Source organism: Pinus tabuliformis, chromosome 6 (assembly GCF_031772625.1).
Source record: "Pinus tabuliformis cultivar Carrire ecotype Pingquan chromosome 6, CPIR1, whole genome shotgun sequence".
Classification (NCBI taxonomy): domain Eukaryota; kingdom Viridiplantae; phylum Streptophyta; class Pinopsida; order Pinales; family Pinaceae; genus Pinus; species Pinus tabuliformis.
The window spans coordinates 1680494263-1680638441 of record NC_142292.1 but is presented as its reverse complement, the minus strand read 5'-3'; the positions used below and the strand labels follow the sequence as shown (position 1 = coordinate 1680638441).

General features: G+C 37.6%; 1 protein-coding gene across 5 annotated transcripts; it reads left to right on the top strand.

The window, feature by feature from the left end:
* The first annotated feature begins 32608 nt into the window (after positions 1 to 32608).
* On the top strand, positions 32609 to 112686 carry LOC149265413 (uncharacterized). 5 transcript variants are annotated; one of them, XM_089429384.1, is made up of 14 exons: positions 32609 to 32922; positions 33276 to 33376; positions 42018 to 42155; positions 44896 to 45014; positions 45216 to 45366; positions 45644 to 45756; positions 46355 to 46438; positions 46543 to 46591; positions 46690 to 46796; positions 89475 to 89607; positions 89876 to 89955; positions 90138 to 91693; positions 111166 to 111306; positions 111389 to 112686. In XM_089429384.1, the coding sequence occupies exons 2-14, from the start codon at positions 33350 to 33352 to the stop codon at positions 112144 to 112146; spliced, it is 3456 nt and encodes a 1151-aa protein (XP_089285510.1). In that variant the 5' UTR covers positions 32609 to 32922; positions 33276 to 33349; the 3' UTR covers positions 112147 to 112686. The 5 variants fall into 5 exon arrangements, with proteins under 5 accessions (XP_089285510.1, XP_089285508.1, XP_089285515.1 ...); XM_089429382.1 differs by having other exon boundaries at positions 89472 to 89607; XM_089429389.1 differs by lacking the exon at positions 33276 to 33376 and having other exon boundaries at positions 89472 to 89607.
* Positions 112687 to 144179: the final 31493 nt, after the last annotated feature.

The window sequence follows — 144179 nt, the reverse complement described above, 5'->3', positions numbered from 1 at the left end:
CTTGGATGCTCCTTTCCTGATGTTCCCAATGATCTCAAACCTAGCCTCTCCATTCTTCAATCCATCCTCCACAGCAAAGCTCCCGTCAAAAAGAATGAGATGGATGGCTTTCGATGGGACCTAACTGGATCAGATTACACTGTCCAAGCAGCCTACCAGCATATCTGCTACAGCACTTTCCCTATGCCGATTTGGAATCACTGGAGAATGGTTTGGAAGTCAGAGGCTCTTCCAAAAAATAAATTTTTTATCTGGACCCTTTTGAAAGGGAAAATCCTAACAGCAGAGAATTTACAAAAGAAGGGTATTAATGGTCCATCTCACTACCCCAACTGCTATGCTGCTGAAGAATCTATGCAACACCTCTTTGTCGACTGCCCTTTTGTTATTGATTGCTGGGAAAAATTATACCCCATTGATAATTTTCCTTGGAGCTCCCAGCACTCCATGGGTGAAGTGATTCAATATTGGAAAAAGCACTGTCCTTGGAAAAATAAGAGGAGCAACTTAGTGAAGAGGGTCTGGAATACACTCCCCTACACCATGTTATGGAGTATCTGGCTAGCAAGAAACCGAAAAATCTTTAAGGATAAGAACTCGGCAATAAGAATTATCTGTAACAAGGCTAAGAATCTCGCTCTTGAAACTATTTCTGTCAAAACGCAAAGCAACATTGATGTAACAATGTATAGTGTTGAAGAAAGGAGCTTCATCAGCTATATCCTGGATAAAAACTAGAGCATTCAAAATGGAAAAATATTGAAAGAACAGCATAGCCAGGAAACCCACAGTTGGAAAATAAGGTTAAAAGGGGAGGAGTTCGCAAATTGGTTGCAAAATTGTAACAGTTACTACCTTTTTTTCGACGGAGCATCAAAGTCAAACCCAGGAATCGTTGGAGCAGGGGGATTGATCTCCAATGCCAATGGGGACTGTGTCCTCTACTATGAATGGGGTCTAGGGAATATCTCTAATAACAGGGCAGAAGTGTTGGCCCTGTATAAAGGGCTAACTCAACTCATCAGACTTGGTATAAGAACATCAAAAGTCTTTGGAGATTCATCGGTAGTAATTAGTGTAATGGCCCAAAAGAAAAATTCACCGAATGCTCTCCTCCAGCAGGTCATTCAACGTTGTCAACTCTTGCATCAGACAATGGGTAATCTGCAGTTCCATCACATCCTCCGTTCCTTCAACAAGCAAGCAGATAGGCACGCCAACAAGGCTTGTGACAGGACAATGGGTAGTCTACTCTGCAATAACGAGGAGACTCTACAGCCTTTGCCATGAACTGAATCAGTTTATCCTGCATCAAATCGGATAGATCTGACAAGTGGAAGTTGATTCAGATTTTTCAGGCTTACAACAAGATCACTATCAAAATAGGGACTTGGCTCAGTTCTGATCCCCTTATTTCTCAAAACACAATCAGTAACTTTGTCGTTTGCTATCTATTCAACCTTGGCCTTCTGACCATTCAGGACAGCCTCTTGGTCCTCCCGCGTTTTATTCCTGCTCCTCATTCCATTCCTGTGCCTGGTCCTCATCCTCCCCGCACCTCTATTAATTTCCCCTTCTTCTTCCATTATACAATGCCCTTCCTCTTATCAGTTTCTTTGCTCTATCGTTCTGGGCAGTCCTCTCCGAGGAACTTTTTTCCTCTTGCCTCTGTTAAGCATTAGATTCTGGTTGACCTGGTTGTGTCTATTACCTCCTTCTCTGTCCGATTCCAGCTGCTGATTCCTGTTGCCCCTATCCATAATCCCATTTACTTCTCTCCAATTTCAGCAAAGGTACGCAGTGAGGACTGCCTCCATGGTGCGGCTCTCCATGCAGAGCAGGAGGAAAAAAGAGCCCATCAGAAGATATTAGACAAGCAATAGAGGATTCTAGATGAAAAAATTGACAATCAGAACTGTATCATCAATGACAAGTACCAAGCGGAAATCAATATGTTCCTACACCGGGTCTCTTCTCTACATGAGCAGTTCAACCATCTATCTAACAAGTGCAGCCATGCAGAAGAGTCAATAGAGGTTCTGAAGCAAACGATGGACAAGCGCAACATTGTTGCCCCAAGCTCTTCAAGCGCCAAGCACATCGATGGAGATGAAAAGCCAGAGGAATCCTCAGCGCGGCACACCAGTTTCATTAACATAGATTAGATATGTTTTGCAAATGTCAATTTTTGCTATTTCAATTTGTAAGAGTCTATCTCTGTCTAGACTCTCTCAAAGCCAGAACAAGCAGGATTAAGGAGAAAATACATTTTTGTAACTCCTCTAATCCTGGTTCACCTCGGTACTTCATGTATCTCAGAAGATAAAGCTCCCACCCTTTTTTCAGATATTAATACAACAATCGAATTTGTTAAAAAAAAAAGGTGATATTTGAAAACACCAGGCCCATCATTTTATTGACCTCGTCAAAAGTTATTGCTTTTTGGAGGGAGTATCCTCATAAGATTAAAGACCATCACAGAATAAATGTAATTAGCCCTACACTTAATCTTCAATTCCCTGCAGCTTTTTTGGATGGTGCAACACAACAAGATAAGTGTGCAGGTGGATTTACCATTCTTCTTGGTATAAAGCATGTCATAAAAGCCAAAATGGGATTTGTTTTAGGTACAAAACGAAAGCAGAACTCTTGACTACTTGGGCTTTAATGTTGATACCAAAGTCTTTATTTATCTCCAATATAACGATTGGTGGAGACTCCAAGATTATCATTGACTGGCTTTCCGGGAAGTCTAAATTACAGGTCATGAATCTTTATTTATGGAAGGAAGTGAGCTTTAATCTACATCTTTCTTTCACATTTATAAAGAATTCAACCTTCAAGCAAACTCTCTACAAAAATGGGTCTTCAAATGCAGCCTGAGATTATTCACCTAGAAGAATGGTTTGTTAGAGATAGTCTTAATGTTGGTCTCTATCAGCTATTTTAATTTTCCATATAGTCTATGCTTTTGGTGTCCTTTGGGTATTTGTTTTGTCCAGTTTTATGAAGGTGGATTTGTAGATTGGCAGAGGTCTTTAGACCTTGTTTTGTAGTTGTCTTTCTTTGTTGGTCTTAGCCTTATGCTGTCAATATTAGTTTATATTTAGATCCTTTGTTTTGAGTCCTCGATACATAGTTGTATAGGATTATCAAATTTTGGCTAAAAACTTAAGCGGTATAGTAGTTTTCTAAATTATTACTCCCCTTATTAAATAAGTGTTATGTAAATATCTTTGATTTAATAATGAGTAACAAAATAATGTGTTTAAAAAAAATCAAATATATTGAAATGTTAAATATTATTTAGTAAAAGAATAATTAAATTTTAAATAACATATAAACTTAGAGTTTTTTTTTTTTTTTTTTTTTTTTTTTTTTTTTTTTTTTTTTTTTTTTTTTTTTTTTTTTTTTTTTTTTTTGTTCTGGAAAACGAGGTAAAGACCCGAACAAAAAATGGCGCTCGCTCCTGCTAGGGTTTCGCACTCCTTCCCCCGGCAGCTCGGCTCCATCGCCTGGGCTCTTTCCTCTGTCTCGGCCTATGGCGGCAGGGGATTCCTGGGCTTCGATTTCTCAAATAAGATCAGCTGTCGCTGCGGCCTCAGTTCGAGCTCACTGACGGAGGGCATTTTGGATACAGGGCATACGGCTTCGAGTCTTTCTCATGAAGGAGGGGAGCGTATGGATGAACTCTGTTTTGCGGCCTGTCAAAAATCCGAGAAGGGTCTTTGTGCTTTTGCTCAAAGATGCGAGCCAATAGTTGTGAAAGGTCTTTTTCATCTGCTGTTGGGGGCGTCGAACGATGAAGCCGTAGATGCGTGGGTATCTTTCCTTCCGCGTTTTGTCCTTTGTCGTTGTCTATTTTTTAGATTTCCCCGAATGGGTCTGCTCGTAGCAGTGGGACAATACGAAGTTTTCTTCCTTCTGCAGCATACTCGTGGGGTTTTTTCTCACTTAGATGTTGTTTCAAGTTTTGTTTTGGGGAGGGAAAATCGATCTGGTTTTCTCCGACATTTTTCCAAGAGAAAGACCGGTATTCAAGGTTGGGGCAGGGGCTGTGCTTTGTGGTTCTTGTGCTACGCTGCTCCCCTGTTCACATCCAAACAGATGCGTGAGCAAGTTTCCCAGGTGGAGAAGACTTCCAGGCTATGGGTCATCCCCACCAAAATCGATTCATGTCCAGAGAACAGGAGTCCCCTGTTACGCACAGGACCTGTGGATTTTTTTGAATCCAGGAGAAATAGTCTTGAGGATCCTGCCCCCCTTTTCGCATCTATGATCCATACAGCAATAGTTTCAGGGGGAAAATCATCTAAGCCAGCCCTCAAGGACCCAGAACAGGATCGAATGCAAATCTTCATCAGAACCTTGACAGGGAAAACCATCTGCAAACAGATCTGGACAGGACTGCTGATAAAAAATATAAAGGATGAAATACAAGCAGATATGGGCATCCCGTCAAATTTGCAAAGTTTGATACATGAAGGTAAAATCTTGCAGGACAATTTCTCAGTACAGCACTATGGCATTGGCAGAGACTCAACTATCATTATAAGCACAAGGTTGAGAGGAGGGAGCTCTGGTTCAGGCCCTAAAGGCTCTGGTTCTTTCAAAGATGCTGTCAAAGGGAAGGGGGAAGTCAAAAACAAGCCTTCACCATCTCCAGATCTTCCTGGTCCCTACATCGTGGAACAAAGAACTCAGACCCCTGCTCTGCAAATCGACTTGCCTGAGGTAAAAAAATTTCACTCTGATCTTGCTTCATTGGCTGTTATATGCAGATTCAACGGGTTTTGGCCCAAAACAGATGCTTTAAGACAGTGGATTTTCTCCACATGGACCACAAATTGTGATATACATTTGTGCTCCAAGGGGTTCTTTATTGTAAAATTTGACACAGCAAAGGAAAAAGATTATGCCCTCCATGAGGGGCCATGGTTCTGGGGCAATGCTGGTCTTTTCATGACCCCCTGGTTTCCGGGTTTTGACCCTACCACAATGGTGGTTTCCAAAATGCCGGTTTGGGTCAGGCTCCACAATCTACCATTACATTTCTGGTTCCCTAATGTTTTTGCAGCGATAGGGAACGCCATAGGTTCATTCATCAAGCAGGATGTTGAAAGAATAGACAGATGCATTCATACCTTCGCCAGAATCTGCGTGGAGGTTGATCTCAGTGAAGGGCTTCCTGACAATATAATTTTGATTCACAACAACTCTCAGTGGAAACAGCCTCTGGACTATGAAAACACAGCCTTCAGATGTCGAGGCTGTCAACAAACAGGACATCTACAAAATAACTGTCCGCAAAATAAAAGAGAAATCAAAAGGAACAAGAAACAAGTACATAAACCAAGAGGCTGGCAATGTACAGTGAACCCAGAAGAAGAAATAGAGGAAGAGGGGGAGCTTAATGTTCCACCTGAACAACACGATGATCCTATTGGGGAAAATAACGCAGCAGCGACCCAAACGGTAAACAATCAGGAACATATGTCCTCAGATTCCCGGAAAATTACTACATCAACCTACACGAGCACAAAGATTCATCAAAATCATGCAGAGATGACAACCATGGATCCAAGTGTGGGAGGCATCAAACGGCACCACCATTCAGAAACCTCAGACTCAGACAAAGAAACAGGGCCACAGAATGCAGAAACACAGTTAGTTATTGCTTCGATCGAGCCCTCTCAAGGAGAATGGCGCAAGGTTGAAAAGAAAAAGGGGAGAAAAGCTTGAAGCGTGAGACTTTCAGCTTTTCTTGCCTCTCCTTCTCTCTCCTCTCTTTTTCCTATTCTTTGCACGTTAGTCTTCTAACGTTGCGTGGAGTGCGAAGGCACTCGGGCCCATGTGGCAACTTACGGAATGCTTAATTACATCTGCTTTGTGTAACTTTTCATTAATTTATTAATAAAAGGTTACCGTTTTTTTTCTTGGAAAAAAACATATAAACTTTATTAAAAAATCACAACATAAATAATTAAAAATCACTATATTAATTTTGAAAAAATATCCATAAATCATCACCCCACAATTATTATTAAGTGATAAATACTCTTCAATACACATGGAATTTAATATCTTGAAAACATGGAATTTAATATCTTCGAAAACGTTGCAATAACACTTATAATTTATTCACCAATTTAAAAAAGATATATTTTTACTTCTAAATTTAAACATTGTATAGATTAAAGAGACACTAATAATTATAAGAGACCACTTTTATTATTATAATCTATATGAAATTTATCAACAAATATGTGAAAAATGACTTAACCATAGATATTTATAGTTATCAAAGTTATTCTATGTAAAAGTGGTTAAGTTGTAAAGTTATTTAAGTTTATTTTATGTAGATATTTTATTAAAATAAATAAATTAATATTTATTATTGTATGGAGAGATTTTAGTGTTAGGTATTAGAGGTTAGGTATTAGATATTTGAAATTTAATTTAAATATTTTTTAAATTCAATTTTTTTATATTTATATTTTATTTTTATTAATAAAATTATAAATAATTTTTTAGATAAAAAAATATCATAATATATATATCAAATTAAAATATAAAACATAAAATAGTAAGTATAAATTAAGATTTATTTTACCATATAAATTAAAATAATGATTTTATGTCCATTTGGGGTAGCTCAAGTGGCGATGGCTATAGAAATTTTGAATAATTTAACACATATTCACAGAGATTATCTTGATCATACAATTATAAGCGGAACATGTATAATAAATAATCTCCTCTACGTTGATCATCAATTTACAGAAGCAGAAACATTCACAGGCGCACAGAAGCATCAATCAAACTCATTAACACAGTATGTATCCCGGGGAAAGCATCTCGCTAAAAACCCCACACTATCTGTATATTATATTGATTGAATCATGTAACAATACAAAGTACAATGCTTATTACAAGCAATCCAGTACCAGCTCCACCTGTTACACACGATACAGCTAAGATCTGATCTCCAAATCTATTCCACTACTTGCCTGCCTCCACTGCTCAATACCTGCTCAAGAACTGATGAGAATGACTTCCCAAACTCGTATTTCACCTCAAAATAATCACTCACACTTTGTTGGACGTGAGCAAATGCTACAATACTGGGCAAATACGTGAGCAAACTCATTGGCATACTCAATCCCTTGATTGTGCAAGATCTGGTGCACAACTATAGTCACAACTGATAGCAATCTGATTCTCTACCACCTGTCCCTGCTGAACTGAACATGCACTGACATGCAACTGAGTTAACTGATGTATTCTATAGTTGTATTATGAGTTAATAACTTGTGAATTAATTAATAACTAATTCACCCAACTCATCTCTAGTCTATTGATCAGTTAGACTAAATACAACCAGTTTAACAAAGCTAATCTGAACACAACTCCATCAACTGCACTTCCAGTCCACTAAACTCAACTCACTTGAGTTCTAACTGAAGTCCTGCATGCAAATATTAGTCATCCCATAGGTAACCACGTATTTCCCTCTGGGATCTGCATGTACCACATCCGTAGCTCATCCTGAAGTGCTCCAAGAGAATAAGATCAAGTTTATAGTCCAAATATTATTATGAGACAATAATATTTGACTTTTCTATTTTTGACAGACAGTCTAAAAATAGACTTTGATCACTCACACTGTGATCAAAAATAAAAGTCCATCTATTTTTCCCAACTTGACCATTCATCCATAAACAGCAACCTGCAATCTATAGACATGATCCATATGTCTAAAAATAGACATAGTCTAAAAATAGACTTGCGCCAAAAATAGCCTGCAAGCCCACTTAGTGAAGGCGACTCTTTTCACTAAGCTCCATCATCTTGTTGCACTCTCAACAAGCATTTCTTGTTGCACACTTTTCAACAATGGCCGTGAAATGAAGATGGAATGAAATCTCACTGAGATTTTGGGATGAAGTCTCACGGAGATCTTGGGTTCGAATCTTGTGCTACCCTCCCCCGTTGCAGGGTGAATAATGGACATGTAAAATCGAAAATGAGAGTCTTGCCAACCTCAACAAAAGAAAATGATTTCATAATTATATTTAAATTTAATTCATAAGCACATAAAAATGTAATACTTACAATATAACAAGATTTAACCATGGATATCTACCACTATTTTCATGGATATTATCAACTTCTAAATAAGCTTTGTTGGGATACCATGGCCCAATACCACATGTCAAAAAACCATAACTCATCTTCAAATCAAAATATATGATAAATATTTTATTTAATTTAATTTTATAATTTATTTATTTATTTAAATTAAAAGTTAATACTTATAATAAACTTACAATATAGCAAAATTCTTAACCATGGATATTCACTCCATTTTACCATGGATGTTATTAACTTGTAAATAGACTTTGTTACAATACTATGGACCAATATTGTGCCTTATCAATACCACTTCTCCAAAATAACATAACTCATTTCAAAATCAAAATAGTTTATAAATATTTTATTTTATAACATTTTTTAAATTAAACCTAAAATCAAAAATGTATTAGGGAGATGTTGTAGTGGTGTAAATGTTTGTCAACATTTACATGTAGGCTGAATTAAAAAATAATAAAATGTTAAAAGTAATTTCTTGGAGAGACACTCTCTAGCATAATGTATAGAGATTTGTAATTGGAGTCATCTAACGAGGCGGAGGAATTTTCCGGACGGCCAAAAGTAGCAAATAAATTTCAAAAAATCTTGTAGAGGCAGTGTTTGAATCATGTTTTTGATGGTAGAAATGGATTCAACATCATCAAAAACGTCTAGGACACTTAAAATTTTGAAGTTTAACAACTATAACTTGGATTTACAAAAATCCTTGCCAAATTTTCTCTAAATATGACCAGAATTTCCATAACTTTCCAGGCAACTCCTCCGCCTCTACGCTTTTGTAATTATTGTAAACATTTTGACTTTGTCAAATTACATAAAACAAAAAATAAAAATAAAATGGAATATAAAATACAAAAATAATAAATATAATTATAATTATAATTAATGATAAACTTAACTTAGATGCATCTTAATTGCAAATATATTAAGTGCAAAGAGGGATGAGATGCAAATCTCTTTTAGAATGAAAAGAGATCTTAGTGTTTGGTAGATCTAAATTTAAGATGGATCTAAAATGATTTTATTAAATTAAAATAATTAACATGTAACATTTTATAATCACAAAACTTCCATATAAAAACATGAATTTTAAAGTGAAAGACTAGAAGACGTGTTTTATTTCAATAATATTATTTAAACCAATTAAGTTTAAATGTTATAAGACTTTTGTTAAAAAAAAAGAAAAAAGAATTAGATATAATGCTTAAATGTTTGTGAGTAAAACAACTTTGATTATGTAAATTGTATTATACAAATTATTTTAGAGTACACATCCATATTGGTTATCTTAGAATTCTCTATGATTCATATCTCTTGAATAACATTTAATTATAAAAATTTAAAATCGATTAACTCAATTTCTTTGGTCTCTTAATATTTTTTTTTATTAATCAGATTTTTTTTAATTATTTAATTATTTTCTTTTCTAATTTTAGTCACTTATAACTAAATTATTATTTTAATTAGTTAACTAAGAATAACTAAAATATTTAATTTATTTATTCACTTTTAAAATTTTAGATCATTATCCTCTTATGCACACAATTAGATGATTTCTAATATCTTAATTCACTTATGTCTTTTAAGTATTATAGATCATCATGTAATTAGTGCGAATTTCAACTTGGCTGGGAATGATAACAACTATTCCATCAAACCATCCAAGATAACCCCAAATGACATGCAATTAGTTAATAATATCATAGAATTATTTAATTGATTCTTCTTATTCTAGTCTCCCATAATTAAATAATTATTTTAATTATTTATTTAATTAAATAAGTTTTCTATAATTTAACATATAAAATATTTATTTTATTTATCCTTATCCTCTCATGCACACAATTAGATGATTTCTAATTTTCTAGTCCACTTCCACTTCTTAACCCAACACATTCTTAGTTCTATCATCATGAATCAATTAACTATATCATATAATTGATAGTTTTCCCTAAATCAAATATTCTCATCAAATCATATCCATTGATATTCAACATGTTGCATGTAATCTCAACTATTCATTGGTGCCTAACAAGCTTATAAGTACAACCCTCATTTCGCTATCTAGGGGCAAGAAATTTGCATATTAGGCCTATCACCCTATGACTTTGTAACCATGTAATTTTAAGTTATTTTCAGTCATATTGAGCCACCCACATACTTATTTTTTTAACCACTCAAAATGAAATTAGGTGAATTATATTGGGAAGATATTGCATTGTTTAGATTTGATTTTCTCAATTGTTCACTTTAGCTTCATTGTTGACTCGGGTAATTAAATTGCATTTTATTTATATTGTGATTTCACTCATATGTATTTGATTTTGTTCCCCATTTGCATCAATAATAAAAAAAATTGCTAGGTTATGTGAGTCTTGAGATCACTCGTATGCCTAACCTATGGCTTGAGTAGCCACGACCCAAGGGCATCTAAGTCGTCAAAATCACTCATGGATTGCACCCGTCCTGGGCCAAGCCAACCCTTAGCATGACTGGATTTTTGCCTATGGAGTTTCATACCGGTGACCTTTACACCATAGAGTGTCTTAACAAAACATTTTGTCATTGTTTTCTTTATGCCTTGTGGGCTCACTAATAATTTAAATTTATCTTATGTACAATTTTATATACATAAATATTAAGAAAAATCGATCGATGTTATGCATCTTTATTATCTTGTAACTTCTTGTGCACATTTAGTATTCTCACGAGACAAACTTAGACACGTATTCTAGTAAGTTATAAAAGATGCAATGGTGTTGCCTTAGATATTATTATATACTTGACCTACAAACATTTATGAAAGAGAAGTTCAACGTGCTATCACATTTGATATAGTCAAATGTGAACAACAATCTAGCTAGTAAGATTAGGACCATCTCTATGGCAATAAACAATATTGTGAATGCCAACTTAGGTGGGGGGTTTTGTACCTATAACCTTGAACCTTGTGGTATTATCCATTAAATATATGTGAATTAGATAGTATGTTATTTAACGATAATGTCATTACTGAGTTGGACAATTGATTAAGAATCAATGATAATGATGTGATTTGAAAATGACAACTTAGTATTGATATGAATGATTGAAAATATATCAAACATATTCATGGTGATCATTTACACATATTTAATGGTTATTTGGTTGACTTTACTCTGAGGACATCACTTCTTGAATGTAGAAATTAGGCTGTAGAGTTGGAACTGCTCCTGAAGTTTTAATCAAAATCACAAGACACAAACCTACACTACTACTTTGCAAACATTAATTCACAATTTAGAACAAAATTCTCAGGCATGCAAGAAGAAATAACACACATGCAACAAGTATTTTTATCTGGGGAAAGAAATCTGCTAAAAACCACAATGTCTACTTGCATTAATCAAATGAATAGATATATATTACAATTTATTGAGAATTTCTTGTTGCATTTTGCTCCCTCTCAGCAAGAAAGGGATTATCAACCACTCCTATCCTACACCTGTGTAACTTGAACTTCCCTCTTGACAAGGCCTTTGTCAAAATGTCAGCATCTTGTTCCTCTATCAGAATGTATTGAAACAACATTATTTGCCTCTGTACACAACCCCGTAAATGGTGATACCGAATATCTATATGCTTGGATCGATCATGAAAAATAGGATTTTCAGAGAGCTTGATGCAACTTTGATTATCACAGTAGATCACAATTGGATCCATCATCTGACCAAACAATCCAACAAGTATCTTTCTCATCCAGATCGCTTCGCATGCTGCTTGACTGGTAGCCATGTATTCTACTTTTGTCGAGCTGAGTGCCACAAATATTTACTTCCTGTTGTACTGGGAAATAACTGCAGACCCAACACTAAAAATTCCACCTAATGTACTCTTTCGGTTGGATGGACTCCCTGCTTAATCTGCATTTGTGAAGCCACATAACTTCATTCCCTCTTTCTGTCTGTACCATAGTCCAAACTAGGTAGTGCCTCAGAGGTACCGTAGAACATGCTTAGTTTCCCTCCATAATAATTTAGTTGGCCTAAGCATAACTTGGCTCAGTTGGTTGAATGCATAACACATATTTGGTCATGTGTTCACAAGATACATTAGTGAACCCACCAACTGTCGGTAAATAGTAACATCCACTTCCTCGCCTGAAGTGGCATCCTCTTTCCTCTAGTTGGTCGCTAGGGGTGTCTCCATGGGTTTGGAACTGTCCATGAGGAACCTCTGAAGTATCTCATTGGCATACTTGCCCTGAGAGAAAAACAGTTTCCCATCGTCTTTCCATACTTCCAATCTGAGGAGGTAGTGCATGAGACCCATGGCCTTCATTTCAAACTCTCTTGCGAGGTCCTCCTTGCAAGATCTGATCAACTGCTCATCGCCAGTTAAAATCAAATCATCAACATATAAGACAATAATAAACAATTTACCTTCTAACAAGATATGATAGAGGTTTGCATCTGCTTCACTTTTGGTGAAACCCAAAACGATGAGATAGCTATCAATCCTAGTGTACCAAGCACGGGGTGCTTGCTTAAGACTGTACAATGCTCGCTTGAGTCTGCACACATCAGACTCCCAATAAAAAGTCTTGAAGCCTTCTGGTTGCTTGATATACACCCCCTCCTCAATAACTCCATTGAGGAAAGCTATTTTACATCCATCTCGTGGATCTTCCACCCCATCTGTGCAGTTAGAGCAAGAATTGATCTAATGGATGAGTGCCTTGCTACAAGAGCAAATGTCTCCTCATAGTCAATCCCCTCAACTTGAGAGTACCCCTTGCCCACAAAATGTACTTTTCTATGTATCCGTCTACCACATGCTTTACCTTGAAGATCCATCTTGAACCCACAACTAATTTATTTGTTGGTCTTAGGACCACTTCCCAAACATTTCTTTTTAAAATGGATTTGTATTCCTCCACCATTGCATCAACCCACGTAGGTTTCTCTATTGCTTCCACAAAAGAGAATGGTGCAGTCTCTACAAGATCAATCATTAGAGCCATGTATCCAGTGTACCGATCTGGTGACCTTCTCTGCTTGTGTTGATTTGAAGGAAAACCCACATTCTCCCTCGCATCCTACACAAGTCTCTCAGCTTTACTGGTCCTTTTCCTACCTTCTCTGGATGGTTCTTCTTGAGTGGTTGTCTCCACTCTATGCTCCTCAACTTGTGGTTGCTCCACAACTTCCTGAGGTTCCTCCTTTGGAGCTAAAATCTCCTCTTCTGGTGGGATCTGAAGCTCCCTCTCAAGAGAGCACTACATGGCTTTATCTTCATCAAATTTTACATCCCTTCGTACAACTGTCATTTTGAGGGATGGCAAGTACACATGGTAGTTGTGGGGAGTTTATGTGTAACCCACAAATACCCCCAATTATGTTGTTGGCTCTAGCTTCTTCCTTGATTCTTTGGAGACATGGTAGTAAATAGAGGCTCCAAAAATCCTGAAGTGCAACACATTTGACTTTCTCCCTGAGAAAGCCTCCTCTGATGTAATCATGCCAAGAATCTGATGAGGACTCTGGTTCTACAAATAGACAGTTGTGTTGCATGACTTAGACAACAAATGCAAAGGTAGACCTTGATCATGCAACATTTCCCTCACTGCTCCCACAATGCTACGATTCTTTCTCTCAGCCACCCCATTCTGTTGTGGATTGTGGGGTGTTGTCAACTCCCATCGAATGCCTTCTTTTGCACATAAATTTTTAAATTCATTCACATGTATTCACCCCCATTATCGCTCATGAGAGGCTTCACCTTCTTGCATATTTCTTTCTCAAACAGTGCCCTAAATTCTACGGACTTGGAGAATGTCTCATCCTTCTTCCATATGAAGAAAATCCAACACTTCCGTGAGAAGTCATCAGTAAAAATGACAAAATATTTGTTCTTGGCAATGGAGGTTGTTGAGAAAGGTCCACAAACATCAGAGTGGATCCTTTCAATGACTACATGTGCTTTGTTATCCCGATCATGAATGTGGATGTTGTGTACTTCCCCAAGGTACATCCCTTTGCATACATCTTATTGCTCAAGTGCTCCTTTGGGAGGCTTGTGGTTATCTGTTGCTTGATCTTCAAAGCGCCACGATGAAAATGGTCAAGGCTTACATGCCAAAGTTCACCGACATCACAATTTTTCACCTTCTCCGCCTTTATGCTCAATGCAACACAATCCTCCACATCAAGCTTGTACAGGTTCTTCACATGAAACTCGATCTCCCTCACCTCTCTCATTGCTATGTGTCTCACGAATGCCTTTCATATGCTAAATATCACATCATAACCACGATCTTCCAAAACTGCAACAAAGATGAGATTTTTCTTTAGGTCCGGAACAAACACGATATCCTTGAGCCTGGGGGGGGGCACGACTCCCTCTGAAAGCTAACTGTACCAATCCCGATCACATTATACATTTTGTCGTCCCCCATCTCGGTGTGAATTTGCAAATATTTTTCTTCCAGGTCAGTGAAAAAGTCTTTATTCCTCATCATGTGGAATGATGCACCCGAGTCCAAGTACCACACGCTACCCATCACTATGTTGGAAATGCATGCAATGAGGATAAAGTCAAGCTCGAAATGTGAAGCCAAAGACTCACTTGCTACTCCTCCTGAGGTCTTCTTGATTGCCTTCTTGTGTGGACACTTCATGGTATAGTGCCCAAATTCATGACAAGGGAAGCATTTATTTTTTTACAAATCTTTCTTCTTACCCCCTTAACTAGATCTTGTTGGATTGAGATTTCTTCCCTTTTCCCTTCTTTTCCTTTCCGTCCAATGAAAAGTTTTCTTCATCATCGCCCTTGGATGTAGTCCCATCTTTGATATTTCGCCTTATTTCCTCTTGTACCAAATTAGACCATAAGTGCTCCCAACTCGGTAGTTTCTCCCTCCCATTCACTGAATCTTGATAGTTATGCCAGCTCTTTGGAAGGCCTAGAAGGGATAGGGTTATCGAGTCTTCTTCAAGGACATTAACACTGACCCCGCCAAGTTCATCACGACACTGTGTAAATTTACTCAGATACTGCGAAATTGTGTCATTCTTCTACATATTGATACTTCGAAGTTTATCCTTGAGCACCAACTTCCTCTGGTCACTATTATTCTCGAACAATTTTGTCATTGCTTCCACATTGCGAATGAAGTTTCTTTTATGTGGATATTCAAGACAAAATGATCCCGTACTCCATCCAAGATTATTCTCCTTGCCTTGGATACATATTTCTTCCACTAAGTAAGGTTTTGAGCATCAAATGCTTGTGGTTTTGCAACATTTGACTTGATGTACTAGCAATCCATTGTCATCCAATATTTCCTCCATGCGGTCCTTCCATGCAATTCTGGACCACAGTCACTGGCAAGCAGGGATGTGAGTGTGAATCTAGGTTGTTGGTTGCTCCCTTGCCCATGGCATGAGAGCGATTGAGACCTAAGAGTTGCAGAATAGCAATGGGACCCAGGTACAAGTTGTCTGAGTGGCTAACTTGTCTCATGAGGGGTCTGTTGATGATGTTGGATGACTTTATGTGATGTTTCGTCGATTCCACTTCCTTAAGGTGACATAGGAGGTCAAATTGGATCATAGTAGTCTCTCTTCTCATGTTTAGCTTGGTTGGCATGGTTACTTTAGGTAGACTTAGGAGGGGCTGTTACAAATTTGTATCAAAGAATGGTTACACTCTCTTTGAGTCATATATGGTGCTACAAATATGGGTGAATGTGTTGGTCATGCATGCATGTCTGTTGCATGTGTGGCTCTTACACTTGCGTCCATGTGCTTGTTGCATTGCACCATATTGGTCATGGTAGTAGTAAGGTTATCATGAGGAACTCGACGTTTATTTTATGGAATGCATCGTCATGAGTATATGACTAGTTATACAATTATATGCAACTTTATTACATCCTTATTCGTTGGGTTTCATTCTTGGTATTTGAATGCATGCATCAGTCTTGTAGGTTGATTACAATAATTGATCACTTATGCTCGACTACATGTGGTTATGTATATGTGTAGTTGATTATGCATTGCTTATGCAGGTGGATAGTTGTACGAGGCAATGTGTCTACTGGAGTATTGGTTGTTGTCATGCATGAGGTCATAGCATGCATTGTTGATATGGCCTTGCATTGACGACTGGACCCTAGTTAGTATGATGGTTATGCATTGATGCACTTATTGATATATGTCTACATGTTATTATGGTTATGTTGTACATGCATCACACCAATTTGATGATATTGCAGACAAGGTATCCTCCTCGAGTATGTTGAGGTACATTGATTTATGGTGATTTGATTTAGCTGACATAGTAAGCCTTGCAAGAAAGAGATCAAATGGCCAGCAAGGTGGTAGAATGCATAAAATCCCCCTATGAATCAGATGGGAAGCGTGGTGTGGGGCACTCTTCTGACTTAGCAGACACCTTAAGAAGCCTGGAGGAAGAAATAAGGAGTTGCAAACCAGACAATGACAAAATCATGTAGGCACAAGAGAAACAAGCAGAGGTGAATGTGATATTACTTTAGAGTTTGTTCGATTTGCAGCGACAAGGAACTCTTCGGATCAACCATGGACATAAGGATAGAAGTAATGGGGCATATGGCAGCATGTCTCATAGTAGACTCAGGTCAAATGCTGACACTATCAGATATGGCATGTTGTTGGACACTCCGGATAGGAGAGGTATTGGACACATGTATTACTCTAGTTATGGTTATGATAGACATCATGATCGTCATCATTATCATATGTACTAGAGGAATGAAAGGGGATATTTGTCAGATGAGTTTAAGAAGGCAAAGCCACCTACCTTTAATGGAGAGATGAAGAAATCACAGGATGCAGAGGCTTGGTTGCTTGGCATGCAGAAATTCTTTAGATTGCATGATTACTTAGAAAACATGAAAGCAAGGTTAACCCTTTTCAGTCTAAAAGGTAAAGTGGATATTTGCTAGGAAGATGTGAAGAATGTCAAGGACATACATGAAGATGAGTTGGCATGCATTTGAAAGGCTCTTAAAGAAGAAGTACTTGTCTAAGAGGTATTAAGATGACAAAGCTAAGGATTTTTATGAGTTGTGGATGGGTTCTATGAAAAATGAGGAGTTTACTAGAAGCTTTTTTGAGCTGTTGAGATATGTGCCTTACCTCAGAGAGGAGAAGGCCAAGGTTCAGAGATTCATCAATGGATTTCCAATTGTATATAGAGACCAGATTGAGTTCAATGAGCCTAGCTCGTTGGAGGAGGCCATCCAAAAGTTGAATCATTATTATGAGCAGTCGAAGCACAAAGTTGAGCCTAACCATGAATTGAAAAGAAACGACAAAGACAAAGTAAAATGATCAGCAAAGAGAGGAATACCTCAATATGCAAGTGAGAAAGATAATGTAATTCCTTACAAGAGATTCAATGCAGTTGAGAAGGGACATGGAGAGCAACAGGGTAGAGGCGGTGGTAGGGAACCATTGCAGTGTTGGATATGTGGTAAGGATCATCATGAGAGGGATTGTCCGCAGTATTAGAGTGGTGGTAGACCCCAGATCTACAGTGCTCATGCGGTGCAAACAGTTAGTGATGTTGGTCATAGCATTCCTCGGATTTATGCAGCTGTGGACAACATGCATGCAGATCATCAGGCATCGATCATTGAGATGGACATTAAGCTTTGTGATAAAGTTGTTTCTATTTTGCTTGATTCTGGATCTAACTATAGTTATATTAATCCCATCCTGGTGGATAAGTGTGGTTTGAGAAAAGAAGTGCATGCAGAAACTTGGTTGCTACAATTTGCTACTGGTACAAAGAAGTGAGTTCACCATTGGGTAAGAGCATGTGCATTTGAGTTAAATGGTATGCCTACAGTAATGCATTTGAATGTATTGCCATTGGGATCGTATAGTATGCTTTTGGGTATGGATTGGTTATACCTTCACAGAACCAAAGTGGATTGATTTTACAAGGCCATTAAGTGTGTGGATGATAGTGGGGAAAAGAGGACCTTGTAGGGAAAGAAGAAGCCTACATCAGTAAGGATGGTTACCGCTATGGAGGCTAAGCGTAGTTGCAGAAAAGGTTGTGTGATGTTTGTAGTACACATTTCCAGCAACAAGGGTAAGGAGGTTGAGGATGTTGATATGTTGAGTAGGTACCCAATATTGCAACAGTTTCAGGATGTATTCTTGACGACATTTTACAGTTGCCACCTCACAGGGAGGTACACTTTTCTATTGAGTTAGTGCCAACGACAACTCCATCATCAAAATCACCTTACAGGATGAGCATGCCTGAGTTGGTAGAGTTGAAGTTGCAGCTAAAGGAAATGTTGGACAAAGGATACATCAGACCCAGTGTATCACCTTGGGGCGCATCAATGTTGTTCGTAAATAAGAAAGATGGTATTCTTAGATTGTGCATTGATTATATACAACTGAATAAGGTAACGATCAAGAGAAAGTAACCCTTGTCAAGGATTGATGATTTGTTTGTTCAGTTAAAGGGAGTAGCAGTGTTCTCTAAGATCGACTTGAGATTGGGATACCATCAGGTACGCATTAAGGAAGAGGATATCTTCAAGACTGCATTCAGGACCAGGTATGGGCATTATGAGTTTGTTGTTGTTCCATTCGGTTTGACTAATGCTCCAGCTACATTTACATGTTTGATGAATATCGTGTTGTGTTCGTATCTAGACAAGTTTGTTATCGTATGCATTGATGACATACTGTTATATTCTAAGAATGAGGAGGAACATGCCTAACATTTAACAACAGTGTTAAGATTTCTAAGAGAGCATCAGTGGCATGCCAAACTTAGCACGTGCAACTTCTTTCAGACTGAGGTACATTACTTGGGACATGTTGTCTCCAAGGAAGGCATAACAGTAGATCCATAAAAGATAAAGGCCATCAAGGAATGGGCAACTCCTAAGAATATAGATGAGGTGAGATCATTTATGGGATTGGCAAGTAACTACAGGAGGTTCATCAGGAACTTCTCACGCATTGCATATCCTATCACATCATTGCAGCAGAAAGGTAAGAAGTTTGATTGGACGATGGAATGTGAAGATAGCTTTGAGCAGCTTAAGTAGTTGTTGACACATGCACCAATGCTAAAGATTGTGGATCCAGACCAGGAGTTTGTTGTGTGTACAAATGCTTGAAAAAGCGGAGTTGGTGGATTTCTCATGCAAGAAGGACAGGTAGTGTGCTATGAGTCATAAAACTGAATGAGCATGAGCAAAACTATCGGATGCATGATCTTGAGCTACCAACGATTATACATGCATTGAAGATGTGGAGACATTATCTTCTGGGCTAGAGGTTCACATTGATGAGAAATTATAGTGGGTTGAGGTATTTGTTTGATTAGTCGAATCTAAATGCCAGGCAAGCTAGATGGTTGGCCACCCTTAATGAGTTTGACTTCGAGATTAGATACATCAAAGAGAAGGAGAACTAGGTTGTATATGCTCTTAGCAGGAAGGTACAGGTAAATCACATAGCAATTATAAGCTCTTATGGGACAGAGTTACAGGATAGGATTTTGCAGGTAGGTCAACGGGATGACAAATACATGGAGATCATGTACAAGTTACAACAAAGTACAGCTATAGGTATAGGTGATCAGGATGCAGATTATCGTCTCACGACAGGTGCTTTGGTAAGGTTCCGAGACATGATCTATGTGTTGAATTGCAATGAGCTCAATAAGCTTATCTTGAGGGAGTTTCATTTTGAAATCGTATTCGGGTCATCTAGGATATCAAAATACATTGACAACGATAAAGAAGTTCTATTATTGGCTGAATCTAAAGAAAGAAGTGGCTGAGTTCATGGCTAGATGCTTAGATTTTCATAAGGTAAAGGCAAAGTGAAAGCATTGAGGTGGTTTACTATAGCCTATAGCGATTCCAGAATGCAAATGGGAGGTCATTTCTATGGATTTCATCACAGGTCTTCCAAGGACTGTGAAATAACATGATTTTATTATGGTCATGGTCGAAAGGTTGAGCGAGGTAGCTCACTTCATTCCGGTAAAGACTACATGTGCAGCTAGCGAGGCAACATAGGTGTTCATCAGAGAGATAGTGAGACTACATGGAGTTCCAAAGAAGATTGCGTCGGACATGGATGCAAATTTCACTTCTAAGTTTTGGAAGGAGCTATTTGTAGGCTTGGGTACAGAGTTGGCCTTCGGCACAGCTTATCATCTGCAAACGGATGGTCAGACAGAGAGGGTCAACAAGAACCTAGAAGATATGTTGAGGATGTATGTGATGCATCAACAGAGGAAATGGGAAGAGTATCTACCATTGGTTGATTTTTCATACAACAATGGTCATCAAGATTCATTGAGGATGAGTCCTTTGGAGGCATTGTATGGGCAGACTTGTAACTCTCCCATCAGTTGGAGTGATCTAATGAACATGGTACTTATTGGACCGGACATGTTGGCAAACATGGAGCAGGCAATGTAGGTTATAAAGAAGAATCTAAAGGCATCACAGGATAGACATAAGAGTTATGCAGACCAGCACAAGGTGTTCAAAGAGTTTCAAGTTGGGGAGCATATGTATTTGTGCATCAAGCCCAAGAAAATCTCTTTGAGGATTGGTTCATGTGCCAAGATGGAACCACAATATTGCAAGCCTTTCAAGATCCTTGAGAGGATTGGACCAATGGCATATCGGCTTGCACTGCCTCCAATAATGAAGAACATGATGTTTTACATATTTCATTGCTTAAGAAGTATATAAATGATTTTGATCATGTTATTGATTGGCATGTATTGCAGGTGGAGCAAGAAGGAGAGTTCTAGCTAGAGCCTCAGTGCATATTGCTGCGGAAACATCTCATGCTTAGGAACAGAGCCATAGAGTAAGTTAAAGTGCAGTGGAAGCACTTTGGGCCTAAAGAAGCTACATGGGAGATGACAGATTGGGGTTGAGGCAAAGCAATCTTGGTTTGATGTTGGTTTATGTTTGGCATATGTTTTGCCCATGTGTTTGATATTTGTATATGTATATGTATATGGATGTAAATACCGCCATAAGCTAAGTTAAAAAGCTCCAATAAGTGGTATGGGTGTCATGTTATTATGGTTATTATCTTTTCATGTTGTCATGATGTTTTTCTTTTGAGCAGGCACTTCATTGTAAACACTGCAATGAGCTAAGTTATAAAGCTCCATAGGCAGTATGTTTGCTTTTCGGAAGTTTTGTTGACGTCTTGGTGTGGTTTAACACCGAGGATGGTGTTCCCCAAGGGGGAGGGTTCTGTAACAACCTTGGGGAAAAGTTGATGTAATAAAAGTTAATAAACGCAAAATAAGACCACAATTAAGGGACACTTATTCCAAGCTGAATGTTGGGAAAATATATCCTAGTGGGCATCACTGGATGTGTGTTTTGGCTAAGGAAAATTGGCAAAGGCATTAAAAGGAAAAAAGGCATTTTTGGCACATTTATTTATGAAAATAAAGGAAATTAAGAGAAAAGGAAGGTAAAAGGTCACAGGTTGCAAGTGAGGAGGAAATTGAAGGAAAATAATGGAAAATGAAGAAATTATAGGTGTCATGCATAAAAAGGCTTCTCAGGATCAGTTCATGGCTTTTTTTCAAGTTAAAGTTCATAGCTCTCTCATTATTCTCTCTCTCTCTCTCACTCTCTTGGTCACTTCAGTTTTTCTTGGAGTACTCTTGTTTGGAGCAAAGTAAATGGAAGGCAAGGAAAGGAAATGAAAAGTAAGAAAGGAACAAGGAAAGGAAAGAAGTAACAAGCAACTTCACCTGTATACTTGCAGGAAGCCTTTTGCATGTGTGATTTCCTAGTTGGTTTGGACATGCATGGGTTTGCATGTTCGTGTATGGTTCTCTTGATGTCGGTGGCATGGTCATGCCAGGTTATGACAGTGGTTTTCAACTTAGCCTAGCCTTTTTCTATATGCCATGGTATTTTGGGATGTTTATTTTGGTTTTGGAACTTTGGAATTACCGAATGAATTTTAAAATCTGGGGCGGAGGTGGTCTCAAGGTTCATTCCCAAAGGCCTAGGAATCCCTTGACCGGCTTTGGCGGGATACATAGTAAAGCCTAAGGGAACAGTCTCGGTTTAGGGCCTAGTGATCCAGGTTTGGGTTGCAATAAAGCCTGAGAGACAAGGAGACGAAAAATTCCTCAAGGATAGTGATGGATTTCGGATCGCATTCCAAGTTTTGTTTGGTTATGATCGGAGCATTGATTTTGGTGTGATCATGGTTGGATGAGGGTGGAGGTAGTTCAACCTTTGGACTCCCTTGGTTGTTCTTGATTAGTTGTTCTATGAGATCCCATATTCATGCTTGGAATATGGCACCGGGGTGACTAACTAAAAGAGAGATTTGGTTCAACCATGTTTATGGTCAGGTGGTATGTGGAAGTCCTAAACCTGATCGGATTTGCCTATGATTAATAAAAGCTAAGTTCTCTTACTTTTGCACTGATTTATATGTGGATTTAATGGTTGTCATATCTCTGATATTTATATGGTTTTCTGTTGGTTATAAGCATGGTTGAATGACTGGTTCATGTCATGGTTATTTCATAAATTTACTTGTAGATGTTAAATGGATGGATGCAAGACCTAATTGATAATGTAATAGTTCAATGGAGAAGGAGGTGATCCTTTTGGTTATGTTTCATAAGTTGTTTTCATTTATGCTCTGTCTTGTATCCTAAACCTGTAGGTTGCATTGATGCCAAGTGTTTGACAGAATGTCAGTCCCAGTTGGGGATGCTCAGGCCTAGTCTCGAGGGTGATTTTTTATTGATCAACATGGTTATAATGTTTTTAATGATTTCTGAAAGTTACAACAAGTTCTGGGCAGAGGCCAGGATTTTGGGCTAGAAAAGTGGCTCAAATCCCGGGGTAGCTAGCACAAAACTAGCAATTTTGTACCGCAGTCACTGGTAGGCAGGCCTCTTAGAGCGAATTTAGGTTGCTGGTCGCTCCCTTGCCCATAGCATGAGAGAAATTGAGGCCTAAGAGCTGCAGAATAGCAGTGGAACCTAGGGACAAGCTATCTTAGTGGCTTACTTGTCTCATGAGGGGTCTGTTGATGATGTTGGATGACTGTATGTGATGTTTCATTGATTTCAATTCCTTAAGGTGACATAGGAGGTTGAGTTGGATGATAGTAGCCTCTCTTCTCATGTTTACCCTGGTTGGCATGGTAACTTTGGGTAGACCTAGGAGGGGGTGTTACAATGCAACAAAATTAGAGGTGCCTTCCAAGGCATACTCTAGTCTTTGTCCATTGAAGGCCATCTTCTTAGCTTTGAAGAAATCTCACTATATTAATCTTCAAATTCGAACCTCTGAGAAACAACTTCAAATTTCTTGCTCTAGTGTGAATCCAACTTTGACACAATGTAGAAATTAGGTTGTAGATTTACAACTGCTTATGAAGTTTTAATCAAAATCACAAGACACAAACCTACACTATTGCTCTATGAACATTAATTCACAATCTAGAACACAATTCTTAGACATACAATAAGAAATAACACACATGCAACAAGTATTTTTATATGGGGAAAGAAATATGCTAAAAACCCCAATGTTTGCTTGCATTAATCAAATGAATAGAGATGTATTACAATTGCTTTGCTCAATTGAGCTCACCCTGCAAGTGCACAACCTATCTCTCTGGTCACCGAAGGTCTCTGACCGAGACTTAGTCAAATTTTGCTGCAGCTTGAGCTCTTATTTCCTTGCACTATTCCTTGAGGAATTAGCTCCTATTATTTAGGAAATTTCTCTAATTGAATCGCTCAATTCCTTAGGCTGATCATTTGATTGCATGCAACACCTGTATATTCAATACTAGTCTACAACTGATGTTACACTGACTTTGAATCTCCACCTCAATTGGGCAACTTGAATTCTCTACATGCATTAGTTATTTTGGGCTAATTGATCAGTTAACTGGATGATCACTGAGTTTGATTGAAGTCCCACTACTTAACTGACCTTCCACCAGCTCCTCCAAAAGTTGGAACTAGTTTAACTGAAAACAACTCGAGATCACTGACCTTGATTGCTACAAATTAGCAATCACACATGTAGAACTAAATTTTAACTACTCCAAGTGTCTACCAAGGTGGAGGAATTGACCAGACACAAAAAATGGTCAGAATCCAGGCAAAAAAAATTCAAAAAATCTTGTAGTAGCGCTGTTTGAATCATGCTTTTGATGGTGGAAATGGATTCAACACCATTAGAAACCTCTAGGGAACCCAAAACCTTGAAGTTTGACAACTGTAACCTGGATTTACAAAAACCCTTGCCATATTTGATCAAAATCTTGCCGGAATTTCCATGATTTTTAGAGCAAAAAAGCAGTCTCATTAGACTACAACACTCGAATTTACTGAGTAAACTGGGTGACACAAGCTATGTCACACAAGTTAACATCATCCAAGTTGTCTGTTGATGTGGAAATTCGATTTTTCTCAATTTAATCAAGGCAAAATCAAATTGAGAATTTCTTGCTACATTTTTCAACATTGAAGAAGGGAAGAATGGTAATAAAAGCTTGACTGTTGATTAAGACAAGCCATTAGATATGAAGCAATATACAGTCACATAATACACTAAACTTGCTTAAATAACCCAAGGAAGTAAAGAAGACTCTGACCATTCAAGTAGATATGGAGAGATTATAACTGATCAAATTGAGAGTACAATGGCACAATTCCTTGAAAGTGCACATCAAATGAAGTCAATTGGAAGCAATGTGTATATACTAGAGATAGTATGCAACTATCCCAATCCCCAATGTTAGCAGAATATAGATGATAAAGTTATCTCGTAAAGTTATCATCCAAGTTGTCTGTTGATGTGGAAATTCGATTTTTCTCAATTTAATCAAGGCAAAATCAAATTGAGAATTTCTTGCTACATTTTCCAACATTGAAGAAGGGAAGAATGGTAATAAAAGCTTGATTGTTGACATTAAGACAAGGCCATTAGATATGAAGCAATATACAGTCACATAATACACTAAACTTGCTTAAATAACCCAAGGAAGTAAAGAAGACTCTGACCATTCAAGTAGATATGGAGAGATTATAACTAATCAAATTGAGAGTACAATGGCACAATTCCTTGAAAGTGCACATCAAATGAAGTCAATTGGAGGCAATGTGTATATACTATAGATAGTATGCAACTACCCCAATCCCCAATGTTAGCAGAATATAGATGATAAAGTTATCTCGTGAAGGAAGGACAAATGATAAACATGCAAATTTGTAATGATGGTAGCTTATTGTAGTCCTTGTATCCATAACCAATTTGAAAGGATGAGATAAACATAAAAGAGTAATAGATAGATACTTAAGGTGAGTAAGCGGAAGTTTCACATACAAGTATAATAAATCAACTAGGATAAATGGCCTATCCTAAAACATGATGGAAGATTTTGGATAAAGGAATAATAAATAGTAATAACTTAGCATTCTCGAGGTATTTCATGAATAAATAACCTCGTGGGAAATGGTTGTGGAATCATAGCAGTAATTCCGTATAAAAACATGATAAGGATCAATATAAGGTCTAAGTAAGGACAATGCCTACTGGGAAAAAAATAATATCAATCAATAAATGATGTTAAATGATCATGGAATGATTAAGGTCATTTTAGGGAATTATAGGATGTATGGTGACATTATACTAAAGATGTAACAAACCCATGAGTGCCTATAAGATGAGAACAAGGAAGATAAAAACAAATTATGAAAAAAGGAAAGAGAGGAAACATCTTAGCATAATGATGATATTCTAGCATGGAAGTTACTCATGATAGTTAAGCAAGGTGATCGAATTATGTGACAACAATACTGAATTGTTAGGATTGGGGTAGCTAACTAAAGCTCATTAACTTAGTTATGAATATATAATGGATAACATAGAAGTATTGGAGGAAATATGAGATGTAATAAAGCCTAGGTGAATTCATGTAACAATGATTGAAGGGGTTTATCTTCTCAATGGCAAGCTCTTTTAAGGATAGTGATAAGTGGATTGAGCAACATGAATGTTGGTTAAGGATGATTGATAAGGGTCATAGTGATGGGAAGTTATGAACACCTTCACTTGATGATGAAAGATGAGGTTTAAACATTTTAAATGTCAAGTATACAAACTGTCTATTTCTTGGTTATATACCTTCTAAGGAAAAGGATGAACAAAATATATAAATGTAAGAACCTCAATTGATAATCAAAAGATATTCACAACTAATAATTTAAGTTTTCATATTGATGATTTAAGGCATGCTAGTCAGGCAAATAATAGCTTAATGTTGAATTTCACCAAATTTCCCTAGGTTGAAAAGAATAGATGTATAAAGATTAAGGCTCTAGATGATGAGGTTTACTTGAACGTTTAATAGTGTACTTAAATAAGGAAAATATATGAAAACTTAAGCATGTTGATAGGATGACTATACATATCCTATAAATTGTCAACTTCTTTATTGGAAGCAAAGGAAGTGATTATTGGAAAGCAATTGATATCTCGATGAGAACATGGCACTCATAGTGTTGATGATATATTCCAAAACCATATATGGATGTTAAATGATATCATTATAATTGGTATTCATTTTTTTATATAGGCCAGTGAATTTGATTTCACTCATGATTCATGATAAGGACACTTATGACATTTTCTTGCTCTACATGTGATGCATTGAGACGATTATTGTTTTTATGATATGCTATGGTGTTATTGTTGATATGTGGTTCTATTTATTATGTTTATGTAAAGTTATATTTTTGACAGGGACATGTTAATGTTATAATATTATGATGGTATTTCATGACGATGGCATATTGTAATTGCATGCAGTTTTTATGATGAAATGTTTAATGATAACATGCTGAGCATGTAGTGCCTTGCTATTCAATATGTTGTCATAACATTGGTGTTGTGTTCTCTCGATGACACTCGTTAATTAGCATGTGGATTTTTTCTATGAGATGACGATGCTATAATTATAACCAATGCATTGGTTGTATGTTATGAGATGATGATTTGATATTGAACCCATTAGTGGGTTCAGAGGGTCAGTTTATTTGATGATCTTATAGGAGTTCAAACTTATAAAGGAGAGTATTTACAAAGTAACACCTTATGGGCCTAAGACAAACTCAAACAATTGCTTATATTAGTGGTTCTTTTGCCTTGTATAATTCTTAATAGACATAAGAACATTTTGAGAAGGCTAAGTGCTTGATATTGGAGTTATGATGTTGTAGTCTAGAGAAGGAATAGAGTGTTGCTCACTTGTGGAGTTGTGGGATTAGACTTCGATGCATGTGGTTGGGTACATTGGAGTTGTGGAGGGAGTTTAGGTTAGACTTTTGAGATGTCTAGGGGTACATGAGTACTGAACTAGATGTCTACTTGGGTTGATGAGGTTTGGAGCCTTGGGGCTCTGGATAGACTAAGAGGATTTAAGCTTGGTTTTGAAAGTTGAGAAGAAATCCCAGAGAGTACTCACACTTCTCATAGTTGTGATGTGAACTTTTGATGTTTTGTTGTGGTTGGTGGCCTTATACTAGTTTAATAGAGGGTGACGTGGAAGATACATGGGGAGAATAGAAAAAAAACCTAAGTTACATACTCAAAGATAATTATGGGAGAAAGTTCCTTGAAAGGGGAAAGTATGCAATGCTCCATATTATTATTACATAAATAATAACGAAGTTTATCCCTCTTGGATAGATAAACCAGAAGTTGCTTACGAACCAACCGGATTGGCCCAATGGATAGATAAAAAATACAAAAACAAAGACAACAATAATAGTAATAATAATAAGGAAAGTCTCCTCGTGGGACGACGGGGTGGTTGTCTCATTGGGATGTTATACCCTCCACCTGATTTCATATCACGGGGGGGACACCATGGTTCGTTGTAGTAAGGATATAAGGATAAGCGTCTCGTTGGAGCTTGTGATCCTGACTCCAGTTTCTGATGGTCCCCAGATGTCTCCGTCCTAGGCTGAACTATGAATTTCTAGTATATGTGGCTTGTAGGATGTTGGATATACTCTTAGTGTTATAGTGATAGCCTCTAGGTTTGATCTTGGGTCTCAAATAGATTACTCTAACAAATTATTGATTCACTATAGTTAATAATAATAATAAATCAATAATGATAATAAATCAATAAAATAAACTACTTTATAAATAAAAGAAATAGATAAAAAAATAAAGTAAAAATAAATTTATCAAAAAGTTAAATTAAAATAAAAAAGAAGATAAAAATAAAATTCCATAAGTGGGTCAATGTATGGACTTTTTCTTTGAATTGATAGATAAAGGAGTTCCATTTAATAAATGATGAGAAGGTTTTAAGACATCTTTCTTTTCTAGAATTTTTTTTAGGAAGTAATGATTTAAGGATTCCAAATTAATAAATTGATTTTAAAATAAAGAATTTTGATCTAGGCAAGTCACCACTTATAAATCAAGAAATTGTTTTTTTGAATAATTACTTGTTTTTATTTTTATTTTAATGAAGTGTTTCAAATTAAAATACGAGGATATGTTTTGTTTTTTGCATAGTGAAAAAATCTATTATAACTCAGTTGTCAAACCAACGCGAAATATGAGGAAATATTGTTATTACTTTAGTGTTATATAATTTTATAATAAATAATAAATATATTTACATATATTTTTTAGTTAAAAATAAAAATAAAAATAAAAAAATTGCAAAATTCAGTACATTACAATAATAATAACAACATATATTTATCTTTGATTGTGAATTGATCATGAAACATATAATGAAAAACATACAAAATAAAGTAGTAGTTTATGTGTTTTACGTTTTGAAAGATTTTCTGACATATTTTATCGTCTAATTTGTTCATTCTTGGAATCACAAATTTGAATTGTAAATTGTCCACACATGCCGACTCCATATATTTACTTGAAAATATATTTTGGATAACAGAATTTAAAATTTGATATTAATTATCTTAAAAAGCACCCATTCATTCATTATAAATCGCAAACTCCAATAAATAAACATATATATATATATAATTTAAAATCTATGTTACTGAAAGAATAATGTTTTAAAGATATTTTTTATCATTTAACTCACCATTCAAAAAAGTAAACTCTGAGTGGGTAAAAAAATATTATTTTAATTCCATAATAAAATTAAAAAATTATACACAACTATGTCATTTTCAATTAAATATTAATTGGCCACCTTGGAAATTCCATTTCATCCTTCCATCCTTGTCATATCTTCATCATCCCATCTTCATCATCCCGGTATAACCACACACTTCAATAAATCTACCATCATAAAATCCAATATTTTTACTTCACGCCATAACACTAAAAATGGTGTATTGAAATTGGAACTCTAAATTTTGGGTTTTTTTAAATCAATGAGTATGTTGTAGGGTTTTTTTTTAAAATCAATAATTAAGTATGATTTTTTTTATTAATCTCATAGTAATAAAATGATAAAAAAAATTAATTGATTAAATTGTGGAAATTTGAATCCGTGTTTTTTGGGTTAATTTTATTTTTTATTGTTTAAAATTGATTTTTATTTGTATATATGGATTCAATATTTTGAAAAATTATGGGGCATTCGACTTGTGGAGAGTTTTTAATTCAAAGGTATGATTCCATTAAATTATTGTCTTATTTTGAGCAAATTAAACCGGAAAATATACTAGAAAATCTTCCAAAACATAGCATAGATAAACTATGACAATTTTAACGATTTATCTTACTTAAATAATGTACTCATTTATCATTAATCTAAAAATTTATATACTAAAGTTCCAGATTTTCTTCAATGTACTCATTTATCATTAATCTAAAAATTTATATACAAAAATAGCAGATTTATTATGAAGAAAACTGAGTAAAGTGACAAATTCATTATCAATATCAACTCTTTTATAATATATCTTTTTTGTAAGCTTGGTAGATCCTCTTCATTCATACATTTTCAAAAGCAGGCTACATCCATGAAAGAAGTTCAGTGGCCTCAACTTGCCCATTGGGAAACCAGGTCTGTTGGCCACCGAAACTCATTATAAGCCATCCAAAATCTCAATAACTCCATCCTGTAAAACAAGGCCTTATAGGCCTGAATGTCTAAAAATCAATATTCATCTACATAGTTGTAATATATGATAATATCCGACATATACATCAAAAAGTTCAACAAAAAAAAACCATAACAGAACTAAAAACTAATCATCATCAGAGGACTCCACAAAGGCAGGGTCCTTAGCACTAGATTCGACTAATTTTAACTCGGAGAGGTATGGAATGTGCTTTTTGATACGGCTAAGGCAAACATTCTGTTGCTAGATTTGGAATTGAATAAGCTGCAATTCCTTCTGGATAGCCTGAAGGCTTGGGTCGGTTTTTCCAGAGTAAACTGACGATGACATGATGACTTTAGCCACGAGACTCTTTATAAGCCAATAGAGGTGCACTGTTTGTTTGTATTGTGTGGTGCGCCCACGAGTATGACCAGGATCTGGAGCAAGAACTCGCCAATCCTCCACCTGCACTTCAACTTCTGCTCGTTGATTGAGATCAGCTTCCCATGACGATATCAATTGTTTCACCTGAGTTGGAGTTCTAATATTATAAGCCTGAACCGCTTCCTGTATAATCTAAACGTCCAACCTGCGCACACTTCGCTTCGGTGGCCGAACTAATGGGGAAGTCCTGTTATCACGATTACCAATCGTCCAACCTCTGCCCTATCCTCCGTTACTAGTCGAGCCAGTACCAGGGGAAGGGTGAGCCATCTTGTTTACCTTCAAATTACATAGACTGTAGACATGCCAGTGCAAGTGGAGGATTGATGAGTTCTTGCTCTAGATCTTGGTCATACTTATGGGCACACCACATAATACAAACAAACAATGCACCTCTATTGGCTTATGAAGAATGTCATGGCTAAAGCCATCATGTCATCATCGATTAACTCTAGCAAAACTGACCCAGGCCTTCAGGAAATCTAGAAGGAATTGTAGCTTATTCAATTCCAAATCCAGTAATAGAATGTTTGCCTTGGCCATATCGAAAATCACATTCCATGCCTCCCCTAGTCATAATTACCCAGATCCAGTGTTAAGGACCCTACCCCCGTGGAGTCCGCTGATGATGATTAGTTTTTAGTTCTGTTATGGTTGCTTTTTTGTTGAACTTTTTGATGTATATGTGGAGCAAGAACTCACCAATCCTCCACCTGCACTTTAATGTCTGCTCACTGATTGAGAACAACTTCCCATGATGGTATCAATTGTTTCAAGCCTGAGTCACTTCCTGTATAATCTGAGCATCCAACCTACACCCACTTAGCTTCGATGGTTGAAGTGATGGGGAACCCCTATTACCATGATTACTAGTCTTTCGGCGTCTCCCCCGTCCTCCATTATCAGTCGAGCTAGTACTAGGGGAAGGGCTAGCCATCTTGTTTACCTTCAAATTACATAGAATGTAGACAGGCCAATAGATATGGTAGGCCGAGAACCAATACTGGTCTTTGAACACACGCCCACAGTGTAAACACAGTTTATAAGGACCCGGCTTCGAACGCCAACAACCAGGATGACTTGGACCTAATCTGAACGCAACTTCACCAACCTAGTCGAATCAACATAAATGAGATAGCCGAACGTCTGCCACTTTTCCTTAGAACCCAACACCAAAACAAGACAAATGTGGGCAAGAGGAGAGCTGCCTGTTCCACTTGTAATTTATGAGCTTTGCAACTCGTCATTTCAACATTTAACATTCCACCATTGTCTACCATCCCACTAGCCCGTTCACACATGCGACGCCTAGGAGATAGCCGCCCTTCAGCCTTGCCAAAAGTCATATCACTCATTTCTCAAATCCTGAAAAAAATTCTACACTATATTGTACCCCGATGAAAGAAACTCTTTTATAATATAAAAAACTACCCCATCACTAAATATTTATTATTATTTACTTAATATATTTTTATTTTAAATTGGAAAAACCGTGTCACTACCAACTTGCTCCTACATTTAAATTAGGAATAAAAATATCAAATAAACCTTTCATATTTAACAAATCTTCAACATTAACCAAAACACCCAATAAAACATCTCAATGCCAAGAAAACCTCCTTTATACTAAATTTAAATATAATTATTACTATAAAAAGAAAAAAGAAAAAGACACTGTTCATAATTAACTAAAAAAACCACAAGCCCCTCTCCTCCACCTCATTAGCTCAGCCTTTGGCGGAAGTTTAAGATAGGTACAAAACTCCTCCCAGTCAGTGACAGGGGCCTAATTTAGCGCTTCCCCATCTAGGGAACATCTGTCGCATATTATCTCTTTTCCACCTACTAAATATCTAGCTGTTCACCGTTAACTCGTCCTTAAAACGGGATCGGCAGGCCGTGAAGTCGAAAGACAGCGCGCTTTGCTAAGTAGGAAAATTATCACTGATATTTTGAATAATAAATTTTGGATCTTGTGCGCGTGAAGGAGAAGAGCAGGAGGAGAAAGATCCGGACAAAATACCCACCAAAACCAGTAGCAAAACAACCACCCCACCATCAAATAAGAACTGCGAACACCTATAAAATAAAATTCCTTCGCGGGCTCTCAAAACCCTCCTGCTGCATATGTTGTTGGTTTCATCGTTCAAAGGAATTTGAGAGCGTTTGGCTGAGGTATGGATTTAATTCAGACCTTTTTTTCCCTTTTCATTTTGCCGCAATTCTGAGCTGTTTTGGTAGTGCAATTCTTTAGGTTTCTGAGCATTATAAACCCTTATAAATCCCTTTTTTCACGCTTATATTTTATTTTTATGCACAGAGGTTGTTTATGAGTTATTATATATCTAAACCCAGAAGCTGGATTTCTGATAAAATGTCTTCAGCTTGATTTGATTGTGATAGCATTTCCTCATTCTTGTGTAACTTCTATACTAAATCACCTATAATTTCTTTGTCATGCTTTGTGGTCTTTCTTTAACTTGTGGATGTTATCTACGAGATCCCCATAATGGTTGTAAGTCTTGCAGGTCTCTCTCTGGCTTTGGTTTCACGCCTTGTGATGTTTCTTTAACTCGCGGATATTACCTGCAAGATCCCGATAATGACTGCAAGTCTTGTTATTCTAGCGGTATGCATGTTTCATGACTGGGATTTCGTTCCACACCAATGAGCTCCTACTCTTTTGGGAGAGGGAATTTATGCCGTATTTTGTGAATTTTGCTGGGATTTCCGTTCATCATGGCCATGCTTTTATTGCATACGATTTTTCTTTAGTGTGCTGAGTAGCTAAGTTGGGTTTTCCAACCTTCACTCGTTATTAGGGTGGAGATTTCGGTTCTGCCAGATTATGTTTTTTATTGGACGTAATGGTGAGTGGGGAGATCATGTTTTTCAAATTGGATTTTGTTTTGAAAAGGTTAAGTATCTGTTCAGTATTGTTATTTTGTATGGTTCCACCGGATTTTTAGAGCCGCCAGCGTTAGCAATCCAGTTTCATTATTAAGCAACATTGTCTGCAAGAAACTACTGACATCGCCAAGCAGCATTGACAGGGTTAGAAATTTATCCATTTTTTTTTGCAGGATTGAAGGAATAGTAGAATTCCGACCAGAGTATTGTTATTCACGATTCCATTTGGTCGGTAGTTTTCTTATACTATTGTAGTTCCTGCGTAGATATAGCTGCATCACTGCTGGTTCAGAGTCTGGAGTCTGGACTATACGATTTGTTTGAGCCCTGAGCTTTGCCTGGCCAAAACCGAAAAAGAGAAATCCTATGCTGTGCGTTGGGTTGGATGTGTTCGCCTCCTTCCCCAGTGCGGTTCTAACACCATTGACTGTTTTGGTGTCATGCCCCATTGGTTCTTGTTGGCATGTGATTATATATACGATGTTGCTATCTATATCACTACAGTGGCACAACCCTATGTTTTGTTGTCATGCCCTGTGGGTCCTCTCTGGCTTGTGATTTATATATCATATTTCTATCTATATCATTACATCACAATCCTATGTTTTGGTGTCATGCCTTGTGGTCTTTTGCCTGTGATTATATATATGATGTTGTTATCTATATTACTACAGTGGCACATCTCTATATTGGGATTTCATCCACATTTATACTCCCCTTTACCAAAATTTCATCTATTATGACTGGAAGAAATTATTGAGAGCCTGCTTTTTTCTAGGCCTGTTGGCTTTTAATTTGTAATGGAATTTTTTTTTTTCTTCATTTTTCCATTTTGTTTGCTTCTTTAATTTCTTTATACTCTGACAACCTTGATTTGACTGCACTACTCAAAACCACATTCATCAGCTCAAATTGTATAAAATGGATTATCATCCTGTTCATTGGCAGAGGCACTAAGAGTGTATTATCATGGAGTTATATAAACCAAAAGATCCCATGACCAACATATGAAGGAGTCATTATGTTATACACTGAGGAAACATAACGGAGAATAATATATATGGCACAAAATAATGTAATTCCATTTGACACATCTTGGGTGGTGCAGGTGAGGCCAGGTGAAAATCTTGGGTAACTTTGACAGCATAGATACACCCCTCATAAAGATTCTATATGAAGTATTTCTTAAAAAATAAAAAATAAAATAATAATAAATATACATTTTCGAGTTAAATTTAAAATTCAGACATTAATGTCCACCGATAGTCAAGGTTTGGTTAGTGGGTCTATAAAAAGTGTAATGGTGTAAGTGAATGATTTGCCATGAATATGCTTTGGTAAAATAGTGATGAGGAGTGGAACGATCTCAGCGTGGTTCAAACTAGTTTGGGTCTGATATGGGTTCTCCATGCCTACCAACCATTAATGAGAGAAGGTGTAACCAATGTGTGGAAGAAGTGACTCCTAGCTTGCACGCCATGAATTGAAGTTAGAGTGATAGGTTTGTTACCGTTGTGCACCCTTCACTCAATTTTGATTTTGCTATTGGGATAAGCACAACTGGTGAGTTAGAGAATACCACTTTGAAGTACCAAGTAGATGTATGATGTCATCACCTCCACCGTTTGTTTTATAAGTGACTTGCTAGGATTGTGGTGGATGCCTCTTTTTAGAATTGGATGCAATAGTTTTTGTTTTTCCAAGGTTGATATGTAAGCCATGATCATCATTGAATGGACTCATAGTGCCACGTAACAACTTGCGTTTGGAGGTCTACAATTGAATTGTATAATAGAACAATATTATTATCAAACATCAAAATGGTAATAGAAATATGGAACAAGGCAGCCATTTAAGCCAACCATTGTATTGAGATAAGATAATGTTAGTGCTATTCGACAAATAACCACAAAGTTAGGTCAATGTGACCTTCATGAGCTTAAAATCAATGTTATTGTCGCTAGCAATTTTTTCACCTACCTTCCAAACTCTAAATCGAATGAAATTCACATATTTGGTGCCTAATGGTTTAGATTTACATTGATCTATCTATCTATCTATCTATATTGTTGTTATAAGTTGTGCATATTCTATACCTTTTGTAGTATACTAGTTTAGAGGCTGGCTTTGGTGTTGCACTAGTTTTGACATTACTAGGTGTGGTTTTGATGAAAACTTTGCAAGTTATAAATACGACGTGGGAGTGCAAATGCAACTCCTAGAACGATGTGAAAATTAAAAGATATAGGCTTATAACTAACAACTAAAACAACTAGCAAGTAAAGTTAATAGTGCTAATAAAAAGGGATAAGAAGTATAGGTACAACTAAAGATGTAAACAAATAGAGTGCTAAAAATAGAGGGAACCTAATGTTAATCTAGGGGAGATGATGTCAAGAAAAGTTAGAGCCGATTGTTGAGGATAAGTATGGGGACCAAGAAACAATCCCCCCCATGAGAGTCATCAATCACTACGAAATTGCTTAAGCATTGGTAGATGCCCTTTAGGGTGTGGTCATTGGTGGTAGGGCTTTGGTGTATGATCTTGGGGGGAGCACAGGAGCCTTGCTTTCTTAACATCCAAGGCCACAGAGAAGAAAGCATAGATGGAAGCATGACAACATTGAATGGTGGGGTGTTTCGCCATGTGACCATATAGCATTGTGTTGTCTATTGGTTTGCTTGATACTTTGGTTGTGTGTAACATGCGGCTTGGAATGGCATCTCCATTAAGGTTGCATAGAGATTTGGTTGCCCCCTTGGGCTATGATTGACTAGAGAGTTGAGGTCTCAATCTAGAGTCTTACAAGTTGTTTAAAGGTCCATTTGAATGTCCCTGCATTGCTACTTGTTGCCTTGATTCAACTTGGGAGCAAGAAATGGCTTGGTTGAAGGTATTTGATTGAGACAAGGTGTGAAGAGCATGTGATCTATGCTTGAGTGCTTCTCTCATTTAGAGCAAGGCATTGTTGCTGTGGGTAGTGAAAGAAAGTGTAAGGGGAAGCCATTGGACCTCAAAATAAACAATGAAAGCTCCCATGAATCTTATAGTAGATGAGGCTCTAGAATATGAAACATCTCCAGCTCTTTTAAAGACATAGTTAATAGATCTTGTTCAAGCATGGGACGTGGCGGTCGGTCTCGACTGGAAGTCTATGAGAGCCTACTAGGGGATTCTTAGGGCATGTATGTGCGTATTCTAAGGTTATATGATCAGATGATCAGGCCATCTAGCATTTCTAGGAAGTGCTCAAAGTAGAAAACTAGCTCTTTGGGATAAGGCCCATAGGTGGTGCTATATTGACGACCTAATGTACTATCTATATATGCCCTTGATTACCTAGTTCAAGGATTGCTTAGACACTAGGAGGTGACCTATCACATTAAGGGAGGACTTGAAAGAGGGAGATGATCTAAAGAGATGGAATCAAATTGGATCAGCTGAAATGCCTTTGAGAACGAACTACTTACCTGACCTGGGTCTAGTTGAGGTAGTGGACTTAGAAAACAAAGTGCTATTGAGGGATATCGATTCTTCCTTGATCTAGAGCCCCAGATGATTTGGAATTTTGGATTGTATGAAGGAATGGGACCAGCCAGAAGGTGGCCTCTAGGAATAAAGGTTGGGACCTAAGTTACAGGAAACAGATACGGGTACAGATTCAGATCCAGATCTAGATAAGGATCCACCAGATTTTTGAAAAAATAGGATCCGGATTTGATGGGGAAATGCAGCATCCAATATATATATATATAATTTTATTTTAAATTTTAAAATCATATTTGAAGTTAAAAATCAGGATCGATCATGAATCACAACATTAGAACTGAAATCATTAGATAATTTAGAAACATGGAGACTGAAATCATGATGCATCATGCCTTATACAAAAAGGAAAAATGTAAAATGTAAAATTGAGTGTATCATCAATGATCACTATATTGACACGATGATCTAGATTTGGTCTAACTACATTTCCATAAATGGGTTTACATCCTCATCATCTGAATATTTTAACTTTACATCATGATCAACCTGTCTTCTTTGTAATTTGCCTTAAAATCTAAAAATTGCCAGATAGTTACAATGGCAAATACATTATTTGAAAATATACTATAGTCTATGTAGAATACTGTTCTAAGAGGATTGTTCACCTAGAGTTGGATGAAATTGATCAAATTAAATTATTAATGACACAGCCACCTTTTGTACACAAAGAAAACTGAAAACTAAGTCTCAGTGTTGCAAAACTTGGACTCGGGAATAAGTTGGCAAGTGTCCGAAAATTGAAAAAGTCACGAGAAAATCGAAAAAATAGGTAAAAACTCATAAAATCAAAAAAGTCTGGTTGAAAAACTTGCGATTTGGGATTTTGCCGGGATTTAATCCGGATTTTGGTAACACTGCTAAGTATATATATTATTATCTATATAGTCTCAAAGCATTCCTAGAGCATTCCCGTTAGCATTATCTAAAACTGAAAATTAAAATTTTAATGTCTCAGTCCTTTCTACTAGCGTCATGTCCTATACAGCCTACAAGCTAGAAGTAATAATAGCTTAATTATATAGCTATACAGCCTACAAGCTAGAAGTAATAATAGCTTACTTATATAGCTATATAGCCTACAATCTACAAGTAATAATAGCTTACCTATATGATACACAGCCTCCAAGATACAAGTAATAATAGCTTAAGTATATGATACACAGCCTCCAAGCTACAAGTAATAATAGCTTATTTATCTAGCTATACAGCCTATAGATTAATAATAAGAAATCTAACTAAAAGTCTAAATAAAATATTTGTCACTTGGGTTTCAAACAGGCATCAAATAAAAAAGTCTAATGTTATTTGCTTGGGATCCACCATGTGAGGGCTAGCTGGCACAGGATTGGGTCAGATGATTGTCTCCATCCGTTGCATCTTGGATGAATGTTCTGAATGTGATTCTGAAAGGATTGTTGCTCAAGAAGGGCAAGAGAACGATATCTCTTATTGAACTAAGGTCTGTCACAAATTGAACTTGTGGTCCTTTGAAGATACATGATGATGGTCACAGAAAAATGAATGAAGGCAAGTTGTTTATCACACGCCCAATAATGGAAGGAATCAGGCTTCAATTTCTTTCTTGTTAAGCTTTTGGCGTTTTCTTTCAGTTTTGAACTAATTTATATCCTTGTTCCCACTGTATATTTATTTAGAAACATCCTATGATAGTGTGCGAGTCTGCAGTGCTTTTTTTTTCAGAAGAAAAAAACCACTGATTTTTATATAAAAATATAATGATCAGTACATGACTCATAATTTGTCAGTATTTCTCAACTCAAAAATGGGCTAGAATAAAAAACATAGCCCCCATATATATGGCAAAAAGTAGACTATATGATCCCCCCAATACACATAATTAATATTACTTAAGAGTCATTAAGCTAAATATCCACAAAAGTCTGACATGAAAGTACAGTGTATAACTACTATTACCCAGTTAATTGAGAGGCAGTATGCCCTCCTCCCTCACCGAGCCATCCTCAGTAAAGCTAAAATGAATGATTCCTGCAGGAGCACGAAGACCCTGTTTGGAAAGACCATCCGCTACCATGTTTGCTTCTCGGTGTATATGCTGAAAGGTAATAGACTGGAATTCCTGCTTTAGGATCGGAATGTGATCTAGCCAACAGTTGAGATGTGGGGGTGCAAAATCGGAGTTGCCCTGGATGCCTTCAATGGGTGTTCTCGAATCACTGGGCCTGCAGGGTTTGCAAAGCAGTGAACAATTTGAGGGGGATTTGATGAAGGATTCTATGAGTATAAAGTCACATGGCTCAGGCATCCACAGACAATACCTGGGAAAAATGCAAAATCTTGGCAAACAAAAAATATAAAAGTAAGATTTAAAAATTGACAAAAGAATATATAAAATATTAAATTTTACATCCAATATTTTTTTTTTTTTTCTGGATAAAGGCTAAACTATTGTATTAAGAGAAAGAAAAACTATGTACAAAGAGGAACTAGCCTCTGAGGGTGCCGGGGGTCACCCTCTGTCAAAAAACACTGCAGGTGCTCATGGCAACCTGAATTACAAAGATGGAGATAATAACAGAAAGAAAGAGCAGAGCTATAGCTGGTGGCTTTCGGGCTTACAAAAAAAGATCCTTGCAAAAGAGCAGCAGCAGCATGATTTGAGGATTTTGCATATCGATTATGTCCTGCTGCTGAAAACATTATACTAAACGATGGTAGAGGGCCCATTAACTTCAGGATTCTTAAAGAACTGAGAATTCTTGAGGGCTCACTACCAGAAAACAGACAGCTGGGCCCGTCTAAACCGGAAGGTATCCCTTCAGAATTCCAAAACAGGTTCATTAAGCGGCAGAAGAAACATAGATTAAACCTTCGAAGGCTTGATAGCCTCTTCAGTGTTGTCAGTTCCCGGCTTGATAGCCTCTTCATTCGTCTCCAGACGGTTGGTGAGCTGATTACTGAAGCAAACAGGATGCTGAGGCGCATGATCCAGTTGCTGAGGCGAACCCAAGCCAGATACAGGCTCCAAAAGGTAGACTTCATCAGGAGTTTGATTGTCAATATTTTCATCTACTGCTGGTACCCGAGCTTGATCAATTGGCTCCTGCTCCCTATCAACCTCTTCCTGACTGTCCGAGTCTTCCTCCTCCTCCGTCGCAATGACCGTTATCAGCAGAGAGATACGAGACTGGTTTCTCCGACATCGAAAAGTGCAGCGAGAAGTATGAACCTGACTGTCTAAGGGGTCCGACTCCTCTGAAGGAGAAGACGGTGGCTCCAACATGGCAATCGGCGGAGTTGCTCTTGCCTGAGCCTCTTGCTGACGCCGAATTCCCCATACCCCTCCACGCCTTGGGACTCCTCGCTGTCTCGGCGCCATAAGCAGGGGATAACTCACTTTACAAACAGTAGAAGGCGGAAATTCAGGACTCAGAGTCTTGAAATTAGCACTTGGATCCTCCTCAATAGCAGCGATAACCCAATTTTGATTCCTTACCAATCCTTCCTCGAACGAGAGCCAAGAACGCGCGGTCTGAGCAGAGGTTAGGCCTTTACAGCTACCCCCACCGCCAGCGTTCGGCTCCTTACCATACTCAGACAACCTCCTAACAAAAGACCTCAAATAACTTACCTGGTTCATAAGCTTGAATAAATAGGACGCGGTGCTGAACATTCTGGATGCAGCAGAGCCAAGACTCCACGAATTAGCATACATGGAATTCAATTTGCCTCGCTTGAGGCCATCCCCCTTCTGCAGAGCTATCGTTTCAAGACTTACCTGCGTTAATGCTTGGCAGGGACGATTTATTATACCGTCCTGACAAACCGCCTTAGGACAACAGCTGCCCCCCATCGCAAGTTCCCAAATGAGTCCAATTGTCACCCGCATCCGGGTAATTTTACATCCAATATTTAAATTTGACAAAAAAGTTAATATTTAAAATTTTACTAAAGGATATGTAATATATTAATTTTTGCACCCAGTTTTTCTAGCAAATTCAACAGCAAGTTTAGCTGAGTTTAGGTGATTTCAGTTGAGTGTACTTAGTCTGAATTTCAAGGGTACTTGCCAACTGCTATTAGCATGTAAGGCCTGTTGCCAATTAGTATTTCAATCTATATGACATTTAGTTTTAGAGTATTGACAGTGGAGGGTACATATTGTGTATTTATGCATGCCATCAATTTTTTCCTATGTATATGATGCCTATGCATGCAGTTATAGTTATTTAGCTCTCCTACACATGCAACAACTGAACAGATTGAAACCAAGGAAATCTTCTGCTAATCCTTGTTCCAAAGTAAGTTTGTCTATCTAGTCCATTTTCGTATCTGCCAATATGAATTATCTGGTCATATTATCTGTTGAACTGCTTTGTACATTTCTGGACTTTATTTTTCCTTCTCTCTTCAAAACACATTAAAATTAATTCATGTATTTTCAATAATAAATGATATAAAAATTAAGAAATTAAGATTGGGTCTGGTTAACACCCACCCCAAGTTAAGGCCACTTAAATAGTTGTCACTTGTGTTGTGCTATGGATTTGCCTTTTGGGACTGTCCATAATTACCCATATCTTTGACAGCCCAATTCTATACCACCAATGTGTATGGAATGAAGAACCATGCACCTACTTTAATTTTTAATTTGTTTCTTCAGTTTCAATCTGGAGCACTCAAGAAGTGGTTTGCTATCAATTGATTTGCATATATAAAGTTCATTTTGTTTATGTCTTAGTTTAATTCTATGCATGCTTTGTTTATAGTGGATGTTATATTTCCTGTGTCTCTGTTTTATGTTACAGTATTTTCTTGGTTATGTTATCAGAAATTCGTCGCAGAGATCCTAAATACAAAGATAGACATGGAGAAAGCAAGTGACAATTGGGATAACGTGTGCCCACTTTGTGCCGAGGAAATGGATCCGACAGATAAGCAATTAAAACCTTGCCAATGTGGCTATGAGGTTTGCTTCTCAGCTGTTATTTTTTCATTTGCTCTCTATTTAGTATTTTCTGCTAAATGTATTTTTAAGTAATTTCTCAGTTATACCTATGGGATTGGTGAAGTTAAACTTGGATTCTGATGTGGGGCCATATACATCTGGGTTAAGCTGATAAGTTTTGAATTGTTAGCTGTCCAACATGCATAAAAAATAACTAAAGTAGGCCAGAGGTATGCACATGTAACAAGAATAATAAAAGGTAAGTTGTGAATTTAGAGTCAACTCAGTTTTGTGCTGGGTCATGTCTAAGATTTTTGCATTTTGTGAATTGATCTCAAGGTTGTGAATGCATTCACTTTAGTTTGGTTTTTGAAGTCATATGAATTGTTTTGAAGTTGACATAGGGGAGCAATGTAGCTAGTTATTTCTTCTGCCCTGTGTCTGTGATCCAGATTTTTTCATGTAATTTACTAATATCTGTTTAAGGTATTATAGCTGTCTGGAGTTTCTGGGTTTTCCTCTCATGATCATTTCTCATATGTGTGTATATAGGATATACTATATATTATAGATTGATACTGTATATTGTACTTGATATCTAAATCTGCATATTGTAGTTGATAAAGCTCATGTTTGGCTGTTGGAACAAATCATTTTCAGATGATTCAAGACTCCCCATGTTTGCTGTTCGAGGTTTCGGAGCTCTCTATCCTTAGAACAGTTATTTTAAAATTGGGGGGATATTAAAGAATATACATCTTTACTTCTCTTTGCATAATTCACTAAGTCTCTTATTTTAGATGGCAAATTAGTCTTCGAGTGCCACATATATTCTTTCTATCACAGGCAACATGATAAGATGCCTTGCTGCTGGTATAGCTTGAGTGGGCCTAATGGTTAAGAACATGTGTTTCCTCCTAAGAGGTTCAAATCTAGAAGGGGGTAGAGTATGTACACCTCTGTAGACTTTAGCAGTCACTGCACGGAGGCAGGTCCTTTGTCCCACAAGCAAGGGGGTCTGTTAATATTGGCAGCTAGGCAGAAATTCCTACCCTACAATTGATTACAAAATATTTCAAGTAATTAAATAAAAATGAGTTGTTTAATGTCATCATATGTCGGCTTCAATATATTGGAGGGAAAATTGAAAATTTGAAATTGGTTGAAGTCGGCTTCAAAGGTTTCATGTCGGCTCCCCTAAAGGGACATGACCCTTCATAGAAGCAACTATAAATACACCATTAGATTGATCACCAATACACCGCGGATGGCACAATGGTTCTGAGGGTTCCTCTGTTTTATTCTTGCGGAGAGCGTTTCTCACAGAGGTTTTGTTATATTGGAGAGGCTGTGTTGCACGGTTTTTGTTCTCGCAGAATCTAGGTGTGCAGAGGAGAAGAAGGAGAAACCATGGTGGTCATTTTACCACAGCCTGAAGTAAAGTTTTTCAATTGATGGACGTTTGAGGACGTAGAGGTCTATCGCTCTCTCTCATGCCACAGAACTACTGCTCATACTCATGCTACAGGACTACCGCTTATACATTCGCATTCTGTCTCTCTAATTGGCATACTAGTCTTTGCTCTCTGCCTCACCATATCTGTCATATGCTCTCTGCATGGAAATACTGTAAAGGTTTCCTGATTTGTTGATCTTGCACAGTTGGTATGTCATCACTGTATTGATTCCATGATCTTGCTCTTATGGATATTATCTTTTTATAGTCTTGCTCTCGATTTATATGGCATCTCTGTCTCTGCGTTGGTTCATATGTCATCTCTGCACCATGATTGATCTCACATCAGCATCTCTGCAATATAGTTGGCATCTGGCATGGTATCTCTGCGATTTTGTTAGCATCGATCACAGCGTTAAATATGGCATCATAATTTCTATGCAGTGGTGTGTAAGGCATCGTTATATGTTGCAACAACAATGAGTTGTAACCCTAATGAGAGTATGTCAACTGATGGCATATAAGACAGTGACTTCAACAGTGATATTACAGTGATCTTCTATGTTACATATGTTGTTGACCTTGCTTAATGAAGAGATCACCTTTGTTATTATGACAGTATTGCGTGGCTGTATTGACAACGAAACTTGTTCACAAACGAAGTTGTGAACAAGTCATATACAGGCCTTGTTCAGCCTAATTTATGGCTCAGGATATTTGTTCCTTGTACCTCTCTTATGAACAATTGATGATAATCTAATAGAAGAAGAAGAATTGATTGAGGGTTTTCCCCCTTGTGGGGTTTTGCCCTGGTCGCTGACCAAATCTCGGTGTCCTCTCTATGCATGGTTTTCTTCTTGTGATCCTTTATGCTTCACTGCTGTAATGATGTTTTTATAATTGTTGATGATGATTGAATGCTATGGGGTAAATGTATCATGAAAACAAAGAAATGCAATTATCTAAATCAAAGATCAATACCAGCGCTTAGTGAAATTAACAGGGTCTTATACCCCAATTTGGTGTCTTTCTTGGCGGTGACCTTATAATTAGATTATTATTATTATAAACATCTGCTGACTGATTTCATACAGATCTTCTAAATATTTCAGAATTTCAACTAGCAACTGTGTTACTGATGTGGTTGTTAGGTAAAATCAGTACCAGTAATCTCTTGAATTATAGCATATCTGAAATATTACCAGAACTCGTTGGGTTTCATGGTTAGTGATATCAGTAAATCTTGTAATAGTTGTTGGTTTTAGTTTTGAAGTTAAATATGTTGTACGTCGTCTTCCTTTGCAGCTTTGTGTGTGGTGCTGGCATCGCATAATGGATATGGCAGAGAAGGACAGGCGTTGCCCAGCTTGTCGGGAACCATACAACAAGGAAAAGATAATTGGAATGCCTGTGAGTCGTGAGAGGTATGCAAAATATTTTAAGAGTTGGTTTCTTTACAGAAATTTATGAGATTATATTTGATACTGGTAATTATTGCAAAGAACATCATTTCTCCTTCCGTATTAATGTAGCTGATTGCATGATTCATTATTTCAATATGCTTTCAATAGAGCAGAATCAGAGTATTACTGTTCATTTTATTGTCACCTTTTACGTTGGTGCAGATTGACAGACATTAATTTTGAAAAGAAGCATAAGTCTCATAAATCAAAGGCAAAAGTAGCTGAATCACGTAAGCATCTTAGTGATGTTCGTGTCATTCAGAGAAATCTTGTCTATGTTGTTGGCATACCTCCCAGCTTAGCCAATGAAAAGGTACACGATCATTTTACTAGTTGCCAATGCTTGGATTGAAGCATAGTTTACGTGTGTAAACTGTTTGGAAATTTAAACACATAGTAGTTTACTATGTTTATTTTTACATGTTTTGTCGTCTTTTTGGAAACTACCATGGATGCATAATTTTTAACCCATATTTCCACATTTAAACAGTTTTTAGAAAATTGTTGGACTGTCAGGTCCTGTTTGTTATTCATATTGAGCATATTAGTCATTTGAGTAAGTTTGTTTTTCTATGGATTGCCATTTTTAGAATCTTGAGCGACGGGAGTTTTTTGGGCAATATGGAAAAATTCTAAAGGTGTCAATTTCTTGTTCTAGCTCCAACAGTGCTCAGCATTCTACAATTGGAACGATGTCACGTGTGTAAGTTCAGCTATATCCATTATTGTTGTACATAACTATAGGTTGCCTACTTTTTGATTTGAACTTTATTTTCCAATGAAAGAAATGAGACTGTCTTTTTATGCAATTAAAAGGGTGAATGCTTTGAGTGAGCGATTGCACATTGATTTGTAATATTTTTGGATTTTTTGCATTTTTTTAAGAATTCAGGTCCAAGTCTTTTTACAGAATTAATGTTTCACTCTTTTTTATTTCTTGATTGGTTGCACATTGTTTTTGAATACGTAGTGCACGTTTATTGTTTGACTTTGATTTGAGCATGAAACATGATGAAAGATGCAGTAATGGATGTTAAGCATATATGGAACACTACGTTTTCTTGCATTTAAAGCTTGTGTGCTTCAGTATTTGGTTTAATTACTGATTTACATGCAATCAGGTTTTGGTATGGATTCAATTGAATATAATCTGGGTTATGTGAACTAATTGAAAATTAAAAATTGTTTGTGCTATATCTTCTTGTTCTGCTTCACATCTGAATTGGTTTCTATATTGTTCCTTAACATTCCTTGTAAAGTTGTATGTGTTGCAAACTGAAATTGTTTTTATTGTATTTCAGATATATTACTTTTATGAAGGAGGAGGATGCTCTTCGGTGTATTCAGGCAGTAAATGGCTATATACTTGAAGGGCAACCATTGCGGTAAATGTGAAGATGCAGGATTGCCGCGTTTTGTTTTTCTGTGCCTTAGTACCTGTTTAATCTTTGCGTTAATTTTACTCTAACTTGTAATGAGGTATCTGCAGAGCATGTTTTGGCACCACAAAGTACTGCTATGCCTGGCTGAAAAATATGGTATGCCTGGTTGTGTTATGTTTCTCTAGCTTACTCCAGCGTCTGTAGGAATCTTTATTCTATATATTTCTTTTATAAGAGATGTCTTCTGGTTTCAGCCTTGCAACAATCCGGATTGTTTGTACTTACATGATGTGGGTGCTGAAGAAGATAGTTTCACAAAAGAGGAGCTCGCTTCAAAATGTGGGAGGTTTGAAAACATCAGGTACTTTGCATAATTGTTTCTTCCTGTTTTATCTAAAGTTGAAGCTATCATGGCATTTTAGGATGTGTCAAGCCTTAATATGAGTGAAGGATTGCAGAATATCATTTAGTTGGCTGTCAATGTTTGCTAATTCTATATTATTAATATGTGCCCAGCCTTTTTGTTGTAATGAATGATCAGAGGAGAATCCCCAAAGATCTTTAGTGAGTGTACAGCCTTTGCATTTGCCCACTTCAAAAGATAGTACAAAGCCATAAACTCTCCTCAATTAGTTGTACCTGCATCAGGATTAGCTTTAAATGTCCACTATGGGATGGCTCAAGATGGCAAATGGCCCTTTTCAATTTCATCCATAGTACCATCGGAGTCAAACAGGGTTGCTTGCTCTTGCTAACCCTCTTTAGGATTTATATTGATGAGTTGGAATCTTTCCTACATGAGCATACCTAGGAGGGTGATGGTTGTCTTCTACACCAGGCGCTGATTTCACTCCTTTTTTGTTGATATCTTGGTCTTGTTGGCTTCTTCTTCTGAGGGATTACAAAGACAGATTGATGCACTGTCTAACTGTTGTGATCTTTGATAGTTGACGGTCAACCTAGGTAAAACATAGGTTCTCATCTTTAATGCATTGAAGAATTGTCTTATAGACTTACATTTCTACTATCGGGGTGTTGAGATTGAGATCACCATTGCTTACACCTTCTTGGGGGTACAGGGAATATCAGAGCGTCCATGTTCAACGCTTGGAATGGATGGGCTCAGACAGATAGATTGGGAGCTTTGTTACAGGGTGTAGAGATTTCTAGTGATTGCTTGATGTGTGCAATGTGTGCTGTTTGTATCTTTCGATTATGATTTGTGTACAAACTTGAAAGTTGGTGTTTCAGATATCCTCCTAGTCATATGCTTTGGCAGATTTACCAAGATCATGATGAACATGTTTTATTTATATTATGGATTGGCTAATAGTTGTGTCTATGACAGCGCATAAGAAGACGCCATGAATGAGCAACGAGATGGTGCGGCACAACCCTGATCAATGTCACCAGTTTCAAGAAGGATCAATTGGAAAGAGGGTAGAGGAAGTCTCACCTGCTTGGATGGACACCAGTAGAAGCACAAGAGCTGAGCTGAGGAGTTACATGGCTGACAATGAAAGGCTTGTAGTGGCTCAGGAGAAGAAAGCAGAAGTAAATGCCATCATATTGCAGAGCCTGTCAGATTTACAGAGGCAAAGGTAACATGATCTAGGTGTCAACCACCTAGGAAGAGGTAAAGACTGAAAAAGTCCATCAAAACTCGGAAAGCATGAATTGATGACTGATGGAGAAGAAGGCAACAGATCCAAGAAAAGACGGGCAAGAAAGTGAGGATACACTGAGAGGTGAAACTCCTAAGCATTCTAGAAAGGTCACACAGTGATGAAAGGCTGTCTGGTGCTGCCACCAAAAGATATTACCAACACAGAAGGAAAGGGAGAGATTTCATGGCAAAAGAATTTAATAAGGAAAAGCCTCCTACATTCGATATAAAAGTGAAGAAGGTCGAGGAAGCAGAGGCATGGCTGCTCAGAATGAAGAAGTACTTCAAGGTACATGATTACTCTAATAATATGAAGGAAAGAGTAGCCATCTTCAACCTGAAGGGAAAGGTTGATATCTGGTGGGAAGACTTGAGGAATGTGAAAGATATTAGCGAGGAGTTGTCTTGGAGGAGATTTGTAAGGTACTTTAGGGAGAAGTATCCATCTGAAGAATACTATGATAGTAAGGTCAAATTTACATGAGCGCAAACTCAGGCAATTGTTAGCTGATGAATATACAACCAAATTTTTGGAGATACTGGGATGCATACCCTACATCAAGGATGAGAAGACAAATATTCAAAGATACTTCAGTGGATTGCCCTAGGCATTTAGGGACAAAATAGAATTCAATGAGTCCAAAACATTGGATGATCCCATCAGGAAAATGAAGTATTGCTACAAGCAATCAAAGCACAAACCCGAGTTCAAGACTAATTTGAAAACAAAGGGCAAATCTAGTTTCCAAGGGAAAGGCCAGAAGTCTGTGAGAGGAAATGCGAAGTATGCGAAGTTTGCCACTTTCGCCAAGGATGGGTATTAGAAGGAAAGAACTCTTTTCGATGAGGATTGATTCACTAAACCTGTTGGAGTTGAAGCCAAGAGGTTCAAAGGAGGACCCATGCAATGCTGGACGTGAGGAGAGAACCATTGGTAGAGAGATTGCTGACAACGACAAAGAAATGGTTCAACAGTATACAATGTGCAAGAGGTAGAGATTATGAAGGACGTGGTGTAGAGTGTGCCACAGATCTATCCTGCTTTGGACAATAGGCAGGCTGATCACTAAACATCCATGATTGAGATGGAAGGTATGATTCATAACCAGTGGGTTACAATTCTAATAGACCCAGGTTCTAACTTCAGTTATGTTAGCCCTAAGATTTCTGAGAGGTGTGCCTTGTAGAGCACAACTCATGACACACTGTGGCTAGTCCAATTAGCCACAGGGACTAAGAAACAAATTTAGTATGTGGTGAAATCATGCCTATTAGTGATAAGCAGTATACCCACCAGTGTTGCGAACATCTCGATAACATCCCGATTTTATCTCGAAATCACGTTTTTATGGCTTAGCCGATGTTTGCCATTTTTTAAAGATATTTTTATGGTATCCTAGTTTTGCCGATGCTTGCCGATTTTTACCGATATTTTCCCGATTTTATGATTTTTTTGGTTTTTAGGGGCCTTGCTGATTTATCCCGATCCCGATGTTTGCAACATTGATACCCACAACTGCAAATCTAAGCTTATTACCACTAGGTTCATACGACGTATTAGTCATTATGGATTCACTGATAGACCATGGAACTAACTTTGATTGCTTCAACAAATCAATTGAATGCTTTAGCAAAACAAGGGAAAGGGTGATGTTGAGGGAAAAGTGAAGCCGATGACAGTTTAGCAAATCAATGTGCTGTAATTGAGGTAGTGTAGCAAGAAGAAATGTGAGTTGTTCGTTGTCCAAGTGACCAGTGATCCTCAAGGTAGCAGTTCTTGATTTTGGGTAGCATCGGATGTGCTCTAGCTTTGAAATTTTATGGAGGGGCTAGAACACATGAGATCTCCAGAACCCAGAAATCGTTTGTAGAAATTCCACTCGGATGAGGAGTTATTAAAATAATTAATATTTTTAATGGGTTTTAACTCTAAACTTAGGAAAATAAAAATATTAATGTGTATTAATAAAAATATGGGCGAGAAGGTTCTAAGTGACGAGGATCAAACCAACTCTAATCTTAGCTGTTGATTAGAGATTAGATCACGACTGTTGATTCATCAACAGCAAAAGGATAAGAGGAGGTTTGAGGGTCAGTTGGAGACATACCAAGAGAGATCAATCAGTTCGATTTTCTAGGGCGAGGTCTGTTGAGGAAATTGAGCAAATGATCAGTTGCGGTGCCCGAGGAAGTTCGGCAAGGGATTTTCATCCGAGGCCGAAGAATACATAGCAGAGAGGCAATGCAGTGTCGGGAGAGACAACACAAGCCTTAGAAGGGTTGACGCAAACGCCGTAAAGTTGACGCAGAGGATGCAAAGGACGCAGAGGGTTGATGCAGTGAGATGCAGAAGTTGAGGAGGTTGACGCTAGGCCTCAGAGGCAGCGTTGGGGAGATTTTGTGGGGTAGATTGGGAGTAGATTAGCAGATTCTGAGCCGGGAGAGGGTGACATTGCTCTTGGAGGAGTGATGCAGTTCTAGAGTAATGCTTGGAGTAGCTTTTGTTATCCAGCATAGGGAACAATCAGAGTCGCTGTGGGGTTTGATCATCCATTTGCTGATTTACCAGAATATATGACTCCGGATAGAAGTACTACTGCTGAGGATATTCTCTGTTGGGTGAGCCATTTTTGGCACCCTAGTTGTATTCACGAAATCTGCTTAATAATACAAACCCTCTATATGTTGCACTGGTTTTCCCGAATTGGGTTTTTTCGGGGACGATTGTCCAAAAATAATGGTGTCCCTTGTGTTATTGTCTCAATTTATTTCAGTTCATGATCTGTATATTTGTGTAGGTTGTAATAGTGTTTACATCGATGTTTATGAAATTAAATAATTTGTTAATGCAAAGAACAAGTAGGAGATTGTAAACCAGAAATTGCAGTAGGGGTATCTGATGTGTTAGATTCAGGAATTTTCACATGGTATCAGAGCCAGGTTACAGATCATAGGCGGCTGAAGACACCAGCCGAGAAATTTGAGAATTTGTAGCAGAGAAGTAGCTGTCTTGACTCTTGAGAGACAACGTTGTTCCAGAGCTGGAGAGGCAGAAGGAGTGACGCAGTGCAGAAGAGGTGACATAAGGGCTCATGCAGTGCATGCGTCCGCATTTTGAGCCAGGAGAGCGAGACACAGTAGCTGGGAGGAGCCCACGCAATAGCTGCGTCAACTATTAGGGCCAACACAGACGCAGAGGAGGGAAGATCAAGCTCATGCAAAGGCACGTCATCTTTTTGAGCCAAGAAGGATTGACGCAGTTGGTCGAGAAGTGCTAATCCAACCCACGCTGTGATTGCGCAGAGCCTAAAGGGCTCAAATTCTTCGAGTTGTCGGGGCCAAGGGAGCTGTGTAGATTTTGATTTAAGGAGCTGGTGGGATGCTGTTTTTGTTGGTGCAGAATAGTGTCTAAGGGGACTGAACCAAGGTAGAGGGAATCACTACCTTGATAGATTTCTAGCCAAAAAATCTAGATCCGGGTTGCAGCAGCAAAGGAGGATTGGAGAGGAATGATTCGACAGTTGGCCGGTGGATTTCCGAGAGGGAAATCAGGACGCAGAGGGAGTCTAGAGAAGAGGAGCAGAGATGGCAATGAACGGATTGAGGGATCAGGACAGATTGGACAGAGCCTACAATTTTGTCATCTGGAAGGCCAGGATCCTAGTAGTCGTGGATAAACATCGCATCAAGGACTATGCCTTGAAAGATTAGCTATCCCGGTTGACCCTAATGCAGTTGATAAGTATGAGGAAGCCCAAGCGAAGGCGAAATGCATGATCCTAGACGAGGTCAAGGACCATGTAATACCACATATTGCTAAGAAGACAAAAGCAAGGAAGATGTGGGAGACCTTGACCACCTTATACCAAGGCTCTTTTGTGCAACGAAAGATGTTATTGGAGAATCAACTGAGGTCATATCAGATGCAGAAGGGAGACGAGATAGATCCCTTCCTTCTCAAGTTGCAAGGGATTCATGACCAACTTACTTCCGTGGGGTTTACACTAGATCCAGAGTTCATGGTCAGGACTACCTTGAATGCAGTCACTGAGGACTGGGAGACGTTTGTCCAAAGCATCTTGGGCAGAGCGACTCTCCCCAATTGGGAGGAGATGTGGGCAACTCTTCGACAAGAAGAGCTCAAGAGGTTGACCAAGGCGGGGAGTAGCAGTAAGGGAGTTCGAATCAAAAAGGAGGAGGAGGAGGATGCACCTCTTGCATCAGCGGGACAACAAGGACTACAAAAGAGGAAGAAGGACATCTCCAAGGTCAAATGCTTCAATTCTGGGGCACTGGGACATTATGCCTCTTAGTGCCCTAGGAAGAAAGGCAAGGGATAGGCTTCCGACTCAAAGGTTGCTCCAACAAATGCTGAGAAGGATGTCTAGGATGATGGTGATTGTGCCATGAGTGCTCATGCACCTCTAAAGAAGAGGTGAGGCGACATCGAGCTGTAGTCTAGAGGACTACATGAAGAAGGGGCAGGATCCTTGAGTTGCCCAAACTCTTGGATCACATACGGCTATGGGAGCCCTCAACGACAATAGCATAATGATGGTTGTCGGTTGGAGAGAGGTGTGATGGAGCAACAATGGCAGAGCTAGAGTGCCAAAGTTTGAGGCAGCGCAGTGGATGTTGTAGCAATGTGAGAGGCACAGAGCAGTTTGCAGCAATGCAATGGCAACAGAGGGTCAACACAGAATAGCAGTAGAGGTAGCTTCAGCATAACGAGGCATCCATACTGACCAACGTGTCAGTGTTTGGGTGAGTTTTCAGTTGGTAACTTCTCAACAACTGAATTGCAGTGCAACAGTTAGCAGTGGTAGTGCTATGGGCAACATGAGGCAGTTGTTTGAGAGGGAGCTGTAGTACAAATGTAGCAGTGGCAGTGGCAAAGTCATGGGCAGTTTAGTGGATGAAGGGCAGTAGGCCAAGCATCAACAACACAGAGGACCGATGCAGTGGATCAGTGTAATGCTTCTATGGTGAAGTGTTGCTAGAGAACATTCCTTGCTGAGAGGGAGTGTTGATTTTGGGTAGCATCGGATGTGCTCTATCTCTAAAATGGGTTCCTAAGTCTAAACTTGGGAAAATAAAAATATTAATGTGTATTAATAAAAATATGGGTGAGAAGGTTCTAAGTGACGAGGATCAAGCCAGTTCTAATCTTAGCCATTGATTAGAGATTAGATCACGATCGTCGATTCATCAACAGGAAAAGTATAAGAGGAGGCTTGAGGGTCAGTTGGAGAAGCACCAAGAGAGATTAGTCAGTTTGATTTTCTTGGGCGAGGTCTGTTGAGGAAATTGAGCAAGTGATTAGTTGCAGCGAGGGGCAATTCATACATAGCAAAGAGGCAGTGCAGTGCCGAGAGAGACAATGCAGGCCCTAGAAGGGCTGACGCAGAGGCTGTAAAGCTGACGCAGAGAGACGCAGAAGCAGTGCTGGGGAGATTCTGTGGGGTAGGCTGGGAGCAGATCGACAGATTCTAAGCTGGGAGAGGGTGACATAGCTCCTGGAGGAGTGACGCAGTTCCAGAGTAGTGCTTGTAGTAGCTTTCGCAGTCGAGCATAGGGAACAACTAGAGTCGCTGTGGGTTTTGATCATCTGTTTGCTAATTTACCGGAATATCTGTCTTTGGATAGAAGTACTACTACCGATGATATTCTCTGTTGGGTGAGCCATTTTTGGCGCCCTAGTTGTATTCATGAAATCTGCCTAATAATACAACCCTTTATATGTTGCACCAATTTTCCTGAATTAGTTTTTTCCGGGAACGATTGTCCAAAAATAACGGTGTCCCTTGTGTTATTGTCTCAGTTTATTTCAGTTCATGATCTGTATATTTGTGTAGGCTGCAATGGTGTTTACATCGACGTTAATGAAATTAAATAACTTATTAATGCAAAGAACAAGTAGTAGATTGTAAACCAGTAATTGTAGTAAGGGTTTCTAATGTGTTAGATTCAAGGATTTTCACAGTAGTAATAACTGGGAAGAACACCCAATAATAAAGCAATTTAGCTATGTCTTCCTTGAAGAAATTCCATGACTATTGTCGAGAAGAGCATGAGCAAAATTATGTTTCTTATGACTTGGAATTGGCAACAATAGTCCATACGCTGAAGATGTGGAGGGATTATCTCTCGGAAGGGATTTTGTATTGTTAATAGATCATGGAGGGCTGAAGTACCTATTTGATCAACCCAAGTTAAATGCGAGACAAGCGAGATGGCTAGCCCTAATTAGTTATTTTGACTTTGTGATTAAGTACATCAAAGGTTAAGGAGAACAAGGTTGCTGATGCACTTAACAAAAGAATGTAAGTGGCTCATATAGTTGTTGTTAGTACTTGTGAATTTGACAGTAAAGAAAACATTAAATAAGGAATGCAACAAGACGAGCACTACTAGCAAATCAAAGAATGCCTGCAGCAAGAGCCTGAAGGGGCATTAAGCAAGGACTACTCCCTTATGGAGGATGGCCTGCTAAAGTTCAAAGAAAGGTGGTATATAATATATACCTTATATGGGTGATTGCAAGAAGCTCATTTTCAATGAGTTTTATAAATGACCATATTTTGGTTATCCAGGTTATCATAAAATGATAATAGCTATGAAGAAGTTATATTATTGGTAAAGTATGAAAGAGGATATGGAAAAATATATTGCTAAATGCGTGGAGTGCCAATAGGTAAAAATGGAGCATAGACACCCAGCAAGATTGTTGCAACCAATCCCTATTCTAGAATGGACTTCATTATTGGGTTGCCAAGGATAGCTAGGCAACATGATGCCATAATTGTGGTGGTAGATAAGTTGAGCAAGGTATCTCATTTTGTGGTAGTTAAATCCATTGATAATACAAATGATATTGCTCATATTGTTAGAAGGGAAATAGTGAGATTGCATGGTGCACCCAATAAGATCATCTCGAATAGTGATTCTATGTTCACGTCCAAGTTCTGGAAGGCATTGTTTGTTGGTTTTGGGATAGATTTAGCCTGCAACACACCCTACCATCCTCAAACAGATGGGCAGACTGGAAGAGTCAATAAAGTGTTGGAAGACATGCTGAGAATGCATGTCATGCACTAGTTGAGGAGGTGGGAAGAGTTCCTAACTTTAGTAGAGTTTGCCTACAACAATAGGTACCAATAATCATTAAAAATGAGTCCATTTGAGGCTCTGTATGGTAGAAAGTGCAATACACATATCAACAGGAATAATCCAGTGAATAGGGTGCATATTAGGTTAGATATGTTGAAGGAAATGGAACAAGAAGTAATTGCCATCAGACAACACTTGAAGATAGCTCAAGACATGCACAAGAGCTACACATATCAACAAAGGATGCAAAAGGAGTTCAAGTGGAGGAACATGTTGACCTCCACATCAAACCAAGGAAAATTTCATTGAAGATTGGGTCCCGTGGCAAGCTGACACCATGGTTTTGTGGGCCATTTCAAATCCTGGAAAGAGTGGGGCTAGTGGCTATACATTGGTTTTACCACCCACAAGGAAAGCTCATGATGTTTTCCATGCCTCTTAACTTAAAAAATTGTGCATGATTCCAATCATGTTGTTGATTGGTCTATGATACAGGTGGATTCTAGGGGAGAATTCCAGCTAGAATCATTGTGCATTTTGGCTTGGAGAAAGATCATGCTCCGGAAATGAGTAAGCAAGCAGGTCAAGGTGTAGTGGAGGCACTTTGGATCAAATGAGGCCACATGGGATATGGATGATTAGATGAGGGTATGATACCCATTTTTGTTTGTTGGTTAAGCAAATGTGAATATGACTGTAAATGAATGAAAAAATCTGTGTATATAAAGCTATCAGTGAAAAATTATGCGTGGTATAGGGCATGGTTGAAGTTGTGTTCGACCATAGAACACTAAGGAGAATATTCCTCGAAGGGGGTAGGGTCCGTGACAATCCTTTTTGGTTACCCCTCATGTAAATATTTCCATGTGTAATTGTAATTAATATTGATAATATATGAAATGACTAGATTAAGAGAGAGAACATGGATTTAGTGCTCTGGGAGGAGGAGCTGCTTAGATGGCTTGAGGAAGTAGCCAAAGTATTGAATGCCACAATTAAACCTCATCCACATCCTTGTTATATTGTACAATTTATTACACTAGCATATGGGTGCCTGGGGGAAAGAAAAGGATGTGGTCGACCTGTAAGGACGAGGGGATGTCAATCAACATGCAACAGGAAGGGAATGGGAAAAGAGAGGACACCCTCGTAAAGAAGGCATTGTTTTCTCAATGCATTCAAGCATAAGTCCTTGTGCTTCCTTTATAGTATGCACTTGTTCTTTCACCCTCGCTAGCAAGAACATCTGTGCAATAACAGGGCGTGAATGATCTGGATGAGACTCGACGCATGCTCATACATGAGAGCTAGTTGGGAGATATTGTAAAAGGTAAAACTATGGTGATGAGAAGCTAGGGTGGTAGTGGACTTTGGATTCCTGCACAATAGGTGGAGACACTGGTCATCCTTGGACTTCTCTTGGTTTTATAGGTGGAGATCCTTAAGGTGGATTCTGGATTCTCGTGGAAGCTATTAGGTGGATGCGTAGTGTGCTATGGACCTGTGCCAAATTGCAGTTGGAGGCACTATGTTCTCTAGATTACTGTAGTGTAATTGGGTGGAGACACCAAGCGTTGGATTCTTGTAAGTGGTTGTTGGGTGTAGACATTGTGGCTTTGATTTCCTAGGAGTGACTATATGGGTGGAGACACAATGTGCTTTGGATTCCTGTCGGATTGTAGGTGGAAGCACTATGGACTCTAAATTCCTATTTGTTGTGAATGAATAGTGTGAAATTCCCTTGAGTGCTTTATTCCTCAAGTTTTGAATCCTGTTCAAAGGCGGTCACATGCAAGAAAGAAGAGCAATGTAGTTGGCCTACGGTTGGGAGGAAAGTTGAAGTCTGTCCCTCCCTAAGTGGCCAATGTTTTACCCACTAAAATGAGTATTTACCTATGTACTTGTGTATATTTATGTAACAAGTTAACAACAATGATGATTATTGTCATTCTGTGGTAATGGGTGTATCATTGCCAATAATAAGGAACATGTATTCTTGTGTATTTCAATGTAATGGTTGTGAATGACTATCATGGATGTAAGGGACTACAGATCCCTATGATGCTGACATACTCTCGAATGGTAAGTTATTTGAATGCTCATGTTTGGTTGTAATGTGATTAGCAAACTGTGGCTGTGTTTGATGTCCATTATATGTTATGCATGCATAACTTGAATAAATGTACCGTAAAGGTTGGTGAAGACCTATCAATCATACTGTGAATGATGGTTAAATGATTTCCATGGAATTGTTGTGGTGTGTGTGTATATCCACGATTTGTATGTTGTAATGAAGTAGTAGCCTCCATGACTTAGAGTTGATGAGCTCTGTTGTTCAAGGACATTACAACTTGTTCTAGACCATGTAAGGTTATGTTGTGTATGATTGGTTGCAGTCTAACATTGTGGTTTTGCATTGCATAAGTCAAGATGGCTAAGCGTGATTGTTGATGTCCTTAAGACTTTGGAATTGGCTCGCAGGAAATAGGCCTACATTCGGGTTGTGTGAATGCTGTTGAATTTCCATGTGGGCACTGTAGGACACTAAGGCGCTGAGTTAACTGAGCATGAGATGGGGAAATCCTCGTTATTTATTGTTTTATATTAATGTCGCGTCGCAACAATAGAGTTAGGTGATTTCCCATTGAAAGTGGCGCAATTGACGAAGGCCACTAGATGAGAAGTTTTCTGTCTCGTTTCTCCAATTTTGTTGTCGCACTGCAAAGGTGCGATGAGGACTCTTGTTAAATTGGGGAAGTCAGCGCTATAGACAAAGAGCACGACAAAGATCCTCTGTCATTGAACGAGAACATAACACTTTGCATGGAGGGCTAGGATGCTAGTGGCACTTGGGATTTAAGTTGAGGTTGCACCTTCTAGGATTGCCACGTAACAAGGATGACATCACCCTAATGTTACTGCAGATTGTAAGATTGCGGAGTAGAGAATGGTGTCATTCCATAGCGGGCCGTGAAAATGACGGAGTTCGTAGAGTTAACGGAAGCCACTTAATGAAGAATGCCTTCGTGACTTATTGGGAATATTCACAATGCCCCACAAAGGGCGAAGTTGTGTGCACACAAGTGGTATAGTTGCGGACTAATAGGAGGCACGAGACGAGAAATGTTCTCGTCTAATGGCATGAATATTGTTGTCGTGCCACGGGAGTTTGGAGACAGAGTGGGCCTAAGAGGTAAAGCATGACAACATGAAGGGGCTATGGTGCGATGACGTTATGGGACCACATTGGCCACGAGGGTTGTGGCAGGTTGAAAAAGGCACTTGGTTTCCACATGGAAGATTCTTGCTAATGTGGCAAGGGTCGTGGGCTAAGTTGCACTGAAAAAGATACGGGAACGGATATGGGAACGACTATAGATACATGGTTTGAAACGGATATGACAAATTTTCAAAAAATATGAATATGTTACGGCAGGAAACAACACATGCACACACATATAAAACAAAATAATAATTTCATATTACCATTCATCTTTTAGAATCTAGGTTATATCTAAAAATACATAATCAATTATCATCTAACATCATCAATTTAGCATAAACATTGTCATCATCATTAATGATTATTATAACCTTCATGATTCAACATATCATCAAGTTTCTGTTTCAAATTTCAATCATCAACATGACAAGTTACAACATCATCACCAAAATTAATAATGCATACTACATAGTACAAAGTACAAAATGAACTATGACTGACAGTCTGCTATCATTATTCATAATTCATATGGTTGTTCAAAACTTAAAAGTTTAAAAGTTAAAACACCATCATAAATTACTTTTACATATGATCAAATATGTATTCATTCATGTTACTAAGAAGTTCCACATCCTCTCCAGAAGTGGGAACATCGTTGCCATGTCCACTTGAAGATCCACCCATTGGTGACTCCACATCAATCAAAGTCATATGAGACATGACATTCAATGTCATATCCAAGACATGCAACTCTGTTTCCATGTCTCATAATTTGGTGGCCCCAAATTTGTATTCAGCTCTCTTGTGTGACTCATTGTGGATTCCTAGGATTAATATTGAGTTTAGAGAGTCATTGGACATTCGAAGAGTCCCTTCTTGGGCTTTCAGATCATGTAAAAAGGTTTTGTATCAAGTCAAATATGAATTATGTGTCCTCCACATCGTGTCGGCCTAAGGAAGATCAAGTCGGCCTAAAGATCCCCATTCGACCCACAAGAAGCCTATATATTGAAGGAGGTCAAAATCATTTGGAGCACTCACTCTCTCAAGCAATTCGATATATCTAGAAGACCTGGGAAGTGCGAACTTCGAAGTCTATTGCTGGAAGGAGAAAAGGAGTGTGAGTTTGGGAGAGTCTTTAGAGAAGAAGAAAATCGAGCTTTTAGTGTATCTATCTCTCTGTTTTATGGTCTGGTTTGGGAGATCGAAGTCTCCTAGGGTTTTGCTGTTGATGGACGCTACATGTTGCTGGAAACTGTTGCCTAGTCGAAGTTGCTGGAAGGGGTCGAAGGTCTTGGAGGCTGACATGGTGTGGAGAGAAAGTCTGGTCTTGGTCTAGGGTGAAGAGTCTCAAAGAATACTATTGAAAGGAATAATTATCTTGACTGGGTTTTCCCCTCGATGGGGGTTTTGCCCTGGCATGTGCCTATAACTTTTGTCTTTTGTTTTGTGATCTTCATGTATGTATAATTGCTTGATGAAAGATAAGATAATAAAAGTAAAAGAAGCCAACACACTCACAAGTAATTAACAAGAAAGGAGAATCAAGCCCTAATATAATATCCATGATTTTCCAACATGGAATCAGAGCTAGGGTCTAGAGAAGTCGAAGATCACTTTGTTGGCATGGATTCTCCCTCTATGGTGTACTACAATAAGATTGGGTTTCAACTCTACTGGAAGATGGATCAAGAAGATCATCTACTACCTATTCAACAAAAGCCAAGAGTCATGGATTCTTGGCTGCCCTTACAGGGTCTTTATTGATGACAATGCATGGATCATTGATAGTGGAGCATCGAGACACATGACAGGTGAAAGTAGGCAACTACACACACTATCAAAGGAGTCATCCTCTCATGCAATGGAATTGGGTGACAACAAAAGCTATGCTGTTAGAGGCATGGGATCTACATCATTGAAGCTGGACAATGGATCGAAGCTGCATCTCAACAACATTCTATTTGTTCCATGTTTGAAAAAGAATTTACCTTCTATTTCTTATTTAGAAGATAAAGGGGAAATAATTGCTTTTGTTGATGGAAAAATATTGGTTTGGGGAAAGAACTCTAGTATTGACAAAGCTAGGGTTATTGGAGTTCGTGAAGGAATCCTTTTCTGGGTTATCATTTTATCTCCTCAAGCTCTGGTTCACAAGGAAATAAGTCCCATTGAACTATGGCATCGAAGGTATGGCCATCTTCATCATAGGGTCATCCCTACTCTTAGTCAATTGGTTCATGGTATCCTTGATTTGAAGTTAGACCATGAAGGTGTGTGCATGGGATGTTATTTGGGGAAGCATACTAGAAAGCCATTTTATCATAGTGAATCTAGATCTAAAGAAATATTAGATGTCATCCATTCCGATGTATGCGGGGCCATGTCTGACAAGACACTTGGAGGTCATCTCTACTATGTAACATTCATTGATGACCATTCAAGGAAGACATGTCTCTACCTACTCAAAACTAAAGAAGTATTTGATAAGTTCAAGGAGTTTAGGGATGAGGTGGAAACCCTCACCGAAAAGAAGATAAAGACTCTAAGGTCTGACAATGGTGGGGAATACACCTCTAAATAGCTTATTGCATATTGTAAGTATGTAGGCACTAAGAGGGAGCTCTTTGTTCCTTACTATCCCGAACAAAATGGATTGGCCGAAAAGAAGAATAGGTCAATTGAAGAAGGCATTCGAACTATGCTCCTTGATCAAGATCTACCGAAGTTGTTATGGGGTGAAGTAGCGATGAATGGCGTGTACGTTCAAAATAGAAGTCCTCATAAGAGTCTTAACAATACTACACCTGAGGAAGTATTCACAGGAAAGAAGCCGAGTGTGGATCGTTTCTGCATATTTGGAAGTCCAGCATATGTCCATGTTTCGAAAGACAAGTGAAAGAAGTTGGACTCGACAAGCATTAAGGGAATATTCATTGGTTATAGTCTTTCCTCAAAAGCATATAGAATCTACATAAAGGAGGGAAGATACATTGAAGTAAGCAGGGATGTCATATTTGATGAGAATCAAGCTTACAAGAAATCAAAGTATATTCCTATTGATTCTGATGACGAAGAAGTTCCCGTATTTGAAGAAGATGAAGTTCATGAGAACTCTACTGCAAATGATGAAGAAGAAGGACCAAGTGAGCCTATTCAATCGGTGGTTGTCCCAACCACAAGGAAGAGGCCCAATTGGTTGAGAGCTACATTAGAAGATGTTGAAGGACATGAAGCTGTGAAAGGATCCTCCAAGGAAAGTAAGAAACTGAAGAGGTATTTTGGTTATGTTGCATATATGACAAATTTGATTGAAGCCAAACCATCTACATTCCAGGAAATTGAGAAAGAAGAGGTTTGGAAGAAAGCTATGTAGGAAGAATATCAATCCATCATGAAGAATGGGGTTTGGGAAATCGTTCCTAGACCTAGTGACAAATTAGTTGTCACATCGAAGTGGATCTATAAGATCAAACATGCTGTTGATGGAAGTATAGACAAGTACAAATCAAGGTTCGTTGCAAGGGGCTTCTTTCAAAAGGAAGGCATTGACTATGAAGAAACATTTGCACCTATTGCAAGGTACACTACCATTAAATCATTGGTTTCACTAGCTGCTACAATGGGGGTGGAGTATCCATCAAATGGATGTTATGGACACATTTCAGAATGGAACCATTGATGAGGAAGTGTACATCAAACAACTTAAAGGATTTGAAGTGAATAACAGGGACTCTCATGTTTGCAGACTCAAGAAGGCTCTATATGGCTTGAAGCAAGCACCAAGGGCATGGTATGCAAGAATGGATGCATATCTTCTCAGAATTGGGTTCGTGAAAAGTGCTGCTGATTCAAATCTATATATCAAGGCCGTGAATAATGAGCCAATCATTATTCTACTATATGTGGATGATCTATTCATCACCGGTATAGAACAAGGAATTCAAGAATGCAAGAAAATGTTGGCAGCCGAATTTGAGATGAAGGATCTAGGACTAATGCATTACTACCTAGGTCTAGAGGTATAGCAGAGACCTGGGGAGATATTACATCATCAAGTTATTGCAAAATTTGGGATGATGAACTCCATGCCGATGATTACTCTTATGATCACCAACCTCAAGTAGTTGAGGAGCTCCAACTTGAGTCTCGTGGATCCTACCTCATATCGTCATTTGGTGGGTTCCCTAATGTATCTGGTAAATACTAGGCTAGATATATGTTTTGCAGTGAACATTCTTAGTTAGTTTCAGTTGGAGCCTTGTCATGATCATTGGATAGCTGCCAAACATATATTGAGGTATCTTCGTGGCACTATACATCACTGCCTAAAGTATGATAGTAAGGAAGTCAAGCTAATTGGCTTCACAGACTCTGATTGGGGTGGCAGTGAGACTGATGGAAGGAGCACTACCAGAGGATGCTTTAGTCTGGGAGCTACTATGATCTCATGGATGAGTAGGAAGAAAGATCCCGTTGCATTGAGTAGTGTCGAGGCATAATATGTGGCTGCATGTGAAGTAGGAAAAGAGGCTGTTTGGTTAAGGAAGCTTCTGACAGACTTGTTCAAAAAGTATCTGGGTCCTATTGTGATTAATTGTGATAATCAAAGTTGTATCAAGATGTTTGGAGATCTCGTGTTTCATTCGAGGACGAAACATATCAATAATAAGTTCCACTTTATTAGGAACTTGGTGCAGGATGGGATTGTGAAGTTAGAATATGTTCCGACAGACGAACAGGTAACAGACACACTGACAAGGACTCTTCCTAATAAAAAATTTGAATATCTAAGGAACCTACTGGGTTTGGTAGATATTGGTGGTTGTATTGATGATAAAGAAATGGAAGAGATTTGTTGAGGCTTTGCGAGTGAAGCATTGCCTAGGGAGACATCAGGCTGACACTATGTGTTGATATCAAGAATCTAGGAATTGGAAAGGTGGTTTTGTTTATTGAGCTCAGTTTTTTGGATACACACCTGTATGTTTGGGTTCGTGGTTAGCAAGTAAGCTTGATGGTACCTAGAGGGGCTAAAAGGTTGATTCCACCTTAGTCCCACTTGGATAGATTGCCTAGTTAGGAATCCAGTCCATGGCATTGTGGTGCCTAAATTGTTGAGTGACTGGTTGGATAGATTACCCTGGTTAGGAATCTAGTCCAAGGCATTGCAGTGCCTAAATTGTTGAGTGACTGGTTGGATAGATTGCCCTGGACAGGAATGTAGTTTTCCCCTAAAGGTTCTTCATGTTTTCATATAGTTCATGATCTTCCATTGTATTTGTACATTATTAATATCTCCCTAGTTAAGAGGAAGTGTTGGAAAAAGTAACTATGTTTGGTCTTCAATAATGTACTTGAATCATTATGTAATGTACTTGTCAAAAGAATAAAGAAAATAATTTTTGTTATTGTAACAATGACTTATTAAAGCACAAGTTTCATGCTTGGGTCATTGTTATATTAGTCAAAGTCCCCATTGTTGACTTTTAGGATTAATATTGAGTTTATAGAGTCATTGTACATTTGAAGAGACCCTTCTTGGGCCTTCAGATCATGTAAAAAACTTTTGTATCAAGTCAAATATGAATTATGTGTCCTCCACATCATGTCGGTCTAAGGAAGATCAAGTCGGCCTAAAGACCCCCATTTGACCCACAAGAAGCCTATATATTGAAGGAGGTCGAAGTCATTTGGAGCACTCACTCTCTCAAGTAATTCGATATCTCTAGAAGACCTGGGAAGTGCGAACTTCAAAGTCTATTGCTGGAACGAGAAAAGGAGTGTGAGTTTGGGGGAGTCTTTAGAGAAGATGAAAATCGAGCTTTTGGTGTCTCTCTCTCTGTGTTTCGTGGTCTGGTTTGGGAGATCTAAGTCTCCTAGGGTTTTGCTATTGCCAGGAGCTGCATGTTGCTGGAAATTGCTCCCTAGTCGAAGTTGTTGGAAGGGGTCGAAGATCTTGGAGGCTGACATGGTGTGGAGAGAAAGTCTGGTCTTGGTCTAGGGTGAAGTGTCTCAAAGAATACTATTGAAAGGAATAATTATCTTGATTGGGTTTCCCTTCGGTGGGGGTTTTGCCCTGGCATGTGCCTATATCTTGTGTCCCTTGTTACAAGCATTTTTATTATTGAGAAACAATGGAAAACCCTAAACATCCGAAAACCTAACCCTAGAAGATGAAGTGTCAAAATTTTATGGGCCCTGTTGGGATAAATTTTGTACATCAACCTCCGGTGGTTGTAACATTGGCATACAATCTGTCTGTTTGATGCATACGAAACCTCGTTAGAAAGATCTATTCGAGGACTACAACTTTCCATTGCAAACCTTTGCCGCTGGCTACGAGTTTGCCCATTTTCCAAAAAAGCACCCATTAGGGCCTTAAAATGACTCCAAAAGTTTAGGACCCGAAAACTGCCAAAATTAGTAAACCATGCTACAATTAAGGAAACTGAAAGAAACAATGGTGGGGGTCCAAGTGGAATAGGCAGGTGGCCACCAATTATCCACCTGGATCATCAGGTGTCTACATGTCTTGCTCTCATGTGTTGATTCTTATGCTGTGGTTTAATGTTGTTTATATGTTAAATCTACTATTCATATGGTATTGTTGCTTATGTAATAGTTCAAATAACTATCGGGAAGAAAAGTAAAAATTGGTAATTGATGACCTTGAATGCACTATATTGATTCATCCACCCTCTATGTATAGTCAAGTTTCCAACAACAATCAATAATTTAAATGTTGTGTTTATGTTATGAATGAAATATAGATATAGATAATGCAAATATAAATCATAATAACACATCATAAATAATGATTAATTAGTAATTAGTTAATGAAGAGGTATGTCCCTAAGGACATGACCGTTCATAAAGGGACACCTGGATATATAAGTAGGCCCTCACTTCTTTTTTTTTTTCCAAGGAAAAAGGTGTAATTTTATTAGTGAAAATAAAATTACCTGTTGCATTTGCTAAGAACAAAGCATCACCAAGTCCATGACTGATGATAAGCAGAAACATACAATAAGCAAACTAATATACAATGTGGAGAAAAGTTAAGCTTTTCTCCCTTTCTTTTTCTCGACATTGCGCCACCCCCTTGAGACGACGAACAAGTGACAAGTGCAAGTTGATTTCCATCAGATCTTGTATTGTCCTTGTCAGAATCTGAATTGTTTGATGAATGTATACATTTGTATCCACTTGAATCCATTGCTTCTGGTATGTCTGTTGTTTGTACTTGATTGTTCTGTGGTTCCATGGGTTCTTGAGAGTGATCCCCTTGGGATTCTGGTACCTATGTTGTCTGGTTGTTCCCAAATTGTATGGGGATCCTCTTCTACCTCATCCTCCCCCGCTTCTTGCTTGGGTGGAGGGAAATTCCAGCCTTTGGGTTGTTTCCCAATCTTCTTCTTTCTACCAGTGTCTTTCTTGGCATCTGGACACATATTTCGAAGGTGCCCTGTTTGCCTGCAAATTCTACATTTGAACGCTGTGTTCTCATAGTTTAGAATCTAAGTCTAGTTCTGTGTTGTCTATTTCTACTTTTGGAATGGAGTTCAGTTGCTCCACGATGTATGGGCTAGGGGAAGAACCCCCGATTTCGATGGTTCTGTATCTGCTCTTTTTCCTTGTAGGATGTTCTTGAATGATTCTCCCCCTGCTTTTGTTTCTGTTTGGCTTTTGTGTTTTTTGAATTACTGCTCCCATAACCACCCCCCAGATTTTTTCTTTTGCAGGCTGTTGCAGCCCCACTACATAGTCTCAAGTTGAGGGTAATGGTGGAAGCTGCTAGGATATGATACTCCTTCAAAGACTTGTGGTCTTGTAATGCTCTGCCTTCAAAAATCAAATTTTGCATTTGGGCAGGGTATCCAACATTTTTCGAGATGTTTTGCTTTAGTTTTTTCACTTTTCTTGTGTATTTAACCTGAAGTCCTAACAGGGGTTTTTAGAAATATTTGGAAGCTAGGTGAACATACCTAGTTCCGGGAGCCAAACTCCCTTTTGTGGTCGATAGACCACGTGAAAGCGGAGGGTGCTTGATGGCGGAGAATAGATTTAGGGCCACCTCATTTGGTCCATGAACCATCCCAGAGCCGACCGAGGCACGAGAGCGCAAATGGTCGAGCATCTTTGCGGAAACGGTGGCCAATCTTGGTTGCCAACAGTAGCAGAAGGTTCAGGAACCTGCCTGCTGGATGAAGTATTTCGTTCGCCCCACGCAGTGACAAAGCACAGTTGTTGGTGTTCCAGTAGACCCGCCTCCACCGTTGTGCTGATAACCCTGTGACCCATCCGTCGAAACCCGCACGCAGTTAATCCTCGCTCCAATGCAAAGCCATCTGCGAGATGTAGGCCGCAACAGGGGATCGAGACATCTATGTGTCGAAAATCAAATGCATTGTTCGCTGGGGAAAATGCAGTCCTCGCCAGCCGTAGAGCCATACAACATAGGCACTTCAACCATTCCATCCTGTAAGAGCTGACATCTATGGACCCAAAATGTTAAAGAAAATGAAAGTAGTAGAGCGACGACAGTCTTGTTGCCCGGATTGCAGAGATCACCTTTGAGCATTGTTCTCCTTTTTCCTCAAGTTCCAGGTGTCCTGCAACCTAATATCCGGTTTGTTCCCTCTGAAACGGTTCATCAAGTAAACCCCAGCCAAGAATCTGAATCCTCCATCGACCCGGTGCATTAGAACCCTTGTTGCCCAGCGAGCTGTCCGAGGGATGGAACATGGTGACCACTCCCAAAACCCCATTTTTCACATAGATTAATCCTAGTTCTGTTCTGCTCCATATTTTTGCTTGTAGGTTTTACTCAAGTTATCTACAATTGTTCTTCACGGTTGTTCCTTCATACAGTTGTAGTAGGCCCTCACTTTTATTTGTAACATCATTAGTAATTTATATATACAAAATAAACAAAGAAAAAAAGAAAAAAATTATAGAAAAAGGGAAAAAATTATTTAAAAAAAGAGACAAAATTCATGAAGAAAAAATAAGAGATAAAAAAAAGAAAATATAGAAAAAATATATATGTTAGGAAATTAAAATTAAAATTAAGCAAAAAAAATTGAAGGATTAAAAAGAAGAAAAATATATATATATATATATATATATATATGAAAACATAAAAGAAGAGGGCAACGAAGTTGTACCATAACTTCCAATCGACCATCACTGCCACAACTAGTGAAAACCATAGCTGACAAAAACCACAGTCATCGACTTCCAATCGGCCACCACTGGTGAAAACCACAGTCGCCGACTTCCAATCGGCCACCGCCGGAAACCACAGTCAGCGAAAACCATCACTGCCAACAACAAATTGCCACCGCTATTTCGGCTATATATGTATATATATATATATATATATATATATATATATATATACATATCTTTCAATTTTTTTTTATTAAGAAAAATAATTCACCAGTCGACCTGCTCCTCATTCTGCAAACGTCGTCTCGACTGACGCGACCCGACACTCCAACCCTACCATGTATATGGTAAAAAAACTGCCACCAACTGCCATTCCTGCCGCACACCATCACAGCGAACCATTTGAACCGTGCGTGCTACACGTCACAACTACCACTAATCATTGCCTCCATTCGAGCCCAGCGATGCATTACACGACTTCGCCTACAACCACCATTTGATTGAGTTCACAGCCGATTTTCTCCACCTCCACTGAATAGTTTCCGCTGCCGCTTACCATTACCACTATTCGCCCAACGTGCCGCCTTACTCGTCCAACACCCACTCTATCGTTCAACAATTCAGTTGCTACTAGTTTCCACCATCGGCCATCCCTTTATGCCTTTGTGCGACAGTTAGACTTGCCTGAACCACCCGTCCTTCCTCCTACGCACATAAGCCACCTTCACCAGTTTCTTTTGTCGCTCTGTGAATTATATCAATGCATGAGGAACAGGGACACTGAATCACATGTCACCATTATATGCCAGGGGTTGGAAATGAAATTCAACGGCTTGGTTAGATTAGTTACCGACTGGGCATTGTTCAACAATAAACAATAAATTCCCATCTTATGCAGTCGGTAGATTACATTGAATGTGCACAACCAGATGTTTTGCTTAAGTCAACTGCTTAAATCAAAGGTCACAACACTTGGGCAAATTATCACTATTCAACCAAAGAGTCGCCTCCGTTCCAATCACTCTACCATTAGAAATTTCATAACTATCTATTAAAAAAAATCAAGTGAATTATTTAATTACAAAAACATATCAAGTATAAAAGGATTATAATTTAATTGAGGTATCTCAATTTTGAAATAAATATTAAAAGGGAATAATTTAACTAGTATACTTCTATAAAGTAGTAAAATAAATGTGTTTTGAAGTACAAAAATAATTATATTTATATATTAAAAAAATCATTTATGGTTGACGTCAAGGTATCATTCGATAAAATTATCGACAAAGATGTCCTTTTTGTTCAGAGGGATATTATAATTGTCAAGAGTCATTTAGAAATCAAAATGTGGTTTGCACAAAATGTTACAAAACTTTTACCTTAGTCGAATCTTTAAGTGATGCACAAAAACAATCAATAGCAAGAGATATAAAACAATTAGTGGCAATATATAGGCGATAACATGCAAATTTTAGTAAGGAAATGAAGAAAATAGAATCCACATTGCAAGTTGAAAGCCCATCATCATTCCTACAAAACGATGTAATCCAACTTACGGAGAAATTGCAGCAGGAATACGAAGAGAAAGACAAAATAGGCAAACTTCAACAAAGCAAGAAAGCGTTAGGTCAAGAATATAAAGATCTTGCTAATATGCATTGTAAGGAAGTAATGGAAAGGGACAGAAATTTCTCGCCTCAAGGGCCACGTTGAAAAATTACTTGCACAAGTGAAGAAGACTAAGGTCACAAAGAAGGAACTGAAGAAGCACTAATCAAAACAAGAAGAGGATAATTTACGTTTAAAGAACCTTAATGAAAATTTATCAGAGCAAATCAAGACTAAGGATAAAGTAGACCATTCAGAAAATGAAGAACTTTCATGTCTAAGGAATCATAATCAAAACCTTCTTTAAAGGAGCTTAAAAATGACAAGAAGTTGCTACAAGACAAGTTAGGACAACTTACTCGAGAAGACGCATCAAAGTCTCCAGTGGTAACAATCCAAGTTGAAGATAAAAGAATGAATACCGAGCTAGTGAATATTAGAGCTCAAGAAGAGGATAAACCAGTGGAAGAAAAGACACACTTAGCTGTTGTAGTTCAGACGATGAACATTCCAAGTGAAGGTTCTGTAGCCAACTCAAAATCGACACCTAAGGTAAATCAGGAAATTGACAAACCCCTGATAAGGGAAAATCAAATCGCCAATACTCCTTTTCGACATCCGAACCACAAGATAAAACATCTCAATCAATCTACGGATTTGTATGACTTAGAACATAAACAACAAACTTATGTTCAAAGAACTCTGAAGTTTGCATAATCCAGTCCTGTGATAACAATTCACCACAAGTTCCCAATGATCGCAAGGTTCCATAGAAGATTAATTTAGAATGGTCAGATCCTTTCTCTGCGCGACAATTTTATATATCACTCCAAGGATCGTATCAACTTGTATCAACGAAGATGACATTTCTGAGATGAGAAGACATTCGAAATAGAAAAAGAGATCAAGCCTTGAAGACAAAGCTTTTTGAAGAGGAAGGCAATGTTATAAATAAAATATAGATATAAATAATGCAAATATAAATAATAATAACACATCATAAATAATGATTAATTAGTTAATGAAGAGGTATGTCCCTAAGGACATGACCGTTCATAATGGGGTCCCTGCCTAGGGTATATAAGCAAACCCTTACTATCAGTTGTAACATCATTCTCATTCACACATTTTTAATATATATTCTTGTATCTTCAATGGAGATCTTCATATTCCAAGTCTTCTAGAGTATTTAACTTTTGAGTATATGAACTTTATTCGTTACAGTTTAATGACAAAAAATTTCCAACCAGGAGACTATTTATCAAGGTAAATGAATTAACTAGGGTCAAACTTCGATTCCAACTTGATATAATACCTCCTGAATTACCTATAGAGTCAAGACCAACAAATGAACATCCAAGCAATAATTTAGATAGAGAATCACAAATTTGTCGTTTCTTATAAGAGAATTTTCCTTTGAACTTAGCACTCGAAAACTTTTTGACCTAGTAGATTGTAGATCTATTGAATAATTATACGACTATATTCGTAGCTTAATTAGCATAAGCAAAAACATAACCAATCTCACAAAAAATGACACAACAAATTCCACCCAATCAAATAAGTTTTTCATTAAAATTATTTAGAACCTACTTGGGCTCCCATCCTAGGATAATGGCCCAATTAAGAAAATTACATGTACAACCACTGTATCTAATTTAGTTGATCAAACTCTTCTTTGTTGATTTGGATCTTTTTGTTACCCCCTTCCTTCGACCCAACACACTCAAATGGAAGTCCTCCACTCACCACTGAGATGCCTTCCTCAGTGATTTGTGTTGTATGATGTGTCTTACCCCTCTCCTTAGCCTTGCCTTTATTACTTTACATCAAACTAAATCCATAACCCTAATTTCCAAAGTAATTGACGGTTGAGATTGCATCTTGCCTAACTTGAGATCAATGGTTGAGATTGCATCTTGCCTAACTTGAGATCAACGATTGAGATTAAAATATAATCACTAAAGTAAATACTTTACTTTTCCTAATGTTTCTTTAGCTCAATAAGCCAACATAATAATCATGTGCTTTTCTTAAGTTAGACTTAGCCTAAATACAAAAACAAATTGTTCACACTTGGGCAAGTGTCCTAAGGAAACTTTGGGCGACTTCTTGCTTATGCTTCAAAAATCAACACTTGAATACTGGGTTGGGGAACATTATGTTTGTAGCTAATTATGCGATTGAGAAGCATGATTTGAACTCTTTTTGTTTAGGCGCAGTCTGTTTGTAGCAAGCTCGGTCCCTAAATCTCTAAATGATAGGAGGTCCATGGGACTAATAGTTGCCTCCACGAGGGTAAATTTTGGATAAGAAGTACTTGTAAAACTTCCTAGCCTAGATGATTGATGTCCATTTGTTCCCAAGTAAAAAAGAAAATTGTTGAAGTTAATTAATGTAGAAATTAAATCTTAGAATGATTTATTTTTCTCTATAACCTTTGCTTCTAGGGTTTTTGCCTTATTTGTCAATGCCATTGCCTTCCAATGGCCCCCCCATGGTGGGGAGGAGGAGGCCCCTCCTATAGAAACATAGTCGCTTCCAAAGCCAATCAGGCTACCTCATGCAAATTCATTAATTCCTTCGCTTACAAATCACAGTCGGAGGCAAACCCATCCAATACAACGAGCAATGAAGCTGCAACTGCTACCTCTACTACTCTAGCAATGAATAATCCAAAAGCTAATTGTTCTTACCTTCCTCAGGCACTTAAAGCTCCCCTCTTGGAAATCCCATTAGTAAAAAAGTAAAATAGGGGCAAAAATTGCATATATGAGAGAGTATTCGGTAATATGCAAATTGTATGTCTTTGGCCCTTGGAAAAAATATGCTTAGCTAGCTCTGGAAGAACTAGCTAAGCATGAATTTGGGGTCCAAGGGTTTCTTCACGACCATAAAAAAATATAGGGGATAGAGATCACATATTTCAAGGAGGATCATATTTCACAAATTTGGTCTGCTTATTCATGAAGCCACGGGTTCAGAGATTCCACCTTGATGAATAAGACTTTTCTGCGATCCCAGTTTGGATCTATCTTTATAATCTTCCTCAGGAGTTTTAGGACCCTTGAATCTTAGAGCATTTTTTTTATGATCTCGGATACTACAAAGCAAGGTTGATACACTTATTATGCCTGCCTTTGTGCTTATCTAGATGTAGCCAAGCCCCTCCCAACAAGCATTCATCTAAGCAGTGAAGATGAAATATGGGAACAACAAATAAAATATGAGCAAATCCCATTTAGATGTCGAGAATGCAACGAATACGTTCATCTATCCCGAGAATGCCCAACAAACCATGTCCAACAAAATGCACATGTAAATCTGTCCAAGGATCAACATGGGTTTACTAGGGTCACCAATTAAAGGATGACAACCAAAAAAGGAACAGAGAATCAAACCTCTGAAAATGCAACGGGACATAACTAGTACACAGTTCTCTAGTAGATGGAAGAAAATGAGACAGTGGTCGGAGAAGAAAAGCAGAAAACAAAAGAGATTGGGCAAACCAGTCAACAACTACCCAACCAACAAAAGATGCGCATGAACAACCGATTAACAAAGATTACTAGGAGGATCTGGAAATGGAGGATAACAACCAAAATTCTTTTGATGCAGAAGATTTTGAGGCAATGGACTTGCAAAACATTGATATGTAATCTCTCGTAGAGGAATGGAGAAACAAAGACACAACAATTATTCTTGAGGTGCAAGTTCAAATCATTTCCAGAGCATACATCCAAAATCAAGGTCTAATTCTTTGTCAAGCTCACAAACCAAGTAATACTCGTAACTACAACTCTTCCTTTTCCACTCGTGGAATCAAAAGAAACGCCCCCATAGATGAGTTGATTATTTCGAAAGAAAAAGAAAAAAGGGTGGAAAAGCAATAGTCAATTACTACAAGATGTAGGGGATTACTTGGTGAATACTGAGAGTGTCACCAATGGATGTCATCTTTCAACCCTCCTATCAACATAATCAACGGAAGTCATCTCTTGGAATGTAGGAGTCGTAATTGGAAATCCAAGCAAAGTCTACTAAAAAACAAAATCTGTCAAGAACACCCTGACATCATGATGATTTAGGAAACATAATGCTCTTTTGAGTTTCTGAACAAGCTTTTAAAGAATGTCTGGATAAACTATGATTATCTAGTTTAGGATGCCCAAGGAGCATCAAGAGGTATTGCTATTGCATGGAACCCTTCCTTATTCATTCTTCAAGGTTCCTTTTCCTTACCTAAAATTCTAATTGCTATCTTTCAATCCATTGGTTCAACCAGTTCGACCTTCATAACCAATGTTTATGGCTCTAGTATTCCTGCTAACCAAAAAGTCTTCTTTCAAAATCTCCAAAGAGCATCAAAGCTTGTAGGGGAAAATTTTTGGATTATGGGTGGGGATTTTAACATGATAAAAATCACAATGAAAAGAAGGGTGGGTTTCGTAGATCGATGGAGAAAGGCCCCTTCTTTGTGGAATTTATCAATAACTCCAAACATATAGATTTGAGCACGCACAAAGGATTTTACACTCGGAACAATAAGCGAGGCACATCTCAAATAGCTTCAAGGCTCGACAGATTCCTCACAGGAGAGTCTGTCTATATTTTAGGCTCCAATTTTCAGGATTCTGTCCTCTCTTGTCATAGTTCAGATTATTGGCCCATAGAACTCTCTATGGATTGGTAGGAAGTCTCAGGAACATGCCAATCAAATTCAAGGATTTTTGGTTATGACATTCTGATTTTTCTTTAATGTAGAAAAATGGTGGAAAGAATCAAATTATTTTGGTAGTGCCCTTATGTTTCGCTTCAAATAGTAGTTAAAATATCTCAAAATGAAAATCGGGAATTGGAATATTGAAGGTTTTGGTGACATCCACAAAGAAAAACTAAAGTTAGAACAAAAGATGTCCAACACCAAACTAGCAATAATATCAAATGGCAGATCCAAGGAATTAGTACATTAAGTAGTAGCCACTCATTTCCAGTTGGAGGAAAGATTGAAGCAAGAGGAAATCCTCTAGAGATAAAAATCTTGAGTGTAATGGGTTATGGAGGGAGAAAAAAAACTAAATTCTTCAACAAATCCATGATCAACTAGATGAAAAGTAATAGAATGTCAAGAATCAAAACACCCAATCACCAAAAAGTGGAAATCCATGATGCAATAGCCCAGGAACTCATGGATCATTTCCAAGGCACACTCACGGAAATGGTTATAGACATAAGGCTTGCTATCTGGAAAACAATAGAGCAGATTCCCAAACTTGTAACAAGGGAACAAAATGATCTCCTTTTGATGTAAATCACCAATGCAGGAAGTGCAAGCAACTATTATGGAAATGCCTAAATGCAAGTCCCTAGGTCCCGATGACTTTACCATTGATCTCTACCAAGCTTCTTGTAAAATTCTTGGGTATGATGTTTGGCAAGTAGTAGAAGACTCTTGACGATCCTCTGTCTTAATAGACCTTGATGCTACCTGTATATCTCATATTCCTAAAACATTGCGTGTTCATTCTCCTTCAAATTTTAGGCCTAATGCCCTATGTGATGTTATTTATAAAATCATCTGCAAAGTTATTGCAAACTGACTAAAACCCATTCTCCCCTGACTTATCTCTCATGAGCAAATTGGTTATGTTGAATGCAGACAAATTATGGATAACATAATACTAGCCCATGAACACATTCACTCACTTAATTCCAATAAGTCTCCAAGTATGCTCATCAAACTTGATATGTCAAAAGCATTTGACAAATTGAGTTGGCAATTTATTTTTCACATGCTCACTGCTTTTGTGTTTGCAGAAAGATGGATTCATTGGGTTCTTGCCCTCATTTCCAAAAAAATCTTCTTTGTTTTAGTTAATGGTTCTTCCTCTCCCACTTTTGTTCCCTTACATCTTTTCCTTCATGGATGAAGTGTTGGGTAGATCTATCAATCAACTCTACCCTATAACTTGCCCAACTAAAAGGTCTTCCTCTTAGTTTCCATAATCTATCTTCTTCACACCAACAGTTTGTGGACGATACTCTTCTCTTAGGCATCCCCATTGTCAAAGAAGCTACTACCCTTAAATTCATTCTTCTAGACTTCTCTAATGCTTTAGGAACCTCCATCTTACATGGAGAAATCTCAAATCTTCATTTTTAGTACCTCGATAGCTATCCACATTCACATACCTTGTTTGCTTGGTTTTTAAAGGAGACCTCTGTTGTCCAAATGCTTGGGAGACCCTTTAACTGGAAATCATCACAAACAAAAGGTATGGGCTTGTTAAATTTGAAGTTAAACTTTCTTGTTGGACATTTAGATCACTCAATCTAGGTGGTTGCTTGTTCTTGCTCAAATCTGTCTTTCAATCCCTTCACGCCTATCTTCTCTTAGAAATGGCAACCCCCAAACTGATCCTAAACAAGATCCTAAATATTCAATGCAACTTCCTCTTTCGGGGCACTGAAAGAAACCAAAAATGGTCTCTAGTTGCATGGGACAAAATGTACCGCCTGGAAAAAGGAGGTGACCTTGGTCTCCGTGATCCAAATATACTGAGTATAACCTTAAGTGCTAAAACTTGGTGGAGATGGATCAAAAACTCAAAGGCTTTATGGAGCAAAATGTGGAGATGTAAGTATGCCCCCAATACCCAAGAATCACAACTCATCAGAATGATAGGCAACATCATATCTGGAATGTTGCTTGGAGCAACAAATATCTTGTCAAGGAGCATAGTTTTTGGGAAATTAGAATTAGGCACAATGCACTGTTCTGGGATGACTCGTGGCATCAATGGCCAAAATTAGCTCAAAATGAATAACTATGCCCAATTAGGATCACCTCATCTCTAGGGGCAAATTCATAATTGCACATTACTAGGACTCAACCCCATTGCATTTTGCAATGTTACTATTGGAAGTCATGTGAGGAATTTATTGAGTCTACCTCCCAAAACGAAATCACAATTGTCAAGCAAGAATTAACAAACAAAAGAATTGCGATTCAAGTGGGCAACAATATTCTTTGTTGGGGTTATCATCCTTCAGGTAATTTTAACATCTCTAAAGCTTGCAACCTCCTCACAAGAAACAACAATGAAGATGATCAAGGCAAATATCATAAAATATGCAATCCCTGAGACTGACCCAAAATCACACTTTTTTTGTGGCTTTTATTATGGAACAAAACTTTAACATGGGACAAGCTTCAAAGTCGTGGTTTTCAGGGCCCCTCAATGTTTTTTCTTTGTTTCTCCAATTCAAAAAACATCAATCTTTGTAGTAGCTACAAGTTCTCTGCTTCTATCTATGACCTCCTTGTTATGCCTTTTCAACAGACCAACAAAATACAAAATAATGTGTTGTCCACTACAATTTTGGTGTAACTTGCCTTTTATTAATCCCACTGTCAACACAACATGGCAACTCATCTCAGGATTCATCCTATGGGAGATTTGGAAGGAGCGTAATAGACGAACTTTTAAGAATATCGAGGCCTCTGCAAACTTTTTTTTGGCAAGCTATCCTAAATAAAAGAAGTGAAACAATTTCTTCTCTTCCTTGGTTGTCCAAAGATTGGTAATGCAATCAACTTGAATGCAAACTCCCTCTCACTCTCTCCAATTTTTCCCCTTCCAACCCTTCCTTTTGGTCCCCCCTTTGAAGGACTTCATCACACTTAACTTCGACAAGGCTTCGAAAGGAAATCCATTATGGTGGAGTATTTTGTAACGATAATGGGTAGATTCTACATGTTTATGTAGGTGCCATAGTCTTCAACATTAATAATGTTGTTGAAATCTGGGCGCTAGAGCAGGGTCTCTCAATTGCTATTCGCAAACAATTTCTCAAGCTCGTTATTGAAGGAGATTCAAAGACCATCCTCAATATCTTCTGCAAAATCCAATGTGGATCAGATTCTTCCATAGTCTCTAAGAATTCGAGGTTGGAAGCTGAAATAGGTAACGCTAAAAAACTCATGGCAAAAATCACAGCTCCCCTCCTCCCTCGTGTTCATAAAGAAGGCAACATACTAGCTGACAAAGTGGCCAATTTTAGTATTTAGCATAACATCTCATCCCCTTTACTTGGATTGGGATGAGGACATTCCAGAATCCATTTAAACTCATTGTCAAGATTTGGCTATGAAGGACCTTATTCCGCAATGAGGCTGCGTAGGAGTAGGGGTTCCCCCCTCACCTTGATATTATGCTAGCTCACACGAAAGGGGGATGCAACTCCCACTATACTTGGTGCATTCAATGCACTTCTTTTACTTCAACAATCATGGCGTGAAGTGGACACAAGGTTAAATGTCATTTGAATATTACAGGCCACATAGGGAGGTACAAGAGAACTCAACAGAGGAATTCTATTAGATTGGAAAAGATGGAGGAAAAAATTGACAGTATAGATCGCAAGTTGAACATTCTAGCCTGGAGATCGGCCAACATATCTTTCTTCCTAGATGAGGTTAGTGACTAGCCAATGCAGATGCCTTGAGATTCTGTCCAATAGTTCTTATTACTCACTGATATTTTGCTTGTAGCACTAGTAGTTTTTTTTTCCTCATGTCGATGTATGTCAAGGTTTGGCACAACTAACCTATTTTTATAAGTTTCTATTTACAAGATGCTCTAGTTAGATGAGGTCTTAGCAACTAAACATCTGAACTTATGTTATTGTCCTAGTTTCCCTTCGGGCAGACCAGTAGCATAAATTTTTTGGTCAATGTAATCCTCATTTGACGTAATGAAAAGTGGCTTACTTCAAAACAAAAGAGGAAATTAAATCTTAGACCATAGCATCGATCACATAATAGGATGGAAATCAAATAGTGGAAGCATAAAATAGTTTCACACGTACAATAATTTCTCCTTCAAAATGAACTTTTCATTCCTTTGAAAAACTTACAAGGAAATGTCAGTGAGTTGTCAGAAAACAATAGTTGCATGGTTACAAAATCACATTGAATTAAGCTTGTATGACTTGCTCCACATATTGTATGACTTAGTTGTACAACATGTATGACCATTTCGTGCCATTGTACAAACTTGGTTACAAAATCACATTGAATTAAGCTTGTATGACTTGCTCCACATATTGTATGACTTAGTTGTACAACATGTATGACCATTTCGTGCCATTGTACAAACTTGTTCATATAATTGCACAAAATTGTTCCATACGACACACTGTACGACCTCTGCTACACCAATTTGTGTGCGCTTGAATCATTGTTCTCTCTCTCTCTCTTGGGTTGCTCAACTTGCTCAATTGTTCAAGTGTGTTGAGGACCTCTATATTGACTTGTCTATATAATTTTAGTTGAAACCAAAACCTTATTCTATTTTTGAGTGTACGCCTTGTCTAAGTCATGCATGCATGGTATACACCTTTTTAGACTTTAACAACTAATTATCAGAGTTTTCACATTTTTAGAAAAATGAATTACAAAATAGAGTGAATTTTTGAAAATAGAATAATTTTCAAAAACAAAATCATTTTTTGAAAATACCTTGAACTACTTCTAGCACATTCACATTGAACTTATGGAGAAGTTTTGTTCGAGCTATTATTCACAACAATTGTGAGACTCACCTTGGAAACACCATCTCTTGATGAGGGCTAGAGAGTTGTAGCCTTTATTTAGTAGAGGCTAGATGGCTTGACGTATGTTGAAACGAGGCCCTGTGAATGGATCCCCATGTATGTGTAAATAATTGTGCTCTCAATCTCTTCCATTAGGAGTACAAAAATAGGTTAGAAAGAAATATTTTTGATGCATTATGATCATAACCTTGGTTTTACCCAAGTTGATTGTTAATTGTTGAAGATAAAAAATGTTGTCGAGAATGTCATTTTATGTGTATGGGGTGTGAGGGGTGGAAGCCAAGGAGAGATAAGTCATCGACAAAAAAGTAGTGAAATCAACACATATTGTAGAAGGCATCCATCTCCCTCTTGGATGTGCTCATGGAGGAAAAAATCTAGCTTCTCAATATAGATCCCAAGAGAATTGGTGAATGGGGGCGCCCATCCTTTACCCCAAAGATATTGTGGATGAAATTAGAAATTAGAGGGGACCTAGAATTGACTTGTACAATCTCATAATGGCCTCAGTGTGTCCTCAAAATGCTGAAATAACGAAGCCTCTCGAATAATGCCTCTTGAGATCATGTCAAATGCTCTTTGAAAATCTACAAGGAAGTAATAGACTTTCAAAGAGTTATGGTGGGCCTCCTCGATAATTTCTATGAGCGTGAAGATGTGATTGGTTGTTTGGTAGTCTAGGTAGGGATCGATCGCCCGTTGGCCCTGAAGTGTTGACTTCCTTGCACATCTAAAAGCTCCTATTGCATGAATGCAACATAAAGTTTGGAGAATGTATGTGGAATTGTGATAGTCTGATAGTTGTTTGGATTGAAGTTGCTCCTTAATTGGATTGGATGTATGATGCATTCAATCTAGGAGTTGGGGCATCCAAAACATACCACATGGTTAAATAAACAACATTTTGCAAGTTGAGAGATTGGATGCCATGCTTAAGGAATTTGCTCTGTTGGTTCTCATAACCTTGGCAACACTCCTAAAGCTTCTCTTAGAGAAAAGATAACATGAAGTGGGGGGAGGGGATATGGTGGGGGCTTGTCTAGGAATGTCATAAAGTGTGTTAATGTGGGAGAACATGGAATTGGGTTCTAGGGTTGGGGGATGGTGTGGTGGTGAGGGAAAACGGTATGCTAGAAGATTTTGTAGAAGTGGTTGATGGCTGCATGGAGTCCATATTCCTCAAGGAGAGGATTGCTTGCTTCTTACAGTGGAGACATTAGTAGTTTTTGTAAAGGCGAGAGGAAGATAAGGGGGCATGTGTGAGGGTGAAGTGGGGAAGATTTTGAAGGGTTTTGCATTCATCGGTGAAGCAATGGTTCATGGGGTAGGAACTTTGGGTTTTAGATTGAAAATATTCTAAGCTCCAAGTTCCTTAAGTAATTTGTGTGTGGGAGTAATTTGTATTATTGTGTAAGGAGATTTGAACTTAATATCTAATCATTGAAAAACAAATCAGATGTCTTCTAGTCGAGGTTTGAATTGAAGTTGGACGTGGTAAAAAATGTGTTGCAAGTTTTCGATAGTTTTCCATTTTATCCATGTGGAAAGATATAGGACTAAATTCATTGATAGATTGGTTATTCTTGGTTTCTAAAGAATGATGGGTTGAAGAAAATGGATAAGGAATTGAGGGGATTTGGATGAGGCACACAAAGGCCATTGAGATAATAATGTGGATGAACACATTATTAAGGTAAGTATCACGTGGGATTTCTATTTCTTTGAAGATAAGACTTGTTGCTTTGGATGGTGGAGAGAATAAACCCAAAAGGAACTTGTTGAAAGATTGATTGAATAGTGCATGTGAAGATTGCTAGGATAAAAATTGGCAATATTTAGCGAGGAAAAGGGCAACCACTAAAGAAAGGGTTGTGTCGATAGGCATGAGCTCTAGGGGACCTAATGAGTAGAGCTTTTGAGTAATCCCCTGAAGAGAAAGTATTTATTTTTGGTGGGAGGTGCACAATTAGTTCAATGGGACTGTTGAGTACAATAGTGATGGTATGATGTGGGATCGCAGAGGCAACTATTATATAAAGCAAGATGCAAAATGTAAAGCATTGATATAAGCTAAGACTTGAAAACTGAAGTCGAAAAGTGGAGATTAGATATGGAAGAAAAATGTACAAGGAGAGCAAGGAGAATGTATCCATAATCTTGAATACAAATGATGTAAGGATTTATTAGAGCTAACTTCCATAACATTCAAGGCTGAATGGAGTAAACTTTGGATGGAAAACCCTTTAGAGTTGGAAGAATCTCTAAATTGCACAATGCCTTGCTTAAAAGGGGTAGCTATCATTGAGGCTTGAATCAACCCACTCAATTTTTGGTGTGAGATTTGGAATGATAATGTCGTAAGGGCCTATAGGAAGTAGGGATGGATTCTGTGTCCAACACTCATTTTGAATTAGAAGCAACATTGCAATTGACCCCCTTTATCCTCACGGATTTGGAAAGGGGAACAAGACGATGATTAGTATGTGTCATGGTATCCCTATTAGATTGGAGTATTGTAAAAAAGAAAATGGTTGCCCTAGTGGAGTTTGGTCTAAGAGGTGGCTGGAGAATATGGGAATGAAGTTCAAGGGTCTCCCTCATGTACATAGTTAGGCATCTTCTTTCGACATATTGGAAGAAATGGGAGAAGGTCTATGACGTCCTGAATAGACAATGGAAAACATCCTAAATATTATAATAAACAGACAACAAAATATGGAGTGCTCCTCTTTGTCAACCTCTTGAAGATGGCACAATTGGTACGTCTCATGCATTTGGTCAAGTTGGTGCCCAACTCCCACTCAAAGTCTAAATGAACCAATGTTTTTAAAGCCAAAATTGTCTTCATAATCGATTGAGGGTTAGATCGGGTTTGGAGTGGAATTGATCGACAATTCAATTTATGAATTGGTTTACTAAAAAAATACATAATTATGAAAATATCAATTAAACAAAATATATCATGTACATCAATGTATATTTGAACCATTAGAAACAAATATGCAAAGTGTGCTCATGTATATATCATGTAAGGGTGAATCTCATTGTTAAGAGCATTGCTTTAGTCATCCAACTAGTGGACCCAAAGAACCAAAGTTTGGTTGGAATCAGATTGGAATTGGAAAATAACCAGGAAAGACTAGATGACCAAAAAATATGAAATATATAACATGTTCAATTTTTGATGAAAAGGCATATTCGCATATATCCATGTGAATCCAAACCCTTGGGCACCAATATGCAAACTTTACTCATGTGTACTTGTGTATACATCGACTTAAGTAAGGGTGCATATAACCAAAATAAAACCAAGTGCAATATGTATTTGAACCAAAATACATAAACAAAGATTCTAAAAAATATCACGCTACAATAAGTAACTACGTATCATCAAAATCAGTGCCTTAATGGTCAATCTGCCAACAACTCCAATATCTTCTTGAAATTTTACATATTTGTCAAGACACAAAGGCTTGGTAAAAATTTCTATAGCTTGGTCCTCTATGGATTATAATTGTAGCTTGATAGATCCATTCTCCGCAATCTGTTTGATGAGTTGGTAATGCATCTAGACAATTGTTTTAAAATCATCCGATTCCGACATGTATGGAGATATGAATTTATTTGTGTTATGTGACAATTCGTCAAGGTCGGCCAGCAACCAAATTACCCCCACTTGTCCTCCACGTTTTATTATAAATAGAGGTGGCCTTCAAGTCATTTTGACACACACTCTTGTGATCTCTCTCTTCATTCTGTTTTGGGTTTTGATGAAGGAGAGATCTAGAGGGAGTGCCCTAGGCTCTACGCTGCCCTAATGAAGAAGCCCTAACGCAGTCAATAAAGAAGCCTTAACGCAGTCTTGGAGGAGTCTTACAAGCAACCATGAAAGAGTCTAATACACTGGCCTAATGATGCCCTAGTCTAATATGCAGTCATGAAGGCTAGATCCTAATGTTGTCATGAAGGACAGCCCTTAACTCGGTCATGGAGGAGTCTAAGAAAGGCTCCTACGCTGTCCTAAAGAAGGCCCTTCTACGCAGCAAGGAGAAGCCTTAAATACGCTGCCAAAGGATGCTCCAAAAGAGCCCTAGCTGCAGTTCACACAGCTAACCCTAGCCGCAGATAATAAAGAGAAGGCTCTTCGCTGTCAAGGAGGGAGATCTATGAAGGCTGTCTTAATGAAGGTTAGGAAAAAGAGAAACACACTGTCTCAATGTACCCTAAACACAGAATCTCGCATATGTCTCTGATTTCAGATGGACAGTGGAAGAGGTTAGTTTGAATGTCACTGTAACTTTGAATAGACAGTAGCAGCATAATCTTTGGATGTAATCACAGGAAAGATAAGGGATTGCAGAGTTCTGTCTAGGACTAAAATCAGTCAACAGAAGCTCGGATTCATCTCTGAACTCATACAGTGATAAGGTCGGATAAACTGCAGTGGGAAGTTTGGTAATGAAGCGTGATAAGGGTACAATATGTTGTCTCACTGTCAACGAGTTCGGATGGCTTGTAGTGTCAAATTTGGAGGACAAGTATTTCGATATGGGAACTCAGATTACAATGACAAGAATTTCGGTGCTGCTACAGTGGTCACATTTTGGTGACACTTCATTGATATGTCTTGGTATGTATCTAGAGGTCTGAAAGGACAGCATATAAATTCGGATTGCTGTAGGTGACAGCATGGTGATAAGTCACTGTTACATAGTGAAGGAATGCATCTGCCCTAGATCAGCGTATGTAAACAACTGGATGTTTGAAAGGGCTGACAGCAGAGTCAAGTTCTTATGATGCTTGGATGCTGGTTGATAAAGGACTGGAGGCCTATCTTGTTGCTAGGCTAGGCCGCAGGCCATAGCCAGCAACAAGGCTATTCTCAGGATTTCCTATAAGATGGACAGAGCTACTGTCATGGGTTAATATTACTATGTTGAGGATTAGTCAGCTAACAAGGATGCAACATGGTGATGGTTGCAGCATGGTTGAATGCAGCATGGTGATGGAATCACCTTGGAGAATCAGTTGAAGTATGAGGACTGATAAGTGTGCCTTCACTTGAGTTCAGATCTGCAGTCCTTGTCATCAGAACTATTGTGTCATCTTCATGGTGAAGATCTCTGATGTCTGATCTTGTCAAGTCAATGTGTTGACTTCTGATGTATATGTACTATCTCTCTCTCTGCTGAACCATTGAAGAATATAAGAAGAATTGATCAAGGGTTTCCCCACATTGGGGTTTGTCCCTGGCTCGTGCCACATCTTGTGTCCTCTTGTCTTGGCTTGTTTTCTGATGTTGATGTTTGTGTTCTATCTGCACTTTACTATCATGCTGATGTGATTGATGATCTGAATGTTGTCATTGAGCAAAAAATCAAAAATTGAAGTAAATTGCTCCCAGCATAGAACATACCTAAAATTTAACATTCAAACACTCGAGGAAAACTCCAATATCACAATAAATCAAATGAGGCAACAAGTCGACCAACATAGGATAGAGAGAGTTTTGAGATTGGATATTGTGTATTTGTGAAGCTCCAACCTTACAAACAACTATCCCTGAAACAACAAAGTAAGAACAAACTGGCACCGAAGTTTTATGAACCCTATTAGATTAACTAAGTAGCATACAACTTGAACCTACTTGATAAAACTTGCATTAACAATATTTTCCATGTATCTTGTTTCAAGAGAGTGCTGGGTAAGCAACAAACGTCACAGACAACACTCCCCATGTTAGATGATGAAGGTAAAATCATTTTAGAACTAAAAGGTGTCATTACTACTGAAAAAAAGAAATCACGTTCCCGAGTAATGTGAGGATATATCATTAAGTGGAAGAACCTATTGGAAGAAGATGCCTTTTGGGAGACGGAGAATTTTTCTCAACGACATCCTTCATTACCCATGCTTCAAGGACAAGGCATCCTGTAAGGGGAAGGCAATGTTGTATATAAAACAAATAACAATAAACTAAAATAAATTACTTATACAATTATACATATATACATATATAATGTGGGGCTTTTGGCTTTGGAGGGTTTCAAGATGCTATTGTGATGGGGTTGTTAGATAGTTGGTCGGTTACTCAGAAGATTTGCTATTAGAGCAGGATTTTTTTTATGCCTATCGTATTACCTAATATACACTGATGGAGCTTCCATGCTATGAAAAATCAATATCAGCATAAGGAAGAGTGGGTGCCTCATGTGTAATAATTTTCATGGTTTTTTCAACCATGGTATCCTTGAAGGTCCTATCAATTTTTCATAAATTGCACCTACGTTCCCATGAAACCTTAGCACCCATTTGCTTGACTTTGGTAACATACTTCCAAAGAGGTTAGTATTCATGCTGCATGGCTGCTTGAGCAGCTCTATGAGCACTAGAAATACCACTTTGAGGAGCCATGAATGTCGTAAACAGTAAATAAATCCACTCACCGAATAAATTTTCTGCCCACTACTGTCCTCTTGCTGGAAATGCACCAAAACTTGCTCTCAATGCTCCAAATCAATGTAAAATGCTTATTGCTGCTGTAGAAAGCTCTTCTTGCTGAAGAATGTGTGAGGAATGAATGATGAAGTGTTTTTTATAGAAAGAATGAGGCTGTTAGGGTTTTTAGAGAGTTTTATTTTTAGTTTTTGAAATGAGTGTAGAATTGGGTTAATTAGTTTGTAGAGTGAATCAGAATTAAATTTAATGATAAGTTTTGCTTTCTTGGCCATAGAAGGGCCCATGCCCTTCTTGGACGCTTGAGCAGGTCCGCAAAGGAAAAAATCACATCGAAACACCACAGAATTTGCATGAAGTGACGCCTAAATGTTGCCTGTTGTACCATATGGCATTTCCAAATTGTGAAAGACTGTATGATATGGATGATGGCATTCAATGTTGTTTTGGGGAAGTTTCTGTGTTTTGTGGAGTTTTAGGTACGATACGGCACCTTGGGGCCTGTTTCTTACAACATATGTATCAATGCTTTTTAGACCTAGCCTTGTACACAGTTGTCAAAGAGGACCTTAGATATCCACTTTAATTGGAAGTTGTTTAGTAGAAAACTAGGGTTGTACAACTTCTCAAAGCATATGTTGGCCATTTGATCAATGGGTACTTTACGAATTATTCCTTCCTCGTAATACATGGGGATGTTGAATCATCTAGAGATATTCTAGAATGCCTATATTTTTTCTGCACAATAGCTGTTTATAGCATCTAATTGGTCACAACAATGTGCTAAAAACAAAGTTGTCAGAAATGTTAGCTAGCTCTGGATTCAACCATGGCTATTTTTAAAACACAATTTAATTAATAGACAGAATGGCCATTTTCTGGCATTTTATCCGGTCAATTTTACTTGAAATCTGGCAGAGATTTTTAAGAATCATAGGTTTAAGTTGTTTAATTTGCAGGGTTTGACTGCTGTATGGTTTCTTCAGGGCACTGAATCCATTTATGTATTCAAAAGCACATTTTAAAGAAAAAGATATCATAATCTCAACTGAAATTGCATTGCCTGATTCCGGCGAAAAAGGCCATTGTCTATTAGTTAGATTGCTTCTTTTTAAAATTCTTGTACATATCCATGTGATGCTTGAAGAATTGTGGTAGAAAATTTCTTCAATGAGTAGAATAGAAGGTGACAGTGAATTGCAAATTTTATGTTGTTCATAGGCAAATACCAGATTTGCACAAAGTTGTTTGCTCCAATGCATATTATTCTCTGTTTGGGGCCTGGGCACTCTTTGTTGCAACATATGTCAAGTTGGAAAAGCTCGCGTGTTCCATTCTTTGGGCAAATTTTGGGGGTTGTGTTGAACACTTAAATACTTCAAAGGCTTGGCTGTTAACAGCATTAAAACATTCATATGTAAGGCATAGTACTATATTCAAAATGGATCATTTGATCCATTGAGGGATGTTGGGGCTTGGAAGGCAGTCTTAGAGAGAATTCCATTTTCTCTATAATCCCTTGAAGAAAAATAAAGGAGGAAACTTGACATTTAGGATTTGTTTATCACCTTGACTCTTCTCAAAATGAATGGTTACTTTGTGGACCATGGTATTTGGAAGGCCTAAGAGTTCTTAGAGAGATATTTATAAGATCAAGGTGGATTGATACAGGTATGGGATTTCAAGAGCTGTGTATGATTGAAGAGGGATTGATATATATTTGGGCTTCCAGTAAATCAGTATTCCCTTTGGTGGTTTGGTCTAAATGGGAGGCCAATTGTAGACAACCCATTGGACTTGGGTTGCATCTATTCGAAAAATGAATTAGAATAATCTAGGGAATCTTTCTTCCTTGCAGAGCCATGGATACAGTGAAAAGATTTTTTAGTAGCAAAATTCAGAGAAATTTATTGTGAGAAAAATTTACAATATCATTCCAAACTCTCTTTTAAGTTTGGTGTCTCCCTGCCGGCATAATTGGTAGAAGAATTGGAACTCAAGCCACAAAGTGACCTTTGTTAGATAGATGTTTACTAATGGTATCAATGACTCAATGTATAACCTCCCATAGATAATAGGCTCAATAAAATTTGAAGGCTTAGATCTTTGTTAGCTACCTGGCTATATAGACTCAGTACATTGGAAGTTCTCTAGTGTCCAAGATAGCCATATTCACTTAGTCCTTTACTCCACATGGTCTAGTTGTAGACCGGCATCAGGTTTACCTTGGAGTCACCTTGCCTACCTCTATACCTATTATGGAAGGCTAGAGATGCTGAAGAATTTGTTATGATTCTATCAAAATGCCAAAGCAACCAAGGATTGTGCCCTCTCCTTTTGCAGCCATCTTTCCTTTTCCCCCTTTGCATGGAAGTTGGTATTTTGATGTGACCAAAATACCAACTTTAATTGGAAGGCTGGAGATGCTTACTTTTTTGTTATGATTCTATTGAAAAGACAAAGCAACCAATGATTGTGTCGAATCCTTTTGCAGCCACTTTTCCTTTGCTCCTTTCACATGGAAGTTGGTCTTTCTATGTGGCAAAAAGCCTTTGCAGATCTTGAACAATTTTTCCAATTGCTAAAATATGGGTAGGGATAACTATGAATTGAGCCAGGTCTCACCATGCCTTTCACTGAACAAATCATTGAGTCCTTCCTGACAATCCAGATAAGGTTCCAGGAAACACTAAAGACACCAAGCAGGTATATTGGTCATGAAAAGAATGGAGTGGCGTCAAATTTGGCCTATTGGATGTCCCAATGATCACTAACGTTTGCCAACTAGGTTGCAGGAAACTTGCCCTTTGTTTTAGAATCAACAAATATTTCAGGTATTGAAACACATTTTCAATGTTGTAGAAATAATCCCCAAAATATTTTCTGTGTTTCCTCATTTGGAAACTGTGTCCGAAATGTTTTAGTTCTTTCCTGGTATTTCATGTTCAAAACGTTTGTTTGTGGTTGTGGGTTACACATGACCCTAAAAACAAAAAAACATCTACAGATGAAAACTAAATGAATGCATATTCATTTCCAGAAATTCGTTTTTGATTATTTTTGGTTGAAAAGGGAAAAAAGGAAGACTCAAGAAGCCCCAATTGAGCTTTTCTGCTTATGAGAATGGCCCTGTCTTTTATTCATCTTGTGCTTGTATAATGTTCAGACTTTATTTTTGGGGAGTTTAGGATAGGATACCATTGGATGAAGGGGCTCACAGGAGAGTTTAGAGATATTATAGAATCCATCACCAACAATCATTAGCCCGAAGCAAGTTGGAGTTGGTGAAGTTTGCTGCCGAGAGAAGATATGCGTCAAAGTTTCTCCTGTTACACCATCTTGAAGAGGTGAAAACTGCATTATTGTCTATGGTGAGTGAGATTTCGTCTTTTCAGAGACGTATGCTTAGAGGGGGAGTATGGTGTTAAGACTGGTGATTGATGGGAATGGTGGATCAAGATTGATTTCTTGCTCAAGTTAACAGCATCACAATCATTATTGGTGCTGTAAACTTTATACAAGGACAAGATGAATAAATGCAGACACTGACAAACCTTTTTCGGAGAGGTTTGTGATGATGGAATGGATACCATTATTGATAAAACCATAGAAACCATTTGACAGGAGTGTTCCCATGCTTTATTTGTTGATGTAGATTTGTGAGTGGTTGTGAGGACATTCATTGTTGACATGTGGAACCTATTCAACTCTCCCTTCTACACTTTATCCCATGCTTTGAAACCCAGATTTATAGGGGGATGATAAATCTGGGGGATGATCTCATTGCTTAAATCAATGGGAAGAGGAAGGCCCCACATAAGGATGGGGTTGCCCCCTGTAGAGAAGAATGCCTCCATGAGATCATTTGCAGTGTCCTTACAGACTTGAAGTGCCAGAGAAGTTTGTAAAATTTGTTAGTGGAAATTGGAATGGACAAATTTTTGGACATCAGCCTTGTGTGCTTTTATATATCTATACACTAATTTTGGAATGTAAAATTTACTACATTGTTGCCCCAGTTATTTTTATTTAGTTCACTTTGGAACATTTGCCACATAATATTCTTACAAGTCTATTTATTTAATTTTAGAAAAATTTCCTTATTGGGCTAAATTGTTTTGAAGAAAACATTTCACATTTACCTTTTTTGATTTTTGGTTTTCTATGTGCTATTTTTCTAGCAGCAAAACTCAAGGGTTATATGATATTACAAATTCTTCACAGCATCGTTGGGGACTTTCTTTACCTCCACCAGCGGCCGAGGTCTCTACACATGGATCAACTTCTTCAAGTAAATTGAGCAAATCTGTGGCTCCTGTAAGTGACTTCATTTTAGTAGTTTAGTGTGTCGTGATTCTGTCCAGTTATTTTTAGCGTTTGCAATTGATATCTGTGCAGATGGGTTGTGGTATCCTTCCATATTGGACTGCTAAATAGCCTATGATCCAGTCTCAATTTTTAAATAATCATCACTATAGAAGTTAATGCCTATTTTGTGATTGTCTTCTAGTTCTTTTCTTCACACGGGCTTTCATTTTCAATTGCTAAGAACAACTACCTGTTTATGATTTGCATGTGAAACTAGAACACAGAATGTAATGCTAAGACTGCTCTTGCAAGTGGAACTACTGGAAGATCAGTTGCATTGCCAGCTAATGCATCTTGGTATGAAATCTGTTTCTTGGCACGAATTATTTGTTAAGTTTTCCAGCATTCCCCCTGGATTGGAGCAGAGTAACATTACACATGAAGTTTAGTGCTCTTATGCTTCCATATGACTAGGTTTGCAGTGGAATATTACATATCTTACTGATTATTGAGGTATTAATGGCTAATTGTTATTGCAGGGGCACCCATGCCGCACAGGAAAAGTTGTTGCCTATGAGAATTCCAGCTGTTCAGCAGTCCCCTGATCCTAAATTAACTTCATCTCATTCACTTTCAGTGTCTCCAATATTATCTTTACCTTCCCTGGTGGTGGAAGCTGCAGCATCAGGGTTGAGTTCTGATCATGGCAAACTGTTGGTCAGTAAGAGTGGACAATCATCACTATTTATATCTGAAAAACATATTGAGGGTAGAGACGATGCAACGAGTAGTACAGAAATAAAATCAACTTCATATACAGAGACCTCGGCTGCTATAAAAACTGCAAACTGTACATATGGGGAAGATTTCCATGGAAATGATTCCAGTTTAAACAGTCTTACTATGAAATGCGAGACTCCTGAAGGTTTTCAAAGTCTATTGAAGAATTCTTCCTTTGACTCACACAAGGGTTCATCTGAACTTGGCAATGGTCGCATTGAAACTGCCAGAAGTGAAAGAACAGATGCAGCTTCGGTGCCATCTGGTGTTGTCTGTAATGGACTTCCTAAAGATAGCTTTCCAATCTCTGCCCCTCCGAGCAACACTGAAACAAATATTCATGATGTAAATAACAGCTGTATAGTGCTTTCAGAAAACCATGTTAATATTTGTTCACAAAGGTCTCCATTTGAATTGAGGGATAAACTTGAGATTAAAAGTTCCAAAGATGCTAGATATCGAACCAGTTATGAAAAACACTATGCAGAACCATATTCTGAAGTGTGCTCTAAAGCTATTGCATCAGAAACAGAGGTGCTTTCCTCAATGGATGAGGTCAAAATTCCAGGAGATGATTATAGTTCTAAAGATAGTTCTCTACATCAAATGTCTCTAAATACTGCAATCCTTAATGGTGACTGTGACAGCATTGGAGATACTGATTATAAAGTAGATGAAAAATCAATTTCACTTGCTGAAAAGATTAGTTCAGGTTCTATCCAAATTCTTGAAAATGAGTCTATGTTAGATGCAGTGGATAGAAGCACAGCGACTGGTTTTCAAATGCCAGAGGAAGTAGATATTGTTAGAAATTCTCATGCCAGTTGTGGAAAGCTAGAATGCTTGGAGAAACTGGGGTGTAATATCCTTCCAGAAGTGGATATGAATGACTCAGATGGTGGAGAAAACAGTATTATTTCAAACATCTTGTCTTTGAATTTTGATACAGATGATACTTCATTAAATAGCCCTCACAGTCTAGCAAAATTACTCCTTTCTGAGACTGATAAATGCAATGGGCTATCCAAGGAAATATCAAGTTCATGGAAGTCTCAGAATAGCAAGCAGTCAAGATTCTTATTTGCAAGGTCAGAAGATTCTACAGAAAGATCAAGCGATTATTCCACTCCCAATTTGGCGACGTCTAGGGAATTGCAGGGGGAGTTGGCAAATGAAAAAGATGTTTTGGGAAGCTCAAATGAACATGATCAATTGAAAATCAATACGCCATCCAATACTACTTTCACCACTAATATGCAAGGTTTTCAGAGTATTTCAGAGGGTAGCACATTTTTGATTCCTTCAGAGGCCCTAGGTGAGTTTGGCCTTCATTTGGTTTTAGGCATTAGTAATTTTCTTTTAATGATTGTGTTTTGTCTCTTGCTAGTATGGCATTTACAGTATTTGCTTTCTTTTATCTGGCCACTTTAATCCTTTTTCAAACTTTGTTATCTATGGATATAGACTTCACTTTATGGAGCTAAATAGAAGAGATGACTGTCTTCAGTGGAACCATTCAATAACACTCCACATGTTGTTCCTATGTTGTACTGACCTCACCAATATTGTGTAGGATGGTCAGATGTAGAATTCTCTTTATGGAGCTAAATAAAAGAGATAACATCATATCTGTCTTCAGATGAACCATTCAATAACACTGCACGGGTTGCTCCTATGTTGTACTGGGACCTCACCAATATTGTGTAGGATGGTCAAGTGCCCCTTGACCATCTTGGGGACTTCTTAGCATCTCCTGCCAAAACCGGTGCCTAAGTGATGCCAATGTAGTTTAAAAAGATATAAAAGGCCTTGACCCTATACTGTCTCACCATGTAATGACCAAAAGTCGTATACGCAGTGGAAATCTTTAAAATACTTCAAAGATTTAAATATCCATTGTAAGACATGTAACTGTATATTGAATATTGTATATTGAATTGATGTAAGATATGAGATGATTACAAATGAGAATGAGGGCTTGCTTATGTACCCTAGGCAGGTGCCCTTTCATGAATGGTCATGTCTCTAAGACATGCCTCTTTTTTACCAACTAACTATTGGTTAATTAATTATTATTATATTTATATTTATATTAATTATTTGTATATGAATTATATTCATAACATTGCCCATCTCTTCAAAAAGCTTTGTCCTCAAAGCTTATTGATGAAATGTTGGATCTCTTTTTCTGCTTGTCGCGGAACTGCCATCTTTGTTGTTACAAGACGATATGATCCTTGGAGTGATAAATAAAATTGTTGAATCAAAAATGGATCTGACCATCCTAGACTAATCCTCTGTGAAATCTTCCAGTCACTGGAAATTTGCACTGAATTGTTATCATCGGATTGGATTATGCAAACTTCAGTATTCGTCGGAAGATAAATTTGTTATTTTCATTCTGAGTGATACTGGTACGTAGATTGATTGGAAAGTCTGCTCTTGTGATTCAAATGTCGATAAGGAGTTCTTTTGGTTGGACTCTCCCTTATCATGTTAGTGGCAGTTCCCTGATTTCCTTTAAGTGTTGTTGTTGTTGAGCTGACATCATCATTTAAAATGTCCATCATTTGAACTGCAACTTCTGAATATGTTTTAGCTTCTTTTGGTTTCTCATCCTCTTGAATTGTGATATTAACTGGATCGGTATTTATTCTTTTTTTCTCGACCTCGACTGAAACGACTGGAGACTTCAATACTTCTTGAAGTTGTTCTAACTTGTCATTTAGTGACTTCTTGTCACTTTTAAGCTTCTTAATTTGCATAAGTAGAGCTGGGTTATGATTCCTTAGACGTGAAAGTTCATTTTTTGAATTGTCGACTTTGTCCTTAGTAACATTTTATTTATTTTTGATCTGTTCTAACAACCTTTGATTCAGAGTTTTTAAACGCAAATTTTCTTCTTCCTTCTTCGATAGATTCTTGTTGAATTTCTCCTTAGAACTTTCGTTCTCTTGCTTTAGTTTTTGCTTCTTAATCTTGGAATTTTTGACCTGTTTAGGAAATTTTTTATAATGGTCTCTGAGGTGCGAAATCTCCTCATTACTTTTTGTTGATTTTTCATGAAACCGATCATTGAGATTTTTATCTTTCTTCTTTGATTCTTTGTTCTTTTGTTAAAGTTTTGCGATTTCTTCCTTTAATTTTTTATTTGTATTTTCTCATCGTTGTTATTCTCTTTGGTACTAGATAATCTTCCACACCTTTGACATCTTAGATTGCATTTTTTTAATATAAGTATATCCAATTTCGTCTAAACAAAATGGACATTTAGTCCAAAATAGTGATTGTTTTGTGGGACTCATCTTGACTACTTCCTTCATTATTTTGGAATTAGGCTCCATTTTTCTTGACTTGATAATCTTCCTCGGTGATTTAATTTAATTTAATTTATTTTTTATATATATATATATATATATATAATATTCTCAAGAACTCTTTTTTTTTTAACTTTCTATTTCTTTTTTAACTTTATTTTGTTTTATTTGTTTTTTATAATTTTATAATTTTTATTTATTTATTTATTTTCTCTATATATATATTTATATTTTTTTTGGAAAGTTACATCCCTATTGAAACATGGCTATTCACCTCTTTGAGGTATAATATAAAATATATGTCCACTTTTTTCACTTATTGGTTCACGGATACCCGGGTCAGTGGGTAGCCGCTACGTCCAGGGTTTTAAACATTGAGTGGACGCCACCCGAAGGGCATCAACACCCCTCGGCCTATTTACTGACCTAACCCCAAGAGCTTTCGGGATTCGACCCTGTGACCTCCCATTGGCGAGGCACTTGATTTGACCGATTGAGCTAACTCTTGGGGCTTAAAATATATGTCCACTTATGTGGCTTTGTCTCGATTAATTTTTTCCATGTAAAATGTAGAACTTACCTTTCACACAAAGAGATTTTGTATTTCTTTTGTTCTTTTTTTACCTTAAAAATAGCATGGGTTGCTAAGACCATGAGCTTGTAAACCACTTAATAATGAATCAAGATAATTGTCAGGGCAGGAGGTAACTCCACAATGTGACTTGTGTTTTGCATTAAGATTGCTCATGGATATATACATGGAGGGAGGGACTCTTGGGCTTCACCTCCCAATGTCTCTTCATATTCCTATTCTCCTTATTTACTATTTACACTATTTTACATATATTCACCTAATCCCAATGATTAGGTGTCAACATTTCCCCCTTAGTCTGAAGGGATGTTGGTGAGTCCAAGCATCATTATGAATTTTTCGAACTTTTCTCTTCCAAGCGCTTTGGTGAAGATGTCTGCAATTTGCTCATTTATGGAACAATGACGTAGATGGATTGTCATGGCCTCAACATAATGTCGAATCAGATGGTATTTTGTATTGATGTGTTTCGTTCGATCATGGAACTTTGGGTTCTTGGCCAACTTTATTGCAGAAGTGTTGTTAATCATGAGTGGAGTTGAATGCACTTGTTTCACTTACAAATCTTACATAATTTTCTTGAGCCACACAATTTCTTTTGTTGCTTCAGCTGCTCCACATATTTTGCCTCTGTTGTGGAATTTGTTGGAATTGATTGTTTGCGTGACCTCCAGGAGACAACTTCTGATCCAAGACTCATAGCATAACCTGAAGTAGATACCCCAGTTTCTTTATCTCCATCGAAGTCTGAATCAGAGTATCCAATCACGCTGAAGCCGCCCACCTGTGTATACTTGAGTCCAAAGTTTTGCATTCCCTTCAAGTACTCTAGAACTCTTTTTGCAGCAAACCAATGTCCCTCACAAGGCTTTTGCATAAACCTGGAGAGGATTCCAATAGCAAATGAAATGTTTGGTTAGGTAGTAGTCAGGTAGCTGAGACTCCCTACAAGTTGTCTATACTTTGTTGCATCCTCAAAATCTTTTCCTTCGATAGATGTGAGCTTCAAGTTCTATTCCATTGGAGTAGTCAAAGGATTGCACTCAACCATGCCAAACTTGTTCAAGAAATCTCCAATGTACTTCTTCTGAAAGAGGTATATAAACTTCGGATGTTGAGTTACTTAAGTACCAAGATAGTAGTGAACATAGCCCAAGTCAGTCATTTCAAAACCTTTCCCCATTTCCCTCTTTATGGATGTAATGTAGCTCTCGTTGTTCCCTGTTATCAAAAGATCATCTACGTACACCAAAAGATATACAACTTTTTTGCCAACTTTCTTGACAAACAAAGTTGCATCATCAAGATCATAATGGTTGAAGTTGAGTTTTAGAAGATGCTCAGTTAACTTTTCATACCAGGTTTGTGGTGCTTGCTTGAGGCCATACAAGGATTTCACAAGCTTGCATACTTTGTGTTCTTGGCCCTTCACAACAAATCCTTTTGGCCGGGACATAAAAACATTCTCTTTCAGATCTCCATTCAAGAAAGCAGTTCTGAGCTGCCAAGGCAAAGAGTGTCCGGATGGTAGCCCATTTTGTTGTGGGGGCAAAAGTCTCCTCATAATCTATCCCTTCTTTCTGTGCAAAACCCTTTGCCACAAGCTTGGCTTTGTGCTTATCAAGTGAGCAATCAATTTTATACTTGTTCTTGTAGACCCACTTGCAACGAATTGATTTGGTTCCCAATGGAGGATCAACGAGATTCCAAGTGCCATTCTTTATCAAGGCACCATATTCCTTTTGCATCGCTTCTTTCCATTTATCATGAGAAGCAACTTCTTTGAAGGAAGTTGGTTCAAAATCTGTATTCAAATCAATGTTACCAGACTCGGAATCGGCAATAAATCGGCGAGGCAAAAGAGCGAAGAGTTTTAATCGGATCGGGAAAAAATCGGGAAAAAATCGGCAAATTCATTAAATAAAAATATACACATATATTGAATTAACTCCGTTGTGAAACAGAGCGCTGAAAAAGGCCAAAAGAAGTGTGGGAGGAAAGAGTATGCCTTTTTTGTTCTATCGGCAAAGTGGAAACAAAAAAGCATTTTATTTTAGAATGTGAGGCCTTCAAAAACAACTGGGAAAATTATGCAGATATACTGACAACTAGCTCTTGGGATAATCTATTTAACTTTACAGAAAAAAGCCAAATTTATATTTAAATCTTACAACTACAAACATTCTATCATAATTCACTTATTTTATATTATATTAACATATTTAACATTTATTTGTTTTCACAATTTCCTACCATATATTTTTATATTTCTTGCCGAATTAATTTTAAATTTTTTTGTCCGGAATAAAATAAAATCCAAAATAGTAAAACCGTTAAAAAATATTAGGTTTTAACACATCATATTTTTTTCTCGCAGCGTACTTTTTCACCATTAAAAATAATTGTTAGTATCATAAGTCTCCCCTCCCACATTTCTCCTCCTCGCCCTCACATGAGCAGATTCTGAGATTGGTTGGCCATTACTATAATAAAGTCTCAGACTTAATTTTATTTGTGCCAAATTGACCTTTTGAATTACTTATGAAGTATGGCATTTCTTTTTAGTCGGCTGAGTGCTGCGGAAATGAGAAAAAATCCAAGGAGGCAAACCACGTGGGTCGCGTCTGGCAGTAGAGAGAATACTTAAATTTCATTCTGCAAGCAAAGGTAGGCAAGTCCGACATCGACAGCCTGCTGTGTCTATCCATCCGACTTCTCTTTTCCTCTCATGGCTTCTAGCTCCATAGCCTCGCCCTGCAATAACGACGAAGATGGTGAGAATATCAATACACAGGCAACCAGCAGTGGCCCTCCACCGCCACCATTTGAGATATCGATTAAATGGCCTCCGCAGGGAGCACTGAGCATAGAATGGGTAGAGTCCTTGGCCGCGGTGTTCGATTGGTCATCCCAACACGTTGCTCCCTCCGAGCTCCCGTCGGTGCTTCCGGTGTCGGTATTTGACAGTCTTGCAATGTCGGCATCCAAGATCCTCCACAGAGAGCCCAATTGCCTGGAAATCGACGTCGACAACAATTGCAGCGTTGTGGTGGTGGGCGATGTTCACGGCCAGTTGCACGACGTTCTTAACCTGCTACAAACCGCAGGGCCTCCGTCTCCCAGTCGGTTTTTCGTCTTCAATGGAGATTATGTCGACAGAGGGGCCTGGGGACTCGAGACTTTTTTATTGCTCTTGGCCTGGAACTTTTTGCCGCCGAGCCGAGTTTCAAGTCGGGACTTTTTGCCGCCGAGCCGATTCATACTCGCGATTAATCGCCAGAATCGGCGATTCTTGTTTCACTGATTCAAATTTAGTTCACAATCATAATAAACATCCATATCAACAGGTGAATCAAAATCATCTACATCACCTCCATTTTGCCTGGTTGTACTTAGTATTCTTGTCTTTCTAACCTCATTAGGACAAACAGTTTCAAGTGTCTTTGTCATTGGAGGACCTTTTTGAGATGGCCCAGCCTGCACAGTTGATGGAGTTGGGGTTGAGTCAAGATTTAGTCTCCCAATTCTGTCAATCACATCACTCAAAGTATCATCGGTGGCTAGAGCATCATGAATGGGAGAGAGTGTTTCAAAAGAAGATTCCATAGATTGACCTAGTATAGGAATCCCCCCTTCAAGATCTGGAATATGATTATCAAATTCTTGAAATGATTTTGCATGTCCGAATCTATCCAAGCAATCAAGCTTCTGCTGAACAACATTGTCAGCTTTGGAAGATTCAAGAAAAACTACATCTCTAGATACAACAAACTTTTTATTAACTTTATCATAAAGACGATATGCTTTGGAGGTATTTGAATACTCCAAGAAGATACACTTATAACTCCTTGCACCAAGTTTGGTTCTTTGTTCTTTTGGTATCAAGGCATAACAGGTGGAACCAAAGACCTTCAGATGCTTTACTGAAGGAATGTGGCCATACCACATTTCGCCATACCACATTTCAGAAGGAGTCTTGTTTCTAATAGCATTAGATGAACATCTATTCTTTACATTCACAACACATAGAACTGCATCAACCCAAAACATCAATTTTACATTCTTGAAAAATATCATGGAACGGACCATATTTAAGATTGTCCTGTTCATTCTTTTAGCTACTCCGTTTCATCGGGGATTATAAGGCACAATTGTTTGATGTTTGATCCCATGCTAGTGAAGATAGTTTTCAAAGTCATTTGAAGTGTATTCTTTTCCATTATCAGTGCGAAAAGAACGAATATGAGATTGTGCATCATTTTCGATCCATGCATGAAAGTTCTTGAATGTTCGAAAAACATCAGATTTGTTCTTCAATAAATAAACCCAACACATTCTGGTGTAGTCATCAATAAATGTCATCATATAATTATTTCCATTTGCACAAGGAAGAAGCATTGGACCACATAAATCTGGATGAATGAGTTCAAGTTTTCTATGTGCTCTGGAATGTGAATCATGAAAAGATTGTTTGCCAGCTTTCTTAGAATACAAGCAGCACATTGCTTAAGTTTCTTAGGAATTGTAGGCAAACCAGTAACACCATTTTTCTTCAACTACGAAGGCTGTCATAGTTTAAGTGTCCAAACCTAGCATGCCATAAAAGACTTGATGGAAATGTACCTTCACCATAATGAGAACTGAGTGAGAAGTTTTGTGCATGAGTAGAGGTACCTTGTAGCGTCATAAATCTTTCTTCTTCTATCCTCATCATGACAAGTGAGTGATCTGATGCTTTTCTAGCCTCAACCTTGCCATCAAGCATATGAGTGGAGTGTCCTTGTTAGTGGATGTGGACCAAGGACAACAAGTTTCTCCTCAGTTGTGGGAGATATAAACATCATGCAAAAAGTTTGGAAGACCAGGCAGTTTGAACGTGATTGTGCCAAGCCCAGATGGCTTGATTTTTGATTTGTCTACAAAGTATACTACTCCATCAACATTGTTAGTAAATTCTTCAAAAAAATCTCTTCTAAAAGTCATGTGGCAAGTTGTCCCCGAATCAAGCAAGCAATCATTTTTCCAATAAGCAAGTGAAGCATTAAACAAGTCTTCAGTTACTCCAATATTACAATGTGCCACAACATAGTGAGCGGAGTCAGGTGCTTTACCTTTCTCTTTGTCATGGGTTTTACCTTTGGCTTCATTTCGTTCTTGCTTAATTCTGTCCCAAGGCAATTTACATGTGGATGCATTGTGTCCATCTCTATTGCAACGTATGCAATGAAGATCAGACTTTTTTCGTTGGAAATGTTTGCCCCCCCTACCTCTAAAATTTCTTTTTCCTCTTCTTCTTTGGTCACCGCTTCCTCTAGAAGAATCTTGAGCATGATTCTTCTCTCTATGTGCAAGACACACAACTTTTTTAGAAGAATGAAGAGTTGTCTTCTTCCCAAAAGCCTTCTCTCTCTCAACAAACTTCTTCTCAAGGGAGTCAAAGGTAATCTCTTTGAGGTTTCCACTTGCTTGTAATGACTCAAGATAATTTGAGTAAGTGGGATATAGTGTCTTGACATAAGCTATAAGAGGAATGTCTATTTGAACACTAGTGGTTTTGATATCATGCATAATAGATCTTACTTCTGATGCTAAAGCAAGAGGATCATCATTTTTCAATTCAAGACTGAACAATGGCAAAAATGCAGTTATGGTGGCAAAACTGCACTTCTAGTGTAAAAATTGCAATATATATATATATATATATATAAGACAGAGGTATAATTGGGATAGGGAGTATTTGGGGTAGTTATTATATGGGGGAGGGCGGTATTGAATTGGGGGTCTATATTAATTTTATGTGAGGGAACCGGGTGGAAGTAGCGGCGATGACCACAACATGATATAGATTACAAGCTACCACTTCACTACGAAATTACAATGGGAGTCATTGTTTCATAAAACTAATGAAAATTGTGCACCTTCGAATCAAGCAACTAAGGGTAACTGATGAGCAGAAACACTTCCGTGAGGGAACCGGTGCCACTGTGTGTAGGAGTCGGGGGTCTCTAGACTTCTCCGCTTGCGATAATTTGTCATAGTTTGCAGGCATTAATTTCTACATCATTCATCAAAATTTCCTACACATTTGATCTTGGGGTCAACTCGACAGAGCTCTTGATAAAGATGAAAGTGGAGAAACCCATAAACGCTGTGCAAAGAGTTTGTAGAATTGCGTGACCTTGAGGAACTGGAGTGAGGAGTGCTGTCGAGCTCGCGAGGTGTGAAGGTGTCCATTATGCAAGGGGCTGCATAGGTGTATAGGAGGAACCAAGTATGCAGAGGGGAATCAACTAGTTTAGCAGGAACTGTGGACTGAACGCAGGATTGTGGAGTGTTTGGAGCGATTGGGAGATGGGTGGGGGTAGCGATTGGGAGATGGGTGGGGGTGGCATTGAACACAAAGGGGAGAGGGACCAATGACGGTAGTGAGGGGAGGGACCGATGAATGCAGTGAGGAGAGGGACCGTTGTATCTTCGTATGGTATGGTAGTGTTTGGTTCCGTTGCAGTGGTATGGAGGTAACGTATGAGGGGAGTTCCGATGTGCCACTCACAACATTTTGACTTCTCCAAAAAATTCAACACAACATTCAAACAAATGGGACATTCCAAAATATGTAAAGAATAAGAATAATGCATAAATAATTCAATGCAAAATATTGCAGGGGGACAAAGAATAATGGTAGGAAATTAACAGGAGTTACAATGCAGAAAATGCTAATAATGGGAACTGGCTCTGATACCATGTCAGGCAGGAGGTAGCTCCACAATGTGAATTGTGTTTTGCATTAAGATTGCTCATGGATATATACATGGAGGGAGAGACTCTTGGGCTTCACCTCCCAATGTCTCTTCATATTCCTATTCTCCTTATTTACTATTTACAATAATCTGATCTACTCTTCCTTCTCTTATGTATAGTTTTAAAGATATTTGGAAAAATTCTTTTTGACTTTATAATGCACTTTTATATATGAATGTTCTCCTTCAAAATTTACATCGGATTATATGTTTTTTTATACTAGAATCATTGAAATTTCAATGGCCAAAGGCTTTTTTTATATTTATTTAAATAATATTTTTTTTAACTCTTTCCTTTTATAATTTTTTTTTGTTTTATTTTTATTTTTATTAACTCCCTTTTTTTTCTAAGTGGCGAATGCCCTAGTTGAAAATGGAGAAACTTCAAACTCTGAGTGAAACGCTTCAATTACACAACAATAAGGTTGACGGGAGGTTGATGGCCAAAGGCCTGGTGATCAGCCAACATGGCGTTGATACCAATGTAACGAATAAAGCTAAGTCACTTGACACGGGGACACGGGGCACGTAGGACACGAAGGTTCGTGTGCATTCCATACCATGTTTTAAAACTCCGACTCGGACTTCGACTCAGCCAAGGATCGACTCCGACTCAGTATCGACTCGGCCGACTTGATTTCAATGACTCGATTATTGTAAAAAAATACATTAAATATTTATTTTTTTTATAAAAAAACATAATTTTAAAGATTTTCATTCATGTTTCCAAAAACACAACATTATAATATAGATGGAAGACAACATATGATCAAAGTAGGCTCATGAATATATCCATTATATCAAAATGGCACCTAGTGCACTGTCCAATGGCAATACATAGTCATACATGATCAAAGATTCAAAACAAAAAACACATAACCAAGGAGGCTAGAAATGGCCTCTACAACAAAAGTAAACTGTGACCAGACTCCAGTACCACTGGCTAGTAGCTACTGCTAGAGGAGCCAAGATCATGTCGATCAATCTTTAGATCATCATCAGAGTCAGACAGGGGGCCCCGTGGCTCCTCCTCCTCATCATCATCTCCAACTGCGACTGTAGAAGTGGTACCATTAGCAGGTTGTGCAGCAGATGCAAGCTGAGATAGAGAAGATATGAGGTTGCGCTTCTGTCGTGGCTGAGCAGAGGAAGCACCTGCAACTGGAGTCCTTGCTGGCTGTGAGACTGAGGCTGGTAGTACAAGTGGATCAGGATCTGCATTCAACTGAACATCATGTTCAACTGATGCCTCGATATCTAAATCTAAATCAAGATCCTCATCAGGATCAAACTTTGCTGGATGACTCTCCACAACCCAATCTGATGTTGGATCAATGTCTTCCAACACAGTGGGATCTGAATCAGGTCTTTTGTTCAACAATTGGTTTCGTCTGAGTCAGAGGTTGTATTGGACATAGACTAGATTTTAACCGTTTTTGATCCAAATGGTTTCTCTTCTTTGTGTGAATCCTCTCAAAGACAGACCAATTGCACTCATACCCAGTAGCACTACAAGTTTGACTCAAAATACGAATTGCAAACTTCTGCAATTCAGGACAATGGCCACCAAAAGCCTCCTACCATTGTGCTGCAAAAAACATAGGAGTGTAATGAGTTAGCTCAGCAAAATTACAAATTTATCCAACTTTCAAATTATAAACGATTAAACAAAATTAAAAAAAAAAGTAAAACTATTAAGAATTTGAAAATTGAAATTTTTGTTTACCTAGCTCATCTGCTTCTCTTGCAATCTTTGCTAGGTTCTTCCCAAAGGTACCCGAGGCATTGTTGAAGGTCATGACCTGTCGGTGTATCTCCAGCTGATCAGACTCCAATGGGATCATGCGATCAATGCAGTCAATCAGTCCATCTTTGACCCCCCCCTCAAAGCTCCTGACTCCTTAGCTTTATAATGATACTGTGGGTTCAAAAAATGCCCAGCTGCATGTATAGGGCGATGGAGTTGATTGTTCCATCTTTCATCAATGATTGCCCAAATGGGCCCATACTTAGCCACTCTATCCTTGTATGCCCTCTTTATTTGCTCCTTTGCTTGATCCATAGCCTCATAAATGAAGCCCATAGCCAACCTCTCCCCATCCACCAACCGCAACACCTTAACCAGTGGCTCATCAAGCTTCACAATCTCTGCTACCTTTCTCCAAAAAATTTCTTCATTAACTTTCTTTTTCAATTCTTTGCCTTCCGGTTTGTTAGACTAATTGCTTTGATTCCATTCATCACTGGAAAACATCTTTTGCAAGTTTCTATTTTGGGAAGGCATAGATTGCAATGTCAAAAAATGAGTAGCAAATCTAGTGATGGCAGGCCTAATAATATCCCTGCCCCTAGTGTGTTTCCTCATGAGGCTCAAAATCAATGAATGGTTGTAGATAAATTTTGTTATGCTTTTGGCATGATCTACAGTGTTTTTAACCCAATCTATTTTTCCAATATCCTCAAGCATGAGCTCTATCCAATGTGCAGCACATGGGGTCCAAAAGATGGTCTTGTGTTTTTCCCCTTGACAATTTACCAACAAGAACATAGTTAGATGCATTATCTGTGATGAAGAGAACAACATTAGCCACCCCCACCTCCTCAACAACCTGATCCAATAGATGCATCAACTGATTTTAAAAACATGGTTCCCCATGGGCAGAAGACAAGAAAGTTTATGATGGTACGGTTTCTTTGATCAATCCATCCATCTGACATGATGGTACATCCTGTTCTTGCCCATGAGTCCTTGAAATCTTTCAAATACTCATTAATGGAGTCAATTTCTTTCTGCAAACGATTCCCCCTTAGCTCATGCATAGTAGGGCCTTTGAAGCCTTTTCCAGCAGCATGTATGGCATCAAACATAGGCTCATAATATGGTGAACGGGAAGCATTGAAGAGGATATCAGCATCATACCACCATCTAACTATGTACTCACAAGCAGTCTCCCTCAATTCTTTCTTCCAATGGTCATCTAAAGTGGGCTGCATTTGACTTTTACTAGCTTGAGGACCATGTGCATCTGATGGAGAGGAGGGAGTGAAATAACTTTTGATAGTCATATCAACCTTTTTCATTCTACCCTTTCCCTTATCTTGAACAGAACCAAAAGAGGGAGGAACATATCGGGAAGGGTTGGATGCATTAGTATGAGGGATAGAGGAAGAATCCTCAAAATCATAATGGGGGTTGGTGGCCATCATTTTTGTATCTCCCTCTTCCTCCCAATTTCAGCCTCTAACTCTCTTTGCCTAACCTTATCTTCTTTAAACTTCTCAAAGCTGGCTAACAATTGCTTCCTAATCTCCCCGATTTCTGGTGAGGTACATGGAGTAATTTGGCCTCTAATCCCAGCCAAGTGTTGTTTCAGCCTATTAATGCCCCCAGGACCTTCCTTAATTTTCCTTTGGCAACATTAAAATGCATTTCACTATCAACCATTTCAACATATGCCCAAGCAGGATCTCTCGCTCTAGGTTCCATTTTTTGACTAGGAAATGAAAGCAAACAATCTGAAAATGAAAAAAAAATATTGATTCAATGTTCATTTCTTTCACAAAAAACACTCTCTAGGCTTTCTAGATATGCACCTAAAATTTAATAAGCAAAAACAGATTTGTAGAAGTGAAAATAAATACCTCCAGGCACAAACTGCCTCTTCAAGCTTGCTCCAAGAATCATGTTGGACACCTAATCCTAAAGGGTTAGCGTGGAAGTTGAATGGACAAAGCAGTCCAAGAGACCTTGGGATCTGAATCCCAAGAGTCACCTATTGTACTATAAATGTACATCTTTTGTTAATAAAAATTACACTCACTGATTTATCTTTCCTATTGTGTTTACTATCCATGTGAGTTTAACATGGTATCAGAGCTCAGGTACCTTAAATTAGTTGTAACTCCTCTCTTAAGAGCAGCTCTGGCGTGATTCCCTGGCCTGACCTGGCTCTGCCTCTGAATCCGCTGCCCCTCTGACGTGATTCCCTTTGCCTGAATCCGCTGCCCCTGCGCCCTCTGTATTTGAATAAACAGTTCTATCTCTGCGTTTGGACAGACCATCCGCATTCAATGCGTAACTCTCATAGAAGTTGTTTGGAGCGGACCTGCAAACAATAGCTGAAGTCTTAGTTGAATTCGTTGAAGCCTCGGTGCAGAGAGATGGAACATGAGCGTTAAAAGACTGTGAGCTGGGTCGAAACTTGGAGGTGTTTGCGGCGTTTGGTAAGTTCTTTCAATAATTAGAATTCATTATCAAGCAGAAGATTGATGGTCAATGGCATATATGGTGAATGCATGAAATTTTTGGTCGGTTGAATGGAGCTATACGCGGTCCCCTCGGCTCCCACAAGTGTATTCACTATCCTGCGGTCCCCTCGCTCTCCTTCTGTTGCATTGTATTAAACCACCTCTGCGCACTCCTCTCCACTATGCAACAAAGCCCTATGGTATCATATCCCGCACAATGTTTGGCTCCTACACTGTCCCATAAACACGTTGTTCCATATATATAAGGCTGGTATATATATACGTTGTCTCCGACGCTGTCTGGTATATAACATTGTTTCATATATAACACTTGATGCGTTTGGCTCCTACGCTGACTCCTACACTGTCTGGTATATAACATTGTTTCATACATAACACTTGTTGCGTTTGGCTCCTATGTTGTGGAGGAATGGTAATTGAAACCGGTGTCACTGTGGAGGAACGTTGAAGCCTGAAGATTGCTCATTTTTTTGTGGACTGCCTATTTTATTTGTAGCTGTGGACATACATTTAAATGCTGTGACTGCATTTTTATTTGAAGCCGTGGGTATATAAATGCTGTGGACTGCCTATTTTATTTGTAGCTGTGGACATACATTTAAATGCTGTCACTGCATTTTTATTTGAAGCCGTGGGTATATAAATGCTGTGGACTGCCTATTTTATTTGAAGCTGTGGGGAAGTATTGTTACCACAGGTCGTATTTCACACCTGGCCAAGGAATCGATTCTTAAAGGGTCTGTTTCTATTGCTGGGAATGTCCATGAGTTTTCAAGAGTTCGTAATCCATGATTCCATCCCTGTGGCAGCACACAAGCTCAGAAAGTTGTATAAGAGGAACATAAATCACTTCTGCATATAATAGCATTGCTGTAACCTCACTCTTGGACTGCGTGTTACCTCAATAACCTGTTCTGCGTGGAGCCTCAAGAATTACCATTAAGGGTGAACCATTATATGCATTTCTGGGAGCTATTGTCTATTATCTGTTGTATTGAATTTCTAAAGTGGTTATTGAAAAATGCAAGTTCGTTTGGAAAAAAAAATATATATAGGGAGCGTATGCAACTGGCCGTGTGTACAAAACTGTGTTTTTCAATTCCACGAAGACAAATCATGGAAAGTGTGTTAGTATCTGGTTTCGTTGTCAATATATGAGGCGAGGGTATCTTGTGCGTTGAATTTTTATTGAAGGCCGATAACTGTCAAGCCATTCTGCAGTAAGTGACGATTGCCCACCAAAACCTGGCATAGGAGGGGTCTGAAGGATAGGCATGAAGTTTACTGCCTCCAATCGGTTGCCTTTAAAGGTAGCATAAGAAAACTGGGTTGTGGTGATAGCTGGAATCTTAAAACTCTCTCCATCTGCACTACCCTGCAATGGATCTTGACACTGCAAAATCTGTCTAGTGTTGGATGACACTGTATTTACTGCCATAGGAACGATATGTGGTATGGCTCCAGACGCCTGTAGATTAAATGCTGAATTAACAGAGCTGAAGGCCTGAGGATTATTAGTTAACACGGCACTATGCTGGTACACATCTGGTTGCTGGATTGCATCCACTTTAGACAAAGACATCTTTGGCTAGCGGGAGAAGATTGAGGCCAGCGGGCATATCCACCAACACCTGGAGCTGTAGGGACTTCACTGGGTGTCTTGAAAGAAGAAAATGCTTTAGTATTATTGTTAGCAGCAGCTGAAGAACTATCTGCGTCTGTGTATATCTTTGGTCTTATCGCTGCAAGAAGAACTGGTCGTTTATTACTGCAAGAAGAACTGGTCATTTACGTGGACAAGCTGTTGGGTTTTCTGTTCGATTGATATCCTCATTCATATGGTTCCAGATATATAGGTTGGGAGTATCTTCAGATATTTCTTCTGTTTATCAACCTGCCGACTTTGAGAACAGGCCTGGTTTTTCAAATCCACCAAGTCCTGCTCATGCTAGACAAATTTCAATTGAGGATAATGTATTAGGAGGTTCTATTTATGATCCAGCTTATTACACCTCCACTTCCTCCTAACAACACAGGAAGTCCGGGGAAGCGAGGAGACACAGGATGAAGACTGTAATATGGGCATTGGTAGTTTTGTAAGCTTGAAGGTTGTCGAGGGCCATTGCCTTCTTCCAATTTCAACTGCAGAAGAATCCGCCCTCAAAATCAAAACAAAATTTTGAGTCAAAGACTCTGATCTCAAACTCAAAAAAAATCATGGACTGTTGATTTACCATGTGCCCAATTGTACCAATGTTTATTGTAGCTTGACGAGAAATGTTTATTGTATTTTAACTTGGTAACATCCAGCTTACTGAGGTCTGCTCCATCAACCATTTTCGCGACATTGTTGCCACTTGATAAGCCCTTACAATATCTTGTAGTAAGAGTACAATATTATTTTTCTGTTGCTGTTGCCTCAGTTGTGTTTTTTTTTTAAGTGACATTGAAGAAAAATGGCCAGACTTGAAGATGCATTAAAGTTATTGAATATCCTAATTCATTCCACTGTTGATGAGATGGTCAAAGTTAACAAAGAAACTCTCTTTGACATCCAAACCTCTTTGCAAACTGCACATGAGAATATTGAGTTTTTGCAGCTTGAAACAAAGCTACAGCAGGAAGAATTACACCAGTGGAGTCATCATTCTGAACCTGTTTCTGTTCAGAACAATGAAGGAGACTCCCATAAACAGCAAGTCAGTAATGTTACAGTTCATTCAGATAAAGCAGAAAAGTTACATGCAGATGCACAGGTTCAGTCTGCACTTCCCAAGCCCATCATCAGACCTTGGGACCAGCTTGTCCACAACAAGCACAGAACTGGTCTTGGATATGACAAGGACTTGTCCTTTCATATTCCAAACTACTCAAAGCCCATTCAGTTTCAAAGTGCTGGATTTATTTATGACAGTTCACCTGCTCCTCATGACAGATCAGCTTCAGCTGTTCCAGATTCTGCTCCTCTTCCACAGCAACAACAACAACAAAAACAACAGATCGTGAAATGCCAACACTGTGATCGAGTTGGCCATCTGAAAGATCACTGTTTTGATCTTCATCCATGTGAGCACTGTCATAAAACCAGCCATTCTTCAAACAGATGCTTCAGAAACAAACGTCCTGCAAGAACAAAGATTCATCTTGGATGGATCGCTTCTTGGCAATGGGCATCAAAAGCCAAGAAGATATTCCAAACGCATGTTAGAACTTGTTCTAGAGTATTGAACAGTCTTGCAGTTGAGTTTTCTCCATCTTCTCACCTTGTACCTGACAGGGGGGGAAATGATGGTCATCTACAAGCTTCAAAGCCACATCAAGCGAGCCTGAGCCACAACCTGCCACACCAGTTTCAGAGTTGCAGCCAGAGACAAAGATGCCCGTGAACACAGATTGAGAACACTTCCTCTAGCAGAAGACTCCAGCTTCTTGCCAGTTTTGGAAGAGTTCCAGGAATTGCATTAAGCATTCCAGAGTTGTTGGTTATCCTTAAACCATCACAGGTTGAGACTTCCCTTTTCAGGTTGAAGTTTTACCTTTTATGCGAGGTGAGACCTCCCTTTTATGGTTGAAGGTTTCCCTCTTTAAAACAATAGGATCACTTCCTCTAGCAGAAAACTTTAGTTTCTTGCCAGTTTTGGAAGAGTTTCGGGAACTGCACTAAGCGTTCCAGTGTTGGTGGTCATCCTTAAACCACCGCCCTTCTTTTTACCAACCATTCATAGAGCACATTCAGCCTAGTGCTGCCATGCATTTTTTGCACATTTTGTATTACAGCTCTCTTCTTGGACTCATACATAACCCTTCGGATTAAGGGGGGGAATGTTGGACACCTAATCCTAAAGGGTTAGCGTGGAAGTTGAATGGACAAAGCAGTCCAAGAGACCTTGGGATCTGAATCCCAAGAGTCACCTATTGTACTATAAATGTACATCTTTTGTTAATAAAAATTACACTCACTGATTTATCTTTCCTATTGTGTTTACTATCCATGTGAGTTTAACAAATCAACTCCTCAATGCTGCTCCAAATGGCTGCCCAAGAAGCTCCTCACTCCAGCTACAATGCTTGCCCAAGACTCCTCACTGCTGCTCCAAAAACAAACTCAAGAACTGCTCACTAACTCTCACTGAAGTTCTTACCCAAATGCATGAGATGGCTGTGAGAGAATGAGATCATTTGAGTGGGTTAAATAGGGTTTGGGAGAGGGGAATGGACCCCAAATAGCACTTAACCAATTTAGAACACACCTTGGAGTGCCCAACAATCAGCTAAATGTTAAAAAGATAAAAAAAAATTAGAAAAATCGCTGTTTTTTTGGGTGACTGGCCGGATTTAATGACTGAGCCGAGTAGATGTGGAAACTGCCAGGTTGACCAAGTCATGACTGACTCGGCTGAGTCGTGCAATAACTCGGCCTTCCCAAACTGGTATTTCTGCCAGGTCATAAATTTTTTCAGTGGCTCGGATCAACTCGGCCGAATTTTAAAACAGTGATTCCATACAATAGCTGAACTTTTGTACAAGAACCTCTATTATGGCCGAATTCTCCTACTATGATTTGACCAGGATTATTATAGTAGACTGATTCTGAGTTCTCATTGGCAGGCCACTGCCATGCCATCCTCTGTTTTTAGATGTAGGAAAGATCATGAGGGCCAATCTCTCCTCTGTTTTAATGATGTAGGGCAGAACACTAGAGCCCTGCAAGACTCCTTTGGAGGCCATTGGATTGCTCTCAGATTGTGCAAACATTATTTACCATGAGATGTTTTGTGAAATCAACAATAGAGGTAGATGAGAATTGACAGGTTGCTTGTTTTTTTAGAGCTACAAAACTCTTAATTCTATTCCATTTCTTTTGTTATATTATTTCTGAGTGATAATAGTAGACCTTGTTCGACATTTTCTTTATTGTTTCCCTTTTTTGAAAGCTTTAGGCAGTCCTGCATAGCTATCGATTGGACTATTGCCGCAGTATTGGAGTAGAATGGTCACCATTTATCCCATATGAAAATCTCTGTTCGTTATCTTGGAAGTTCCGTTAAGGTTTTTTCATCAAAATTTTGTTTTCATAGGAAATCTCTTGTCGTAAGAGACTGAATGGTTTTATATTGAAACTATGCTTTTGTTCATGGTATACAAAAAATATATTAAAATATTAACAAGTGATTTCTTACATTGAACATGATCTGAGTTTGAATGTGAACATGTGCATAAATGTGCTTGCATTTAGCATATTTGTACCAGTGGTAGAAAAACATTATACTCATTCTTGTTTTACATCAGAAACAGAAATTATATATGGTAGTTCCACAACTTTTTTTTGTTTAATTGCATGTTCACTTTAAAATAAGAAACTTAAATTTCTCTGCAAAATTGAAACCAGAGACAAAATATTATGGATTTGATACTATCTGTTAGAACGAAGGATAAATCGCATTGAAGTTATTGTATGCCAAACAATCTGTATAAGATTCTTGTAAAAGTTCAGCATTCATATTGTAACGTTCTGTGTCACTTCAATTTAAGTAGTCTTATTTTTCCTAAGGTACATGGGCTCTAAAAATGTAGTGCATACTTGCAGGCATATGTATTTTGAAACTGCTAAAAGTAATCTTGTACCTATTTGGAGATTTGTTTTATTAAATTCATATTGAAAGAGGATATTGAACTTTCGAAGATAGCCTTGACTCTTTTAATTCAGGAGTCTTGTTATGATTTTTAGTTCAGTTTGTTGTCTATCCTTTTTGATAAGAAGCTGAAGTATCACATCTCTTGGATGTTTTCTTTTATTTCTATCCTGCAGTTATGCATCCTTCAGTTTCAAGGACTCCACATTCTGCTCCACCAGGGTTTTCTATTCCAAATAAAGTTCATTCAATTCCTCCTCCAGGCTTCTTTTTGGAAACAAAAACTGAGAGGGCTGATGAATGTGGCATGAGTGCAGGTTTATTTACTTACTCTTGTTCATTGTCATTGTGATGAAGCCTATAATTCTGAATCAAGTGTATAACATTGTAATTTTGCAGTGTGTGACAATCAGGGCAAAGCTTGCGAGAACTCAGTATCATTATCAAATATGGCATGGAGCGCATGCAGTCAGCCTTGCACTCCAAGGAATGATAACAGTGTCCAATTTTTTGATCCTGCAATTATGGCAGTTGGAAAGGAAAAACTATGTCTGGGAACTAGCTGTCCTGGTCGTGCAATTTCTGATTCTAATTCTGTTGGTAATCAACAGAGTGCATTAAATGTTAATGGCAGTCATGCCTTGTTTGAATTTGGACAACCTTTTGGGCAGAAAGTAAATTCAGTAGATTATGATGGTAGACTGGAGTTGCTAAAGCAGAGAGCATTCTATACGAATTCCTATTTGGCACCTTCAAGACAGCAACTCATGTATCCTGGCCATGTTGGGGACGCTTTTACTTCATATATGTCTTCTAAAAAAGATGCAATCCTTATTTCTAGATTGCTGGAACCGACTCAAACTAACCTTAATTCTCAGTTCTCTCAAGTGCCTTTCCAACATCATGCTAATGCATTCTTTAGAAGCCCACCTGAGCCAAATGGCTGGAATAATTGGAGCATATTGAGTTCTGGCGTTGAGCTTCAGCTAGTCACAGGAAGATCGGAACCAAGCCTAGTAGAAATCACAAACAATGAAAGATATGGCCGTGTGGATCCCAGATTTGGACCTATGAAAATGTTTTCAAATTCAATTTGTGATGACAGCAAGTTCAACAAGCCTAGTTTAGGTGATTTATATAGCCAAATATATATGTGAGACGGTTGTTCTGTAAGTTTCATTGCAAATATGAAGTGAGAAGTTATTTATGGCAATCTTCATTTTACCTATTTATTGAAAATAGGTGGGGGAAGTGCGACTTTTGGACTGCATGATTACTGCACCCCAGAGCTGCTCAAACATTTTGTTTGTTGATGCTCCTGTGAGTTGCGTTTGGCATAAAAAAAATGTATAAAACATATCATGAAGAAAACCAATTACTTTCAACAGGCATCTGGTTTATCAAGATGTATGAGCTGTTATGCAACCGCTTTCAGTATATCTGCCAAGTTAACGGTCTATGTATGTTATCATCTCTGGATTTCTGTGGATTGGTGGTGTACTAAAATTGTTGAACAAACTTGATATGTGGAGTGAGGATATAATGATTGTATCTTGTTCAAGGTTTCCTGCAATATTAGCAGTAGATAAAACAGATCAAGAGGGCTTTTCTGTGTAACACTAATGGAAATTACACTGATTCTTCAGTGTCCTGAAAGGATATTGCAATCGTTTTAGTTTATGTTACAATTTCGATAAGTTCTTTGGAAGATGCATCTGTATTTATCAATGGGAGTACTGGCAATTAATTTTGAGGCCAAGCTCATGACTACTGTGATATTGAGAAAGCTATTTGTGGCTGTCTGTCGTCATCAGGTAAGAATGCTTTTCGACATGCTTTGTTGAGCTATCGATGAATAGTACAATGCCTACTGCATATTCTGTTTCGAAGCAATTGAACCTTGTTTGAATATCTGGATAATGTCACAAGACCTGTACACGCACACACTATCCTAAGCATTTGAACTCTTTTAACACGTATTATCTGGTAGGAGGATTTTCCGGATTGGTATACATAATTAGACAATGTTTCCAACAATTAAATTGTGGAATGGTTTAACCTGTATTTCCAAGGTGTTCATTTGTATGCTTGCTTAAGAAACACAAGTTTTCTCTTCATAAACATGTTCGTATCCAGATTTGGAAATGCCACACCAGAGACTGGTGTTTCATCCAAAATAATGGAATGTTTTAGCTTTGTAACCCCATGCATCTGACCAAAATAGTAAAAATAACATAAAAAAATAAAACAAAATACCTAAAAGCAATCCCATAAACACACCAGATAATATTTAACCTTTACATAACTTTTATTTTACTATGAGAATTTATATTTTAAGATTAGAAGTTAACTGAGATCCCAATCTCTGGTAGTGAATTCAGCCCCAATAGCCCTCAGACAACAAAACAAAATCTGCGGTGGTTTTTCCCCTTATAGCGTCCTTAACAGGCTTTTGTTTAGCGTTCAAGATTTTCATAAATTAATCTTAGTGGACCATGCCTCCTGCACTGGATGAGCTGCATAGATGTGCAAACACTAATGATATTTTTATGGAATGATGGTATTTGAAGTTTATTTAATAATAAAAATATTAATGTGGTTAATGAAAGTAAAAAATCACAAACCGTTTCATTTCATCTTATGGCCAGTCAATGCATGCAAGTATACTGTCACGAAACCTCATTGTAAATCATCAATTCGTATCAATCAATTGTTATTTAATATTCTGAAATACATTGTAGAAATACTCTATCAATTTCAGTGATAAAATGAAACTTTTCGTTTCATTTGTTATCAGAGTCAACTGTTGGCAAAATTTGTGGTTTAATTCCACAACCATCGACCATACACATCACAAATCTGTCCGTACAAGCATGTGATCAACATTGTTGTTTAGATCAGAATTTTTCACTAGTGTCATCCTTAAGCCGTATTACTGTATGTTGTGAGCTAACGGGCATACCATTGGGCATTAAATGCCCAGCTACATGCGCCCCCGATAGCTGTTTAACATGCGCGCGGTGTGTTAAACAGCTATCGGGGGCCCATGTAGCCGGGCATTTAATGCCCAATAGTATGCCCATTAGCTGTTGCCATGTTGCGCGGTGTGTTAAACAGCTATCGGGGGCGCATGTAGCCGGGCATTTAATGCCCAATAGTATGCCCGTTAGCTCTTGCCATGTTGTTACGGGCAGGCCATGCACTAAGCCAATGATGGCTTGGCTTAGTGCATGGCCATACACTGCTATGGCCATAGCATGGGATGAGGAATTTATGACCATTTGGGCGACCATTTCCGACGATTGCAAGTACGAGTGAGCCTCAGAGTGCGCTGGCGATTGCAAGTACAAGCCCCCAAACGCCACTTGATATTGATACGATACTATACATATAGGATCTCAGTATACATTGCGCACATTAATGTGTGTTCATTTGAATTTTGAAAACCCGGCTGCCCAAACACTGAAAAATTCAAATTTGAGGATTCGAATTTTGAAAACTGCCGCGCACCACACCGTTCAGCCCAGCCCAAACACTGAATGGCCCTTAAGAATTGCCGCTTCGGATGCCCTGGAAAAGTACATAGCTCAGAGCGGAGTATGCAATGCAATAGAGGAATACAACACTTGGTATAGACTATAATGCCCACTATTTACAAAATTATTACTAAACAAAGCAATAAATGTTTATGAAAGTCCAAACCCCAAATACCATCATCTATAGCCTTACTATGATATAGATACAATTGCAGACAATCCACAAACAAAACAATTCCAATGGCTGCTATTAGTATGACTATTCTAGGTTTAAAGGGTGGCATAGACTGCGTATTATACCAAGTGCCAAGGATTGCAATAAGCACAACCCAACAATTTGAGCACGTCAAGTTCATGCCACCAATTATGAAAAAGAACGTTCTGAAGTTAAAGGTAAGCACTTGGTAAACATGAGTGTTTTCATCATTAGAATATGCTTGACATTTCTTTAAAAACGCATTGGTAGCAATCCCTGTTTGGAGTATAAAACTCAATAATTGACATAAATACATATATTTTATTGATGAATTGACGGATGATTACAAGAATGAGGGCTTAGGCTTAAATATAGCCCAAGAGCCATTATATGAGGGTCCTTCGTCTAAAAACAAAGTTTAATTAGGTTAGAATAATTTTATACATAACATTGTCTCTTTCTTAAAATAATGCTTTGTCCTCAAAGCACGCGTAACGATGGGTGTTGTTTGACAAAATGTTTGTCTTCCAAGAAGCTTCTTCTTTTGGTAGGTTTTCCCACTTGATCAGGTGTTCCTTAATTACTCGAGATTGCAACTTCCTTCTCTTGGTGGTAACAATTCCTTTTGGTTCTAAGATGAACTTGCCTTCATCATCTAATATCGAAAGCATTCTCCATGCTGATTGGTGTTTGCCCACTGCCTTTTCAAGACAAGATACATGAAAAACATTGTGAACTCTATTATTATTTGGAAGGTTTAAGCTGTATGCTACTTTGCTGATCTTTTTGTTAATCTGATATGGTGTATAAGACTTTGGTGCCAATTTGTTTTAGGGATAATTCTCCAACTTCAAATTCTCTCTCAGTTCTGTGTCGGTCGACTTGTTGCTTCATGCGATTTCTTGCTTGCTGGAACTTTTGTCTCGGAAATGGCCAAGTCTTTCCATTTAGGAGGTTCACAATCCGTCTTTTTTTCAAACTAATACAATTGGAGCAACATATGGACTTCTACTTTTTGTGATAATGCCACATTTTAAAAGATCTTCGGACTAATCTCTCAATTTTAGTTTTTTGATGATGTGGATATCTATACGGTTTGATGTTGATGGGATTTGATCCTGATTTGACTTCGATTGTATGCTCAATTCTCTTTTAGGGAGCAAATTCATTAGAAGATCTTGGAACACCTTCTTGTGCTTTTGGATTAGTTCTTGGACTTTAAGCGACTCTTCGTTACTCATATTTGATGTTAACATTTCTAATTGATGACATTGCACTAAATAAGTTAGTGCTCATTTTCAGATCATTTTCATCATCTGGGATGATGATACAATTTGATTCTCAAGGGGCTGGTACCCATATAACTTGTATTTTTGCCCTTCCCATTTAAATTTTATAAATTGCTTTTGATGGTTGGTAGAGTAGGTTCATAGGGTTTGTAGCCATTGGATATCTAGGACCACATCCACTCCTCTTAATCGTATAGTATAGAACAAAGACTCTAGATTATAGTCTTGAATATGTAATTGACTTCATGGCATTTCGCTACCTTTTCAATTTTCTTACCGTCAGCTACCATAAATTTCATGTTGGACATAGGAAACGTGAAAACTTTGAGCCTTTTCGCCAAAGTTGAGTCCAAAAGGTTGTGGGTGCTACCGGTATCGATTAGAACCATTACGTTGCTTTCTTTAATATGACCTTTTAACTTTAATGTCTGGGGATGCAATCTACCTGTCGCGGATAATGAAACTTGCAAAATATTTTCGTAGTCTGTTTCTGGAGAAAATTGTGCAGAATCTTCGATCTCTTCTGAGTTTTCACTGTTTGAATCATTAGTTGCTTGACACTTCAACATGTTTTAAATTTATTTTCTCTTAGCACATCTATGTTTGGGGTCCCATTTTTCACCACAACATTCTCACTTGCTTTCTTTCATTCTTTGCATTTCCAAGTTAGTTTTTTCTCTTTCACGAAGATGTGGTGGAACATATTTTGTATTCTCTGTGTCTGCGGTTTGGTGAAATCTTCGTCTCGAATATACTCTTTCAACTTTTGGTCACTGCATCTTTTCGTGCTTCTTTTTAGCAGCGTTTGCCTTCTATCTTGCTACTTCTACATAAGTGATGTCATGAAGCTCAAGCTCGGCTTGGAGATGGAATTTAAGTCCCGTGATGTATGGTTGAACGAGACGAGTCTCTGATAATCTAGGTACTCGTGTAGCTAAAGTTTCCCATTCTCGAGTGTATTCGTTTACATCTTCTTTTTGTTGCACTCTGGTGATTGATGAGAAGAACTCTTCTTCCTAGACACCCTGAAACCTTTTAAAGAATGCATTTTTGAATTTCTTCCAACTGATAGAAAGTGTCTTCTTCCATCACATATACTAATTTTATGCTTTGCCTTCCATTTGCATGGATGGATGCCTGATCTTTTCATCATCATTGTCAATACCGTAAATCTCGAAATATTGTTCTGCTTTGTTGAACCATGCAACATTGCATTTCTCGTTACCGTCAAATTTGGAGATCTCAAGTTTTTCTCTTCGTTGATATGTGGCAACTGATGGAGTGAAGAAGGGGTATTGATTCACGAGTTGCATATTTGCATATTGATTCCAGAGCGACATATTTGAAAATTCGCGTTACTATTTTGTTGATGGGGGATGTACGATGCTTTTGGATAATTAGGGTTCTCATGCGAGTCTGACGAGTTTGATGTATCCAAAGAATTGAGATGTTGAGTAGCTTCATTATTCTGGGGTATTTGATCGGGTGTAATCTTCAACTTGTCACAAATACAGGTCAACATCACCATTGCTTGATTATGATTTAGATCCACCTTATTTGAAAGGATTGCATGATCCCTTTTAAATTCGCTATGGTTCTGCTCGAGCTGACTCTCTATTATTTTTGTTGTACCCTGGAGCTCCTTGATTTCATTGGAATGTCCGGTAACCTTATTCTCAAGATCAATCAATTTTTTACTAAAATCGACCATCGACATTGATGATGACATTGATCGGGTATGAGGTGGAGTATACTTATCCAACTTAACCCTCTTCTTTAACTTGAACTTAATTTTTTTAATATATATATTATAATAATAATAATAATAATAATAATAATAATAATTATTATTATTATTATTATTTTTTATACATATATATTTTAAATAATTAAATTAAATTAATTAATTTAATTATACAATGAAATTATTTTAGAACATATGGTATTATTTAACTATATGATATGTAGTTTAATGAATGCGACCAAAGCATGATGGATGACCATACCGTTTGACTTGGGCCAAGAAAAACAACGACTTGTGGATGACTGGGCATGATCCGAAGCGGGGCGATGTCGATGGTGCAAGGTGGTGATGAGGACGGGGGATAGGGAGTTCGGGACATAGCGCGAAGGGGGATATGACTACGACAGTGGATTAGGCGTGAATTGAGAGACTAGGATAGAGCGAGAGCGCAAACAATGAATTTGGTGGATTACTAGACTGTGGGGGCGAGCGAGTGGAAGACATAGGCAGTGGAAGACATAGGCAGTTGAAGACTTGAGTGAGTGAGACACAATGGAAAAACAAAGCACCTTCAACCGAGTAATTGAATTGCTTTGATACCACATGGAGTATAAAACTCAATAATTGACATAAATACATATATTTTATTGATGAATTGACGGATGATTACAAGAATGAGGGCTCAAGCTTAAATATAGCCCAAGAGCCATTATATGAGGGACATGATCTTTGATAGTGTCCCTTAGTATAAAAACATAGTTTAATTAGGTTAGAATAATTTTATACATAACACAGTTCCTATGCTATTCACAATGTAATCCCTTATAAACCTTCTTGTGACTAGAAAGCTAGAGAATGTTGGCATTGTTGTGTTGGCATTGATGTCGACAAGTTTGTGGTGCTACTTGTCTAGCTCATATGTGTTTGGCTTGGTGGTCCTAGTGGTTGGCATTGATGCCCACGGTATGATGACACTCATGTTGGTATGTGTTGACATTGATGTTGGTCTTATGATGATGGAACACTTGATGACACACTCATGATGGTTAGTGATGGCATTGATGGAGCTTAATGGTAGCATGTCGGTCTTGGAGGAGTTGGCATGTGCATTGATAGACATGTCACGATGGTTTGTTGATGCTGCAAGATAGTTGGATGATGCTACTACAGGTAGAGGAGGCTGCATATCGACATGTATGGTGATGGTTAATGGCACACTAGTTGAGTTGTCAACTAGGTCTTCATTAGATATTCATGTCTATGCTTATGAGGATGACTTGTGGTAGTGATATGATGGATTGATGATGGTGCTATAGAGGTATTGCAAGTTTGACAGAGATGTTGCAACTTGTTCAAAGGTTTGATGGAGAGTGGAGGACTTGTTGGTACTTGCCAAACTTATTTGTTGGCCCTTGTAGGTCAACTTGGCAGTGACACTTGGGAGGCATGTTTGATCTACTTGCAGATGTGTCAGAGGCCATGCCAAAGTTCTGGAGGCTAGTACTAGTACTGGAGAAGAGGATGCAATAGGTGACAGAGGTTCTGAGTTGAGGACATGATGTTTCCCCTAGTTTTAGCCACAATCACATGGTTGGAAGGCTATAGTCGTTGGAAGAGCAGCGTATGGGAGTGGTTATAGGCTCAGTCACACAAAGACAATGTTATGGGAGCGAATGAGGGATTTGACGAGATTTGCTTCGCTTCTGTTTGGAAGGAAATTAATGTGGAAATTCCTAGAGGCTTCCAAAATTATTTGAAAAGGACGGAAATGGTTTGAAAATGTCCTCGCTCAGTCACACAAAGACAATGTTATGGGAGTGAATGAGGGATTTGACGAGATTTGCTTCGCTTCTGTTTGGAAGGAAATTAATGTGGAAATTCCTAGAGGCTTCCAAAATTATTTGAAAAGGACGGAAATGGTTTGAAAATGTCCTCTCATGATTTGAATGCATTTAGTGCACTAGTAGTGACCTTAGTGGATTGATTTGGTATAATTTGTGAACATTTGAACCTAGCCCCAAGCTTCAAACCTTGAGTAGAGTTGATATGCTTTAGTCTATGAGTGTTATTGACTAAATAATGTGCAAAGATGAAGTGTGTTGTAGAATATATCAGAATTGAAGCTCGTGGAATAGAAATTGTTTGGAGAGTTTTGTATGCTGTTGGGTATTGTTTATGTTGGTGATCCTCGCACTTTTTTTCTACAGGAGCTGCTGATGCATTTGACTCATAGCCATAGTGTTTTATGATGTTATTTGTATTATGTAGCATTCTATTTTCATATGGATCTGATTGTATTCAGATTTGTTGTGGCCACAATTTTGCTATTGGATAACACATGTTTTGTGTGTTTGTTTTCATTTTGATTTGATGATGAGATCTTGCTATGTATGCAAATATGATTTATTATTGAGCATAGTGTCTTGGTTTTCAGTTTAAAAATAGATGAAAGAAGGTCAACATAGTGTTGAGGAGCAGTGAATTCATGGAGGAGGAGCAGTGATGTGAAGCTTCAGCAAAAGGAAAAATTTCTCAACCTAATGGTGATTGGATAATCCAATGGTAGTTGGGCGAGGATCATTTGATCATGGTGGCCTTCAGCGGATGGTATTCTGTAGATCCATAGAGGACAAAGTCTTCTGAGTTGATCAATAGTATCGAGTCGCCTCGCTGATAACCGATGGGTGTTGGAATTTTATATATGGGATCGAGTCTCCATGCTGATGGGAGCAAGCAAGCTATGTAAAAGACCAATTACTTGACTAATAGAAATTCAAAACATAGCAACAAAAACAAGGGTGGTTTTTTTCCCGAAAGGGTTTCCACCATAATCTTGTCTCTTGTGTGGATGTGATTTTGATGTGTTGATTATTGTTGCTCACATGATTATCTTGTTTTAGTTGCTTATATGTAACGACCCATCTATAAATACAAAGAACGCAAGCATAATAGCAGGTATACGGTACATGCATATGATAGCTACATATGCATGTGTCGCATACACCGCACTAGTATTTTATATTAAATTGACTATAAGTGCTAAATACCATGACCCTTGTGAGAAAAGAAGTTCTACTCATTCATCAATATTGCGTAATGTATGGTTAGATCAAAGAGGACTATATATATATATTATATGCTCCAGAATATTGATAAAAATCATATTAATAAATTAATAAAATAAAGGTTAAGTATTAATATAAATAATTAATTAAAAAAGATCCAAGTATAAAGTTCTAAATTTTATATTAAAACAAATATAAATAAAACTTTATATTAAAACAAATATAAATAAAACAATGTAATATGATAACATATATATAAACGTTATAATGTTTAATGATACGTGAATATACAATGTAATGGTCATCTTAAAAGATTAATAAATATCTTATGGTTTCAAAAAGGTGTATTTCATTCACGACCTGAATCGAGACCAGGAGGGGATACGTAGGCAGAGGCGTGGCATTAGCAGGGTGAGTAGTGGCTGCAGGTGGGAGGGTGGCCACCGCCAAACCAGAGGATATAAACCGCATGTCACGGGTTGAGTAGGGGAGGAGAAAAACCAGGAGGAAGAATTCGGAAGGCAAGGGAATCAGCCATTGGAAGAGCTTGAGCGTTCTGAGGTTCTGGGCACGAGGGACAGTTAGCTTCTGTTGAGAAGCTTACTGGATTGAGCAGCTAGGCTCTGCTCAGTCTGGCTGGGTGGAATCGGTCTGTCGGTAACTGTAGCAGCATAGCCGGAGGCATCTTCAACTGCAATAGTTCAAGTAGGTACCTCAACAGTCCCGTTAATTGATTTTGTAAGGTCCAATGAAAATGTTATAGGTTCATGCTTCAAAATTCATTACTGTTTTCTGTACATCTGTTTCCCGGTTCCTACAAATGGTATTAGAGGAATAAAGGCTCAAAATACCTGTGGCTAAGGAGAATGGTTCTAAAAAAAATCCGCAAATGATTTCCTTCATAAATTTGACTTCAACTTTCCAGACATCTCTCAACTGATCTCTAAAACGCCTTATAGAATGACAGCTCCAGAACTTCAAGAATTGCAAATTCAATTGAAGGAACTACTGAATATAGGGTATATTCGGCCCAGTATATCACCTTGGGGCGCTCCTGTGAAGAAGAATAATGGATCTTTAAGATTATGCATAGATTATCGAGACTTGAATCGAGCTACAGTAAAGAATCAATACCCTATGCCTCGAATCGATGATCTTTTCGATCAAATGAAAGGAGCTGCTGTCTTTTCAAAAATTGATCTTCAATCAGGCTATCATCAGCTAAGGATTTCTGAAAACGATATTTCTAAGACTGCATTCCGGACACGTTTTGGACATTATGAATTTACTGTGGTACCATTTGGATTAACAAATGCACCATCAGTATTCATGAATCTTATGAACAGTGTTTTCCACAAGTATCTTGATCAATTTGTACAAGTCTTTCTAGATGATATTCTCATCTATTCCAAGAATAAGAAAGAGCATGAAGATCATTTACGGATAGTACTGTCCTGCCTTAGAGAACGTTAGTTGTATGGAAAACTATCCAAGTGTTCATTCTTTTAGGAAATGATTCATTATTTAGGTCATATCATATCAGGTGAAGGGATTTCAGTAGATCCTAAGAAGATAAAAGCGATCATGGAATGGCCAATACCGAAAAATGCACATGAGATACAAAGCTTTATGGGTTTAGCCAGTTATTACTGAAGATTTGTGGAGGGATTCTCCAAAATCGCAAAGCCGATTACAACCCTTCATCGTAAAAGTGTTAAGTATGAATGGACCGAGGAATGTAATAAAGCATTCTCTGAACTCAAAAGACTACTTACCAGCGCACCAATCCTAAGAGTCCTAGATATGGACAAAGATTTTACGGTATGTACTGATGCATCCAAGAAAGGGCTGGGTGTAGTGTTGATGCAAGATAGAGGAGTGATAGCATATGCTTCTAGAATGTAAAAACTTCATGAAGAAATTTATGCTACTCACGATTTAGAATTGGCCGCTGTAGTGCTAGCTTTAAAGATTTGGAGACACTATCTAGTGGGACGAAGTTTTACACTTAAAAGCGACCATCAAAGTCTACAATATTTGTTCACCCAAAGAGACTTAAATGCTAGACAAAGGCGATGGAGTGAATTCCTAAGTGAATATGACTTCGGAATATCATACATTAAGGGAAAAGAAAATGTGGTAGCAGATGCTTTAAGCAGAAGACCTCGGATATTTTCTCTTATACCCATTAAAGTAGACTTAAGACAACGAGTACTGGAACATCTTATAAAAGATAGCTGATATTTAAAGGTGAGATCGAGTCTTGAGGGTAAAAAGGCAAAAGAATCTAAATTTGAGGGACATGAATTAGAAAACGATGGAATCTTATGATTCCATGGAAGGATGTATATTCCTGATAATAAGGATCTTCGAGACACTATCCTTGGGGAAGCCCATAGAGCAGTATATTGTGCTCATCCTGGTGTAGGGAAAATGTATGCGGATACCAAGAAACTCTTCTTTTGATCAGGCATGAAACGTGATATCACTCAATTTGTTGCAAAATGTATGGAATTTCAGCGAGTAAAAACAGATCATTGTCAACCAGTGGGTCTCTAGCAACCTCACGACATTCCTATGTCTAAATGGGAGATCATTTCTATGGATTTTATCACTGGGCTACCTCTTACTTCTCAAAGACACAATGCCATTTTGGTAGTAGTGGATAAATTAACAAAAAGCACCCGTTTCATTCCCGTAAGAGATACTTACGATGTTGCTGACGTAGCTCGAGTATTCATAAATAAAGTTATCAGATTTCATGGAATACCTAAGAAGATTATATCCGATAGAGATTCGTGATTCACTTCTAGATTCTGGACTTGCATGCAGACAACCTTAGGAACTCAACTAAATTTAAGCACTGCTTACCATCCTGAGACTGATGGGCAAACAGAAAGAGTAAATCAAGTACTTGAAGACATGTTGCGAATGTATGTTATGGATTAGCGATCACATTGGGAAAAATATTTACCCTTAGTCGAATTTCCATACAATAACAGTTACCACAATTTGATTGGAATGCCTCCATTTGAAGCATTATACGACAGACCTTGTAGAACACCGTTAAGTTGGGACAGGTTAGAAGATCAAGTGATAATAGGACCAGAATTAATCCATGACATGGAAGCACAGGTAAGACAAATTAGACAACGATTAAAGGAAGCACTTGATAAACAAAAGAGTTACGCTGATGCTCACAGAATTGATAGGAGGTATGAAGTAAGAGATCAGGTTTTCATCCGCATCAAACCGAATAAAAGTACTATTCGATTCGGAAAAGGGACAAAGTTGTCACCCCGATTTATTAGACCATTTAAAGTCGTGGAAAGAGTTGGACCTGTTGCCTATCGTCTTGCCCTGCCACCTCACCTGCATAGAATTTGTAATGTGTTTCATTTTTCCGTATTAAGACATTATATAGCTGATCAATCTCATAACCTTCAATGGAAGGAATTGCAGGTATTGGACGAGGGAGTTGTATCGGTCGAACCATTACATATACTGGAACGTAGGGTTCGACAACTCAGGAACCGCCTGGTGGACCAAGTTAAGGTCCAATGGGACAAATATAGTCCTGGATCAGCTACTTGGGAAAATACAGAGGACATATGTCAAAGATACCCTAATCTATGTCAATTTTGAAGAACTTTAAACTATGTTTAGTATATATTTACTTCACTGCAATCAGAGACTCAGAACCATTTTGAATGATTATATATAAACGTGAAATTTTGTGACATAATATATGTTTAACTTCTGCTGGTACATGGATACCAAAACGATATATGTTGTTGATCTTACTAAATTATAGTTGTCAAAGTAAAGTTTAAGGCAGTTAAATGATTTTACTTCTGATAGAAATTAAGATATTATAAATCTGTTTTATTTATACATGTCAATATGATCAATGGAATGGAAATCAGGGAATAATTACATTTTAAGTGAAAGTCAAAAGACATGTATAGAATATGGAAAAATATGTTATATTGTAATGACATATGTGAATAATACATGAGTTATTTTGAATATGCTGATGTACATTTTACAAATGCATGGATAAGTGTATGATTGTAGATAATAAACAGTTACTGGGATGACCACATGATGAAAGAACCTCAGAACAATTAAAGCTCAAAGTGATTCTATGATAGGGTGTTAACCCTAATTCTACTGGGAGGGGTGGAGGTGTTGCCCACCGTTTATCCTCCAAACCCTGAAGTCATGGGAGGATTGTGCGAATCATGCTCCCCTAGACGTGCGATGATGACTGCCGAATGTTTACCGGGGATCAGGTCGGTATAACCGACGCTGTCACCTTAAAATTTATGAATGGTTAGGTCAGTAAAACTGACGCCATGACATACTCTAGTAGAAGACGGATAGGATGGGAGCGGAAGAGATTAGGAAGGATAAGATGATTTTAGAATAGCTTGGGAACCTGGATAGGGCAAGACATGTCCATTAAAATCATAAACCTAAAACACTAATTTTATAGTCTCTTTATATTAAAAATAAAAATGTTAGAACCTTGGTTTATAAACCTAAGAAGGGTTACTATCATAAGTAATCAGATAAGATAAAAACTCTAACTTCAGGACAAAGTTTTCTGAAGGGGGAGTGTATGTAACGATCCATCTATAAATACAAAGAACGCAAGCATAATAGCAGGTATACGGTACATGCATATGATAGCTACATATGCATGTGTCGCATACACCGCACTAGTATTTTATACTAAATTGATTATAAGTGCTAAATGCCATGACCTTTTTGGGAAAAAATGTTCTACTCATTCATCAATATTGCGTAATGTATGGTTAGATCAAAGAGGACTATATATATATATTATATACTCCAGAATATTGATAAAGATCATATTAATAAATTAATAAAATAAAGGTTAAGTATTAATATAAATAATTAATTAAAAAAGATCCAAGTATAAAGTTCTAAACTTTATATTAAAACAAATATAAATAAAACAATGTAATATGATAAAATATATATAAACGTTATAATGTTTAATGATACGTGAATATACAATGTAATGGTCATCTTAAAAGACTAATAAATATCTTATGGTTTCAAAAAGGCGTATTTCATTCACGACCTAAATCGAGACCAAGAGGGGATACGTAGGCGGAGGCGTGGCATTAGCAGGGTGAGTGGTGGCTGCAGGTGGGAGGGCGGCCACTGCCAAACCAGAGGATATAAACCGCAGGTCATGGGTTGAGCAGGGAAGGAGAAAAACCAGGAGGAAGAATTCGGAAGGCAAGGGAATCAACCATTGGAAGAGCTTGAGCGTTCTGAGGTTCTGGGCACGGGGGACAGTTAGCTTCTGTTGAAAAGCTTACTGGATTGAGCAGCCAGGGTCTGCTCAGTCTGGCTGGGTGGAATCGGTCTCTTGGTAACTGTAGCAACATAGTCGGAGGCATATTCAACTGCATCAGTTCAGGTAGGTACCTCAATAGTCCCGTTAATTGATTTTGTAAGGTCCAATGAAAATGTTACAGGTTCATGCTTCAAAATTCGTTACTGTTTTCTGTACATCTGTTTCCGGGTTCCTACATTATATGTTTTAGCTGATGGGTGTTGGCATTTTATATATGAGGTTGAGTCTCCAGCCAATGGCATTTGACAAGCTATGTAAAAGACGAATTGCTTGACTAATAGAAATTCAGAGCAGAGCAACAACAAGGGTGGTTTTTCTCTCGAAAAGGTTTCCATCAGAAATCTTGTATCTCTTGTGTGGATGTAATTTTGATGTGTTGATTATTGTTGCTTACATGATTATCTTGTTTTAGCTGCTTATATGTTTTATATGCATAAATAATCTAATGTATTGCTGGTGTGTATATGTGTGATTCAATAACAATAAAAATTGTATATATATTACACTACTGATTCACCCCCTCTCTCAGTAGTGCTCAAAGGTTTCCAACAATTACTATCAAAGTGGGGCTCTTGGTTGTAGCTTGATCGTTGGAGATTAGATTTGGGGTTTGTTGCGAGAATTTGTTTTTGTGTTTTTTTGTTTTTGGCAAGAGCAAGAAGAAACAATTTCACAAGAGAAACAACCTTCAAAATAAGGAAGCTCAACCACAAAAATCTCATCTTCCTAGTGCAAGTGGTTTAGCAAATAATGTGCATAAAACAAAAGATTAAGAACCGAAGGTATTGCAACAAAATGAATCCAAAGGTATAAATGTTAATGATTTTCTTTTGAGTTACAATTTTGAGGATTCATATTTTGATCATGTTGCATTGCCTTGTGAAGGTGAGAGTAATGTTAATATTCTTAGAGCTGAGATTTCTAGACTTACAATTGCATGCAAGGATCAAGAAAAATTATCGCAGATCTGTGATGGTAAGGAGGCCAAGCTCAAGGAAGAGATTGTGAGCTTGAAAGTTGAATTGGCAGAATTTGAAAAAGTTGAGGAAGGTATGCAGAAGCAATACTAGGTGAAGGTATAAGAAGTTGAGAAACTAGAAGCTGAAGTGGTTTCCTTGAGAAAGCAACAGAAGATGGAGAAGAGTATTGTTGTCTTCGATAACTTGTTTGAGATCCAAAGATCACCATTGGATAAATTTGGTCTTGGATTTCAAAAGGGTGAGTCTAGTTTGCATGCAGTTAAAAACATCAAATAAGAACTCAATAAACTTGTAGAAAACAATTCCATCTGTAAAAGTGAGATCCACGAAAATGAGAAGCATATCCAACAACTAATTAGCATTCAAAAGAACCAACAACAAAAAAGCAAGAAAAACCAACAACTAATCAAGTAACAAAACCAGCAACAACGAAGAAAATCTCAAGGAGCTTCTACTTTCAAAAGATCTTTTTCTCCTAGAGATAATCATGCTATTGTTTCATCATTATGCATTGGTTGAGAGTCTAGTCAATAGTTGTTGAGTCATCTTGGTGATAGGCTTGTTTTAGAAGAATCTTATGGAGTCATTTTTCAGCCACATGTGTGGGCAAATGATAATATAATAGTCATTATGTATCATGTTTTTGAGTCATTGTTCCATAGGAGATGATTATAGCAATTATGTAATTCATTGAATCCATATATTGTACTATATTTTGGTCTTCTAGTCATGGGTCATGAGGTCATGTAAAAGTCATGTGTGAGGTTATTATGTCGCTGCTACAACCTTGTATTTATCATGTATATGTAACTTGAGTCATGGTCATGTGGAGTCTTGATCCATATGGTGCGTCTACTTGTCAAAGGAAGCATTGTTTGCATCATAAACGATCGTTTCAGCCCAACAATTGGTATCTCACAACTTGGAGATGACATGTGTTCAGGGGGGGGCATTATTTTCTCTTATTACTTCAATCATATATTGTTGGCATTATGACCCACTTGAAGGTGTTCATTCTATCCCTCATACTATACTATGATAGTGGGGTTCTTAGCCTCATGTGATGAGACACTTGATGGTTGTTGCTAAGTATTTATGGGGGAGATTGTGTGTGGTTGTCTCATAGGATGATGCATTTTATGATGTTTCTATGAGGATGAGTGATGGTTTGATGCTTATATGCATATTGATGCATGTAATTGATGTTTCTCATTGTTGCTATTATGATGGTGTTGCATATGTTGTTTATGGTTACCTTATGTTGGCATATTGTTGCTTGTTGCTTATATGGAGGCATGGATGATTTTTGATGTATTATATTTCAGCCATGTCGAGATGTATGCTCTAGTATGTACTTCAGTTCTTGTTGCCTATTCATATGGAGTTGACCCTTTGCCATTGATGTCAAAGGGGGTGAGAATTATGATGGATAGAGTGAAACTTCACTTTGAAGAGTGTATGGAGATTAGCCTCACATGTTAATGAGGTTGACATCAATGCCAAAGGGGGAGTTTGTTGGCGTTGTTGTATTGAAATTGATGTCAACAAGTTCATGGTGCTACTTTTCATGTGCATATGTGTTTGGCTTGGTGTTCCTAGTGGTTGGAATATAGTTCAACAGTATGATGACACTCGTGTTGGTATGTGTTGACATTGATGTTGGTCCTATGATGATGGAACACTTGATGGTACACTCATGATGGTCAGTGATGGCATTGATGGAGCTTGATGGTAGCATGTTGGTCTTGGAGGAGTTGGCATGTGCATTGATAGACATGTCATGATAGTTTGTTGATGTTGCAAGATAGTTGGATGATGCTGCTATAGGTAGAGGAGGCTGCTACAGGTTGATGAGAAGATCTACATGTGATGGTGATGGTTCATGGCACACTAGTTGAGTTGTCAACTAGGTCTTCATAAGGTATTCATGTCTATGCTTATGAGGATGACTTGTGATAGTGATATGATGGCTTGATGATAGTGCTACAAAGGTATTGCAGGTCTGACAAAGATGTTGCATCTTATTCAAAGGTTTGATAGAGAGTGGAGGACTTGTTGGCACACTTTCCAACCTTGTTTATTGGCCCTTGTAGGTCAACTTAGCAGTGACACTTAGGAGACATGTTTGATCTACTTGCAGATGTGTCAAAAGTCATGCCATATTTATGGAGGATAGTACAAATACTGGAGAAGAGGATGAAATAGGTGGCATAGGTTGTGAGTTGAAGGCATGATGTTTTCCATCAGTTTTACCCATATTCACATGCATACAAGACCATGGGAGAAATTGGAAGGCTCCATCCACTGGCAGAGAAGCCTATGGGAGTGACTGAGGGATTTGACGAGATTTGCTCTCATTCCTCACACCATTTGAAAGGAAATTAGTTTGGAAATTCCTAGAGGCTTCCAGAATTGTTTGAAAAAATTGAAAATGGTTTGAAAAGGTCCTCTCATGATGTGAATGCATTTAGTGCACTAGTAGTGACCTTAGTGGATTTATTTGGTCCAATTTGTGCACCTCTAAACCTATCCCCAAGCTCAATTTCGCCCTACATGTTTTATATTCTTGCATTGTGAGCTTTGTGGCTGTTGTTGAAGTTAGTATGTGAGTGAGAAGGTATCAGAGAAAGAGATTATGATTCAGACCTTTAGTAGAGTGTAGATGCTTTAGTCTATGAGTGTTAATAACTGAATAATGTGTAGATTTGAAGCGTGCTGCAGAATAGATCAGAATTGAACCTGTTGGAGTATAGATCGTTTGGAGAATTTTGTATGTTGCTGGGTATTGTTTATGTTGGCGATTCTCACACTTGTTTTCTGCAGGAGATGTTGATTCATTTCACACATAGCCATAGTGTTTTATGATGTTATTTGTATTATGCAACATTATATTGTTTTGAGGATTTGATTGTATTAAGATTTATTGTGGTCACAATTTTGCTATTGAAGAGCACCTGTTTTGTGCGTTTGTTTTTATTTTGATTTAATGCCAACATCTTGCGGCTGAGAGCACGTATGCAGAGCTGATTAATTATTGAATATAATGTCTTGGGATCCAGTTTGAAAAGAGATGAAAGGAGGTCAACATAATGTTGAGTAGCAATGACTTCATGAAGGAGGAGCAATGATGGCGAAACTTCAGTGAAATGAACAATTTCTCAATCCTATGGTGGTTGGACAGTCCAATGGTAGTTAGGTGAGGATTGACTGATCGTGGTGGCCTTCAACGAATGGTAATCCATAGATCCATAGAGAACAGAGTCTTTCGAGCTGATTAGTAGCATCAAGTCTCCTAGCCGATGGGTGTTGGAATTTTATATATGGGGTCAAGTATCCATGCTGATGGGAGTTAGTAAACTATGTAAAATACCAATTTCTTGACTACTAGAAATTCAGAACAAAACACCAACAAAAAGGGTGGTTTTTCTCCTACCAGGGTTTCCGCCAAAAATCTTGTGTCTCTTATGTGGATGTGATTTTAATGTGTTGATTATTGTTTCTCACATGATTATCTTGTTTTAGCTATTTATATGTTTCATATGCATAGATAATATAATGTGTTGTTCGTGCGTATATGTGTGATTCAGTAAAAATAAAAATTGGTAAAAATAGTATATAGATCACACTACTAATTCAACCCCCCCTTTGAGTAGTTCTCAAAGGTTTCCATCAGAGTAACCATAAACTCTAAACCATAGATCAATACTTCTGCCACCCTTGGCATTATTAATGAGACAATGTTGTATTCCTCTATTGCATTACATACTCTGCTTTGACCTATGTACTTTTCCAGGGCTTCCGAAGCGAAAATTCTTAAGGGCCATTAAGTGTTTGGGCAGGGCTGGTTTTCAAGATTAAAATCCCCAAATTTGAAATTCAAACTTCAGTGTTTGGGCGGGACGAGTTTTCAAACTTTAAACAAACACACATTAATGCATGCAATGCATACTGAGATCGTATATTTATTGTATCATATCAATATTATGCGGCATTTGGGGACCAATGGAGTTTGAGGCTTGATCCTACTTGCAGTTGCTAGAAATGGTCAGGAATTCCTCACCCCATGCTCTGGCCATAATAGTGTATGTCCATGAACTAAACCAATCTCTGGCTTAGTGCACAACCCTTAAGAATTGCAAAAGTCATACTATTGTACACAATCACTTACCATGTATGTTTGATGCATTGAAACAATTCTGTACAATCAACTATATTATTATATAGTTTGTCCACATTTGGTTAAGGTACTAGAAATTCAGTGAGCCATTTGTACAGCCGGAAAGTTGCCTGCACGATTTAATTTCCATACACTATAAACCTCTCCATAAAGTTGAATCCATTCATTTTTTTTAAAATAGTATATTAGTGTTAGGACTTTTGAATAGATATATAGTTAACTTTAAAAAATCAGTTTCATAACTTTGAAACTTAATATACTTTGTATAAAAGTAAAAGTACATTACCTTGGGTCCCATAAAGAAGGCCACCACAAAAATTGATAATAATGATGAATTTCAATTAGAAGTTCATCATGATGAAGATGAAGTCGATAAAATTACACAAATTATAGATATGATTGAGAAATCACAACAAGATTGATGGATAATGTTGACAAATAAATAAAAGACACATCATATTGGGTGACAAAGTTGATAAGTTAACCAAAGATTTTGGAAAGTTGACAAGTTAACGTGAGACTTAATAAGAAGTATCGATGACAAGAACAAAGTGTCAAGGGGAATTAATGAGCGTAAAGAGATTGATTGGCTACTCGAAAGACAATAAGTTAATGATATAATACATAATTTATCAAAATGTGATGGTATGTTTGAAGTTGTTGATCACAAATCATGAAAGAAACCATTTTAAAAAAAGTTAGGCCATTAAAATAATAATCGAAATATCTAAAATTGATGTTGAAGCAATGCAAACAATATCATTAGCTTCAATTTCATGCATCAACAAAATAAAAGAGAAAAAAGGGTGTCCCCCACAAATATTATTAATTGAAAAGAAAAAATACTAGAAACAACCACAAAATAGATTCCCACTCATTCAAATTGAAAAGAAAAAATACTAGAAACAACCACAAAATAGATTCCCACTCATTCAAAGAAGGTTGATAAGACCTAACTTCCAATAAAGACGAAAGAAAATGTACATTTTCACTAACCATGGTGAGGAAATTACAATCAAAGCCCATGAAGCTTGAAGGAATCATAAAAAATACAAATGTAACCGTACTTGTAGATTTTGGCCATCTTCATAATTGTGTAGATATCAACATCACTGAGCAACTAAACCTTTTTGTGTACCTCACCAATGACCTCACAATTACAACTCAGCCAAATACCAAATTGGTGTATGAGATGCCATTGTTTATGAGATAAGGGACTTGCATCCGTGCAATGATTTGACTGCTAAAGTCTATGGAGGTGTACATACTTTACCTCTGTCTGGATCTAAACATGTGACCTCTTATGTTAAAGCACATGTGTTTAACTATTAGGCCCACGCAAGACATAAATAGGATTCTACATTTCACTTCTTAGTGTGATGAATATGGTGCTAGGTGCTCAATGATTGTAGTTGACCAACTTTGAAGAAAAATTCATGGAATTTAATTGGCAAGGACAACATTATATGTTTATAAGATTGGAAGTTCCCATCACGTTAAAGTGATTGCAACTAATGAAAAAAGAGAAAGAAACATAGATATTTTTTCACGTAATTTCCACGTCATAATATGTAAACCAATAAAAATATTTAAAATTTAAAAAGAGGTACATGTCTTAAATAATTTTAAATTGTTTAATTTGGGTATCTGTGAAACATTTTATTATTAATTTGAGGATTGGCAAGATAATTTATTATTAATTTGGGTATTCATGAAATATTTTATTAATGTTATTTATCTTCCTTACCCATATGAATTAGAATATAAGAAAATTATTATGCAATGTAAATCTTGATATTAGTGAAAAATATAAATTAAAAATGGGGTCCATTTGACATTAATAACCATGCCAAAAAAAACACCAAAAAAATAGTTAAAATAATATATATATATATATATATATATATATATATATATATATATATATATATATGGGCAGTTAAATATTAATTATAAATAGAGACAATTATAGTTAAATAGTTAAAAAATGGTTAAATACAAAATATAAAATATAGTTATAGTTAAATATAAAATATTTTCATAGTTAAAAAACATATTTTAGAAATGACAAATTACCGGATTCCGTGTAGAAATTCTGCAAATTCTCTACAAATCTCACTTTAAGACCATGTAGAAAATCTCATTGTAGATTAACTCGATAATGCAATATAACCAAAGCAAAATACTATAACCTACTTCTACTATCAATTTGCGGAAGCTTAAAGATTCATCAAGATCGAGCTGAACACATATAACGAGAAGAAGAATAAATGCACATTACACATGAACATACTTTGGGGAAAGCCTCACCTAAAAACCCACTATCTGTATTATCATACAAGGTGGAAATACATAGAGATTATACAAAGCCTTAGCTCTCATAGCTAGCCAGCTCTCAATACAATTCTCACAGATGCTCACAGGCAATCCTGGCTTCTCACAAGCCTTCTCCTCTGCCCTCCAAGCTCCTATTTCCTTGCACTGTTCCTAGTGGATGATTCTCACCTCACCAAGTGGAACACTACTCTAACACACTGTTAGAACTGTGCAATCCTCAAAGAACCTTGCCTTGACTATATGCATGAGTTTCCTTTATAGGAAAACACATGCAACTGATAGTACACTATCCTTGACATTTAGTTCAACTGGGTTTTTCTCAGAATAAACATGCATGAGTTTCTGATGAGGGAATCTTCAGTTATCTGGAGTACAATGGTTGAGTGCATGCATGCATCAACTGACTAATAACTCACAATTAGTTCTTCAAACAATTTGGAACTAATTTAATTGGAATTAACTCAGTAAACTGAGCTAACTAATTACAACTCAAATATAACTCAATCTTATCTCCTTAATTTAAGGGATAACCGTTGCATGACTGCAGAAAGACTTCTAACTTGAATTTCTCCAACTAATTAATCCATAATGAATTAATTAATTATTTCCAAGCAGCTGGTGAGACTAAATTCGATTTTAATTCAAGGACAAATTAAAATTGGAATTTCTGGATTCTATTTTTTATCATTTCTTGTTGCTATTTTCAACATTCCGACAAAAATATAACATATGTAATTAAATATAAAATAGTTAAATAACTAAAAAAAGTTAAATATTTAAAAATTTGTATTCCAGAAAGGACAAATTTTACTAGATTCTGGCAAAAAAGTATATTTCGGAAAAATTGTGGTTTTAGTAGACAAGGTCATTAAAGAAACACAAAAAATAAAGTTAAATATAAAATATATATACACAATTAAATAACAATATACATATAGACAATTAAATGTAAAATATATATACCCAATTAAATGTAAAATATAAATATAGACATGTAAATTTAAATATAAAATACATATAGATAATTATTTTAATAAAAATGTTATATTGAGGGATTTCGATAAAAGTAAAACATTAGAAATGTTATATTAATTTTTTTTATTAAATCTCGTATTAATAAATATTGTGGAACATAGATAAAGTAAAATAATATGAAAAAATTGTCTACATGATTTTTTATTTTTATTTATTTTTTTTTTTTTTTATTTTCTTGATTTTTCCTTAGGATGCCACTTTTAGGCTGATATTTCCTCTAATGATTGCAAAAAAATGAAATGAAGCATCAAAGTTTTATGTTAAACAAGTAGGTTAAAAATCTTCAAAATAATATGCATAGACTATGAAAGATTCTTGCTAGCAATCAAATTGGAAATAAGTCAATCCCCTACAATTAAAAAAACATACTTATATATAGAGAAGCCTATTTGCTATGTGTTGAGGACAAAGCATTTTTAAGGGGGTTGTAATGTTGTAAACATAATACACCTCATTATATGAGGTTTTACATTGCGATTTTCATCACATTTGATGGGGATTTTAACCTATGTCACAAGGCTTATTGAACTTTAACCTTGAGGTTAAATTTGGCGAATTTTTGTTTTTTGTTTGTTTGTTTTTGTTTTCCGAAGTTCATGATATCATTTTTAATGTTTATTGATGTTGATTTCTTACTATTTTATGCTATATTCACTTTGATATATATATATATATATATATATATATATATATATATATATATATATATATATATATATATATATATATTGACAAACCTTATTTGAATTTTGTTAAAAAATTCAAATCCAAAAAATGTGGTTTATCTGGTAGTTGGTATCTTTGAAGTTTGGAGCATATACATCTACATGTAACCTTTTCTCTTCTTGGCATTGAATTATTTGATTGAGATATTTTGATGGAGGGGATTCACTTCTCTATGATGAATGGCCATCTTATCGTTTGGTGATATTTTAATGCCCTTGCTTGTGGAGTCACTATCTTGACACATGGATACTTACTGCTTTAGATGTCATATTTTCTTAGGGGTGTCGTGGTGACTATGCATGAATGTGTTATGCTATTGGTTTGTCACTAGGAGGGGTTTTTATACATGGTCTTTGTTACCTACCAAAATTTGGCTAACCCATAGGATAATTTTTTCTTCTTGTACAATGAACCAATCAACAGTCCTATTGATCAACGCTTGACATGATGCCATCGACCCTTTGCATATATGATTTATTCAGATTTCCTTTGCCCATTTGACATTCCTCCTTTAAGAAAACATGCCATTCATCAACAAATACTTTTATCATTTTGCAATCATGCGCTTTTTCTTATTGTTTTGGGGCACACTAATATGAATTTAGGAGTGATACAAATAATTAAGTAATCTTAATTGTATTCTTGTTCCCTCACTTCACCTTAGTAGTTAGTCTTTGATCTTAGTTTAGTGATATCTATAATGCCTTAGGGTTATAGGAAGACACTGTTGGGAGGCCCTGAATGAAGTAGCATGCTTGTGATATGCCATACTTACCTTTTTCCATCATTCCTTCAATTCCACATCCATTATTTGAGCAGGTGGACATTGGTCATGGGGATTGGCGTCCTCTCATACCCATCCTTGGGTTTGGGTCAAAAAATATTGGTTGATTTAGCTAAAGGAAAGATAAAAGAAAATAAAGGCATAATAAAAGAAAAAGGAAAAATGTAAAAGGTGGTCTTGACTAAAATTAGCACGTGGGAAAAAACCTAGAATGAGCTCTACCTCTTGTTGAAATATGTAACTAGGTCCAGTCTTCATAAATGTATTTAAGATGTACTTATCAAAAGAATGAAGAAAATATTATTATTATTTTTATTATGACTTATTAAAGCATGGGTTTCATTCTTGGGTCATCATGTTTTAGGTCAAAGTCCCTATTGAGGACTTCTAGGATTTATTTTGAGTCATTAGAGTCATTGTACATTTAAAGAGACCCTTCTTGGGTTTTTAGATCATGTAAAAATAATGATTTTTGAGTTAAAAATGAATTTTGTCTCCTCCACACCAAGTCGGCCTCAAGAAGATAAAGTCGTCCTCAAGACAAGTAATTCAACCTCACTTAAGGGCTATAAATACAAGGAGTTCGAATTCATTTAGTGCATCTCATTCTCTCTCTCGTAGTTCGATCTCTGAAGCTGGAAGCTGAAAAAGTGCAAAATTGTTTAAGAGATGGAAAAGGAGCTAGAAAGAAGTGCGATTTTCTAGAAGAAGATAAAAAGGCTCAAAATTGACATTTTGGAATAAATCTCACTCAATTCCGAGGTGTATCAAGGAAGATCGAAGTTCTCCAAGTTTGGTCAAAGATGTTGCTACTGCTGCTGGGTCGAAGCTACTGTTGATGCTGCCACGTCGAAGTTGCTTGTGAAGGGTTGTCATCTGCAAGGACTAAGGGCTGACTTGGTGTGGAGGGAATATTTGTCTGGGTCTAGAGTATTGGATAATCTTGAGAAACTATTGAAGGAAGAATTGTTATTAGGTTTTCCCCTAGATAGGGGTTTTGACTTGGCTGCCAGACTACATTTGTTGTTCTTGTGTTATTATTTTGATAATTGTTGGATGAAGTAAAGATAAAGAAGAACATAAAGATAAAAGAATCACAAGTAATTATCTATATAAGAAAATATTTATTCCTTTCTGATTTTCTAACACCTCCCTCATTAGCCATCACTTGGTTCCTAGAGCACTTAGTGCACCACACACAAAAATGAACTCTTGTAACATCCCATCCTTGATGAACAATAAATTACCTCATCTTGAGGGGTAATAAATGATATATCTCTCAAATTCAAGCTTGGGATCTTGAGCTATGCCCTATATAAAACCATTATTATAAGAAGGTAAAAGGTGCACTAGAGGGGAAGAAAAAGAAGGTCCAGGAAAGCGGTAACTCATGCTTCCACGATCCTCCCTCTTTACATATATACAATCGAGATGTTGGACAACCATTAACTAGTCCTTTGGCCATGACACCCGACCCTAAATTCCTACCCATCTCGTTACCACTATCTACTCTTGAAACTATGAATTGATGGGTTGACTTGGGACCTGTAACTTCCCTTTTATCTATTTGGCTATCCCAAACATAAGAGAGGGAACACCTTTAGGGACTTGGTCTAGTGGTGATTTTTGTGTGAAGTATTGGTTGTGCCCCAAAATTTAAGTATGGTTCATTATGATGAATATATGAATTAGTTACATAATAATTAATTTATTTACACTTGAGAATATTTTTTCGGGTAGTCCACATCAATAACATTATAGGCTTCTTAAGGAGATTTCCCCACCTCCTTAGTAGAGCAGTAGAAACTATAACATTTAATGTAGAGAGAGAGATATTGACCTTCATAATGCAAATTTGCATACCTAGATAGAGCATTGGTCCATTTATTGCTTCCACATGATTTTTGACACTTAGAGGAACCCCCAGATGCTAAAACATTGATCCCATGATGTTAGAATATTCACCAATACTGAGAGGGGAGGTGAATCAATATTGGGTACTTTTTATCAATTTTGATCATATCATGAAGACATTAAACAATTAACAACACCATTAAAAAATCATATAACATCTTAAGTAATACAAAATATAGTTTTAGGTTGAAACCCTTTCGGGAGAAAAACCAATGAATGTTTTTACTATATGTCTTAAAGATTACATCAACAGGAGCTCCAACTGCCAAGATTCTCTAACAACAACTGGAAGGAGGCTCCAATGTCCTGGTTTTATTAGCTCCAACTGAAAGGATGTGCCAACACCCTAGTTTTACCAGCTCCAACTGGAAGGATGCTCCAACACCCTGCTAGCATCTATCTGCTTCCCTACCACCACATTTCCACCCTGAAGTGTTCTCAAGCTCCAACCTAAAGGAGACTCTATAGGTACATTTTAGGACCCTTCCATGTTTTTTTATGGACAATATAATCAACAAAAATTCCCCGAAATAACTTGTCAGGGTCAACAACATTCCAACACCACATCGTAAAATCAACCACATTCCCAATCCCCTTGGTTAAATCAGTCATTTCCTGGACCTTCCTGTTCGAATTAACAATATTCTGCACGATTATGGAAAAAATCACAAAGCAATTCATATTCCTCACAATGGTCAAACCAGCCTACTCAAGGGCCAACATGGCCCAAAAATTAATAGTTCTCCTCTGGTCTTATTAATCAATCATTGGGTACGCTTCCTCGATCACAACTATCACTACAACCCCTACAACCATTGCTCCAATTACCTCAAAACGATCCACCTCCATTACACCCTCAACTTCCTGTACAACCAAATCCAAATCTAAATAATAGGCCAATGAAACTTCTAGAAATCCTTGACACTTCTGATTGATGTCATTCCTCCTTAGAATGTAATGAGATTCGCTTAAGATCTGAGCAGACCATTTTTCCATAGGACCCCCCAAGGAATTTAGAGCAATCAAAAGATGAAAATTGTGCCAAAGAGAAACATCAGTTAGAGAAACCCCCTTTGGCTGTGGTTATCATTGAATCAGAATCACTCGTAAACCCACCAAGAACCAGGAACCCAATAAAGTTACACATGTTTCTCCTCCATTTCCATAGAGATTGGACATAGTAAAACCATCAACATATCCTGAATTTGATCTTGTATGAGAATTACAAAACCAATGTGTTAAAATTCCTCTCCTCCAGGCTATTAGAGACATACCCATTTACACTAAAACTATCAAAGATCTATGTTTCAATAAACTTGGAAGAAAATGAAAATACCCTCCTATAGTGCATGTCATCAAAAGAATTTATAACCTTATTTTAGTGAGGAAGATACCCATGAATTATGATGATCCTAGAAACCTCGTGGTCACCGTCCGAATTCACGGCCTCATCTTTAAAAATACTTTAGTGGACTTAAGATATGCTATAAACATCATAACACTTGAACCCTGTGCCCTCCTTGGAATAAACACGTTAAGGTCAACACCAACTATGTAAGAGCTAGTTGATAGATCCGTGATAAAGCCAAAAAGGTTCTTGGATGACATTTGTGTTTTAGTGGATTCTTGGGATTATCCTTAATATTTTTTGGTTCTTAATCTTAAAAAAAATCTAGAAGGAAACCCCCTTATATTGGGCAAACCTTTGTCTTGCTACTGATGATGCATACATTGGGTGTTAGACTAGTAGCATGACTATTTCCAAGGGAACCACCATTAAGAATCTTATTCTATATCCACCTGCTAAACCCAACATACCTCCTGACAATCTTAAATGGCTTCCTCCCGAGTACGAAGAAGGTAGATAACGTTCTAATCTTACTATTGACAAGGCTCTTACTTTGAAGAGACGGATTGAGGATGGTGAAATCAATAGTTTTATCAGTCAACTCTTCACTGTAGGAAATCCAAAATGTCAAATGTTGAAATCCATACTCGATAATGAATCCCAAGGTGATCTAATGGAAGAGACAAACAATGATCACATACCAACAATAACAGTCCATAACAATATTCCTATTGAGATTGAACCAAGTAAAACACTAAACATTAATGCCAGTCTTGATAACCTTCAACATGAGAAATTGATACAAGTCCTTCAAAAACATAAACAAGTCTTTGCCTTAGATTACGAAGATATGAAAGGCATAGATCCATAGTTATGTACGCATCACATTTACATTGAAAAATATGCTCATGCTATTCGTCAACCAGAAAGGAGGATGAACTGACATCTCAGGGACATAGTCAAACAAGAACTATAGAAATTGCTTGACGTCAACTTTATATATCCTATATTTGACAACCAATGGGTTTCACCATTGTTTGTAGTTCCTAAAAAGAATGAAAAATTGATGATTTGTGTAGATTACAGGGAATTAAATAAGGCTACACATAAATACCATTTTCCTCTCTCATTTGTATATCAAGTCCTTGATACCCTTGCTAAGAAGAAATACTTTTCCTTCTTAGATGGATTCAATGGATATAATCAGATTTAGATTGATCTAGAGGATCAAGATAAAACTATGTTAACCTATCCATGGGGAACGTGTGCATACCATCTTACCATTCAAACTTTGTAATGCACCAACCACTTTTGGAAGAGAAATTATGAGTATATTTTTTGATTTAATTAATGATGGACTTGAGATTTATATGGATGATTTTACTCCTTATGGTAATGAATTTGATGAAGCTTTGGATAATTTGGAAAAGGTTCTTATAAGATGTATAGCTACCATACTATGCCTCAGTAATGAAAAATTCCATATGCTGATGACAAAAGGTGTAGTTTTGGGACACTTTATTTCTGCCGCAGGTATTCAGGTAGATCTTGATAAATTTGAGGTTATCCTTAAACTTCCATTTCCTCATACACCAACAAATGTACGTAGATTCCTTGGTTATAATGGATACTATGTTGTTTTATAACACATTTTAAAAAAATTAGAGTGCCATTATATGCACTAACTGGACATGGGGAATTCGAATGCACTGATAAGTGTGATATTGCTTTTGTAGAGTTGAAGAAAGTGGTGTCAACAACACCTGTGCTGTGGGGATCATAATGGAGCCCGTCGTTCCACATATATTCATATGAATATGACATGGCGGTAGGAGAAGTTGTGGGGCAGGAAGAAGAACGAAATCTTATGTAATTTATTATATCAGAAAAATTTAACATCTGCAAAACTAAATTACAATGTGATAGAAAAAGAATTTCTATGCTGTTGTCTTTGCTATAAAAAATTTCTGTCATTATATAACATGCTATCCAATTTTCTTGTATATCGATCATTCTATTGTTCTATATTTGGCCAGTAAGCCTATTATTAATGACAGAGTGACTCACTGACTTACTTCTTTTGTTATAGGAATTTGACATCACTATAAAGGACAAGTCAGGAAAGGAGAATCATGTTGTAGATTTCCTGTCTAGAATTCCAGCAACGACCAATTCCTCACCTGTGGAAAATCGATTTCTGAATGAACATTTGTTTGTCGTGACAACCAAAACATTGTGGCACGCTGATGTTGCAAACTATTTGGTGACTGGAAAATTAACATCATGTTTATTGCCGTGGGAAACAAAGCACATTATTCAATGAAGTGCTCAATTCTCGTGGATAGATGGCTATATTTTTCATACATGGGTGGACATCCAAGTTCACAGATGCATTAGAGAGGACGAAAATAATGACATCCTCAAAGTCTGCCACGATGAACCCCGTGGAGTTCATTTTTTCGACCGCCATATTGGGTATAAACTATTACAAATGGCTTATTTTTGGCCCACAATATTCAAATATGCCAATAAATATGTCCAGAGATGTGATATTTTTAAAAGAATGGGGCACCCCATTCAGTTCGATGAAATTCCACTCAAGGAACAGTTTGTATTAGAACTTTCAAGAGATGGGTGATGGACTTTGTAGTTCCCATCACTTCGCCTTCAAACCAAAAATCATACATTGTAGTCTACAAAAACTATGTAACAAAATGGGTTAAGACGGTAGATGTCTCGAAAGCCACAAAAGAGGTAGTAACTTTCTATTTGAATGTTTTGTTCGATATGGTTTGCCTCGAGAACTGACGAAGGATCACAATTCACAACCCATAAAATGTCTGCAACCCTGCAAAAGTATCACATTAAGCATAGAATTACTTCACCCTACCATCCACAAGAAAATGATCGAGTGGAAAGCATGAATAAAGTCTTGAAAGGAATCCTAACTAAGACAATATCTACAAATTGCCGAGAGTGGGTCTCTAAAATCCTTGAATCCTTATGGGCTTATTGGGAAACTTGACATAATACTACCAAATTTTGACCTTATCAACTTGTTTTTGGTAAGAATATTATTTCCCTGATTGAATTTGAAGTTAAGGCTCTTAGAATTTCCTAGGAAGTTTTCTTGGTCCTTTTAGAATCACAAAAAACCGCCTTCAAAAACTCAATGAAATGGATGAAATGCACCTCGACGCTCTCCAACGTACATATATAATTCAACAACAAAAATCCAAGTGGCAGGATTGTTTGATTAAAAATAACCCCTTTCAAAAGGGAGATTAGGTGCTATTATATGATTCCAGATTTCAAGACTTCCCAAGTAAGCTTCAAACAAGGTGGTTGGGTCCTTATGAAGTCAGTGAAGTTTATGATAATGGGACGGTGTGCGTCACTACCATTGGTGATCTTAGCATTTCTTTTCTTGTTAATGGTCACTGACTTTTTTGTACCATCAACCACTTACAAAAGAGTCTTTTATTCATGGAGTCACTAATGATGCAAACTTGTAAGTTGTAGCCAAGCAAAGGCATGTCCCCATGACCACAATCAGGCAAATTTTCTTTGAAATATTTTATCGCCATGTACACAATGTAAATAGTTTTTTTTTTTTTAATGGTGTGTATATTTTATTTATTTTGGAAAAAAAATCAAGAATTTTTTTGAAAATGTTGTTGTTACGATGCTGCTGCAATCACTGTTGCCTAGTTACAATGTTGTTTCTTTAGTTGCTATTTCCCTTAGTCATAACACCGTTTCCACAACTATTGTTTCCTTAGTCGTTTTTCCTTTAGTCACAACACCATTTTCTTAAGTCACAACTGCTGTTTCTTCAGTTGTTGTTTCCTAGTCACAACACCATTTCCATAGTTGTTGTTTCCTTAGTCGATGTTCCTCTAGTCACAACATCGTTTTCTTAAGTCACAACTGTTGTTTCTTCAGTTTCTGTTCCCTTAGTCACAACTGCTGTTTCCTTAGATGTGATTGTTGTTTCCTTAGATGCGACTATCACTTATGGGTTGTTTGTTGCAGTAATTGTAAATATATTTGTTTTTCTTGGGATAAGGAACTTTTTGAAGGAGTTGATTTTCCACCCCATTTATTAAGTAGAGTCTTTCATGATTAACAATAATCATAGCGAAAAAATAATAATAGAAAAAAGTCATCGAAGGATAAGAGGTTTTATCACGAGCCAACCTATCATGATCATAGGACCTTGTGAAATGACATTACCACTTCTGGTCACCAAGCCAGGGTAATGGCATTTTGGCTTAAGGCTGAAGAACAAGAAATCTCATCATGATACGACTTGTTCACTTTATTAGTTCTCGTGAATGACATTGTTATTAACTGGTCACTATGCTAAAATAATGGCCTTCCGTAGACATTTAAGAAAAATTAAATGACCTTATAGCTATGAATCTATTTCTAAGAGATGGGACACTGACATATCAATGGTTAAAGGAAATCTTGTCGAGACTATGGATGCCTACTTGTAGCAGTGGCCATGCCTATCATATTAAAGTTAACTTAATGACAATTTAGTTAACTATCTTGCAAAAGGAAACCGTTATATTTGCTGAAATATACCATGGAGTACCATTTAAAAAATCTCCTGTAAAGTGATGATGCTGGTTGTTAATGAGAACTAATGGTAATTC

Bases quoted from the DNA above. Each gene is read 5' to 3' on its own strand.
- LOC149265413 (XM_089429382.1), top strand. From the start codon at position 33,350: ATGACTGCAAGTCTTGTTATTCTAGCG. The intron at 45,015-45,215 runs GTATGCAAAATA...ACGTTGGTGCAG, and splicing joins ATGCCTGTGAGTCGTGAGAG to ATTGACAGACATTAATTTTG. The intron at 111,307-111,388 runs GTTTATTTACTT...GTAATTTTGCAG, and splicing joins TGAATGTGGCATGAGTGCAG to TGTGTGACAATCAGGGCAAA.